At 42.9% G+C, this 138,456-nt stretch overlaps 4 protein-coding genes and 1 long non-coding RNA gene across 6 annotated transcripts; 1 reads left to right on the forward strand and 4 right to left on the reverse strand.

The window, feature by feature from the left end:
• The first annotated feature begins 4,630 nt into the window (after positions 1-4,630).
• On the forward strand, positions 4,631-24,063 carry ZSCAN2 (zinc finger and SCAN domain containing 2). Its single transcript, XM_057725056.1, has 3 exons — positions 4,631-4,763; positions 6,496-7,007; positions 22,452-24,063. Exons 2-3 carry the CDS (start codon positions 6,602-6,604, stop codon positions 23,891-23,893), a joined length of 1,848 nt encoding a protein of 615 aa, XP_057581039.1. The 5' UTR covers positions 4,631-4,763; positions 6,496-6,601; the 3' UTR covers positions 23,894-24,063.
• On the reverse strand, positions 21,276-46,287 carry LOC130846674 (uncharacterized). The gene is made up of 4 exons (XR_009051603.1): positions 45,646-46,287; positions 24,033-24,216; positions 23,033-23,130; positions 21,276-21,641 (listed from the first exon to the last, which is right to left on the reverse strand). It is a non-coding gene; the product is annotated as an uncharacterized LOC130846674 (long non-coding RNA).
• Positions 46,288-50,846: 4,559 nt separating this feature from the next.
• WDR73 (WD repeat domain 73) lies at positions 50,847-64,183 on the reverse strand. Its single transcript, XM_057723702.1, has 8 exons — positions 64,104-64,183; positions 63,502-63,569; positions 63,104-63,192; positions 61,399-61,487; positions 60,706-60,770; positions 54,030-54,194; positions 53,318-53,677; positions 50,847-52,230 (listed from the first exon to the last, which is right to left on the reverse strand). The coding sequence occupies exons 1-8, from the start codon at positions 64,142-64,144 to the stop codon at positions 51,995-51,997; spliced, it is 1,113 nt and encodes a 370-aa protein (XP_057579685.1). The 5' UTR covers positions 64,145-64,183; the 3' UTR covers positions 50,847-51,994.
• An 863-nt stretch (positions 64,184-65,046) lies between these two features.
• NMB (neuromedin B) lies at positions 65,047-68,049 on the reverse strand. 2 transcript variants are annotated; one of them, XM_057724199.1, is made up of 3 exons: positions 67,850-68,049; positions 67,046-67,218; positions 65,047-65,317 (listed from the first exon to the last, which is right to left on the reverse strand). In XM_057724199.1, the coding sequence occupies exons 1-3, from the start codon at positions 68,004-68,006 to the stop codon at positions 65,282-65,284; spliced, it is 366 nt and encodes a 121-aa protein (XP_057580182.1). In that variant the 5' UTR covers positions 68,007-68,049; the 3' UTR covers positions 65,047-65,281. The 2 variants fall into 2 exon arrangements, with proteins under 2 accessions (XP_057580182.1, XP_057580181.1); XM_057724198.1 differs by having other exon boundaries at positions 65,047-65,312; positions 67,850-68,029.
• An 8,825-nt stretch (positions 68,050-76,874) lies between these two features.
• SEC11A (SEC11 homolog A, signal peptidase complex subunit) lies at positions 76,875-116,073 on the reverse strand. Its single transcript, XM_057721999.1, has 6 exons — positions 115,678-116,073; positions 94,457-94,566; positions 89,760-89,909; positions 83,538-83,657; positions 77,592-77,649; positions 76,875-77,398 (listed from the first exon to the last, which is right to left on the reverse strand). The coding sequence occupies exons 1-6, from the start codon at positions 115,726-115,728 to the stop codon at positions 77,348-77,350; spliced, it is 540 nt and encodes a 179-aa protein (XP_057577982.1). The 5' UTR covers positions 115,729-116,073; the 3' UTR covers positions 76,875-77,347.
• Positions 116,074-138,456: the final 22,383 nt, after the last annotated feature.

A 138,456-nucleotide genomic window follows, 5' to 3' on the forward strand; every position in this document is an offset into this window, starting at 1 on the left:
TCTGTGACCTGCTTATTCTTATCCTTATCCTTTATCCATTTTCCTATTGCGTTCTTGGTCTTTTTCATACGCATTTGTATAAACTCATAGTAAGAAATTAACTCTTGGTTTGTCACGTGTGCTACAAATAATTCCCCTACTTGGTCATTTCTTTCTGACTTCATTTATGGCCTATTATTCTTTGCAGATGTTTTCAATTTTATGTTTTCAAATTTATTTTTCTTCCTGATTTCTGAGTGCATTAGTTTTATAATTTACAAATATTCAAGTTGCCTCTGTGTGTGTGTGAGTGTGTGTGTAAAGCATATCAAACACACAATAGTAAAAGCCCATTGGGGGAAATTTTAAGATACCAAACTGTTCCCTGGGCATGTCTCTACCTCCCAGGCCATGTGGCTCAGTAAATGTCATAGTCGGTGGCTTCAATAATTTTGTAAAGGAGTATCTTAGGAGCAGCAATCTGATTTGACAAGCCAGTTAGGCTCTGAAGCCTCTTTTGCATGCCAAGTGCATTGGAAGCTTTTACTAAAGGTCTCCAAAAAAATTTTTTTTTTGCTCTTTCCAATGGCCAACTAACTCATAGTGATCATTTTCTTCCTATGCACTAAGCAGCCTAGGGATACACTAGTGTGTGTGTGTGTGGGGGGGCTGTGTGTGTGTGCATGAACACGCATTATTTAATTTTTTTCCTTTTCTTCTTCCTATTTTTATAATTAATCTTTACTTGTAATAGCCTGAAGATTATGTAGCTAGATCTCTTCTAAAACACCCATTAAGCCACCCCTGGCACCACCCGGGCCTCTGTGTCTTAGCAAGAACCACCCACACTGAGGCCACCTCCCGAGTCATTCTGTCCAGCCCAGAGCACCCTTGTGTCTTCCCAGAAATATCCCTGAATAGAGCAGTTCAGCATAGGGCATGGGAACTGATCGGAGGTTATAAATCCATTTTCCTTCTTGGCACGAAGGGGCTAGAGGAGCCCAGGCCAGCACAGGACAGCTGAGAAAGAGAAAAGCCGGCATCCCCCGAGGGGCAACACAAGGTCCAAAGGGCCTCCCTCTGCCACACTAAATACAAACCATTCATAAAAAACTGAAAAAGCTACTGGTCTGGGGTGGGGGGTAAAAGAATTCCATTCTGAAAAAGAAAAAATCCTGCTCTAGCTCTTGTTTTTACATGGGTTACGTCATATGATACTTAATTTCACAACTGTTCAGTGACACTTCCTTGGACTGAATTTCACCTTTCCCTCTGTAAAATAAAAGTTTCCCTGATCCCATTCTCTAGTTTCTCTTCCTGTCTGGGCATTCCTACAATGAGCCCCTCTTTAGTCCTTTCTTTTTCTTTAGGCCGGTCTTACAGCATCCTACAACACTGTCCCTTTAAATTATCTTTTCCTAATCACACTTAGTGTCCAGGCTCTGCGGCATAACTAGCAAAAATAAGACACTTCTTTCGCACAAACAGAGCAGTCTCCCTTCTCACTCTGTCACAGAGGAAATAAGCTGGATTAAGCAATGACAGGGGTCTTGGGTAGGGGAAGTTACTTTCTGTGTCCTCAAGGCCCAAAGGCCCCTCTGCCTCAATGCCTGGGCCTCACCTGCTCAGGTGTCATTGGCCCTGATTGTAACTGGGTGTTACTGAAAGCAGGATCTGCCCGTCCCCATCTTTATCACCTCCATCAACTTGAGATGAGTCAGGAGCTCCCCAAAGGCCTTAGGCCGAATATTCCTTGGGGTGAGTTTCCTTCTTGCTCAACATCTAAAGACAAGTAGAGACACACGTAGTTTCTGCCCGTCCAGTTTTTTCTAGAGGCCTTCAGTCTCCAGATTGGAGAACTCACCTTTGTGTGGGGTATTAGTAAGGAAATCTAGGAGCCAGATCCAATCTCCTCTCCCCTGGTGGATCCAGGGAGTGGCCATGTGATTTAGACTCAGCCAACCAAACACTCTTTCCCTGGTCTTGGAACCTTGAGAGGAAGGCAGGCAAACAAAGATGGCTATAGCATCACCAGGGCTTATGGGGTAGCAGACTGAGTTGTTTCTGCTAAGACAGTGTTGCTGTGGTTTGGGGAGCTTTACTCTCCTTTTCTTGGTCCCTAGCTATTTTCAAGCCTGATACTTCACCTCCCATTTACTATGTAAGTTCCCTGATATTCTCTCAATAAGTCCCTTTTAAGTTAGCCAGAGTTGTGCTTTGAAGCTTTTAAACCAAGAGTGCTCACTAGAACAGAGCCTCTGTCATCCCTGTGGTTTGGTGGGTGGAGAAAGGAATCGCTTGGAGGAGCAACCCTACTCACTGAATTGAGCTGTGTTTCTGGGTTTGCTGTCCCAGGCTGGTCTTAGATCCTAAGACTTAGCGCACTGGCTTGGGTACCAGAACCATTATGCCAGGAATTTGGTCTTAAATATGACTTGCTCTTTATCTAAATGTGGATAAGTTCATACTGGCCAGGACCAACTTCTCAGAGAATCAGGCACAGGATAGAGATGGCTGGGTCCAGGATTCTCCTGTGACAAGACAGTGCCAGTTTCTTGTGGTCATGGGTTGGCTTGGGATAGAAGCAGAGAAAAATGAACCCTTAGGCTGCTGGGAAGTTTCAGCTGTATCCCACCTACTAACCCACTACCCCAACCAAACAAATATTTTCCCTTTTGTGTAAATTTCCATTCCTCGCGAGAATGAAAAAGTAGAGAAGCACTTTGTTAATACAAGATCATGTCCAAGAATTATCATCCTCAATCATTTTGGAGATCTTGCTTTCTACAAATGCTGACCACTGGATAGGTGGTGGCTGGGAATTCTGCATCCAAGCAGTTAGTGCAGATTTCTCAGGCCAGCCTGGAGGTGGTGCTGTTTCCATGTGGTCACTTTGGGCTAATAAATTAAGAAGCTACCCTACCAGGGATGTAGCATTCAACAGCTGAACCTCACTCTGCATCTTTATACTTAAAGAGCTTAATTAGTGAAAAATGGGTGAAATTCAAATAATCTTTGGAGTGGTGCAGAGAACTTTCTAAGAGTGACACAAAACTCAGAAGCTATAAAAAGACAGGACTGACAAATCTGACACCATGAACATGTCAAATTTCTCTATTAACAAAACAAAACAAAACAGCAGGGACTTCCATGGTGGTCCAGTGGTAAAAAATCCACCTTCCAATGCAGGGGATGTGGGTTCGATCCCTGGTCAGGGAACAAAGATCCCACATGCTGCAGGGCACCTAAGCCCCACGAGCCACAACTACTGAACTCAGGTGCCTCAACTAGAGAGACTGCATGCCGCAAACTACAGAGCCCCATGCCCAGCAGCCTGCGCACCACAACTAGAGAAGAGAAAACCTGCATGCCACAACTAGAGAGAAGCCGGTGTGCCACAATGAAGAGCCAGCGCACCGCAAGGAAAGATCCCACCTGTGGCAACTAAGACCTGACACAGCCAAAAATATAATAAATAAAATAAATGTTTTCAAACAAACAGCAGAAAGCAAACAGCAAAATGAGAAAACTAGCAGCAATTTCTGACAACAGAGGAATCATTTTCTCAATATACCGAGAGCTTTCATGTGTAAACTCAATTTAAAAAATGGGAAGAAGATAGAAACAGTCCGTTCATAGAAAATGAGATTGAAATCACCAATAATCATGAAACATTTCTCAAACACTCATGAAATAAAAATTAAATTTTCATGAAAAGGAAAACAAATGTAGTCATTTGATTGTTCATGTCCCCAACAATTGCTTTGTACAAAAAATACACCATTGTGCTATCACAGGCCATTAAGTGTTCTTTCTCTCTATTCTTATATTTCCCCCTTGGGTTTCCAGGTGGTTACTCACCTGCTGTCATACGGTGATGGGGCAGCCATTTCTTTAAGAGCGCCAAAGGTGTGAACCCCACAATAACGGCCAATCTCCCACTCTCACCTCGGAGTGCCGAGCCTGACAGTAAATAACACTGGGATAACTACTAAAATGGGAAAGTCGAGCATGTGTGCTAGGGGCGGTGTCTCTGCCCAGGTAGGTGGTGATGGGGCAGGTTCCATACCAGAGGATTTAGACGAAAGAATGGGAGTTCCGCTGCAGGAACGGCGGGACAGGACTTTCCTCCAGACCCAGGAACACCACGTGCGAAAACAAAGGGGTGTGCAACAGCCAGGTGCGAGCGTGGCTCTGCAAGCTGTGGCAGGGGCGCAGGGCTCGGCGGGAAAAGACTTCTCCCGTGCCCATTCCTTTCCTGCTCAGGGACTGCTTTCGGCTGTCGAGGGGCCTAATCAAACTACTTGCCACATAGTTCACGGCTGAAAGGGAGCTTCCATCCAACTTGCCCTTTTTATAGCCAACTATGTAGAGGACTTAAAGAAGTGAAGTGACGTGTCCCAGGTCACAGCTCTGGGCCAAACTAGGGTCCTGACTTCCAGTCGGCGGATTTTCCTCCCTCTGGCCCTCCCGTACTATCCACCCCAAACTCTGCTCCCTGATCTGCGGTCGGGGTCGGCTCGGGGGACTACAACTCCCACAATGCCTTCGACCCAGCCTCCCTCCCGCCGCCCGGCTGTGTCCGTATCCGCCAATAAGAAAGCAGAGTTTCCAGGCGCTGTTCTCGGCAGCCAATGAGAGCGGAGGGGGGGCGGGCCTCTCCCGTCCATTGTTCTCGGTGCCCCTCGGGCTTGAGCCGCGGGGACTCCGGAGGGTCCGTGCCTTGACCGGGGGCGCTTTTGCGCGCGGAGCGACCGCGGGAGCGGCATCTGATCTCTGGAGAGGTGAGCCCGAAGAGACAGAGCTGCAGACGCGCGGGCTGGGGGAGTAGCCCGTGGCGAGGGGATAACGGGCCTGGAGCCAGGGCGGGCAGCCCTGCTGGGGGAGGGGCGTCGGGGTCTCGCCCCGTGTCCCACGGGCCCCCGCTGTCCCGATTTAGGCGCCCGGTCGGCTCAGGGGCCGGACCTGGACTCTTCTCCCCAGCGGTGAGCTCCTTGTACATCCAGCCAGGGGCGCAGGGTTTAGACTGAAAGGCACAGTGGCCGACATCCCGCGCAGCTCATTTTACAGATGGGGAAACTGAGCTTCACAGGGGGCGTGCCTTGCCCCATGTGAGACAGCAAATTAACTGACTAGGAACGGTTTTCCCGGGCTCCCAGTTAAGAGCTGTGTTATACCTGTGTTTCTTCTAGCCATTTGGTGAGTACGCATTGAGAGCTTCGGTGTTTCCACTAGCTTTTCTTTTTTGTCCTTTTTAAAAAGTTTTTCCTTCCCTATTTTTGGGGGGGAAGGGGGAGTGTTGATATGAGTCCTTATGATGTAGTGATGATTTTTAAAAATAACTTGTCATTGCCGTTTAGTCTTTATTTTAAATAATTTGTAATTTCACTGCTCTCAACATTTTGTAGAATTTCTGTCCAGGTTTGTTTGTTTGTTTTTCCCTTGTGTTCATTTGTAAAAGGAATTGGTGTCATACTGTGTCTGTGGTTTTTCTGCCTTGCTGATTTTGTTTTTATCCATTAATTTTCATATTATGAGGATTATCTTAAATTATTAATGATGGATAATTATTGTCAGCATAATGTCTAAGATATTTGAAAACCCATACAGCAGAGTGCACAAATCTTAAATTGCATATGTATGCTTTTATGCAACCATTGTCATACCAGGATATAGAACATTTCCAGCTCCATTGAGCCCATTCGCAGTAACAGCTCCCTCAGAGGTAGCCATTATTGTGTTAGCATAGTTTTTAACACATCTTACTGTATGGATGTGCCATAATTAACCATTCTCCTGCTGCTGGATTTTTAAGGTTTTTTTGGTTTGTTTTTAATTTTTTGGTTTTTGGGGAGGTTTTTTTGGTTTTTTTTCAATTAGAAACAATGCTATGGTTGTGTGTCCTTGCAAATAAATTTCTCTTTGCAAAAATGGTTATTTAAAAAAAAAAAAAAATTCCTGTGGGGCCAAGACTGGATCTAAGAGTATGAGCATTTTAAAACTTCATATTTTCAAATATGGTGATAATGTAGTTGAGATATTTCCTTCCTTCCAATGAGCCTCAAAGTGTCTTGACATCTGATCCTTTGCAAATCCTTAAGAGGTCCCCTTCAGATAAGAAGGATAGGTGTTATTATCTCTACTCATTAGGTGGTCAGTGAGGTTGTGTGACTGAGTTGTATGTTAGGTCAAGGTCACTCACTCTGCAGTAAGTTTGAACTGACTTCAGGCAGAATAACTCAGTCCTGGGTTCTTGTTAGAGCTCTGAATTTCTGATATTCATGCTTTGGTCTTTTGGAAAGAAAAATATTGTATTTTTTGTGCTTGTGATTCTTCTTAACTTTTCTTGCTATAGATATGTTTTCAGGAATAAGCCATTTTTCCTTTAAGAGGGACAGGAAACTTCTGTTGATTTGTGGATATAAGAATCACTTGGAGGCCTGACCTGGGCTGCTGTGAGTTAAATTGTTTTAGGACAGTTTACTTAATGATTCTAGTTCTCTTTTTCGTTCTTAGGCAGACTCCTTGTTGAAATTTGAGGAGGGTGCTGTATTCTCAGAGCCTGGCTGGAGAAGACTGAAGGTCAAGGTTAGAAGCCTGAGTGATTCCCTCAAGAACGTGGATGATGGCCTCAGAGCTGCCGAGAGTAACCACTCCCCTGAGCCCCTTAGTCCAGGTCTCTCAAGAGGAAGATGACCAGGAGGAGGAGGTTGCCACCATGATCCTGGAGGACGACTCCTGGGTGCAGGAAGCTGTGCTGCAGGAGGATGGCCCTGAGTCGGAGCCCTTTCCCCGGGATGCTGGCAAGGGCAGCCCCCACGAGGAGGTTGCCAGAGGGCCACAGGGTGCACTTGGCCGTCTTCGAGAGCTCTGTCGGCGCTGGCTGAGGCCAGAGGTGCACACCAAGGAGCAAATGCTGACCGTGCTGCCAAGGGAGATTCAGGCCTGGCTGCAACAGCATCGGCCCGAAAGCAGTGAGGAGGCGGTGGCCCTGGTGGAAGACTTGACCCAGACCCTTCGGGACAGTGGTGAGATGCAGAACCTCACAGGGAGAGGGTGGGAGCACCCCTCTGAGGTGGAGGAGTGTGGTGTTTGTGGAGGAGAAGGTGGTATGCAGAACTGAGTTAGGGTCAGCCCATCCCTCTACTCTGTCTACAGGCCATCAGCACATTGTCACCCCCCCTTTTTTTAATATTCATTTATTTATTTGGTTGTGCCAGATCTTAGTTGTGGTAGGCGTGCTCGTTAGTTGTGGCTCATGGGCTCCTAAGTTGTGGCATGTGAACTTTTGGTTGCCGCTTGCATGTGGGATCTAATTCCCTGACCAGGGCTTGAACGTGGGCCCCCTGCAGTGTTACAGCAGGGGGCCTTAACCACTGTGCCACCAAGGAAGTCCCACATTATCATCCTTTTTAATGCCCTGGTTGTATGCAGTGACAGTTCCAGAATTTCAGTATAAGAGGGGCTTAGAGGACTATTCTTGGACCTACATTTACATAGTTAGCACAGATTTTACATGTGTTTATTTAGAGTGGTTGGGAAGCTGATGAAGGTTATTGTGAGAAGGGCTGAAGACCCCATAAAGCACCCCTTGGCACTTTTACCCAGTTGTGCAATAAACATCCAAATGTTTAAGTTCCAGCAATTAGAAAAACCAAATCCTATTTTTCAAAAGTGATTATTTTTGTGAACTCAAGATGAATGACGAGGAAGCCAGCTGATAACTAGGGACTTATCTGTGGTATAAAGTCATCCTGAGCTCTTAAAAGAGTAATTCCAAACTTGAGCTTTTTGCAGCAGTTAATGTATTTGTCTCTCGTGTTATGAATATGTTGTGGCACCCACACATGCCATTCAACCACTCTGCCTCCATTCTAGTCTTCAGTTGTAAATTGAACTGCCTTGATTACCAGCTATTTACTTCAGATCTACCTGTGCCCCTAGGACTGTTTCAGGACCCTTGGGAAATGATGGCTGCCTTTGTGCGGATGAGAACTGCAGAAGTTCAGGGAAAGGAGTGGAGAGAGGAGGGGAGAGGTCAGAGAAGGTTTCACAGAGGATGTGATACTTGAGCAGGGGTTGAGCTGGAGGGGGGTTTGGAGAGGTGCGGGGCAGGGGGAGGGTGTGGCATTCCTGTGGAGCTGTGCTAAGCAGGGGCTCGGAAGGGTGGAGCAGCGTGGGATCATTCAGATGACCATAAGGAAGGCTGGCTGATTGGAGTGGAAAGTGTGTTTTTAGGAAGTGGTAGGAAATAGGGTCTGGGGGAAGGGTGGGTGAGGCTTAGACTGAATGTCTTTGACCTCAGCAGGTTCTAAACTAGGGCCCCAGGGGCAGGGGAGGAAGCTGAGTTTAGCAACAAGACGCAGGTTTAATTAGAGGAGGGAGAGGCTGGAGGGAGGAGAGCAGCCAGGAAGCCGCCTTGGATGCTGGGTGGGCAGTGATAGGGGTGGGGCTGAGGTTGGGACAGCAGGGGAAGGAGAGGAGGTTGGATGCACATGAGAAAGAGCTAATAGTACACTAGCCAGTGTTGATGGATCCTTTCTGTGGGCCAGGCAGCACGCCTAGCATCTAACACACAAAACTCATGTAAACGTCACCGCCTTGGGAGATAAGCGGGTTTATTATCACCAGGGAAGGTAAGTGACTCCCTTAAGATCATGCAGCTAGTACGAGGCTGAACCAGGATGCCAGCTCAGGGGTCTGAGGATGTGGCTCTTGCTCTTAAGCTTTTTGTCACATTTGTGATGCAGAGTCATAGTTCCCGGTGGGGTGTGGGAAAGAGGGGCTGCAGATGAGGACTAAGACAAAGGTGACTAACTCAGAGGCATCTAGTCTAGAGGATTCAGAAGACTGGAAAGGGAAGGTGGTTTGGGGGCAGCACTGTTACAATGCCCAGGGACTTGCGAGATGTGAGTATAAAGCTGTCCTTTGGAGAAAAGGGTGGTCACGGAGGGTCTACTGTGAGCTCAGGCCTGCACTGAGCACCTCACATGTCCAGCTCACTGATAATCCCATGAGGTAGGCAGAACCGTCACTTTACAGATGAGGAAATGGAAGTTCAGCAAGATCACCGTCTTCCTTGAGGTCACACAGCTGGTTAGTGGTGGAGCCAGGATTCAAACTCCAGGCTGTTTGCGTCCACATGTGTTTGGAAGATCCCAGGTTTTATTTGAAGCAAAGCACCTTATTTTCTTTGGCCCTGAAAAATAACTTTTAATTTTGTTATTCCTACTTAAAAAAGCAAAAACCTCTCATCCTACTTAAAAACCTTGTCTACTATTCTCCTGATGGATTTAACAAGTTTGTAATGAACCTCAGGCTCTTCAGTCAGATGCTTAAGAGAGGTCAGAGGGGTGGCGGGCCAAGGAGAAGCCTGTGGGGTTACTGTTCATTGGGGGATGTCACAAAGCAGGAGGTCAGGTCTCAGGCTCCCACTGTGGTAGCCCTCCCCAGCTCACTTGCTGACGGGGCTCTGTGCCTTTCATCTTTCACGGAACGTCCCAGATGGCGAGTGTCCCAGACTGAATGGGCTTGTCAGTGCTCTGGTTTCTGCCTTTGAGATCGTCTTTGTTGGTTTTCGTTTGCTTAACACATGCTTCTGAGCTGCCTTATGATTGCTTAGAGGAACCTCTGCAATGATCTCCATCCCTTCTCAAACATTTACTCAGCATAAGACCACCTGACCTCTAGTCTGCTGTCCAGCTTGGGACCTTTGGTCACATTTACACAGCACATTTTCAGGGCCTGCTTAGACAGTGGTTGTTTAATATCTGATTAGCAGGCACCTCTAGGTGTTCACAGTTAAAATATCTGGTAATTCCAGTTGAGATTGGACCTTTATTAATAGTTTAAGTGGTAAAGCTCATCTCTCTCTTTGTGTTTCCCAAGGACATTTTGATCCCCATTCCCAGCCCTAATTCAGGCTCCTGGTATCTCAGCTGCACTCTTGCAGCAGCCTCCAAAAGGAACCTGCCTTCAGCCTCTTTCCCCTGCATTGCTGCACTCTTACCAGAGTGACCAGGCACTCTTCCGCTTAAAAATCTTCTTGAGTTCCCCAGTGTCTCCAAATCAAGCATGACCTCTTTGTTCTGCTTGCAGACCATGGCCCTGTGTGACCTGGCCCAGGGGGCCCCTGGCTGGTCCTCCCCGATCCCCTTGCCATAGCTCTTGCTCCATTCAGACCAGATCTTGCTGTTTCTTGAACATAGCCTGTACTTTCTAGCGTTTACCTGTGCTCCTGAATTTTGAATGGCCTTGTCCATCCCTGTGTGATGAAATCCTGGTCATCCTTTGAGTGCATTCCTTTGGAGACTTGCTCCATAAAGCCGTCCTTCCTTCCTGCCCCTCTTCCCTGTCCCCGGTTCCACCCACCTGAGAGTATCTCTGATCACTTCTGCTGGAAGTCATCTCCCCCAGAACATTTGGATTCTCCTCCTCTCTTGGCTTTGTGTCATATTCCATCTGGTTTTCTATTTGTATGAATACTCATCTTATTTCTTCTAGGCACCTATAAGATCCCCAAAGTCAAGGAACTTGTCTTTTTTTTCTTTCCATTTTTTTAAAATTCTCACAGTACCCAGCACAGTGCCCTACACGTAGTGGGGACCCAGTAAATATTGGCGGGATGAGGAAATGGATCATTCCTGCCTCCCTGCAGGTGTGGAGGGGCTCATCTGCTGGGTCCATGAGGAAGGAGAACAAATAGCTGCTTCCTTCCAGGCTTATCTGTCTCTCCTCGAGAAAGCCAAGCTAAGCTTTTGTTTTAAAATGAAATGGTGTCAAGCCCAGGGTTGGCAGAACATAGCCAGGGATACTTTCAAATCTAGAAAGGGAGGCTAGGTAAGACTGCAGCTTAGACCTGGGAAAATTCTCAGGCCAGTAGGCAAGTCAGGCAGCTTAGTCCAGTAAGAGAGCACCTACTCTTAGGTTTTCGTTCTTGAAAACTCCATATTAATCCTTTGTTTATATTCAGGAAACTCAGTGAACATCATCTTTCTGCTGTTAACAGAAATATTTTTAAACATAGAGAACATGTTTCTGAGTATGGAGGTGGGGCTATTCCTATTTCTCAAATTCCAAAGGCTCAAGGATATTTCCCTGTCTGGCCTGAAAATAAACCAGTAGGTGGCCTTTTTCACCTGCTGTTATCCAGCCAGACTGGTAGGAGTAGTCCATGGGACTGGCAGCATTTACTTGAAGGGACAGACTTTAGATTTGGAAACCTAAGGGCTGGTGAATCCACACCCCGGGGAGGGTATTTACCTGGAGATCTCTTGCTCTGGGGAACTGGTCTTGGATGTGGCCACCAGTGCACAAAAGCCAGAGAAAATGAAACTGTTGCAGGCTGGATGTGGAAGCCACAGTAGGGCATCACTGGTCCTGTGGAGACCATCCGTCCAGTGATGAGCTTTTTCTTTTTAGATGAGATTGGCCCACATGGTTCATGGTGGCAGCTGTGTTTTCAGCCTGTGTTTCACAGGCCTGTTGAAAGCCCATTTATGAAAAGCACTAGTTATCTCTGTTGCTTGTTACAAATTACTGTTGTAAAACCCAATACACTTCCTTTTTTTTTTTTTTTTCTGGTTATTTGGGGAAGGACAACATCAACTTTTCAGGACCATCTTGAATATAAAATCTTTGTCCTTGTAAAGCATCAAAATGTCTCAAATTCCAATAGCTGGCAGCCAAACCATACCTCTCAACATGTCTCACATCTGTCTGTAAGAGGCCTGGGCCCTGGGGCCAGAAGTCATTTCTCAAATTGTGTGGCACAATTTTTGGTTCAGAAACTGTAATCGCTACAGTTGAGATTGCTTGTCCCCAAACTGTTCTCTAATTGCTCTACCCACCCTCATCTCACTTTCTGTATGAAGCAGTAGAAAAATACGTTTAGAGCCCGGACCAGTGGACTCATGCTACCGTGGCCTCCCCCAGTGTGGTTGTAGCATCAGGATGAAAGGGGAAATACTCCTCTCCTAACAGATTCTTATTTTTGGGGGGGGGAGGGGTGGCGGGGGGAGGCTGCGTAGCACAGTTTGCAGGATCTCAGTTCCCTGACCATGGATCAAACCCACGCCCCCTGCAGTGGCAGTGCAGAGTCTTAACCACTGGACCGCCAGGGAAGTCCCCCAACAGATACATTTTCTCTCATAGAAGCCCCACCACCCGAAAAGAAGCTTGCCATCAGAGGGGAGCAAAGGAAAAATTATGGGACTCAAATTGATAAATTCCTGACATATAAATCCTCTGACTATTAGTGCAGTGTGGGGTCCCTATGCCAGCATCACCAGCATCATCTGGAAATGTGTTAAAAATGAACCCGAAACTCAGGGTGGGGTCCAGCACGTGGGTTTAACAAGCCCTCCAGGTGATCCTGATTCAGCCTCCAGTTTGAGAACCACTGCACTAGACCTCTGGTTCTCAGACTTGTCACTGAGGTCCTGGAGCCCACTCCAGGGATTCTGATTTTCTGATTTAGTTGGCGTGGGGTGTGGCCCAGGCAAGAGAGTTTTGAAAGCTTCCCAGGTGGTTCTAAGATGCAGTAAAGTTCAAAAACTACTGCTCTAGAGCCTTGTTACTTAGCGTGTGGTCCATGCACCAAAAACAGTGGTGTCACCTGGGAGCTTGCTAGAAAGGCATACCTCAGTCTCACCCCAGCCCCACTGAAGCAGAATCTGCATTTAGCAAGATCTCCAGGTGATTTGTATGCACTTTGAAGTTTTAGAAGCACTCCTTTAGACTAGACAGGAATGGAGGTTATCAGCTTCAAACATACTCTTGTCCAGCAGGTGAGCTGAGAGTCACAGTTGACCTCTCCAGCCATCCTCAGCATCACACCCGGCTTTTGGTGGGCACAGGCAGCTGCTTACCTATTTTGAGCTTGCTGCCCCAGCAAAATGCTCCCTCAGTGCCTGCAGACAAACACATTCATTTTAGTTAACAAGGAGAGTGGAAAGTGGTGCAAGGATGTAAAGGTGTATGTCTTTTTTTTTTTTTTTTTTTAAGGTGTATGTCTTTTAAAGCCACGATTCTCAGGTTCAAAACAACATCACTTTTAATTCACTTACATATTTGAAGTGTAAACCATACAGAACTCTAAGATGTAACGTTAGAACCGTAACTGTTTGGCAATCATTCATTTAAACCAATAACAGCTCCTTGCTGTTTTTACCAGCACTTCGTCTTTCAAGCCGTCAGACTGGGGGGACAACGGCCCCAGTCACTCAGGCGCTGTCAGGTTCCTGCCAGGCTTGCCAGGGCAGCGCCCCAATGGGGAGAACCCCATTTGGGCATCAGCTTTATCAGAATTATAGACCCACTTCTGCATTTTAGATCATTGGCTGTGAAAATGGTGTTGAGACACAGCGGTATGTCACAATCAGGTGGGAGGGACCTTACAAGAATTCTGAGCCTAACATACATGAAAGCACCCAAGTTTGTGACCAGTTATCTCATTGTTATAGGTAAATTTCAGCAAATTCAGCCTTATCCCCATACTGACAGCAAATTTCCTCACTTATTCTGATATGCTTTCTAGCATGGGAGAGAAAGCGGAGGACTCTGGCCAGGCAGGGGACATGCGTGGCCCTGTGAATTCCATGGGAGCGTGTAGTGCACATGAGTCTAGAGCCTGTGTTGAGGGCAGGAAAATACAAGAACCATTGGTTTAGACCAAGTTGCAATGGTCTGCTAACCAATACGGGTCCTGTGGCCATGCAGGAACCACTCAGTGGATGACATTTGGACTGGTCTGACCCTTTTGAAAATACTAAAACTGGATCTCTGCTTCATAGCTTACACAGATATAGATCCCTGCTTCACAAGTTACACAGAAATAAATTCCAGATGAGTTATAGATCCATATTGTGAAAGAGCTGGAATTACCTATGGGAGAGTATTTTTGTAATCTTGCAGTGGGGTAGGACTTCTTAAGCTTAAACAAGACAGAAATCGTCAAAGCTAGATTGGACTCATGGAAACAGAAAAAAAGTCTTTTATATTAAAAAGATACTGTGAACAAAGTTCAAAGACAATGCATAGACTGGGAGGAAATATTTGCAACAAAGTCTGCAGTGTGGCAGATAAGAGTCAAAATCCTGTTCTATAAGAGCATCTACAATTCATAAGAAAAGTCAACCCAGTGGAATAAAGGGTAAAAGACATGACCCAGCAATTTAGAAATGAATAAGAACAAATTACAACCATATGAAAAGATGTTCAACCTTACAAGGTACCAAGGAAATACCCGTTAAAGTAAGATACTATTCTTTTGCCTGTTAGGCCGTCAGAAATTGAGTAGTGTTTCTAAGAATTCTCTGCCTTTTTGAGCATTAACTTCATCTTTTAAAATTAATTCCAGGATTTTTCTAGTAAGTAATGTATCAACTATTTTAAATTTGATAGAGTACATAAAATGATATATACGAGCCATAACTTATTTTTTCTTATTATGGCAGTAAAATATATGTAACATAAAATTGCCACTTTAACCATTTCTAGGTGTACAGTTCAGTGGCATTAAGTACATTCACATTGTTGTGTAACCATCACCACCATCCAACTGCAGAACTTTTTCCTCTTCCCAAATTGAAACTCTATACCCATAAAACACTAACTCCTCATTCTCCTCTCCCCAACCCCCAGGCAACCACCATTATGCTTTCTGGTTCTATGAATTTGCTCTTGATACCTTATGTCAGAGGAATCATACAATATTTGTCCTTTTGTGTCTAGCTTATTTCACTTAGCATAATGCCCACAAGGTTCATTCATGTTGAATCATAAGTCAGAATTTCATTGCTTTTTAAGGCTAAACAATATTCCATTGTATGTATATACCACATCTAGTTTATCCATTCATCTGTTAGTAGTCACTTGGGTTGTTTTCAGCTTTTGGTTATTATGAGCAATGCATGAACATGGATATACAAATATCTGTATATTTGCTATCCTTGCTTTTAATTCTTTTGGATATATGTCCAGAAGTGGAATTGTTGGATCATATGGTAATTCTATGTTTAATTATTTTTTGGGGGGGGGCACGCAGCATGCGGGGTCTTAGTTCCCTGACTAGGGATCTAACCTGTGCCCCCTGTCGTGGAAATGCAGAGTCCTGACCACTGGACTGCTAGGGAATTCCCTATATAAAAATTTTTGAGGAGCTGCTTGCCACAGTGGCTGCACCATTTTCCATGCCCACCAGCAATGCACAAGGGGAGAACATATATTCTGTTAAGTCTGCCTCAGGGACAGGTTTTTTGGGTGTGTTATTTTTCGGCTGCACTGCACGGCGTGCGGGATCTTAGTTTCCTGACCAGGGATTGAACCTGCACCCCATGCCTTGGAAGCGTGGAGTCTTAACCATTGGACCTCCAGGGAAGTCCCTGGGACAGATTTCTGACGATCTGTTTATACTTTCCAAAACCTGAAGTTGGTCACAGACAAGTAAATATGGCACTCTCTGTGAGTGACTGGATAATTATTACATCCAAGAGGAAAGGGATTGTTGATTGTTTCTGGAGTGAAGCACAGGAATAAAGAAAATGGATCAATGTTGTATAGACAACTGTTAAGATCAGTCAGAACACCATTCGCATCTTTGCCAAATGTCACCTTCTCAGAGGGGCTCTCCTTGTCCACAGAATCTGAAGACACCCTCCAGTTGCTTGCTTTCACATCTCCCTGTTTCCTTCACAATACTTACACTATCTGAAAATAGACAGAGTAATCAGAATAAAGAGTATATATTATGTGAGATTCATCAAGTTTTGTTATTTATTTTTTTTGGCCACACCACTCTGCAGAAGGGATCTTACTTCCTTGATCAGGAATGGAACCCATGCCCCCTGCGGTGAAAGTGTGGAGTCTTAAGCACTGGACCACCAGGGAAGTCCCAAGGTTCATCAGCTTTTAAACTACACAGCACAGTCCAGAACCTTTGGTTTAAAGTCTCTGCATAGATAAGGGAACTTCTTCTCTACCTTAGTCGTTTTGGGGGAGATCAAAACATTTAGAAAATGAGACCCCCTTCCTTCCTATTTCTTAATGTCTGACTCATCTCTGAGTTTTCTCTGCTGGAGATCTAGCCGTCCAGCCACTTGCTCACAAGCCTGCTTCCTCAGAAGCCTGCCTCCCTGCATCCAGTCACATCCACAAAATATGCTCATTCTAAAATAGCAAACATTCTTTCTACTGGTGAAGTTCCTTTTTTAAAGAAAATTCCCAGCTCCTCCCATCTGATCTCATCTCTACTCATAACATGTTGATGAAGATATTCCCCTTGTATCTGACCAAACCAAACTTCCGAGTTTTCATGTTCTTAGATGGCCACCAACAAAAAAAGGAGAAAGTTGCCTACCGTTGAATGTACTCTGTACTCTTGATTTCACCAGTGCCAGCCTTTCTTGAGGAGGAGCTTGGAAAGCACCAGCATCCCTCATCCTTCCCAGCTCAGTGATTTTTTTCCCCCACTTGGAGGCCCTTTTTAAGGCAGATCACCTGAAAGGCACTCTATTCTGTCCTTTAGAAAGGCTCCCGTACCTCTGTGTTATCAGAGATCAACCTTCCTTTAGCCTTCTCTGTCTTGCATCTTTGTCTACTTAAAGGAGGTTAGGACTGGTCCTTAAGCAGCAGGCAGTGAGGGGGTTACTGGGTTTGGATTCTGCTCAGCTGGGCCTCTGCAGTGAGGTGACAGGAGAAGATAGTCATACAAATTAAGTATCACGTTTAAAGGCTCCTAGATTATAAAGGAATTCTCTCATAATTTTGTCTAATAGCTCAATACTAATTTTTTTCCCTTTAAATCTTTGATCTGTTTGAGATTTGTCCTAGTGTGGGTCCAACTGAAATTTTTCCATTTGACTTAAGTAGTTGTTCCCAGCATCATTTACTGAATATGGTGTCTATCCTCCATGGATTTGAGAGGCTACCCTTATATATGTTAAATTTCTGTGGTCAAGAGACTTTTTTTCTGTTCCACTGGTCTATCTATTCATGAGCCACCTGTATTAAATTCTGAATTCACGTCTGTTGAGTCTGTTTCTGGAGGTTTGGTTTTGTTTCATTGGTCTGATTGTCTATTAATGTTTTAATTACAGTAAGTCCCCTACATATGAACGAGTTCTGTTCCAAGAGCGCGTTCATAAGTCCAATTTGTTTGTAAGTCCAACAGAGTTAGCCTAGGTACCCAACTAACACAATTGGCTACATAGTACTATACTGTAATAGATTTATAATACTTTTCACACAAATAATACATAAAAAACAGACACAAAAAATAAAGCAAACATTCTTAATCTAGCAGTACAGTACCTTGAAAAGTATAGTAATACAGTACAACAGCTGGCATACAGGGGCACGTTTGTATCTTTGAAAGTTCATAACTTGAAAGGTCATGTGTAGGGGACTTACTGTATTGAGATTTTTATGTTTTAACATTTGACAGAGATAGCTGCTCTCCTACCTTCTCCCCTGATTTCAGTCAGTAATCTTATCTACAATAATGTTTATTTTTGTACTGTTAAAGACTCTTATACTTCAGTTACATGACTTGCCAATTTTAAATGATAACCTTTGGGACTTCCCTGGCAGTCCAGTGGTTAAGACTCTGCACTCCCTATGCAGGGGGGCTGGGATCCCATGTGCTGTGTGGTGCAGCCAAAAAATAAATGAAACAGTGGATATGTAAATCAACTATACTTCAATTTTTAAAAAATTAAATGAATGATAACCTTTGAACTTCCAGGTATACAAATAAGGCAGTTAATGAATATATCCTGTATCCCACTTTCTCCCCCACAACCCCAATTTTGGTTAGCATGTCATATCTACATTGCCGTATAACATTTACATCCTCTTTTATCACCCTAATCGCCACAGTAGTTTTAGACGTTGTTCTAAAGTTAAGTATATCAGGTGTTCAACCCCAGTCCTTTTGCTCTAGAATTTCCCTTTATCTCGTGGTTAACCAAAATTCATCTCCTAATAGTTTCCTCAAGAAGGGTCATAGGAACAACATTCTGAGAATTTGTGTACATTCAAAGCTGTTGGCCTGTAAATTTTATACTCGAAGGACAGTTTTGTTGAATGTAAAATCCTTGACATCCATTTTCTCTTCTTGCATGTCTTGTAGCTCTTGCCGTACTATCTGCAGGGATTGAATGTTACTGGAGAGAAATCTGAGACTGGTTGATTTTCTTCCCCCATATAAGTGATTCAGTCTTTTTGCCTTGCTGTCCCCTGTCTCATTATTATCCAGCCTGGGTTAGTTTTCCTTGGCACACAATGTACCTTTCAAGGGTTCTTCTGTCATTTTTTTTTTTTTTTTTTTTTTTTTAGTTTTTTCACCGCACCACGCTATGCAGCATGTGCGATCTTAGTCCCCTACCAGGGATTGAACCTGTGCCCCCTGCGTTGGAAGCGCGGAGTCTTCTGCTGGACCACCAGGGAAATCCCATCAAGGGTTCTTCTATCTTTATAGATTATACTTGAAGGGTTTGTTCTATTCCTTTGGTTTAGTTTCCTTTTTTGAGAACTTGAGTTATATATTTATTGATCCTCCTTTTATCTCACTTCGATTTCTGTCATTCTCTTTAATCTTTTTCACTTCTTTCTTTGTTTCCATGTCATGTCATTGCTTTTCTCACTTCATTTCTCCTTTTCCCTTCCTGTGCTGTCCAAGGTGCCTGTTTTCCTTTGCGGTCCTCCCCGTTTTGTCTTCATTTCTCTGAATTTTTTCCCTTTTTCCCAACTCACATTTCCTCTCTTCCAGTTGTCTCTTCCTCAACTTCTACTTTGTGGTCTTCCTTTATAGAGGTGGTTGCTTCACTTAACATTTTTAAGGGATGAAAAATGGTCACTTTTCTTAATAACAATAATTCTTGTGATTCACGTGGGAGAGTCAAGGCTCTCTCCTCTGCTTTACAGAAACAGAAAGCTTCCTGCGTGCACAGCTCATCTGTGTGATTCTGTGTAATTGTAGCCTCACCTTCCTTGCTTCTCCAAACCAAAGAAGCCAGCCCTGCTCACCCCAGTTCCCAAACGCACCTATGCACTTGAGGTTGAGTCCCTGACCCTTAGGAAGTGATTTTCTGCCTGAACTTTTTGAGACACACGCCCCCTAGCAGTGCCCCCCTCCTACTTTCCACACTTGTTCTCTTCACTTTTTCTCTTTTTGGCTTCTGCCCGGTCTCTGTTGTTCTTGGAAGCCCTTACATGTATTTTGTTGTCTGCAAATTAACCTCCCTCCTAATCTCACCAGAAACGAAGTTTGAGTTTTTGTTTGTTTTCCCTGTTGCTTCTGAACTTAGCCCGGAAAATACCAGTTCTTGTGATTTTAGGGCAATGAAAAACCTTATTAACTACTGTCCCTATTCAGAAGAGAACAGCTACTAAAGTCATCACAGAAATGTTTTAGGTCATGTTAGCTTGGAGAAAATGACTCGGGGCCTCAGCATGGAGGTTTTTGTGGAAGAGATATAATAGCAGAGCTCTCTGTGCTAGAAACTTGCAAAAGAGAAGCCTTGCAGGATGTTGAGGAAGCACAGAATTCCCAGCTCTAGCCAGGTGGAAGTTTGCATGGTGTCCACATTCCTTTATCCATCGCCTGGAGTTCAGGAGAGGGGGTCCAGAGGGCGAGTCCACAGATTACCAGCAGCATATATGTTTGTGTGAGTGTGAAATGTAATTATATGTTTATTTGCAAGTTTAAGTAGGTCTTATTTTGAGCAAAGGCGTGAGTGGAACCTAGGTTCTACCCGAGAGATGCATGCCACATTTTATCATGTGCATATATGGAAATTTACATTAACTTACAGAGACTAATAATCACTGAATTGAGCATCTAACCTCAAATGGTTTATCAGCCTTAATAATGGAAATGTCACTGGGACTTTGTGTAATTATTTTGCTAATTGTCTTCCTTGCTATGAATGTAACTACTTTCTCAGGAGGTCTAATGTCTCATGTTAGTAATAATAGTCTTAGTAATAATCAGGCTGTCATCTTTATCAATAAAAGCATTGACTGGCTTCTGTATACGCTACAGAATTTTTGAAAGTGTTGAAGATACCTTACAGAAATAGAGCACAAAGAAATTATAGTAAAGAAGAAAATATTGGGGAGGAAAAAAATGAAGTAAAAGAACACAAATTACATGCTGTAAAAACATCCAGTATTCCTGCTCTGAGCTTTTGGCTCCAAGCTTCCAAGCAGGCAAGGGAGAGAGGGAGCCACAGTCAGGGGCATGTGGCAGACACAGACCACTCAGGGGCGCAGCTCCTTCTGGTATTTCCGTCAGAGGGAAATGGCCTCCTCTGGACATTTCCTCCTCAAGAGGACATTGTGTGGTATAAACAATGTCATCAACAACTTCCTGGCAGCATTAATGTTCCTGACAGCTGCTTATTTTAAAAAATGCATAACGTGAGAGTCTAGAGTTAAGTTTTATTGGGGACAAAATGAGGACTATAGCCCGAGAGACAGCATCTCACATAGCTCTGGGAAACTGCTCCAGAGAGGTAGGAGGAAGGTCAGTATGTATGTGATTTTGGTGCAGGGGGGAGTACATGCGATCAAGCACATATTTTTCGCAGAGGTTTCTGTTAGTCTCATAAAGGTTACTGCTAGTCACGAGAAGCAGAGGTCACCATGAAGGATTTTAGTGCCTTTCTAGCTACGAGGAGATGCAAGAATTGGGCTCATGAGATTGTCTCTTGAAAATATGTAACTATCTGAAGACCTGTTCTGCCAGTTTTTCCCAGATCACAGAGCACCTCATTCCTGCTCTCCACCCTGAACTCCTTTCAAGGGGAGCTGAAAGTCAGCACCTACAGCAGCTCGTGATTTAATCCTCGTAGAGGTAGACAGCAAGTGCCAACGGGAAGTGCCAATTTGTGGTTGACACAGCCATTAATTTCTTTTTTTTTTTTAACTTTTTATTTTATATTGGAGTACAGTTGATTAACAATGTTGTTTTAGTTGATAGAAGTTCATTTCTTTTTAATTTTTGCCTGTGCCTCGCGACATGTGGAATCTTAGCTCCCCGACCAGGGATTGAGCCCACATCCCCTGCAGTGGAAGCACGGAGTCTTTTTATCTTTTTTTTTTTTTTTTTTTAAGTATTTGTAGCAGCTTTATTTATTTATTTTTTTTTTGGGGGGGTACACCAGGTTCAATCAACTGTTTTTATACACATATCCCCATATTCTCTCCCTTCCTTGACGCCCCCACCTCGAGTCCCCCCCACCCTCCCTGCCCCAGTCCTCTAAGGCATCTTCCATCCTCGAGTTGGACTCCCTTTGTTATACAACAACTTCCCACTGACTATTTTACAGTTGGTAGTATATATATGTCTGGAAGCACGGAGTCTTAACCACTGGACCACAGGGGAAGTCTGCCATTAATTTCTAATGACACTTCTTAGAGTGTTCATCAGTGTCAGCCAGAGCCATTAAACCAATACGCAGTTCAGTGAACACAGTTCTGCCTGTGTCAGAACAGCGTGATCCAGGCCCACAGCTCCACTGTTCTGGCTTAATCCTGGGATAGACTTTAGAGTCTCTCATTTAAGGAAGGGAACGCGTATTCTTCCAGCAGTCCTTCCTCATGATTCGTTTCACCCAAACGTTTGCTAAGTAGTGGGCAGTAGAGAGTTTGTCGAGTTTCTGGAAGGTAGATATTTTGTATTACCAATGGGAGGTCCTTCTGTAGCTCCCACTGCAGGTAAATTTGAAGGCTTTTTTTTTTTTTTTAACCATGTTGTGTGGCTTGTGGGATCTTAGTTTCCTGACCAGGGACTGAACCCTCGCCCTCTTCAGTGGAAATGCGGAGTCTTAACCATTGGACCACCAGAGAAGTCCCCAAGTTTGAGGGCTGTTTTAACTGCCCACTTACTTGTTTCCAGTCATCTGTATAGACACCTAGACTTCTTGTTGCAGGTGCCCTGTCATCTTGTCTGTGTCTTACTTAAATGCCAACTAATAAGATTATAAGCATCAGAGATTTTAATGCACAGAATTATTATATAAGCTCTGTTTGAAAGGAGACTGAGCTTTAGGGGAATATCTGTGGTACCAATAAGAAACTCATTCATTCATTCACCAAATTTAGTTGAGCACCTACTAAGCATCAAGCAGCATGGTGAGTATTGGGGACTGTGTACCCTGTTGCTTTCCTTTGATCAGGAATTTGAAAATTCCCACCTGACCTCATTTCCCAGTGGAGAAACAGGTAGAGACATAGAACCCACATCTTTAAGACTTAGACATTCTGGGTGATCACTACAGAGATAGGAAGCCTGGCAACTGGATAACCAGTTAGGAGGAAATAAACCTGTATTTTTTAAGTTTTGAGGGTTCTCTAGCCTCTTTTTTTTCACTAGAAGTTTAATTTTTTCAAAATTTCCCCTTTGGTTTTCTTTTCTCATCATTACAGGAAATTGAGCACAAATTGTACACTTTTCTTCATTGTTTCAGATTTTGAGATCCAGAGTGAAAATGGGGAGAACTCTAACCAAGACATATTTGAGGATGTTGAATCACATGAGATGTTCTCAGAAATGCCCGAAGGGGAAAGCATTCCACAATCTGACTGGGAGAGTGACTTGGAGAGAGACTGTGGCTCTCAAGGGCCCCAGGGAAATGCCCCTGGGGAGGACCATGGGGAGGTGCCACGCCAGGGCAGAGAAGTTGGACAGCTCATAGGCCTTCAGGGCACCTACCTGGGTGAGAAGCCCTACGAATGTCCCCAGTGTGGGAAAACCTTCAGCCGGAAATCCCACCTCATCACTCACGAGCGGACCCACACGGGAGAGAAATACTACAAATGTGACAAGTGCGGAAAAAGCTTTAGCGATGGTTCCAACTTCAGTAGACACCAAACTACTCACACTGGGGAGAAACCTTATAAGTGCAGAGACTGTGGGAAAAGCTTCAGCCGGAGTGCAAACCTCATAACCCACCAGAGGATCCACACGGGAGAGAAACCCTTTCAGTGCGCCGAGTGCGGCAAGAGTTTTAGCAGGAGCCCCAACCTCATTGCCCATCAGCGGACTCACACGGGAGAGAAACCATACTCGTGCTCCGAGTGTGGGAAGAGCTTCGGCAACCGGTCCAGCCTGAACACGCATCAGGGAATCCACACGGGAGAGAAGCCCTATGAATGTAAAGAATGTGGTGAAAGCTTTAGTTACAACTCCAACCTCATCAGGCACCAGAGGATCCACACGGGAGAGAAGCCGTACAAGTGCCCTGACTGCGGACAGAGGTTCAGCCAGAGCTCAGCCCTCATCACCCACCGGAGAACCCACACGGGAGAAAAACCCTATCAGTGCGGCGAGTGCGGGAAGAGCTTCAGCCGCAGCTCCAACCTGGCCACGCACCGGAGGACCCACCTGGTGGAGAAGCCCTACAAGTGCGGGGAGTGTGGGAAGAGCTTCAGCCAGAGCTCCAGCCTGATCGCGCACCAGGGGATGCACACGGGTGAGAAGCCCTACGAGTGCCTGACGTGTGGGGAGAGCTTCAGCTGGAGCTCCAACCTCATCAAGCACCAGAGGATCCACACGGGTGAGAAGCCCTACAAATGCAGCGAGTGTGGGAAAGGCTTCAGCCAGCGCTCCCAGCTAGTGGTGCACCAGAGGACCCACACGGGCGAGAAGCCCTACAAATGCCTCATGTGCGGCAAGAGCTTCAGCCGGGGCTCCATCCTGGTCATGCATCAGAGAGCCCACCTAGGAGACAAGCCGTACAGGTGTCCCGAGTGTGGGAAAGGCTTTAGCTGGAATTCAGTCCTCATCATACACCAGCGAATCCACACCGGGGAGAAGCCCTACAAATGCCCCGAGTGCGGCAAAGGCTTCAGCAACAGTTCCAATTTTATCACACATCAGAGAACTCACATGAAGGAGAAACTTTACTGAAGGGGCAGAGAGGGAACGTGAGGGACTGGGCCAGGAGGGGGACTTGCCACACTGCCCCCAAACAGGGATGTGTCTATAGAAGAGCCATTCTTCCTAAAGGCTTGTTGGGAATCTTTGCCAGAATCTTACCCCTACTCACCCTCATTTTCTAGGAGCCAATCATCTTAGTGGTCAGAGTCAAACCCCAAGAACAGAGCATAGGAATGGAAGGTCTGAAAGCTGAGGCTTTTTCTGTCACATTTCTCGACTTGATTGGTTCCTTCTCTGCTGATCCTCTGTGCCTCAGTTTCCTCTTTGGTAGAAGAGGGGGAATATTTCTCCTGCTGGAACAGAAGACAGCATGGCCCACATTTCAGAAAAAATACCAGAAACCTGTTGGTGTGGTCTGGTTGTTCTGCTGCCAGTTTTTGGGCTAAGGTGCCTTCACCCAAGCTGCTAGCATCCCAGGCCCCCTGCCATGGCCGCTCTTTCTGCCTTTGTGTCCTGGGCTTTGATTTCAGGTCAGGGTGGAGGAGCTTCTCCAATTCTGAGTCAGCCACATGAAAGCAAAACCCTTTTCTCATTCTAGAAAGCATCAGGAACACTGAAACACAAGGGAGGCTGGCCCGGAACCAGTGTCCCAGAAACTTTCCATTGATAGGGGTTGCCCGGGGCCTGCCAGGGAAGGTATAAACTGAGGAGATGTATGTGTTTGCTCTGGTCTCTGCCTACTAACTTGGGGTAAGTTGGCTGTAGGGGGGACACATTTATTCTTGCAGGGTTTCAGTTTTTGAGTATGAGGTGAAGTCAGAGCTCCCAGCTGCCTCCCTCTAGTGGATGCTATTTCTGTCTCATTCAGGGTGAAACAGCCCTGCACGCTGCAGGGTGGCCTTGTGTCTTTATCCCCCCAATACCTGGCCCATAGTCATCACCCTGTGCGCGTGTCATTTTTATCTTATATATGCAGATCTGGAATTCTGTCTGGTAGCTTTTGTATACAAAGAACATTATTTTTAAGCGAAGTTTTGATTTTTAAGGATACATCATCTGTACTTTGGAGAGGTTTGGGCTTGAATCAAGAGTTGCCCTGCAGATGTTGCCTTGATCTTGGGATGCTACCAGGGCTTTGTTCTTGGGTCCTTGAGCCATAAAACAGTAAAGAGGGGCTGAATATAGCAGATGAAGGGGTTTGTTAGGCGGGAAGAGGAGGGTAAACAGGCTTTTCTCTCCTGTGCATGGGGCCTGCACTCAGAATGCACCTTGGTTCTTAAAGGGTGGATGCTCCAAATTGCCCAATAAAGTAGAGTCCCATTCTTTTCCTGAGTGTCTTTTCACATGTGTTAAAAACCCAAACTTGACTGTTAGCAAACCCATATCTCACCTCCCCACCCCACCCACCCACCCACTTCCTGCCCTGGGCTGGAAGTGGTCCAGGACCTTTAAGGGGAAAAAAAATCACTTGCTTCAGAGAGCACACCTTTGGGTGAACCTAGTCCTGTGTGCTTGACCAGTGCACACACCTCTCCACTGCCGTTTGCTAACTCAGCACCCAGTCTGTCAACTAACACTTGGAGCAGAAGCTTTGGCTAAGATGCCAAATAGCCTCCCAAAGAAGACCGTTGGGAATCATCTCCATCCAGAGTCAACTAAGTTAGACACAAGGAAGCTCTAGGCTGTGGCAGTTGTTACACCAAACCACGTAGGCTGTGAAATCCCCATCACTGATTCCATTCCTTCACTTGCGGGGCAAACATTTACTGGGGGCGTATGTACCATCGCCGTGCTAGGTGCTGGAGGAAGGTTGTGAACAAGAAATTCCGTTACCCGTCATCATTCCGCTTTACTAAGAGAAAGGTTCCCATCTGTCTGGGAAGATGCAAGAGCTGCCCTTCCTGTAAGGGAGAGCAGACGGGAGGGTTCCTTAGGTGATGTTCAGTTCTGGAATTTGGGTGGTGGAAGATAGTGGCTGTCTCTTTCCTTTAAGTCTCAACTTGAGATAAAAATTGATGTTAAACTTTTTAAACCTTTTTAACTAAGTTTCTTTTTTTATTCCTCCCTACCTGGTAGAAACACAAAATGTCCTGGGAAAAAAAGGAAACAAGATTATCTGGAATTGCAGAATCAGGCTGGAACCAGGTTGGGGAAATGAAAAATGGTGGTTCTAGAAAGGTCAAGAGGCCATCACTTCCTGTCCTGCTTGTACCTAGAGGGGGTCTGCAGAGGCAAGGAGGGGTCTTCATGCCGAATGTGTGGGATGGAAGGACACAGCCTTCCCCTAAAAATAAAAAATCAAGCCCCAGCCCTATTGGCGTATCTACCTCTGCCATATCTTCGCTCACAACTCAGTTATACCTGTGTCTCTGTAACAAAGACCGTTTCCCCTTCAAGGTACATATATTTAGGGACCAAGTTTTTGTTACCAGTTTGTTTCTAAGATCATGGGAACAGCCTCAGAACCATTAAAATCCTACAATAAATGGTTTTTTAAAAAGGCTACCCTCTGCCCTCAGCATGGCCCCCAGGCCCACCTCAGCAAGTCTTTTATGTGACTTTGGTCACTTCCCTCTCCCAGGCCCCACAGTGGCTGCCCTGTACCCTTTGGCCCTCAGACCCATGCCAGCCCCCGGGCTCTGCTCACCTCTGACAACCTTGAACCTGCCAGGTGTGGCCTCCCTCAGCGTCCCACCCCAAACCAACAAACTTCTCCGTATCGAGCCCCATGACTTCCTTGCCTCATGGCTCAGCCTAGAGATGTGCTTTTGGTTGAGTAGTCATCTGTTTCCACCTGTCGCTTGCCTCCACCTCCCTGCAGGACTCAGGACCTTGCTCATCTGCTGTTCCCTCTTGATTTCGAGTCTATCCTTCTCTACTGGCTTCTTCCTGCAACTCACCTCCTGCCGTTGTTCCTAGAGCCTCAGATTTGCATGTTCAGAACTCAGGTCCCCCACCCGCCTCCCCTGATCAGGGTGCTGGTTACACAGGTGTATGTCCCTGTTGTGAGTAGCACTGCCATCCACTCAGTCTCAGCCAACCCAAAAACCTAGCAATCATCAAAGATTCTTCTTCCCTCGGATCCCTTAGAGCCATTCGGGAACCAAGCCCTACTCAACATCTCCCAGCCCCAACCCCCCTAACCTAGTTCAGACCTCTGCCTGACCACTGCAAAAGCTCCCTTCCTGGTGCCCCAGGCTCCCACTGGCCCTGCCTCCTACTCCATCCTCCGTGTTGTAGCCAGAGAGAGCATCCTTCCACAACACAGAACTGAGCCTGTCACTACCTAGCTTAACCCCTCTGGGCCTCCCCCATGAACCTCAGGAGGCCACAGTCCTTGGAGATGCCTTCCTGATGGGGGCCCCTGTGGAACCTCATGTTAATACCTGGCCTTTCCCTGGTCACCACACCTCTATGCTCTTGACCACCCTCGCCCCCTGGCAGCTCCTCTCAATGTGCCCTGCTGGACCTTGTCTCTCTGCTTACTCTGCTCCTTCCTCTGGAATGCTGGGCCGCCCTGTCTGCCTAGGGCACACCACATCTTTAAGGACTCACCCTGGGTACCACCCCCTCCACAAGGGCTTCCCTGCACTTGCCTGGCAGATGTGACCCTGCCCATCGCACCCCTGAGCTCTCCAACTTCAGTGCCTGTGCCTCTCATTGCATTGACCCATTACATGATTCTGCAGTGTCCCTCTTCAAGTTTTTATGCTCACACCCATACTGAGGTTCCAAACTCTTATCTCCAGCACCCAGATCAGGGCCTGGTGTGTGATAGGAACTCAATAAATATTTGTCAGTTGGATTCTCTCCATGCAGGTGTATATAAATGCAAGAGGCGGATGGAGCCCAAAATTCTGAACTGGAAAACTGGTTAGGTTTCCTATACTTCCTTTTGGCAGGGTGATTAAGTTAGTTTTAACATTAGTGAACTTTCACCTCAGTTACAATTTACTGGAATTGGTGAGTGGAGACACAACCAAAGACATTTATAAAAACCAACCCACTAACCAGAATCCTGATGAAAAAGCTTTTATTTTCAAAAGTCAGGGAAAACCCATGCATCTCCTTTCTTGTAGCTCAATCTGTAGTACACCGTCTATTTCTCTTACCTCTAGGCAAGCAGTGAAGCTTGGAGACTTTATCTCACCCTCCGCTTTTAATCCTAGGGTATTCAAGTGACTATCCTGAGACAGTTCCTCTTGTTTTAACCTTCTTGTTGAAATAAAACACACAGATAAGTGCATATAAGTGTACAGCTCATATAATTTTTACAAACTGTACACAACTGTGTAACCAGCACCCTGGTCAAGAAACCACAGCAGCAGGTCCCCACGTCAGGTTCTCTAGCAGTCAGCACTTGTTCTCCCCCCAACCCTGTTCTGAGGTTTGTGGTGGGGCAGGTGGAGTGTTGGGAGCTGGACCGACCTGGCTCTAGACCCACTTGTGCCGCTAACTACACACCCTCACTTTTAATAGAGATTTTGCAATTTGAGGCAGGTCATCCTGAGACTTCCTCTTGTTTTTCATGGAATTTTCTCTTTGGGTTGCATTTCTGGTTTACAATAAGCCACAGTAGCTTAGAGTCACACACTTTCTGGAAGGGTCACTCTGCACAGACACTGTACTAAGCTCTTTCCATGCACGTCTCAATCTTGACAACAACCCTATGAGGTAAGTAAGTATCCCTACTTTACAGATGAGAAAGTGGAGACTCTCAGGAGAGGTTCAGTTTGTACCGTGCCCAGCACCTATAGCTTAACCACTCTACTCCTGAAGTCAGTTAATCCCACTGCATTATTAAAGCCACAAGAAACACCTAAGGGGGAATCCCCTGGTGGTCCAGTGGGTAAGACTCCATGCTCCCAGTGAAGAGGGGGCCCGGGTTTGCTCCCTGGTTGGGGAACTAGATCCCGTATGCCACAACTAAGAGTCCACATGTCACAAGGAAGATCCTGCATGCTGCACCTAAGACCCAGCACAGCCTAAATAAATAAATAAATGACACACCTAAGGAACAAATGGAGAGAACAACAAAATGTTAAAATCAAAACGGCACGTTGGTTACTTCCCTAGTATCAAGATGATCCACAACTGTAATTGGTCCTTGCTTGCACATAACTGACGGTCAGCCTCCCCAACATTTTATCCCTGATAGGAGTCCTGTCTCATACCCAGGGAGTCGGGCAGGAGCCCAGTGTGCTGGGCTTGCCCCTCCCACAGTCTCTCACAGACAGACCTGGAGTTTTTCAAATGCAGGGCCATTTTAACCTCTCTGCTGCCTGGTCCTGTTAAGCTATTTCAAATCTCTGGACAGAATATTGGAGTCTTTCCTTTCTCTCACTCTCTTGACTTGATGAAATAGCCATGGCCATAGAGGAAGCGGGAGTAGAATTGCATGGATGATGCTCGGACTTTGAGACAGATTTCAGAGCCTGTTGGAGAGCAGGGGGCTGGTGGTTAACTTCCTTTGGCTCTCCCCCCCCAGTCACTGGTGCAAGTGAGCTTATTATGCCTCTGGCATCAGCAGAGGCTGTGGTTCCCTCTTTCCTGCTTGCTCTTCCCAGTATCCCAACTCTGTGAATTTTCCATCCATTCACAGGCCCGAGGCAGCTGTAAAAGAATGGCTGCTGCGAGGAGGAGGCTCTGGCTCAAAGGAGACGCTTTGCTCAGGCCCCCATGGCTCACAGGCCTTGGCAGGCACAGTGTCTCTGCCATTGGTTTACACTGTGGGTGTCAGGGCAGGAGGCCTGCCAGGATGCCTCAGGGATGGCACATCTTGGCAGATGCATCACACACGCGCTCCAGTCCCCAGGTTTTCTGGTGCAGACACCCAGAGATGACCAGACACTGGGTGGGAGGCTCCTGGAAACTAAATTTCCAAGAGATCAAAATTCCAGAAGCCCAATTATTATTCATCTACAGTGGGGCTCTCCAATCCCAAGCCACTTTTCAGAGCACCCCTTGTTCCTGGTCTCCAGTGACTGAAATGGTGGCTTTGTGGTCACATGGTGGCTGGTGAGCACGGAGTGAAAGAAAGACGTCATGTGACACACCCCCTCAGGTGATGAATGCTGCACTTCAAAATCCCCTTCCCTTCTCTGCCCCCCAGTGCCATCAGCCCAGCGCCCAAGATTGCCTTGTTACCGTTCCTCCAGGTTTCCCTGCTGAACACGCCCCCTTCAGCAGATAGGTTAGTGTCACTGGTTAAGTTAGAGTTAAGTGGATGATCCAGTGGGCTTAGGGAACACTGGTCTCCACTCAGTATATGTGGCTGTAATTAGCTGAATTCTTAGAGGATATGCTTATTTCCTTCATCTCAAAATCCTTGTCTCCTTACACACTATTTTTAAACCCCTTTGTGCCATGTTTTTCTAAACATATTGATGATCTAGAAACCAAACTCTTGCTGAAGAGTTTCAGCACGTCACTTGCCTCTCACAGTTGTCCCATGTGGTACTGTCTTTCCGAGTCACTAGTTCCTGCTTGTCTCCCTCCGGTTCCTGTCCTGAAATTTGTGGCACAGTGGATGGGGTACTGGGAGCCAAAGAGACCTGACAGGCCTGGTTCTAGACACACCTGTGTCCTGAACTAGCAGCATGACTAGGGCAAGTCACTTCTGGAAGCCTCGTTTTCCTCGCCTACTAAACCGATGCCAGTGCTTGCCCTCTGCATTCCAGAAGGCTGCTCCAAATCACTCGGGTGTGGCAGTGAATGTTGAAATCCTATTCTCTGTAGTTATGTTGATAACTCAGATCAGATGGAACCTGCTTTCACCAAAGAATGGACCTTTCTAGGTTTCTGAGACCAACTGTCCTCTGAGGGACCAGGAAGCTGCAACTGGGAAAACATCTCATCTGTGCAGACCCTCCGGGGCCTCGAGTCCCAGTCCTTGGGGAGTGTGGCATGCAGCTCGGGGGTGTGTATTCAATTCTCCTCCTTTGGAGGACTGGATGACGGGAGTTGTGTTTGGGGCGGCCCTTTCCAGGCTTGATTTTGCTTCCATTGACGTTTCCATTGGCTCAGGAGATCCCTGAGTTAAGGGAATGGCGCCTGGAATACTTGGATTAGTAATTTTCAATTTTATTTTTGTAACAGTGGAACCACCTTTTCAAGTGAAATCTTAACAATAGAAAACATGTAAAAGCTTTGGTGACTGGTTGGTGAGAACACAAAGCCCCCCTCCTGGGCTGGGTCTTTGCTCCACCTCGCTGGTCCCTGAGGAAGCTCTGTGGAACTTCTAGGCTGGGCTAGTTTGAAAGCTACATGTGTATGCACCCTGAAAGCACTGGCCTGAGTTTCCACATTAGCCCTCTTGGAACTCTTGTTCCTAAGATCAAGAGGCTAGAAGAAATCTCCATGGCCCAGACTTGCAACTGGGTGTGGGACTTCTACAGAGAGCCCTTCTTGTCCTGTCCTTCCCTCGCCCCACCACAGGCTGCCCCTCCTGGGGGGAGTCATAGCTTTACCCACCCTGCATTGAATTTTAGACCTTTTATCTGTTAAATAGGGAGTGAGCCCTACTACGCAAAATTTGTTGTCAGAACCAAACCAGATAAAATATGCAAAGGTGAAATATAGTTTCCTGACCCCTTTCTCTGGGGGTGCATGTTCTTTCCTCCTGGGCTCTTCCTGCTGCTCTCCCAGCTGCTCTCCAGTACTTCCTTCCAGTCACTTACTTTGAAAGAACCTCCATTTAGCACTTATCACACTGCTTTGGAGTTAGTTGGGTTGTTCACCATTTCATTTTAGAAAATGCATCTCTGCCAGATTGCACTCCTTAAGAGGAGGAAGCGTTTGGCTTGGCCCAAAGTATATGCTCTCCAATTGATTGTTAAACGAATAAGCGTCAATGACATTCATCTTGAATCACCCAGGACTGTGCACACAGGAGATGAGTAAGTAGGGGCGGGGCAGGGCGGGGTGGGGGTGTTAGGCAAAGGTGCGGATAGTGGTGAAGCATTACCACAGTTGGCAACTATGCCAGAAAAGTACTTTAAGTGGCAGAACATCTGAATTGGAGTCTCAGCACCATTCTAAGAGAGACCAGGGGTCCAAGCTGCCTGGGTTTATTCACCTGTATTAAGTATGGATTAATTAAATATGGATTAATAGGGATAAACACCCGCTTTCAGCTGCAAGGGAAAATGCTTCGGAAAGGGCCCTCTCTTTCAGTGGTCTCCGGGAGGAGTAAGGCGAGAAGTCGCCACCTCCCCACATTCGCATGGGGGTGGGAGAAGCGAGTCAGGACTACACGCTCTCCACTTGCGACGATGATGGTTGTGGCTCCGCATCCCCAAATCCCAGGTGTAGAAAAGTCCCACCCATCTTCAATGATTTGTCCGAAACAAACAGGCGCCTAAGCCATTCCCATAGATTATTGGTTAATGCTGCTGTCAGTCTGCGGGCGCTGGCGGAGCCCTATGGGAAATGTAGTCCGGCCAAGCCCGACTCCTGGGGCTCGCATTTCCGCTTCTGGTGTTTAGAGGCTGTCCGAATGCCGGGACCAGGGGCCTGGGCTCGCGGTGGGAGTGTCGAGGGAAGGCTGCGGGCCACAGAGAAGGTGGCGCGGAGTCGCTCCTCCAGTGGTCGGAGGGCCTCGGCGGCCGGGAGCGGCTCTCACCTCGGGCCTGGGCCGCCCTCGCCGGCTGGGCGTGACCGGGTGGAGACCGCTGGTCCGACCGTTGGCGGCCGGCCCCCGCGTTCCCTCAAGCGGACCCCGGGGCAGGGTGCGCTCCGCCTGCTGGCGGCGCCTCGTTCTCCCTGCCCACCCTGTCCGGCGGGGACGACCCTGGCCCCGTAGCCGACGAGGCGACTCCGTCCCCAGGCCCGCGTTTACCCCATAAAGCTTCCAGAGAAGGTCCCCGCGGAGCAGAGTAGCCTTCCAGTGTAAGTCACCCTCCGCGGGCCAGTCACCCAGTCCACCGCAGGCTGAGCCACTCACTGCCCATTTCCTGCCAGCTTTGTGAGCTTGGGCGAGGCCCCGGGGGTCTCTGAGCCGTGCCTGCCTCAGCTTTGAGGGAGTTGAAGCCTGAGTATCTCTTCACTTTCCTTCCAGCTGTAACATCCTGCGAGTCTGTGATCTTATTATCCTTGCTCTTACATCTTGGAACCTTAACCAGGGTAAATTTCCCCGTTTGGGAGAGAGTTATGCTGCCAGGACTGAGGAATCCCGAGAGGGCCCGCCTAAATCTGAGAACCCAGGCAGAGGCGAGGACAGTTGAGGGTTGGAGCCGCTGAATCTCTGAAGCTTAGAGCGGGCTCCACCCAGGCTCTGCTCTCCAAGGTGCTGCTACCTTGTGTGCCGTCTGGCTCTTGTACTGCATGTACTTGGCAACACTCTGAAGACCAGTGGCTTTGGATAGTGGGTAGTTTATTGTCCCCATGGATCACTGGCATTTCTCGGCGTTAAGTAAATTGCTATGCAAACACAGCTTCACATTTCTCTGCTTTCCAACCAGACCACCAGCCCTTGACCCCTGCTGTTAAACTTCTGGAGCTGCCTCCCCAGTGACAGAGGGCCAGACTCCACCGGCATCAGGACATGGGGAGGGAGGAACAGAAAGGCTTTTCTTCACCTCAGTCCCACTGGGCTAACTCTTGTGATTTTCATTAGAGTTCACTCTGTAATGTATATCTCTGGCTCTAGAATTTCAAGTTGTACTTAGACTCCTATCTGAAGGTGGCTTCCCAATGAAGTAAAGAAAGAGGTTTGAACTTCAGAGCACAGCAGCAGGGTTATTCTCTAATCTGAACAATGGCTGTAGCTGTGGACGAACAAATCCAGACTCAAATACAAGAAGAGCTCCGAATAGTGAAGCTGGAAGAAGATTCCCACTGGGAGCAGGAAATTTTCCTTCAAGAGAGCTTCCCAGAGACTTCCTGCCAGTGCTTTTGGCATTTCTGCTATCAAGAAGCATCAGGACCCTGGGAGGCCCTCATCCAACTCCAGAAGCTCTGTCATCAGTGGCTGAGAACAGAGAAGCGTACGAAAGAGCAGATCCTAGAGTTGCTAGTCCTGGAACAGTTCCTGGCTGTCCTTCCCCAGGAGGTACAGATCTGGGTTAGACAAAAGCACCCAGAGAGTGCAGAGGAGTCAGTGGCCCTGGTGGAAGATTTACAAAAAGACCCTGGAAGACCAGGGCTACAGGTGAGATATGGCAACTTAGTTCTGAGTAGTTAAAATAGAAGAATGTGAGAGACAGAGCCACCTTGGGTTGCCAGCAGTATGGGTGATGTGTACACTTTGCTGTTGGTGTCAATGTGGGATTTGCTTATTCCCTGGGCCTGGTAGCTGCAATTTTCCTTCCATTTTCAGACTGACTCTTCAGAGAATGCACAACATTTGTTGCTCTGAGTGTTGGTCCCCGCCATTAAATAAGAGAATTGCTTAAAATAGTTTGAGCACCACTCTGATCCAGGAGGAGCACATACAAGCTATTTTCTCTGTAGAGAACAGCTCTCATTCAGCAGCAGCCAGCCTGAAGTAAGGGCTTCACTGGTCTTTATTGACATTATTGAGCCTTTGGGTCCTGTTGCAAAATAGCTACTTTGTTGCCTGCTCTGTCTGTCTTGTTAGTTTTGCCTAGAGGTTGACAGGAGCAGCCCCTGGAGAGCTGGGTGGGCAGGTTGCAGTGCGCCTGGGTTCCAGATCTTATCTCTATGGCATTTTCCACACATCCATACTCCTTACTGCCCCTGCAGTGATTTGCATCAGACTGAGTCTCCCCTTTGCTTCTTAGTGTCTTGGGATAAGTTTTAGTGCCTACAGAATTTTGACCACTTCCAGTCCTTGAACAGGGACCAGAGGTTCTGTCAGAGAAGGAACCCTCAAGATCAGTACTGGGTTCCCTGAACATGCATCTGAAGCGAGCACAGACAGAAACCATATATCTGTTCCAGGCAGTGGTGAAGATCTCATGGCCAGAACCAGAAGACCAAATGAACCACAGTCCCGAAGTAGAACTTGGATCCTTCCACAGGAGTAGTGTGGGGAGGGAGAAGGGACTCTTCTGTGGGGAGGGTGTGAAACCCCTCTGAGTGCAGAAGTGGGGTAGAAGCTACAGCTCCTTTCCCTGGGAGGATGTGGCTTATAAACTGAGGCTGACCACAGGAATCTGTGGGATCCTTAACAGGCACCTTCAAAGGGAAGAAAGACCTTGGTTGGAGTATTTTGTAAAACTTCACAGCAGAGACTGTGGTACCTCTCCTTATGTGAGTGAGACATTACTGGTCCCAATAGGTAGGTTGTGGGTACTGATTTTAGGCATGGTTGGTAGGAAAGGCAGAAGGTAGGGCTAAACTAGAGTGCAGTAATTCTCAAAACAGGTATGTGTCCCCAGACCAATTCAGATGATTCACATTTGTTATCAAAACTGAAGAATAGGGACTTCCCTGGTGGTGCAGTGGTTAAGAATCCACCTGCCAATGCAGGGGACACAGGTTCGAGCCCTGGTCCGGGAAGATCCCACATGCCACAAAGCAACGAAGCCCATGTGCCACAACTACTGAGCCCACACTCTAGAGCCCGAAAGCCACAATTATTGAGCCCATGTGCTGCAACTGCTGAAGTCTGCGTGCCTAGAGCCCATGCCCTGTAACAAGAGAAGCCACTGCAATGAGAAGCACGTGCACCACAATGAAGAGTAGCCCCCACTCCCTGCAACTAGAGAAAGCCCGTGCACAGCAAGGAAGGCCCAACGCAGCCAAAAAATTAATTTTTTAAAAAAAGAAAGAAACCCATATCCCTTCTTGCTTTTCCTTGGGCAGGGCCTCCAGTTCCCCTGGCAAATGGGGTCTCAAGTCTGGAGAGATGTGAAGAACTTTGGAAGGACAGTCTCCAGGATTTCAAGGAAATTCAGAAAACCTCCTGTGCAGTGAAAGCAAGTGAAAGCTAGTATCCCACCAACAAAGGAGTCAGACCTGGAATTCTGAACATGGACGAGCCAGCCCTGGGCAGGGAGGGAGAGGAACCCAGGCACTTCACCTTCCTGGGTTATTGTTCTGTGGTGCTGAAACCACAATAGTTGTGAGAAGAACAGAAAGGAAAGCCTGGTCTCTTTAGTTACCATGGAATATGTACATATAAACAAAGTATTAGTGTTTATGATTTCACTCTTAAATTTCTATATGAAATGTAATTTTCTTTTTTTTTTTGTTTGCTTTGGGGTTGTTTTTTTATTTAATTTTATTTATTTAATAAATTTATTTATTTATTGGCTTCATTGGGTCTTCATTGCTACACACGGGCTTTCTCTAGTTGTGGTGAGCAGGGGCTACTCTTCATTGTGGTGCTTAGGCTCTTCATTTTGGTGGCTTCTCTTGTTGTGGAGCATGGGCTTCAGTAGTTGCGGCACACGGGCTCAATAGTTGTGGCTCATGGGCTCTAGAGCGCAGGCTCAATAGCTGTGGCGCATGGGCTTAGTTGCTCCTCGGCACGTGGGATCTTCCCGGAGCAGGGATTGAACCTGTGTCCCCTGCGTTGGCAGGCAGATTCTTAACCACTGCACTACCATTTTACTTCATTTACACTGAGTTCAGCCATGCTTCTGACCTGGGCCAGCTGGTTCATCCCTGTGGCTGGGCTGGAGCGCTCATTCACAGGCAGCTGATTGCCTGACTTGGGGTGCAGGGCCCCCAGCAACAGCTGGGCCAGGCTCCATGTGGGCTCACATCCCCCAGCAGCTTAGCCCAGGCTTTAGCACATGGGGACCTCAGGGTTCCCAGCAGCAAAAACAGGCTGAAATTTAATTTTAATGAACTATCACTTAACCAGGTAGTAGAAAAAGAGACCATGAATAACCCCAAATTCAAACTATAGTCAACCTTAGCTTATTGGAGGGGTGAATTTCTCGTAATTAAGGTGAGCTCCCCTCCATGGTGGGGCTCAGTCATTTTGTTGGAATTTCAGGCAATCTGATACATGGTACTATTCTTTTCCTGCTCAGATCCCAGGTCACTGAGAGAGACATGAGTAAGACACTGAGATCAAAATGGCAGCTTTCTAACTGGTGGAGCTGTTGGAGGGTGTGGCTTAGCTGTGTGGTCACAGTGGGCTTCCTAATACTGAACCCCAGGATTGAGCCACAGGCAGCACTGGACAACCACAGCCTCACCCTGCAGGGATAGAGCCTTCACTGCTGATCTGAGCCATGTACGCCAGCTCCTTATTAACCAAAGAAGTTTTCCTCCCACTTGTAAGGAAAGGGATGGAAAAAGGCCATTTCAAGGAAAATTATTCTTAAGGCACATCCCTCTACCTGGAGGTAGTATCAGGAAGAGAAAGGTGGCTTTTTAGTACCGATTGCCAGTCTGTAGGTGATGGGGGTTGGCAAGCTTGGGGACAGAGCCTCTGACTGAAGAAGGAGAAGTGGGCCTGGACCTGCCAATAGCCTTTCTCATGTGACCTTCCTGCTTAGAAGCTGAGGGAGTGAGTGAGGCCTGGAAGTCACTGGTCTTGACCGAGGTTCAGCCATATACCAGCTTATTTGTTCCTGGTTAATGGAAAATTGACTATGATTTGTCACCACCAATAACTGGTTTTTAACAACTTATTGACCAGAGACGTATTAATACACCTTTTGTTACCTGAACGTTATTGACCAGAGTGTTTCAATATTCACTTACATAACAAAGCGCCGGCCACAGGTGTTAGTTTCTGCAAAAATCTCCCAGTCAATAATGTGTTAAAAGCAAATAACCCAATCCACAAATGGGCGGAAGACCTAACTAAATAGACATTTCTCCAAAGAAGACATACAGATGGCCAACAAACACATGAAAAGATGCTCAACATCACTAATCATCAGAGAAATGCAAGTCAAAGCCACAATGAGGTATCACCTCACACCAATCAGAATGGCCATCATCACAAAATCTGGAAACAACAAATGTTGGAGAGGGTGTGGAGAAAAGGGAACTCTCCTGCACTGTTGGTGGGCATGTAAGTTGGTACAGCCACTATGGAAAACAATTTGGAGGTTCCTTAAAAAACTACAAATAGAACTACCATATGATCCAGTAATCCCACTACTGGGCATATACCCAAAGAAAACCATAATCCCAAAAGAAACATGTACCATAATATTTATTGCAGCACTATTTACAATAGCCAGGACATGGAAGCAACCTAAATGCCCATCAACAAATGAATGGATAAAGAAGATGTGGCATATATATACAATGGAATATTACTCAGCTATAAAAAGGGATGAGATGGAGCTATATGTTATGAGGTGGATAGACCTAGAGTCTGTCATACAGAGTGAAGTAGGCCAGAAAAAGACAAATATTGTATGCTAACTCACATATACGGAATCTAAAAATGGTACTGATGAACTCAGTGACAAGACAAGAACAAGGACGCAGATGCAGAGAATGGACTGGAGAACTTGAGGTTTGTGAGGGGGCGGGGGGTGAAGGGGAAGCTGAGAGGAAGCGAGAGAGTAGCACAGACATATATATACTACCAACTGTAAAATAGATAGCCAGTGGGAAGTTGTTGTATAACAAAGGGAGTTCAACTCGAGGATGGAAGATGCCTTAGAGGACTGGGAGGGGGAGGATGGGGGGGGACTCGAGGGAAGGTGGGGGGGGAGTCAAGGGAGGGAGGAAATACGGGGATATGTGTATAAAAACAGATGATTGAACTTGGTGTACCCCCCAAAAAATAATAAATAAATAAATAAAATTAATAAAAAAATTTTTCACACAAAAAAATAATAATAATGTGTTAAGTGTCCAGTAAGGACATCTTTCACTTTGTTTCCATTCTTCTGAAATCAGAAAATAGGTAACATTTTCAGTTTGATTTCACTCTTTCAGATCTTGAAACAAGGACAGAGAATGAGGAGAATTCAAGCCAGCACATTTCAGAGGCAGTAAAACTACCTAAGATGTTATTAGGAAGATCCAAAATGGATGTTTCCCAATACCTCAATTGGAGGAAAGACCAGGAAAGCGAACGTGGGGCAGAGAAGCAGTGGGAAATATTCTTAGAGATGGACAAGGGTCACTCTCTCCCCCAGAAAGAGACTTAGGTAAATTCATAGTCCTCAGGGAACCTATGTTAGAGAAAAACTTAGTATATTGCTGTGAATGTGGAAAACATTTTAGCCTGAGCTCACATTTAGCTGTCCGTGGATTAGCCCACATTGGAGAAAAGAAACCCTATATATGTGGCCAATGTGGGAAAAGCTTTGACCGAAGCTCACATCTCTGGTTTGCCACCAGAGAATCCACACTAGGGGGGCAGCCCTACAGATGCCGCGAATGTGGGAAAGGCTTCAGTGATCATTCTACCCTCATCACACACCAGAGAATCCACACAGGAGAAAAGCCCTATAAACGTGGGTAGCCCTGCCGAAAGCTTCAACCAGTGCACAAGCCTTATTATGCATCAGAGAATCCATACAGGAGAGAAACCCCGTAAGTGAGTATGGAAAAGTTTCACCAATAGCTTGCAGTTCAGGGCACACTGGCAAATGCACACTGGTGGAAAACCCTACCAGTGCCCAGAGTGTGGGGAAAAGTTCAATGGGAGTTCCACTGTTACCTGCCATCAGAGGATCCACACTGGAGAGAAACCCTATGAGTGTCAGGGATGTGGGAAAAGCTTTAGTGACCTCTCAAACCTCATTACCCACCAGTGAATTCACACTGGAGAGAGACCCTATAAATGCATGGAATGTGGGAAAAGCTTCAGTCAGAGCTCAAGTCTTATTATTCACCAGCGAATCCACACAGGAGAAAAACCCTATGAATGTGCTGAATGCAAGAGGCGATTCAACAGTAGTTCACATTTTAGTGCACATCGGAGAACCCACGTCGGGGAGAGACTCTAGATATGGGGGACAGGTCATTAAAGCATCAAGTCTGAAAACACTACAGAATCTACCCCCAAAAAGGGTTTGTATGGCCCTTGATTCTACCATGACCCCTACAAGAGAAGGAGAGAGAACTCAGATCACAGTCCAACAGCCTGTGTTTTGTTTCTCTCACTAAATACACATTGGGTTTATGAAATACTACTCAGGGCTTTCCTGTCCCTGCTGTTACAATGGAAGCTGATTTCCAGAGGAGTCAGAGACTAGTTCTGAATTTGACTGTATAACTATCTCAATGTGTCTTCACTGTGATTCTATGCCTTAATTTTCACAGCATGTTAATGTGAGGGTGAGATCTTTGTCCTCCTTCCAGGCGGCTCTTGCCCCTCTACCTCCACCCCAGTGCTGATGGCATTAATGATGTAGAACCAGCAGGGCTGAGCGGTTTCCTCCCAGCACTGGGCAGCTAGACAAGGATTTATTTATGAACTAAAAATACATTTCTAAAGGTCTTTCCCCTGTCCTCCCTCTGGGAGGACTGGAGTCCAGGAACTGTCTGCATTTCCCCACATCCCCTTTCTTAGATTTACTTGGAGTTACTCGAGAGGAAAGCATTCTACTGTATTATTTGGAAGAGGGAAAAGGAGGAAAGATCTATGCTAGAGGTTGACTTTCTAAACCATAACCTACTCTTCCTCTCAGCATGTTAAGTTGAACCATGTAAGATTGCCATTTTTGGTTTACAAAACTAGTGATTTCGTGATTCAACCAAAGTTGAATTTTTACATGGTTGAACTACTCCAAATTGCCAGCAGGGCTGCTGCAGAGCCTTAAAGCTCATATTTATCCTAAAAATGTGAGACCGAGTCTAGAAGATCTTGAACCAGGCTAATGAAGTGGGTAAAGTCTTTTCTGTTTGTAAATATGCCCAGAGGAATAACAAGGAACCATGGCACTGATTAAGAAGACTCCTGTGCTGTATAACAAAGGGAGATCAACTCGATGATGGGTGATGCTTTAGAGGGCCAGGACAGGGAGGGTGGGAGGGAGTTGTGGGAAGGAGGGGATATGGGGATATGTGTATAAATACAGATGATTAACTTTGGTGTACCTCAAAAACTGGTACAAGAGTGTAAAACAATTATATTCCAATAAAGAGCTAAAAAAACAATAAAACAAAAAAACTCCTGGTTGAAGGATTTACTGCTATATCACCTGCCTCTGACAAGCTCACTATTTCCCGTCTGTGCCCAGGTGTCCAAGGTCCTAAGGGGGAGGTCGAGTGCAGCTCAACATGTTCTGGAGATTTGGGCATCTCTGCAGGAGCAGAGTCCCTGGAGGGGCTCTGACATACACAGCAAATGGTGCTTGGAAATAAATGGAACACAGTTTCTCCCTCTTAAAATAATTTACTTTGCGTGTTTTTCAGATATTTTCCCACAACTTTCCAGAAACCCATCAATTATAAAACAAAGCACCGTCTACATGTTACAATTTTACCTAGGTAGATTTATAAATTATGATTATGAAGCAATGAGTCTTCTTTAAAAAACATAAAAGAACTTATCTAAATAAGTATCTGTCAAAAGTAGTCATTTTGATGCACTGTGGACTTTATATGTGGTTGCCATTGTTAAAGACATTCTTTGAGTTTTCCTTTAAGAATTGTCTCCAAGCCGCCTTAGGAAGCCTCCTGTCATGTATCTCCGGCACAGAGTAGTTAGTGTCTTGTACATAGGGAAGGCTTGATAAACACTAACAGAAAAGACAGCTGGCTAATTTTCTAGCCTGATTACCTCCCTTATCCATGAGAGGCATCTCTGCCCAGTATCTGCTTTCCAAAAATAAAATCCCTCCAAAGGATTTCAATCTGCTGCCATTAAGGAGACTGTTTTCTTTCTTTCCTTTTTAACTTTTTGGCCGCACGTGGGGCACGCAGGATCTTAGCTCCCCAACCTGAGATCAAACTCACGGCTCCTACAGTGGAAGCTGGGAGTCTTAACCGCTGGACCACCAGGGAAGTTCCAGAGGAGACTTTTCAAAGAGGTATCCCAGGGACTTCCCTAGTGGTCCGGTGTTTAAGACTCTGCTTCCACTGCAGGGGACATGGGTTCGATCCTGGTCGGGGAACTAAGATCCCAAAAGCCGTGTGGCGCAGCCAAACAAACAACAACAAAAAAGGTATCCCAGAAATTTAAGCTTAGAGTTTTTTTGTATAGCCAGGAAATAAACCTGATATGGACTATTTTCAATAATTTCACTCTTTTCAATGAGAAAGTCTGCACTTAGGTGAAATTTCATCACACTAAAACCTACTTTAGCTCTGCATTATAAAAATACTTTGGGAATAACCAGATTTCCTTTTAGAAAGTTTGCCATCATTCTTCCTTGGAATGAACGAGAAGATTCAAATATGATATCCATACAATTGCATCTCACATGTATTTTTCCCTTTAGCAAAGTAAGGCAAAGTTGAGATGGAGATTGTGGATATTTCATATGTATTTTCCCATCCTTAGAGCAATGTGACATGTTAGTTGCTTTAAGTAACATTTGCTATTAGTACTCCTACATGGAGTACTTCCAACAGTGAGTTAAATGTGGGTTAGTTGTCACATGGAGACGTTTCCCAGTGAATCAAATGTAATATGATGATTTTTACAATGTCCTAATTTTTTATTTGAAACTAGTCATCCATTCTCTTGCTCAAAAGTGTCTTGATTTACCTTTTTGTCCACCACTGTGGTCAGCCTGAGCTAAGCTCTGGAGGCTCTTATTTTTAACTCAATTCAAACTCACAATTATGGCTCCAAAGTGTCTGAACCAGATAAGCAGGGTGGCTTTTGGAAGCTATTTACCTGAAAATCCCACAAGAAAAATATAACAAAAATTAAAACTGGGAATGCATGAAATTCACTTATTATTATAAAAGTCGCAATAGATGGCACAAATTATGCATTGCAAATTTTTTATCCAAGAAACTCATGGCAAAAATACCTGTCCTTATTCTCATTTACAGATAGCAAGAAACACCAGAGCTGTGTTTCAGGGCACTGATTCTGCTTAGCCAAAGCTGATGCGATATATTAACCCATTAAATGAATGAATTCTAAGTGAATCCTGTGAATGGAATGGTCAAAGGGAGAGATATTTTTATCAAATTTATCATTAGACTCTAAGCCCCAGGGTGGAGATGTGACTTGCAAACACCACGGGCTGGTGAGCGTGACCCAGGCCCCCCAGCTGACTCAGCCCAGGGCAGGGGGCTCCCACTCACCTGGTTGGATAATTTGCTCCACCCTCAGAAAACTCGACTTTCTCATTTTACTTCTCTTCAACACAGCTGTAATGAGTCCTCCAGTCAAGAATACAGAGTGAAAAATATTGGGTTGGCCAAAAAGTTCGTTCAAGTTTTTTCATAACATCTCATGGAAGAACTTTTTGGCCAACCCAATATTCTAGTAAAAGCCACATTTCCTGACAATTCGTGTGTGTCAGGCCCCATGCTAAACACTAACCACTTTATCGCATGGGCTCATTCACCCATCTCAGCCACTTCATGAGGTGCTACTATGATTAGGCCCTTTTTACAGAGGGGGAAACTGAACACAAAGCTGGGACTTGGGCCCTGATCTGTCTCCCAACTGTGCCAACTGTTGGGAGTTACAGCATATGTGAAGTCAGGCTGTGAAGTCAGTACATAAGGGAGTGATTCTGCATGGTCAAAACTAGTCTGTGGACTCCCTTCCATAGCCCATTAGGGAAGGGCTTCCTCTCTCTCAGGCCTATGAGGTGCTTGACTGCTGCAAGCTCACAGGACAACAAGGGTTGGAGGAGGGCCGAGCCCTCCAAAGCATGGAACCCTGGCGTCCACTTTTTAAAAATTATGGTAAAGGGACTTCCCTGGTGGTCCAGCCATAAAGAATCCAACTTGCAAAGCAAGAGACGTGGATTCAGTCCCTGATTGGGGAATTAAGATCCCACATGCCGCACAGCAACTGAGTGCACGTGCCTCAACTAGAGAAGAGAAAACCCACATGCCACAACTAGTGAGAAGCCTATGTGCCGCAACGAAAGATCTGCAAGCCGCAACTAAGACCCAGCGCAGACCCTCCCTGCAAAAATAAATAAATGGATAGATAATGCTTAAAAATAATTAAAAAAACAAATACTGTGGTAAAATACATATAAGGTAAAATTTACCATTTTAACCATTTTTAAGTATACAAGTCAGGGGCATTAAGTACATTTGCACCTCTATGCAACTATCGCTACTATCCAACTCCAGAACTTTTTTTTTAAGTCTTTATTGCATTTGTTACAATATTGCTTCTGTTTTATGGTTGTTGTTGGATTTTTTTTTTGGCCATGAGGCATGTAGGTTCTTAGTTCCTGGACCAGGGATAGAACCCTCACTCCTTGCATTGGAAGGTGGAGTCTTAACCACTGGACCACCAGGGAAGTCCCTCCAGAACATTTTTTATCATCTCAAACTGAAACTCTGTAGCCATTAAACAAGAACTCCCCATTCCTGCCTCCCCCAGCCCCTGGCAACCACCATTCTGTTTTCTGCCTCTATTTTATGTTCCCCATGTAAGTGGAATCATCTATTGGCCCTTTTGTGTCTGGCTTAGTTCATGGCATGCATTTTGCCCAAGTCTAAGGGTGGCACTGGGCAGAGAAAATCTAAACCACTCATTGACTAGGTACACTGAAAAGAATCCAGAACAGCAAATGAGCCGTAAAGACAAGCTGCCACGGGTGTGAGCATCAGATCACATGGCTTTGCTCTTCCTGCCTGGAGGAGGCCTACGCCTCTCATCCCAACCATCGCAATGGCCACCTGCCCTCTCACTCTGAATCCTTGGGGGACTCCCAGCTCAAATCCTTGGCACACAGAGCCATTGCTGATTGGCTACAGCCCATTTCCCCAGTTGTATTTCCAACTTCCTTTGCTCCCCAGGCTGGGGCTGTGTCTTTTCCCCACACCTGTCTTTTCCTATGCTCTTCCCTCTGCCGGGAACACCCCACCCTCTCCTTGGCCTGAGGGAAGGACACAACCCAAATATCACCTTCTCTGATCACACCTGGTCTCTAGCCAAGCAGAGGCGGATACTCAGCCCTCTGTGTTCCCAGAATACATGACGCCTTCCCTCTATGGGCATTCCCCCCAAGTCCCCCCTAGTGGGCCATATTTATATATCTCTGTATCCCGTATCCCAGCATGGTGCTTAGCACACAGCAATACTTAATAAATGCTAGTTGAGAGGATCAGAACCTGTAGCATCACCTCCTTCTCCCACAGCTATAGGAACACATGCTTCCCTCCCGAACCTCCAGTGACTGGATTCCTTCATATAACCAGTCACAGAGATCACATGTGGGAGGGACTGTTCACATTTCCTTCCTTCATTCAACCTGTGCTGTGCTCATTCTGTCTCCCGGTCTCAGGCTGCCTGTTTCTTTCTCACCTCTGCTTCTCTCTGCATGTGTCCCAGTCTCCGTGGCATGGCCCCTTCCACAGACCCTTGTTCCTGCTCCCCAGAAACCCAGCCTCACCCACATGGAGCTGACCTTGGCACTGACTCCACTCTCCCTGGTGGACTGCAGTTCTGTGTTAAGTAGTTCAAATTCGCTGAGAGAAGTTCAGATTGGCTCATACCAGTGAAAGGCTTTGGGTCCCTGGGTCACATGTCTGTCCCTGAGCCAAGCCACTGTGGCCAGGTGGGGGTGGCTGACTCACCCTTTCAGGGGACCTGGAAGAGTGGGAGGCAGTTCCAGAGAAGGGGCTTGGGCTGAGGCCCTAAAGACACAGCCTGTCCCTTGCTCCCCTGGACATGCCTCAACATGCCTCCTCCTCCGGTCTGGTGACACCCTTCTCACCGTGACACATTCTGTTCCAGAACACATCCTTCTGAGCACACGCACGCAAGAGCTGCCCCAAATCGGATTACTCACCTTTTCTACGTTCGCTAATTGCTGCATTTCTTGCTTCCTCCTCTTTCATCCTCTCCAAATAGCTGCTTGGTCTTTCTCTTATCCGTGAATTTTTGGTGAGGCCAAAACAGTTCCTGAACTTTCTCTGCCTTCCATGCTGTGGAGTCTCCTCTCCCGCTGCCCACAGCTGAGCCAGAGTGGATCCTGTGCTGATATCAGTGTGAACTGCTGATTTTCTTTTGGTGCCTTTAAGGGATTCTCTGGAGCATCTTCCTAGAATTGCTGAGAGAACCCCAGGAGTTCCTCCCTGGGGAACGTGTCAGTTCTCAAAGAAGCATTTTGGAAACTGGAGGTGGGGATTTGCGGTTGTCATAAAAATTGGGGACACACCTGGTATGTGGTGGCGGGGATCAGGTAGATGCAATTGCTGAGGCGGTCCTGCACGAGGGCCCTACCAGGCACGTGTTAGGGTGTGAGCCTCAGCCCGGTCCACAGAGTTGCAGTGTGAGCATCGCCTGGGAGCTTACCTGAACTGCAAATTCTCGAGCCCCACCCTCAAACTTGAGGTGGCTTTTTAATGTGGTGACTTGGGTGGGTGGAAGCTCATGCCCCAGAGTTCACCCCTCTGTGTGTTTCCAGGTAGAGTGGGCCAGGAGAGATGTTTCTGAGTGAGATATGTCGGGTGCAAGGGAAGCTGCAGCCCTTCTGGTTTTATGCTCTGGTGACGGGGCAGGTGCAGCTGTGACTCACATGTGTGGTCGATTATCTGCCTGCAGTTGTCCCTCCTTCCTGTGATCATCCTTAAACGTCTCACACCCCGGGGCTGGGGGCGTGTTTAGCTCCGTGATGAAGCCTGCCAGCTTCTCCTGCAAGCAACCTGCATCAAGACTGGAGATAGCGAGAACTGACAAGTTCCAGCTGCCCTCCTCTTCCTGCCTGCCCCGTGGGCCCCAGGCTCCAGCTGTGGATGGATGGGAAGACAGCAGCCTTACAGAGACTGCGGGCCCAGCTCCCACAAGTACTGGTGTGTGTGTGTGTGTGTGTGTGTGTGTGTGTGTGTGTGTGTGTGTGTGTGTGTGTGTGTGTGTGTGTGTGTGTGTGTGAGAGAGAGAGAGAGAGAGAGAGAGAGAGAGAGAGAGAGAGAGAGAGAGAGATGAATGACTCCTACTGGCCTCCTGCTCTCACTACACCCTGGTTAACGCTCCTACTGACCAGAAACTCTGGGAGCGGAGTCCAGCAGTTTGTGTTTTAACCATGTGATCCTGATGCATGTTAAAATTCGAGAACCACCGATGTAGGGGAAACCTGTTTACAATTAGATGAGCCTAGAACCTAGCTTTTTACAATACACAAGGAAAGTGTTGCACAGTTTTAACATACCTGAATTTCCTAGAAACTCAACTACTGCATAAAGCTGGAGAAAAGAATACATTCTTTCATTTAGAACTTTCCAAAGAGCTGTTCACCAGTTCAGAAAACTCACATCCTTGACTCTTGGGTGTGAGGGTCACAAATGCAGCACACCTGTCTGGGTGTATAATCGTGCTGTCCTGTTCTTGATGATTTCACTACATACGTGCAAGCATCTGATTACCTCACTATGTGAAAGAATGAGCCTATATATTGAAATACAGAATCTTTTGTATTTATTCCCTTGTATTTTGTAGGGATTTTGATGTTAGGTTTGTAAACAGTCAATATACCCTGTAAAGTTTTATTTCAGGATAGTAAAGGGGTGTTTAAAATGCCCGTTATACACCTCAGTTAAAATGACACCCAGTCCCATGTCCTCCTATATCCTTACTATCCCTTCTTTTTCTTCATTGCCCCTATTATAGCTTTCTGATGTGTGCATTTATTAACTGTTTATCTTCTATATTCCTCACTAGAATGTAAGCTGCATGAGGGCAGTGATGTTGTCTGTGCTTTTTCCTCATATTACCAATATCTAGTGGATAAACATAGGGTTAGTAAGTATTTTTGAGCATATGAAAAATTAAAAAAAATAAAAAATAAAATAAAATACCAATTATAAAAGGCCTGGTGTGGAGTATAATGTTGAGGCCACTGTCTAGTGTGAATACCTGAGCTTGAAAGGCTGTGTACGTGTTTGAGCACACGCAGTTTCTTGGCCAAGTTTTGTTATTAGGATTATAGTACATTCATAAAACAAGTTTTTAGATTTTTTTATATGAGTCTCTATAGCATGGAAATTTTCTATCCTTCAAAAGTTTGAAAAAGTATTTACGAAGTTGTCCCTCCCCCAACATCCTTTTTGGTATCACTCCTTGAACAGTTTTTTCTTTCTTATTGGATTATTCACATTTCCTGTTAAAAAAGTTTATAAAAATCAATGTACATATATTTTCAAGAAAATTAACTGTATCATGAGGTTTTCAAACTAACGTCATCGTGCACACTATACTCTCTTATAATTCTTGTTCTCTAGATCTGTTGTGACATCCTTGTTCTATTTTCTTTATTCCTTTTTTTCCCTTTTTCTTGCTTAAGTTGAGGAGGTTTGGCTGTGGTGCCAGTCATTTGTTTATTTGTCCTCAGATCCATCCCGGGTCTGTCCCCTGCTCGCTGCATTTCCCAGGCTCCCTTGCTGACGAGCTCCTGCCAGGTTTGGTCCATGGCACAGGCAGGATGCTGGCGGGTGGAAGGAGAGAAGCCCGGGGACTTCTTTCTCTGTACTTCCTGCAGTCTTCAGCCATTTCCTCTGCAGTCTTAGGTCCTGCATGGCAGCCCTGCGCCACAGCCCCAGCCAGACAAGATTACTGGGAGTTCCCACTGGGAGGGCCCACTCCTGGGCTCTGGTCACCACACCCACCACCTCTTTTAGGGCCTCACCTTCCCTTACATTCTCTTTCAGATACCACATAATGAAATTTGTTCTACTGGATTACCTGGTGTGGGTTCAGTCTTCCTGGCTGGACCATGACTGACTGATATAGGTTTTATCAGTATTTTTCAGAAAATCAGCTTTTGAATTCATGTATCAATTCTACTATTTTCTAAATTATGCATTTCTTTTACTTGGTGAAATAATATAGCTTAGCCAGCAGTATGCTGGTAATCCAGCTCTCTTGAAAAAAAAAAAAATCCCTGATTTGTAGTATAGATTTCCTCCTCTATGTGAAAGGAGACCATTCCTGTGAAAGTTTTAGTAAGCCAGAATGGCACACAGCAAAGAAGCAATTACCTTTTTCTGTAAATGAATTTCTTTTGGTTAGCAAAAACAAGTACTAATGTAGGTCTTTCATAAAAGTAAAGTGGCATGAAGGAAACTTTTGAAAAGTGGAGGATACCTATATTTGCCAATTTCTGTGGTGTAAACACTTCCCTCATGGCCAATTTCAAACTATCAATGACTTCATGGAACAGAGTTGGGAAGAGAGCTATAGGATCTGCTCTCATGGGGGGATGGAGGGGAAGAAAAGGATTAGAAAGGAGACTCCAGAAAATGGTAAGAATGATCACATCTTGAAACTGAAATTTTTAAATTAACTTCTCCAGAATGCAATGTTCATTCAATACATTTGTTAAATTCATTGTTAAATTAAGTAATAAAAAATTCATTTCATTGGAAAATTTGTTAGGTTTTTCTTAATTCAAAATAATTCCTGGACTTCCTAGGTGGCGCAGTGGTAAAAAATCTGCCTGCCAATGCAGGGGACACTGGTTCGAGCCCTGCCCTGGGAAGATTCCACATGCCACGGAGTAACTAAGCCCATGCACCACAACTATTGAGCCTGTGCTCTAGAGCCCGTGAGCCACAACTACTGAGCCCATGTGCCGCAACTATTGAAGCCCACGCACCTAGGGCCCGTGCTCCACAAGAGAAGCCACTACAGTGAGAAGCCTGCGCACCACAGTGAAGAGTAGCCCCCGCTCGCAGCAGCTGGAGAACGCCCGTGTGCAGCAATGAAGACCCAATGCAGCCAATAAATAAATAAAATAAATAAATTTATTAAAAAAAAATTCCTAAATGCTATGGGCTAAATTATACCCCCTCCTACTCCCATAACCCCCAAGGTGACTGTATTTGGAGATAGAGTTTTTAAGAGGTAATTAAGGTTAAGTGAAATCCTAAGGGTGAGGCTCTAATCTGAAAGGACTGGTGTCCTTACAAGAAGAGGAACACAGACCAGAGCTTCCTCTGCAGGAGCACAGAGAAGAGGTCATGTGAACACACAGCAAGACGGTGGCCACCTACAAGCCAAGAGGAGAGGCCTCAGAACGAAACCCACCTAGCCAGCACCTTGATATTGGACTTCCCATCCTCCAGAACTGTGAGAAATAAATCTCTGTTGTTTAATACCCCAGTCTGTGGCATTTTGTTACGGGAGCTAAGCTGACAAACACACCAAGTAGGCCCAAACAAAAGCCAAAAAACCAGAGCCCATAATGGTCACAATTTGTCTGGGATGATGAAAAGTTTTAGAAATAAATAGTGGTGCTGGTCATGCAACATCGTGAGTGTAATTAATGCCACTGAGTTGTACACTTAAAGATGTACACTTATATTTTACCACAATCTTTAAAAACTAATACAGTAATATACCAAAACCCATTACATTGTACATTTTAAATGGGTGAATTGTATGGTATGTGTATTATATCTCAATAAAGCTATTAAAAAACTCAGAGCCCAAATAATCAGAGCCCAAGTAATCAAATAATTTCAACGACAACGTTGTTGAAAATCCTTTAACAAATGTTGACAGTGAGGAATTCTATGCAGCCCGGATGCAGTGACACTTTCATATCTGCTACAGGCCATCAAAAAGAAAGTAAACCCCCCTCGGGCTTACTCCCCCGGGGGGCAGGAGTGGGAAAGCATCTCCCTGGCGAAGGCCGAGTTCCAGTGAGACCTGCCCGAGAGGAGGGTGGCCAGCCTCTGCCTAAACGCCCAGCTGCAGGTGATACTGAGGAGAATGCCTAGCTCCCCACCCTGGCTGTTACCACGGTTTAAAAACAGCTGCCCCCAAACTTTTAAGTATATAAAGTCTCAACTTCACACACAAGAGAAATGGGGATTAAAAGAATAAATAATCATTTTTCAGTATCATGCTGGCAAAGGTCAAAAAACCACTACGGAGACTGCTGGTGAGGTAAGAGAAACAGACTGACCATTACTGTTGCCATCACAAAGCGGCACAACCTCTCCGGAGGGCACTGTGACAGTATTTATAAAACCTAAAAATGCGCACATCCTCTTCCTTCGCAGTTTTATTTTTAGAATCGTATTCTACATATTGTTCATGGATACAAAAGTTGTACACACTACTTGTAATTACGGAAGATTAGAAAATTTTAATTGCCACTTTTTTTTTTTTTTTTTTAATATGTAAACTTTTTTTTTTTTTTTTTTAAAGAGGTTGTATTTGCATATTTTATTTTATTTTTTTTTTATTTTTTTGGCACACGGGCTTAGTTGCTCCGCGGCATGTGGGATCTTCCTGGAGCTGGGATCGAACCTGTGACCTCTGCATTGGCAGGCAGATTCTTAACCACTGCGCCACCTAGGAAGCCCTTAATTGCCACTTAACAGGAGTCTGGATATATAAATTATGATTCAACTGAATAACGGTACCTCGTACACCTGGGGTAAAGAACCAAGCTGTGCTCCTTTGCACCTTCTGAATTGTGTACTATGTAACTCCTACCAGTTGCTCAAAGCAAAAAGGTTTTAAAATTTAGCAATTTAGTAGGCAAAAATGGCATAATCTTGTTTTAATTGCTATTTCCTTCATTGCTACTGGGGCTGACCTTTTTCGTGTTTATTCATTACCATACATTTTCAGTTCTGTAAGAAAGTTCACAAAACCTGTTTACACTCGTTGGCTCTTCAGATTCCATGATATTGTGAATACAGACAGGGGTAAAATTCTGCCATTCTACACTCGGGGGAAACGGGGCTCCCAGATCTAACAGTAGGTACCAAATATTGATTGCACCATGCATCCTACCACTTATTTATTTATTTTTTATTATTTATGTGGTTGCGCTGGGTCTTAGCTGCAGCAGGTGGGCTCCTTAGTTGCAGCATGCATGTGGGATCTAGTTCTCTGGCCAGGGATCAAACCCAGGCCCCCTGCATTGGGAGCATGAAGTCCTAACCACTGCATCACCAGGGAAGTCCCTTTACCAGTTATTTTTAAATATGTTACTTCTAACTTTCCCAACAGCCCTGCCAGGTAGTTATTACCAGTCGCATTTTACAAATAAAGAAACTGGGACTGAGAGGCTGGTTAACTTGCCCATAGCCACTCAGCTGGTAACAGGGCCCTGTGGTCACTTGAATCCTGAATCAGTGTCCTTGCTATACAGCAGCTTCCAGGGCCTGGGTAGAAAGATGCTGGTGTCATCGGGAAGCACGGAGGTCCACCCAGTCCCATACGTGCAGAGAGGCATCACTTGCTGCGGATAACAAAGTCCTCGGTTTGTAGGGGTGCCAGGTGTGGGTGGTGACCAGTGGAGCAGTGTCCACCCCACTGCCGTCTAGGAAGATGTGACCTCTGTGCGTGAAGACAGGTTCTACTTGGCACCCCATGCCATCCCAAGACGTGACATCGTAGACCTGGACCGTCCCATTGAAACCTGAGGAAGAACAAGAAAAGAGAGAGCACTGACACTGAATCTCTGAATGCTCTATGGAACCCGAACAGGCTAGAGGATGAGGCATCAAAGAGCAACAAGATGCTTAAAGACCAACTGAGGGGCTTCCCTGGCGGTCCAGCAGTCAGGACTCTGTGCTTTCACTGCTGAGGTGTGGGTTCAATCTGTGGTCAGGGAACTAAGATCCCACAAACCGCGCAGTGCAGCCAAAATAAATAAATAAAAAAAATTAAAGGCCAACTGGAGGACATGTAACATCTACCATCAATGTCCGCGGCTGATGACTCCACGGGGCATATAGCGCCGCACGTCTGCTGTCCATCTAGCACGTGCCGGGCCCAGGCGAATCCTGCATTCTCTCTTCTAACCCTCATCACTGTATGAAGTAGGTGCTATTATTTCCCCCAAGAAATGGAGGCTTTAGAGACTTTTCAAACCTCTTCCACTTGCCTCCAGTTCTACTCCCTCCACATGTGAGTCCCTCTTAGCAGATGGCCCTGTCTCCTACTTGATGGGGAAAGAGAAGCCTTTAGAGAGAACTACCCAAGCCTGTCTGCTCTTTCTGAATCCTGCCATTACCTCCTGTTCTCTCAACTATTCTTTCAACCTCTCCCCCGCTCAGAGGATCCTTCCATCAGCTTTCAGATACGTCATTACACACCCTCATTCATTTATATACTGCCAGGCCAGACCCGGGAGCTGCTGACCTAGCTGGATTGCTGTCATTCTAAAAGCGAGTAAGCTGAGCAGCACCCCTGAGATCCTGTCCCCTTTCTCCAGCACAGCCCATGGCTGTCCTAGTGTTTTAACAACTGCAGGCCTCTTGACCTACCTGAGAACTGAACTCCTGCTGGGACAGGAAAGGCCTGCTACCAATGTGTGGAAGTTTGGTAGCTAGGATGGGCAAGGGCCACCACTGAAGAACCTGGATCGCTAATCTGGAGCTTTTCTGTGAGCAGCTTTAACTTCTGGGCCCAGATTTATTATGGGGCTATGGGCTCCTTCCTGAGCACCCCAGAGTCTCCGGGAGAGAGATCAAGTGACAGACACAAAATCCTCTCAGCAGTACCTGAAATGGCCAAGCAGTTGTCCAGGCCTGGAGCCCAAGTCACTCGCAGCAGCTCTGGGTCAGGACTAGGCATGGACACTGGGCACTGGACTGAGCTCACAGGCTGGCAGAGATCCCGGGGGTCAAGAAGACAGAGCTGCCCGTCTGAGCCAAGGCTGGCAATGCTGGGCCCAGGGCCCCGGCCCCCAGCTTCTGCACACCACCTCCCTCCAGCAGACCCAGGGCAGGGGCTGAGGTTCTCTGACGGGGCCCACTTCTGGCGGGTGTCGACAAGCCCTAGGCGGCCTGAGGTACAGCAGAAGGCAAAGGTGTCTGCGTCCAGGACTTGCAGGCTACTCAGCAACTCGCCATCACTGATACCTGGAAGACGGGGCGAGAGGAGAAAAGTGGCTGCAGTCAGATGGGTCCAGCAGTTTGGTGGTGCTGGCCAGTCACAAGTCCCTTCCTCTGGAAAGCTCCCCACCAGCCCCTGGCAGAGTGAACCACGTCCCCCCGCCCACTCATCTCACACGGTCTGCTCGGCTGGCTGGGTGCTGGTCTCGGGACTGCCTCTCCCAACCCCATAACAGGAGCCCCTTGAGGCCAGGCCTTGCCTCTCATTCATCTTGTTTCCCCAGCAGCTGGCACACAAGGTTGAATTCAGTTTCCAACGTGGCTGAGTGGGGCTGGGACGCAGATGTTGGCTGGAGAAGCCAGCAATGGGCTGTGGTACCTGAGCTGTACGTGGTCTTCTGTGATTCCAGATCCACCACCTTCAGGCTGCTGAGCCTCACCCCGTGGAGGACTCTGGGCGCCGCCGCCGAGAAGATGGCCACTCTGGGCCAGAGATGCCCCTCATTCTCGTGCACATCAATGGTGCTGACAGCTTTAATGACATCTGGGGGGAAAGTGGAAGAGGCTAAAGTCCAGAATGTTAATGCAGGTTTGAAACATTCATGGTGAGGGCCAGCCAGAAGGTCGGGGAGAAAGGGAGCTCACGGTTGGCGAGAGAGGAGGTGGAGACATAATCACTCTGCATTGTGTTTACTTTTTGGAAACTGTCAGAAGCACTATAACTTCTTTATAATTTGTCTTATGAACTGTTTCACAAATGGGAGATAATGAATCTCAGCAGCCTCTCAAAACCTCCAAAGCAGTTCTGGCTTTTTATAGTTTTGCAGAGAACAAATAAAGGAAGAGAAAAGGAAAGAACACTCTGATGGTGCCGTTTACACCTTAAGTGAAAATAACAGGAACAGAGTTCATGAAATAATGTTATTTCTTCAAAAACATGTCCCATGACCTCAAGCAATTGGCTGAATCCTAACAGGTCAAGGTTACAACACAGATGTCTTTGTCTTCAAACATAAACAGGGCAAGAAAGTCCATGTCTTTTGTACACTGAATGTTAAAAAGACACTCTCAACCTCAGGGTAAATCAAATTTTAGCTTTGTTCACCTCAGTCTGCGCGGACAGCAGACAGGTTTCCATCTCTGCATTCTCTGTTTATAACACAGTTCAGAACAAGTAGTTTGCTGTACAAACTACTTAAAGGGAGACACATATTTTCCATTTTATATTTTCTTGCTCCAAGAGGGGGCTCATTGTTTGGTTTCCTCAGTCTCTAAAGACAATGGAGATCTGTGTATTTTTAAATTCTAGCGGATAGGTAAGAGTCAGGCTGAGGAAGGGCGGGATGAGAGAAGGAACACTAACACGGCTTATCAAGCGAGCACATGGCACTCAGCTGCCTGGAGATGGTTCACATGCAAGGAATCGCAGAGGGCACGGCCGGGCTGGGCTAGGATGCAAAGGCCCTTTGAGTCCTGCTTCCCAGGCCAGGGACTCTCAGCGCACTTCATCCATACTTGCTGGACATAATTGCTTTACCCCAGGAGCTGCAGAGGGACACTGGAGCAGACACAACAGCTGAGCCTCAGGCCTGGTGTGTCTCTGGCGAGTGCCAATGACACTGTGATTCAAACCAGAGCAGCACAGCTTGCCTGACTCTCCCGGACCCCACTTTAGCGGCTCCCTCTTCCCTTTCCACAGACTCTGAGGAGCCTGGAACAGATTCCCCAGGACCTGCTGCTCTGCGCCAGGGGTGGTTCTCAGATGTGATTTGTCCCCTGACGGTGGGGAAGGAGGAGGCCATGGGAAAGTCTTCGAAGACCTATTTCAAAGATGCAGTGGAAACAAAGGCTTCAGCGCTCCCGACTGAAGAGTTGTGCTCTGTAGGAAAGAAATGCAGGTCCCTCCTCGTCCCCTCTCTCGTCAGTGGTAAAATGCCCCCTCGAGGAGATCCACACCACCTTTACCAAATCAGTCAAACAAAAAGAAAAACTACTCCAAAATCAAAGATACAGCGAGGCGTCTCCAAGAACAGGGCAACAAAAGAAAGAAGGCTGTGTCTGAAGATTAAACCAGCAGCAGCAGGCACACTCCTTGAGGAGTCAGAACGGCTCCAGACCTGCAACACCGAGCGAGTGCATTACCACGTCGAGGGGAGAGTGGTGGCCACGAGAGGGGGCTGTTCGGCCACAAAGGCAAAGAAAACGCGGGGGCCTGTCCAGGGCAGAGAGAGCCACCTCAGACTGAAGGTTTAACTTCAAAGTGAAGGCCGCGGGAGGCATTCAGCTGAGACTGTTAGGTACGTCTTCATCTACAGACACTCGCAGTGGATTCCTCAGCCCCAGAGCTGAGAGGAGAGGCCGCAGGCCCGCCCTCAGGGGCTTGGACAGCACCTAGGCCTGTGGAGCCGCGCCTTCGCTTAGGAAAACACCGTCCGGAAGCCCTGGAGCTGATTCCTCTAGTTAAGATTATGTTTATCATGCAGCTTTGATTAGGTTAGGTCTTTTACAGGAAAAGAGTAAAGATCTGGAATATTCCACTTTTAGCGATATTTATTTTTTTCATTATAAACTAATAAAGCTGGTTTACACAGGGTGAGTCTGGTGAATGTACCTGCCCCTATAAACAGATTAGATTTGTTCTGGGTGTGCTGACAAGATCAGGCTTCTGAGACCGAAGCGGGTCAAAACCTGAATCTTGGAAAATTTACCAAGATAATGCTATGCTTTTAAGGCATCTAGGAAAACAGCTGGCCAGCCTTCCCCAGATTCTGGAATATTCTGCACTAATATTCAGGGGAAGATAATATAAGATTTCTTACTCTCATATGAGTGTCAGAGCAAGCCTCCTTGGGCCTAGCCCCCCCTGGGCCTGGGGCTACAGGTTCTAACTGGCAGCTGGTACCCTAGGCACTGTCAGGACAAAAGGTAGCTCCAAGGTGCCCCCTCATCTTTAAACCATTGCTGCCCCACACAGCCTATTTTTAGGGAAAGATGAAAAATAACTATACGTTACTGGCATAAGGACAGATATAGAGATCACTGGAACAGAACAGAGAGTCCAGAAATAAACCCTTACATTCACAGTCGACTGATTTTCACCAAGGGCAGCAAGGCAAGTCAGTGGAAAAAGGTCAGGCTTTTTGACTAATGGTGCTGGGACAACCAGACACTCACATGCAAAAAGATGAACTTAGACCCCTCATACCATACATAAAAGTTAATTCTAAAGAGATCATAGACTTAAATGTTGAAGCTAAAACAAACTTTTGGAAAGGAAAAAAAAAACACTTTGGAAAATCTATGGATTAAGATTTCTTAATATGATACCAAAAGCACAGTTCCTAAGGGAAATTTTAAAATTTTATGCTTCAAAGGACACTATTAAGAAAACGAAAAGAAAGACTGGCCCCTAGAATAATGGAAATAAAAACAAAAATAAATAAGTGGGACCTAATGAAACTTCAAAGGAAACTATAAGCAAGACAAATAGACAACCCTCAGAATGAGAAAAAATATTTGCAAATGAATCCACAGACAAAGGATTAATCTCCAAAATATATAAACAGTTTATCCGGCTCAATATCAAAAAAACAAACAGCCCAATCAAGAAATGGGCAGAAGACCTAAATAGGCATTTCTCCAAAGAAGACATACGGATGGCCAAGAGGCACATGAAAAGCTGCTCCACATCACTAATTATTAGAGAAATGCAAATCAAAACTACAGTGAGGTATCACCTCACACCGGTTAGAATGGGCATCATCAGAAAATCTACAAACAGTAAATGCTGGAGAGGGTGTGGAGAAAAGGGAACGCTCTTGCACTGTTGGTGGGAATGTAAATTGATACGGCCACTATGGAGAACAGTATGGAGGTTCCTTGCAAAACTAAAAATAGAACTACCATATGACCCAGCAATCCCACTGCTGGGCATATACCCAGAGAACACCGTAATTCAAAAAGACACATGCACTCCAATGTTCATGGCAGCACTATTTGCAATAGCCAGGACACGGAAGCAACCTAAATGTCCATCAACAGATGAATGGATAAAGAAGATGTGGTACATACATACAATGGAATATTACTCAGCTGTAAAAAGCAATGAAACGGGGACATTTTTAGAGACATGGATGGACCTAGAGACTGTCATACAGAGTGAAGTGAGTCAGAAAGAGAAAAACAAATATTGTACATTAACACATATATGTGGACTATAGAAAAATGGTGCAGATCAACCAGTTTGCAAGGCAGAAATAGAGACCCAGATGTAGAGAACAAACATATGGACACCAAGTGGGGAAAGCAGGGAGGGTTGGGGGGGAATGAATTGGGAGATTGGGATACCAAATTGTATACTCTAAATATATGCAGTTTATTGTAAAAAATAAAAAAATAAAAAGTTTAAAAAAAAAAGTAAAAGACTGGGAGAAAATATTAGCAAAACATATATCTGATAAATAACATGTATCTAGAATGTACAAAGAACCCTCACAACTCAATAAGGACAAAATAGCCAATCAAAAAGTGGGCAAAATATTTAACAAAATGTAAGCACCAAGAAAGCAAGGAACATCTACGTGTGTGTTTGCTGTTATATCCCCAGAACTTTGCCCAATGCTTGACACATTGGAAGCACACAATGAATATTGATTGAATGATGATATGTTAGCTACGGCTACCTTACATTATTATTATTATTATTACATTACAATATGATGATGATGATGATGATGACGTGCCCTTTCATAAGCAGATCTTACCTCCAGGAACTAGATCTAAGCAAAAAGGTGGCACAGACCACAATGCCAGTCAGCAAATGTCCTAACCTTTTTTTCAGAGCCCTTACATACTATACTGAGATCAATTATCATTATCTAACTATCGTTACCATCAGGCATGGTTATAAGCAGACTCTGCAGTCAGACTAGCTGTATTAAGTCTTGGTTCTGCTACCACCTTTGTGACTTTGAACAAGTTAATCTCTCTGGGACAGAGTTAGTTCTCTGAGAATTTAATGAGATCACACATGGAAAGTGACTAACAGTGACTGGAATATAATATGCACCCATTACCATTACTGCTACACAATACAGATTGCTGATTAATCTGAATAAGTATCTATTAAAATGTACAGTGAAACTGGAATATCAAGGGGCCTGTGAGAGCATGTTACCTCAGCCTACTAGGAGAAAAAAAAGTAACAAAACACCCTCATGAAGATTTGAATAGGCATTTTACCAAAGAAAACATATGAATGGCTAATAAGCACATAAAAAGATGCCCAACATTATTAGTCACTAAGAAATTGCAAATGAAAGCCACGACATACAATTTCATATCCATTAGGATAGCTTTAATAAAAAAGACAGAGAGTAACACATGTTGGTGAGGACATGGAGAAATAGGAACCCTCATACACTGCTGGTGGGAATGTAAATAATGAAGCCATTTTGGAAAAGTTTGGGAGTTTCTTAAAAAATCAAACATAAGTTTATCACATGATCCAGCAATTTCATTCCTATTGTCTGTCCAAGAGAAATGAAGACATAAGTCCACAGAGAGACTTGTGCGCGAACGTTCTTAGCAGCATTATTCCTAATAACCAAAAATAACACCCTTCAACTGGTGGATGGACAGACAAACGTCGTACCTCCACATGTTGGAATACTGTTCAGCCACAAAAAGGAACAAACTGTTGATACACATTATGACACTGTACAACATGGTGGACCTCAAAAGTATTAGGCTCAGTGAAAGAAGCCAGATACAAAACCCCACCTATTGTATGGTTCCGTTGATATGAGATATCCAGAAAAGGCAAATCTATTATAGAGACAGAAAGCAGATTAGTGGTCGCCTGGGGCAGTGTGTGGGCATGGAGATTAATAGTAATTGGCATGATAGACCTTATTGGGGTCATGAAAATGTTCTAAAATCGATTCACAGCGTTGGTTGCACAACTTGTTAAATTTACTAAAAAAATCACTGACCTGTATACTTAAAATGGGTGAATTTCAATTATGAAAAAATAAACAATCATAATTACAAATAAGTATACAAAGATACCTGGAAGCTACAGTCTAAGACAAACGACAAGGAAGAAACAACAAAGGAAAGCCCACAGGGTCAGTGACCTCGAAAACCAAATGAGGACCAGAACTGCCTTCTTGCAGCAGTGAAGCCTGGGGAGAAGACAACAGCTGCCGCCGGTTTCTGGGAAGCGATCAAGTGAGGCAGTGTGGGAACTGCAGGCAGAGGACCACACAAGCCCAGGGGCAGTTCCAAGAGCGGCTGCCTGTGCCTCTGATGCCTGCTTCCGCGCGGGCCAGCACTGCTCTAACCCAAGGAAGGATGGAAGGGGCTGCATCGGGGCCGCAGGCTCCGGTGCCTGCCTGACAGGGGAACTGCAAACCCGCCTCTGGAGGCAATGCTATGAGGGAACTCCCCCGACTCCCAGAGGCACACGACTAAGACTTCCTGAGCCTTTCCTGCCTTTCCTGTTCCGCTGTTGGGGAGCAGAGTGATGTCTCTGAGTGGGAGACTGGTCAGCCTGGTCTCGTGCTCACTCACGGTTTTCCCTCCCTTAGGGCAGCATGCCTGTCACAAGAGGGGACCTCCCTGCTGCCCTCGCTCTGCCCCTGGCCGGGAGGCGTGGAGAGGCCCGCGGCTTACCAGGTGCCCTGCCTCCGACTGGGCTGGGAAACTCAATTCCTGAAGCAAGCCATAGGCAGCTCGATTTGGGGCTTGTGTGCACTGCTGTGGCTGCTAACTCATCTTTGCTGCATTAAAGTAGATACTGCATTTTTCAAACAAATTTTTTGGCCAAGGCATGCGGGATCTTAGCTCCCTGACCAGGGATTGAACCCGTGCGCCCTGTAGTGGAAGCACGGAGTCTTAATCACTGGACCACAGGGGAAGTCCCAATAGATAGTGCATTTTAATTCCCACCTGGCTCTGAGTCTACTTCTTAACTGGCTCAGATTAGGGATTGGGGGTGTGGGAGTAACAGGCCTTCCTATAACCCCCATCCCCACCAAGTCAAAGCCACTCACCACTGTCGTCTGAGACTTGCCACACCTGCAGGTAACCACCGGGAAGGCCACTGGTCACCAGCAACCTATTCAGGATGGATAGGAAATCTCAGCCCAGATGGTGGAGATAGGACATACCCCTCAGCCTCTCCCTCTCCAGCCCAGTCATCTTGGGATTCCTCCACTCCCCGTATCAGGAGAGCCAACTGCAGGGAGGGGTCATCCAGACTAGTCGCCCTCATTTAACAGATGAGGAGCAGGCTCACTCCCCTTTACGGACAGCCCCACAGCTCACGGAGAGTTGTGGGACTGAGCCCTGGCTTCCACGTGGCATGACATGTGCTGGAGGACCCAGCAGGGAGCCTGAACACAGAACCCTCACCCAGAGGCTCTAGCCTCTGCCAACTGAGCCATTAGCCCCAGCTACCCACCATCAGCTTTCTGAAAACCTAAGAGCATCCCTTCTACTCTGTATCTATTCCCTGGAGCAACGCCAGCGATCTGTGGGTTGCAGTAGTCAAAAGGTCTGTGAGGGACCATGAAGCCATCCAGCCCTGGTTCCTCTGTATTCCAGTCTGTGTGTGCCCACGAGCACCCATGTGCCCCTGTGCCGAGGGGGCAGAGGGAGGGGTGCGGATAAAGAGGCAGGATACCCCTGACATTTCCAGCCACTCCATTCTGAATGGAAGGTCCCGGTCACAGAGCTGATCATACCTGGTGTCTGGCACGTGCTTCAAATCAAAGACAGACCTGTCTGAAAATCCTCCATGGCGTACCTTGAAATCTCTTTCAGGGAACAAGCCCTAAAATACAAAGGGGTGGCCAATGAGCTAGGGGCTGCTCTCCACAGGAACATATCAGACAAGCTCCAGGTAAGGGGCCATATCCCGGCCTGGCAGGAAGCCACAGAAGCCCTCAGGTGGTGACGATGCTTCTCCGGGCAGGGCCTCAGGGTGCTGTTACTTGTAAATGTTGGTCTCAGCTGCCTACATAGACAGCTTCCTTTCTTTCCCGCACATCCAAAACCTTTCCTCTAATCTTCCACCACAGCACAAGTGTTATATTCCAAGCCTTCTTAGAGGAGTCACAGAGGCTTCACAGCTTGTCAGAGAGAGCTGGACTGTATCAGCCAACTAACACAGCCCCATTCCTCCCTACACCTCCCAATGGAAGGTAGGTGGGTTCTTCCAGCAATAAAAATACAACTGCCAATTATCCAGGGTTCACTGTGTCAGCCACCCTGTTCAGTGCTTACTTTATCATGCTGACTTCTTACAACCACCCTGTGACGTGGTAGAATTATCCCTATTCTAAAATGACAAAGCTAAGGCACAGGGAACTTAAGCAACTTTTCTAAGGTCACACAGGGGTTATGTTATACATCTGAACCCAAGTCTGTCTAACCGAAGTCCATGCTCTTGGCCACTAGACCACTATCTTCACGTAAGGAACCAGAGGCAGGGGAAGAGGAGGTGGCCACAAGAGAAAAGAGGGAAAGCCAGGGGTGAGGTGGGAGGTAAATCAGGTCTCTCATAGAAGCTCACTTTTGGTAAGCTCCTGGCGCAAGCTTGAGGGGTAGGTATGAGGCGGATCAGGAACACTAGGAAGGTAATTTACTCGAGGGCAATAAAGGCTGGACTGATCTAGCCGATGAGTCTGAGTGATTTTTTATTTTATTTTATTTTATTTATTTATTTATTATTTTTTGGGGGGTACACCAAGTTCAATCAACTGTTTTCATACAGTCTGAGTGATTTTACAGTAACATTAGGCAGCTATCAACTCTTTTCTTCATGACACATTCTTTTCTCTTGGCCTCTGGATCACTGGCCTTTTCTGAGAGTCCTCCTGCTTCAAAGACTATTCTTTCTCAATATTCTTTGTGGGTTCATGTTTCTCTACCCATTCCTTAAATGTACTCCCTGAGGTCTGTCTTTAGCCATCTTCTCTTCTTATTCTCTATACACTACACATTCATCCTAGGTGACCTTAATTATTCTAAGCTTTCAACCACCCTCCATACTCTAATGGCTCCCTAAATCTTTTTTTTTTTTTTTGGCCAGGCTGCACGGTTTAAGGGATCTTGGTTCCCCAACCAGGGATCAAACCTGGGCCCCATGCAGTGAAAGCTTGGAGTCCTAACAACAGGACCACCAGCGGAGTCCCCCTAAATCTATTTTTGATAAAGTATAATTGACTTCTTGCTCTAGGAGCCCTCTGTAAATCACAGGACTTTCTGTAGCACTTACCTCTGTACACATTTGCCTCCCTTTATTAGACTACAAGGGCAGGCCCGGTGCTTATAGTTTCTCTCTTTCTGGTATGCAGAATAATGTTTAATAGACAACAGGAGCTCCATAAAGGTTTAACAAATGAGTAGAAGTAGACACATATACTCAGCATATATATTTCAAGTTACCTGGTTTTCTTTTACAGAAAGTCTGAGAGGCAGTATCAGATGAAGAATCTCATTTTTTTTCAGGCTTTCATAGCCAGCGACCAAGATTCCTGGAAAAAGAAGCAGAACAGGCTGTGACAAACTGCTAGAAAGATTCTGGATCATGGCTGGGTCTAGACACTCTGCCAAATCTTCGAAAGCAAAGATGAACTCCTTTGCCATTGGTATGCAGCCTTGTATTGGGGGATGGAAGAGACCTAGATCTTAATAAGAGAAATATAATGCTGATGGGGGCATGAAATTGCTACAAGTGACCAAGAGGCCCTCAAGGTCCCAGAATAGTGCTTGGGTCCCACTGGGCTGAGCTCCTGAGTCCCGGCTTGAGGAGTGGTCCTTCAGGGCCAGACAGGTCATATCACCTTTGTCACCAATCCATTCAAGGACTCGAGTGGCTCCGGAGAGGTCGAAAGCATGGAAATCCTGGTACCTGCATGATAAGGAGACAATGTCACACGATGCATGGCACTTTATGGCTGTTGAAGAACCTGAGATGTTAGCATGGTTCGGTAGTTGGGGGCCCAGGCTTTGGAATCAGGCAGAACTGGGATCGAGTCTTGTTACAGATTTTAGCCCCTGTGTGACTGGGACCAGCCCAGTCACAGTTCCCTGAGCCTCGTCCTCATCTGTAAAATGGAACTCCCACAGTACTCAGTCTTCCCAAGGTTGATGTGAGGAATCAATGAGATAATCTTTAAGGTTTAACTCAGAGGCTAACGCAAAAGAAATGGTCACATATTATTATAATATTATCCCCCCCACAAGCAATGCTCCTCCTAGTACTTCACACAACTTGCACACACAGGAAGGTGTCATTTCCCAGATGCAGGAGCGAGTCCCAGACGGAGTCCTCCCTATAGGTCCCGCCCCACACCAGCACTGCCTGCGTGCTCCACCCCGCGCCCGTCCAGCCCCCCGGCCAGCTCCGGGCCCGGATTCCACGTCGCGGGCCCACACGATTTACAAGCGCAAGGATTCCACCAGCCAGTCCTCGGAGGGGTCCATGGCAACTGTCGCTTCCGGTACCCCACTTCCGCCTCTGAACCTTCGTGGGCAGGCGCGGCCCTCTCGCGAGGAGTGGGCGCGGCCTGCTCTGGCCCGGGGGCGGGGCCTAAAGGTGCCCTGGCGCCTCCTCACACCCGCGGTAGCCTTGCCGGGCTAGGTCCGGGATTCTTAGGATAAGCTTTCCCGGAAAAATGACGTAAAGTCAGGGACTCCCGGGATGTCAGTTCCAGGCGGGGCCTGAGGGACCAAATACACGCTCGTTTTATGAGCGGGTATTTGCAGATCAGAGGAAAAGGCCAGATAAAATCCAGGGCGCCCGGTTAAATTCGAATTTTAGGTATACGAATAATTTTTTTTGTTTAAGTATGTCCATGCAAATTTCAGGATATCTTATACGAAAATATTATTCATTGTTTATCTGAAATTCGGAATATGACTGGGTGTCCTGTATTTTTATTTGCTAACTGGAAATCCCACAAGGCCAGAGAAGAGAGTAAGGGGACCTCGGGGTGTGGATCCCAGCTCATCTCTCTCCTTTGTATGCGCTGGGCATTCTCCTCAAAGCTCGGCGTGAGGATGAAATCAGGTAAGCAAAGTCCTACCGTGACGTGTAGGCAGTTCCCCTTTTACAGGTAGGAAACGGGAGAGACTTGCCTCTGCCGGTAGGTGGCAGAGGCGAGGGTTGAAAAGCGCCTGACAGAACCTGGCGCACAGCAGGCGTTGAGTACCTGCTTCCTGAATGAGTGCATGAGTAGGAGTCCAGAGTCAGTGCTGGGCTGGTGCCATGGAGTGTTCTGGGCTCTTTGGGGCCAGCCCCATCTCACTGAACACCGGGTCTTCCAGTCATCTTTCCCTCCCATTCCCTCCAACATGGGTAGAAGGAGAGGACCAGACAGTCTATGTAAAGAGCAGGGTTTTATTCACAACTTCAACAGGGAAGCGAGAAATACAGCAGGGACATCATTTGCATCTGCACTGGTGATATTCCTGGCAACTCAACCAGAAATCACAGTAACGGAGTAACAGAGATGTGAGCCCATGATTTACATCCAGATGGGGCCACCAGGGTCCCATTCAGCACCTTCCCTGGGTGGGCACAGTCTAAGCCATGCCGTCGTGTCTTCCTGATTAATGGCATCACTTCTGCAGCATTTGCACCAGCAGCCTCCTGTACTGAAGGGGAACACAGAGGAATTGGCCTGGGCAGAGGGGCAAATGATAGGGGCATCCTGCCATTCCTAAGTGCTAGCATCTGCAGAGGTAGGCAAGGGCAGGACCCCCAGTACTTTTCTCCCTGAAGGGCCTGGGAGGGGTCAGGGTAGTGGTTTTCTCAGAATAACACCCTCAGCCTCACAGAGTGGTCATGACAGTCAAAGGAGACCATAGAAGTAAAGTCCAAGTACCATGCCTGGTACTCTCCAACCTCCAGCTCTGCCCAAGACCTCACTTCTGAAGTCCTACCCCCTAGAGTTAGGTACTGCTTCCTCTGAGATTCTCTAGTTGGTCTTCATGTTTTAGGCCTTCAAGACCAATGGCCCCAGAGGGGACATCGTCTTCCTTCAGACACAGCCAGCCTGAGCACCTGGCCCTTACATCTGAGGTCTCCAGGGGCTGGTGGTTCTTTTCTTTTTTTTTTTTTTTGGTTGCACCACGCAGCATGTGGGATCTTAGTTCCCCATGGGGCTGGGGATGAACCTTCTCTAGGGAATGCCCCTCCGTTCTTTCCAAATGCACACACTATATGCTAGGCACAGGGGGGGACACACAGTTAGGTCAGCCACCAGTGCTGCCAGGGAGCTCACACACTGGCAACTGCTCCTGTTTACTAAGCACTTCCTGTGCATTGGGCACCACGCTCAGCATGTGACATAAGCGGCCTCATTTAAGGGGAGAGGGGCACTATTATTCCCATTTTATGGATGAGGAAGATGAGGCTTAGAGAGGTTAAATGACATTTCTAAGGTCACACAGCTACTAAGTAGCTAAAGTATGAGCCCAGCATGCTGTCACCACAGCCCACATTCTACCATAGCACACTGTCTTCTTCACATAGCAACAAAGTACCAGGGAAGGTGGTGTGCGATGGGGACAGCACCAGGAGCAGAGAATGGAGGAGCTGCCCCTCTATCAGGCTGGAGACGAAGGCTGGCTTGGCCACAACTTCTGGGGCCTTGAACCCCACTGCTCAGTGGTTTACAACCAAGGATGATTTCAGCTCCCTCCCCTGTCCCAGCACCAGACGACCTCTGGCAATGTCTGGAGGCATTTTTGGTTGTCATAATTGTGAGGGGAGAGGGAGGATACTCTAGTGGATAGAGACCAGGGATGCTGCTAAACTTCCTACAATGCCCAGGACAGCCCCCACAACATAGAACTGTCCAGCCCAGAATATCAAGAGTGCTGGGGTTGAGAAACCCTGCCATTGGTCACTGAGACAGATGAGAGACTGGGAAGAGCACTGGTCAAGGTGAACAAGGTCTAGACTCTGTCTTGGCTGCTAACTCTTTTCATCCCTTCTCTGGGCCTCAGGGTCTCAGCAAGCACATTCAGGTCACAACAAAGGTGGACAGCTGGGGTGAGGCAAGTCTGTGTAAACTGGGGGGTGGAGGAGGGGAAGGTCAAGCTGGAAGAAGCTGGACCACCCCAGGCTGTGACTTTAGACTGGACAATGGGTGAGGGGACCGTCTTCCCCTACTTTTTGTTCCACGGGGTTTGCTGAGAAGGTCAGCTTTCTTTCTTTGGCATCTTCTCCCTCTGAGTTCTGGATCACAGGGAGAGCCTGGAATCCCTGGCTTCCTTGGGCCACACCCTGGCTGGGCACTCACACCCTAAGCCCAAGGCTGGACCCAGGGTCAGCCCTGGCTGAGCCTGTCCTGGGCCTGCAGTGGGGGCCTGGCTCACCTGGGTGTGGGGTGCTGGGCCGCTAAGGCTCATGCCCAGAGCTTTCTTTTGCAGGAGGATCCAGAGCAAATCATGACTCAGCTGCCGTCTCTGGTCCCTCAGGGAGATGTGGGGAGCTGTCACCAGTAGGGGTGAGCTGGGGGGCTCCAGGCTCTTCTTGCCCATGAAGTGACCTAGAAAGGAGGTGCCAAGGCACAAGGAAGTCAGGGAGCAAGGATCCTATCCCAGTGGGAAAGTTCCCCATCTCTCTCACTTTTCAGTTCTCATGGCAGGAAGATACACAGCTTTCCTCCTCCTGGTCACCAGGAGCTGCAAAGACCCCGGGTGGTGGCAAAGCCTGTACCTCAGCTTTTCCTGAACAGGTGGAGGGGGTGGAGGGGATGCCACAGCTGGAAGGAAGGCAGGATGCCCAGGGCCAGGAAGAAACTCTGCCAGTTGTACTGTCTGCTTAGAAGAGGGATGGGAAATGGCAGAGAAGGAAGTGGAGAATAAGAGGTGTCTGCAAGGTGGAGGTGCAGAGAGAAGACACACCAGAGGTTAGAAGATTCAGTAGAGTCTTGTCTAGAGAAGGGGCACGGGCTGGCAGGTAGATCTAGGATCCAGCCCCAGCTCTGCTTTAAACTGGTTGAGTGAATGATTTAACCAAGTCACTGGGTCTGCGTCTCGCGTTCCCCATCTGTTAAATTAGATGAGTTCCAGGGTCCACATTAGCTAGGATACTAGTGCCCTTGGCTGAGGAGAGGCCAGAGAAAGAAAATGGGGTCAGCAGGGTGGGAGGCGCTTCCCTGAACCCCGAAGACTTACCGGTGGCCCAGAGGTTGCCCCGCGGGTGCACTCGGATCTTGCTGGCCCGGCTGCGGGGCTCCGGGATATCCCAGCTGAGGGGGGCGGCGCCGGCGGCGAGCAGAGCGAAGAGCAGGAGGCCTCCGAGCAGCGGAGCGGCCCGCGCCCGCAGGGTCATGGCTGGGTCCCGGCCGCGCCTCTGTTCAGGGGCGCTTGGCCGCGGCTCCAGTGGCTGACGCGTGCCTTCCCTCCTTTTAAACCCGCGCCCCTGGGGGCGGCGCCTGCCCCGGGGAGCCCGCCCCCCGCGCGCTCGCTGCCGCCCCTGCCCCGCCCTCTCCCGACCCTCAAGTCCGCGCCAGCCCTTGGGCGGGGTCGCGGTCAGGCGCCCCTCCGCAGCCCGGACGGCTGCACTTCTGCTCCCACGTGGGCACCGCTGCCTCAGGTCATTCGGGTCCAAGCCCATCACCTTCAAGCTGAGGACCTGGGCAAAGCCGGCTCCCCCGGCCCTCCCTCGCCGCTCCCAACGAGGAGCAGTTCCTCACCTCTGAGCCTCTAAGGCTAGGAAAGGGGGCGAGGACGCCGCCTCCTGTGTAACACAGACGTTACAGTCCCCAGCAAAGTGCCAGGCACCAGAGGAGCTCCATAAAATGCCAGTCGGCCCCTCCCTCCTGGGGAATCTGACAGGGTTCACCCAGCTCTCTGCCCTCTCACAGCCAGCACTCACCAGGTAATGTGGAAATCACAGCAAGTGCTAGGGATGGGAGTGCAGAATGATGGATGGCGGAGTCCTCCTCACCCCTGCCCCCCAAAACGGGCGCCTAGCTGGGGAAAGCCTGACTTATTAGTTGGCCAGGAGGCAGATCTTTGGATCAGGGGAGTGAAAAGAGCATTGGACCAGGAGTCCATATACAAGCTGTGTGACCTCTTCGATTTCACCTTCTTGAACTGTAAAATGTGAATAACCACACTGCCCTATTTTTAATAATTTTAATTTTTTTAGCCCAATTCTTTTGTGGCAGGAAGCAACAGTCCTATAGGACTCCCTCTCAAAGTCAGCACTCTCCTCCTCTCAAGGAGCTGCACAGATTTGTCTTGGAAAGAACTTTTAGGTCAGTGGCAACACAATGAACAGAAGACACTGTGCTCCAGAATAATACATTTATTTTTGCTTAAATATTTACTAAATACCAATGTTCAGAGCACTGTGCTAGGACTTTACCATCTCACTGGAGAGACAGAGTATAAAAGGAGTGAATGACGGAGGAGCAGGTTACCGACTAATCCCTGGGCTCTGGACTCTTCTCAGAAACATTGCAGCGTGGCTGCAACAGAACCTACTCCCCGGTCTGGCTCAAAAATGGAACTTACTATTAATACTCTTGCCACATCTAGCTCAGCAAGGTCTGCTAGCTCTATGGATCACCATCTTAAAAGCGGAAGCATGTATGAGAAGCTGGTTGTCATGCTGAGCTCCCAGAAAGTATGACACACAGGACAAGGACACTCCATTTCCGGCCCAGGCTTTTTCCCCAGTCTCCTTGCTTCTCGGTCTCCCACCCTGGCATTTACACCTCTCTGTATTCTCCTCACTGCTTAGCCATGGTGTACAGATATAGCTCTTATCACCTTCCCATGATAATCATTCCCTTTTCGACCCCCTCCCTTTCCTCTGCATCAATCACACACCCATCCTATCTTCTCTGGTCCTTGGTCATAGAAATTAGGAAGTGGTATTGAGTGCTACCTCACTTAAATGCATGAAGGAATCTTATTTGGTAGATTTAACTCTCCTCATTTTACAGCTGGAAACAGGCTCAGAGGTTGAGTCACTTGCCCAGACGTCCCACTGGAATCAGACTTCAGGCCTGTTCAGACCACTCTATCAGGCCTCCAGAGTCATCAGGGACAGATGCTGCTTTCCCTAAACCACACCCACTCCAATTTTACCATCCCATTTAAGCATCAAGTTGGTTTAGATTTCTTAAGGGGGAGAGGGAGCAGGCACTGATTGACAGTGTCACCTGTCTTCCGCAGGTGATCCTGGGACCTTGGTTCTGTTCTGACAGATTCATTTATACTTAAGCAAGCCTCCTCTGACATAGCCTGCATTTGCAGCTCCAACCACAGCTGTGAGAATGACCCCAAATGCCCCGGGATCATTTTATCTGTCAGCCTAGCACAGGAAAAAAAAGGGGCCTCCGAGAAAGAAGCAGGGCGGCAGCTCCACAGCCAACTGTAAAACGCTGTCCCAGGAATGTGAAGCATTAGGCACAGCAGAGAGGGGGGCTCGGCCAAGACAGCACTTCCAAGTCGGATCCCTTAGGGAGTGCTGGGCTGAGTTTAGAATGAGGACCTCAACTGCAGACTGCCTGTCCCCCAAGTCCTCTCTCCCACCAGGAAGACTGACAGTGAATCATATGGACGTGCATGGGGAAGCTCTTCAGAGCTCACTCTTGACGTTCTGAGGTTTCTACAACATTCAAGGACATTCACAGACAATGTAGAGAAGATTCAAAGGACAACCCAAAAGATGATTAAGGGCTGAAAGATACACAGCAAATCCTCTTAGAACCAATACCAACAAAACATTTAAACTGCATCACGTTTTTAATAAAAAATTGCTTGAAATAAAGGACATATATTATTGTTTGCTATATTTCATTAAATTGGAATCAATTACAAATCACATCTTTTCACAGCTGAAACTTTTTTGTTATTGTTTTCCAAAACAACAACTTACATGCATGCTCCTTTGATCTCCAATACTATTTTGATGTAGTAGAGACTAGTATTATGCCCATTTAATAGATGCGTTAACTCAAGTAAAAGCAAGTTAGTTGCAGAGAAACTAAACAAATGGAGAAAACCAAAATGTGGACTTCAAACACATGAAAGGTACAGAGGACAAAAGAGAAAACAAAAAGCAGAAATTTAAGTTAGACATAAATAAGCCTAGAGAAAAAGGAAGGACGACAAACACAGAGCTGCTCAGAATAGGATGATGTAAAATCACTCTCCTGGCAAACCTCTGAGCACAGATCCCATCTGTATGGGTTGCGGAGAGAAAGAGAAATATCCTGGGATATCTGAGGTCCTGCTCTTTAGTTTCAGAAAGGGGAAGGGGCTGCAGAATCAGGAGAAGAGTAAAATCTTTACGAGAGGAAGAAAAGAATCAGGGATATTTGATACAATTTTGTAAAGTCAGCGGGAACACCTAGGAACTAGCCAGAATATCAGAACATTAACCATAAATAAGGAACTATTTCAGAAACTGAAAATGCCAAAATACAAAAAAAAATTTTAAGGCAATATTGAAAAAAAAAAAGAGATGCTACATCTAATGAGAAAGTGATGATGATGCCAACAGCGGCTAAGAAAGCTAAGTGGCTGCTGCTCAGCTAAATGGCACAGATGCTCATGGAAGTTATGAAAATGTAACCAAGTGAGAAGCCCCAGGCCCAGCATTCATAAGATTATTTGGGTATAATAGTCAGGTACTTCAGGGGGCATTTCAGTAACTGAAATAAATACTCTTTAAACTCTAAAGAGATTTAAATGCTTGGAAATCTGCCTGAGAATCTCCCTATTTCTAGATTTACTAATCTGAACAAATCCATGGAAGCACAACCTAGGGCTTCTAAAGAAGAATACTCAAGGGCCTTGCAATTGTGGGATTTATTCCAAATAAAAGAGTCTTATTAGATTTTTATAAAGGTAGAAGAACCAGGTTATGACACCCAGCATTGTGACATGATAAAAGCAACAGACTTCTGGCTCTGCCATCCATGGACCAGAAGATCCTGGGCAAATCTCTTAACTTCTAGTTTCTCTCTTTGGAGAGAGAAATGGAGTTTATTTTGAGGACTAAAGGAGAAAAAAATAAAATAAAATCTGTTCAAAAGCATTTAGCAGAGCACTGGAAAATTCTAAGTACTCAGTATCATTAGCTGGATCCTAGGAAAAGCAAAGCCTGCTTTAAATCTGCTTTTTCCCATTACAGGGAAAAAGGTTCCCTGGATAGCAGCTAAGACTATGGTGTCTACACAACAGTCAACAAAATGCCTTGGCAAAATGCCTATTACATCTTGAATTGTTTGATAAACTAAAATGCTAGCACATCCTCCTCAACTTCTGACCAATTTCAAGAAATGTGTTCTATATAGCATTCTCTCTTTTCTTGCTTAAATATGTTGTCAGGCTGACAACTTTGATCAAAGCTTCATGCTAGCTGATTTACTTACTTGCCTGACCTAAGTCCTGAGTACAAATTATTTTAACTAGACTCCGTGAATTGAAGCTGGGATCCAGCTTAGCAATCTAAATAAACAAGCCAATTAAAGTAAGGGTTCTACAGAAATGATTCCCGATGGAGAGTAGGTGGCATTCCAGAAACTCCTGAGATTAGTAGAATAAGGATCTATAATTTGAAAGTCATATAGAATATAACTGTATATGAGACATGAGTAACTATTGTTTTTATAATACAAACTTAAGACAAAGCAAGATAAAATATTCTTGGCTGGTAAGGATAAAAGGCTGGATATAATAGACCTGAGGGGAGGTTTATCAGAATGCAGAAGAGGTATGAAATTTGTTTTTTAAAAAAGACCGGAAGTTTTTAAAGATTAAGGAACACTGTTCTATGGAAAAACTAATTGAAGGTTCCTGGCTGATTAGGTGGGTAGCTGATCTTTTGTGAGGTGGCTTTCTGCAGGAGTAGTCAAACCACACCTGTACTTAAGGAACAGCTCTATGAAAATCATTAGGCTAATTAATATAGAGATTATTGCATAAATTCACACAGTGTCCTTGCAGTGAGGTCCCAGAAGAGAAATTTCTTGATCTTTGGGTATCATAACAAGTTTTTAAAAATTTCCATTTTATACCATTCCATGAAGCATAGAAATGATTATTTCCCTGTTCACACTAGCCCCTAAGGAGTTGAGAACCAATGCTATGGATCTCCTCCAGGAGAAAACAGAATCTTTTGATGTGTGTTGTAGGTACTAACGTCACCTCTGATTTTATCCTTTCCTCCTCCCATGCTTATTTCAACCCCAAATTCTTCAGTTGTTTTATATCTTATCACACAGTACTGGATATATCTTTATGAGCCACTTTTTGGGACAACGCACGGTATAATTAAATCTAAAATGTACAAAGCACTGTGATAGGGACTAGGGGATACACAAGGATGAATAAGAGGCTGGCCCTGTCTTAATGCTTTCAAGGAACTAGTCAGGGAGCAGAACACACATAAGACAAACCACTCTGAGGGCAATGAACAAAGTACCGAAAAGGCAGCACTGAGAAGGAAACACTATATACTTGAAAGCTTAGTCGAGAATAAAAAAACACCCCTCTTTTGAACTGCCTGTGCATCTCTAACGTTGCACTTATGGTCCTTTGTGGAAAGATTTGTTTACACATTGCCCCTATTAAGGCACTGAGCTCCTGGCAGAGGAGGGACCTGGCCCAAAATCTGGCACAGAGTAGATGCTCAATAAATGTCTCCCAAATGAGAAAGCTTTTAGCAAGCAGAGAAGTGAGCAGGCACGCCAGGCAGGGCGACCCAGCATAAGTAAAGACTGGATGTCTGTATAGTGAGACCAACGTCAAGGAGATGAGAACCTGGGGTCAGCTGAGAGCTGACACTGGGAAAACCCTGAGGGCCTGGAATGCTACATGATTTGGAAGACAATGTCCTATTTTTTTTGATAACCCCTGCATATTCTAGTTCCTAACACTTCTTGGTTACAGAGAATTCTTTCTACATCCAGACTCACCAAAATTACGTGCGAAGGGTCATATTTGTTGTTTTATTTCTGAAACTTCTCTGGTATTACTTACAGCTATAGTAAGGGAGGATAGTTACAAAGATATACCTGGCCAGAAAACAGCCTGGATAGGCCATCCCAGCTAAGGAGCATCTTGAGGAAAGTGGATAATCCATTCAGCCAGCTACAATTCCTGATGCTCAGCAGAGTCATAAATGTCATAAGAGAGATGCCCTCAGAACCTGGGGTGGCTCTCGCACCTCAGGGCTCATTAGGACTTGGTAACACCCTTATGCAAGACTGAGAAACGCACTCACGGATAACAGAGCCTTTATTCCAAGCCTAGGCTCTCTGAGAAGTCTATGACTCCCTGGGAAAAGTGATAAATGCCAATACTTCTCCCACTGAGAAAGAGAGCAGGGAAGAGACCAAGGACACACACGAAAAAGAAGAAAACAGGATTAACATCAAAAATTCTAGAAAGGCAACATGCTGTTTTAAATGGAACCACAGGGAGATAGTTTTTAGATTTAAATTTGGCAAGACTAAGATAACATACTTATTAAATAACAAGCAAAGAGAAATCACTTTAATGATTCATATGCTCTGCCCCAGAACAACAGCACAGCAATAACGTTACCCTTAGTTACTGCCTCTGGTTCCAATGCAGAATTTTACTCAACATTTAGTGTATGCTGTTAGATGCTATCGAGAAAACAGAGTACAGTGTCTATAAGACGGGACTCCTGCACTGCAGGAACTTACAATCTGATGGGGGAACTTGAGTCCAGATCCACAAACTTAACACAAATAGCATAAGGCTGCAAACACTGAGTGACAGAGAAAGAACAATTACTTTGTGAAGAAAGTGAGACTCAGACAAGGAAACAAGAGTATAAGTGAAAACAGAGTGGTATAACACAAGGCTGCTTCATGTTAGCGGAATTCAAAGTTTGAACTTCACACATAAGTAATATGTAAGGTGAATACAAAATTTATAGCCCAAAAAGAGACACTTCTTAAAGCCAAAACGGGTACTAAAAGGAACTAATAGGCACAGACTGGCATGTTACAGGAAAACTGGGACAGAAAGTCACGCAAGCAGCAGGGAGCCCGAGTATGTTTCTGGATTCAGGGGATGGCAATGAGAATGGAATAACAGGGGTACATGTTGGCTTTTAAGTGACTAAATATGGTGAGAAAATGAAAAAGCTAGGTGAATACACCTTCCAAGGAAAGTTGAAATTTGGAGGGGAAACTTGAAATTTGGAGGGGAAACTTGCAGGAATTGCTGTGAGCTTCAGTTTAAAGACAGGACAATAACCTGGAAGTGTCCAGTGGGAACAGAGAGACATGGGACTAGAACTGAAGACAGGAGATAACTTGTAGAGACTACTGAGAATGGATGAGTAACAGCCAACAAAAAAATCCCATTATCATGTTCTCGTGTGAAGTTTTATCCATTCTCATCCTCTTTGATTCCCTTCACTCACAATGGTTAAACCCTCCTAACTTCCCACTTGCCCTGCGAAATCTCAGAGCTTATAATTCCATTAAAACACCAAATTAAACATCTCTGGTTTTTCTTACATTTCCAAAGAACTTTTAAAATATGTTATATTTACTGGGACTTCCCTGGTAGTCCAGTGGTTAAGACTCTGGGCTTCCACTGCAGGGGGCACAGGTTCTGGTAGGGAACTAAGATTTCACATGCCGCACGGCATGGCCCAACAAACAAACAAACCCACCACATTATACTTACTAATCAAATTTCCCAGTTTTAAGTCTTACATTTTAGCACTAAACTAGACAGTATAAAAACTGGGAACACAGTACCTCTCTCCACAAATAATCTTTTTACTTTTGGCTATTAGAGTGACATATATTTTTAAATGATCTGATTACTTTTCAGAGAAATTTAGCTGTTGCTTCAAACTAGAGCATCCAGCAAAGGAGGAAACACAGTAATTTTACAAAACTGAGTGTGAAAATATACAAGTGAGGAAAATATTAACATTTCCCTCCTAATAAGTGTAAAAGGATGAGAAGTCTGGATACCCGAGGATACAAGTAAAAGGATGTTTACACTCTGGCAAGCTAGGATCACAAAGAACTTTGGGATCCCAACCTTTGCTGACAGAACACACTACTTCTCCGTCAGAGAAGTCTCAGAACGGCTGGTACAGAAACAGCCAGGGCACCAATGAGGCTGAACAGTTAACCCCATCCTCTACGGGTTACCCGGAGAGAAAAATGGAGGTAGCAGCAATTTTCTGCCACACATGGGGGGGGGCAGGGGGGAGGGGGCATTTCAGCACTCTCCTTGGCTCATGAGAAAATATAAGTACTATATAAGCCTCAAAGACAGGTTCAAGAAGCACTTGTTAGCAATAATTTGCCAAGTTTCATATGCTATTGATATCATTAAGAGCCCATATCCAAAGTTTGAAGGCTAAAGCCTGGATAGTGGATTCAGGATGGCCTATCTCTACAGCAGAGGGTTTCAGATGATTAACTGCCCCATTCTCATTCCCTTAGCATTAAGTATGGGCTGATTTCCACCTCAGCTGAACAAATAATAGAAACCATTCATTTAATCCTACATTTTGCTTATTTTGAGATTTCATGCTAATACAAAAAGAGAACAGAAAGCATTAAGAGTATTTTGTGCTTAAAACACATTAAGTTATCCCATACTTCCTATTTCCCTGTCTCAATATTAAAAGAAGAAAAACAAAACTGGGCTTTGCTTTTACGACCTTAAACCTTGCCTTAAGTCTGCATTAGAGAAAAGCAAAGCCAGGCACTTACAAAGAATCGGTTCAGGCAAATCAGAGTCTAAAGAAAACCAGCAGCACACTTGCTCTCCAGCACCTTCCTCAGGCCTCCCCCAGACGCTGAAACTCACTGACATCTTGTAGAAAGGGCTGAGAATGTCTCAAGTGCAGAAAAGGTTATGAGTCTACAGCAAAGTGAGATTTTCAGAACCTGTCAGCAACCAGCTGGGTTTATACACATCTGAGACACCCTAGTGAAGAATCAATTTTATCACTAAGATTCCTATGAACATCAATGGCTACTTTTGCTTCACAAAAAAACAAAAACAAAACAAACAGGCAAACAAAAATCAGTTGTTAGTATTAGGATAATCTTCTTGGCCGAAGAACTGTTCACATCAAAGCCTTTATCTCCCCAAGGGGTGCTAAGAACCAGCACAGGGAAGCAAATTTCAAAAGCTTTCCCGATAAACACAAGTCAGGGATAAGGGGTTTCGATATGCAAAGTCTTTTATTTAAAATTTTGAAAAGTTAAGACTATGACCACCTCAGTATATGCCATTCCCATTATAAGGAGGAATGACAGTTTCAGACTCGTGCAGAGCTGCATTTTCATTTACAGAACTCTGTAGGCACTTTAGAGGTGAAGCTTGGCTTCAAAATACAAACACTGGGGGCTTTGGCTCAACCTTTTAATATAAAAAATTCACTGATGTACAAAAATGTGAAAGTGTGACAATGACAACATATGAAATTCTGTGACTGAAAGTCCCCTCACGTGCACGCTGTGGTGCACATGCACCCGCCCACACATACTCTGGCGTGGAAACATAAACTAATGCAAACCAGTGCCACCAAGAAGCGCCAATATGTGTTCTCTGTTCCGCCAACCACAGATCGAGATCTACTCCAAATATTCAGTAACAAAAAGTACAGCATCTTCCAGAAACAGCAAGGCAGACTTCTTACTCACGATGGACCAGCACAAATAAACCCAGCAAAAAGAGCACTGCATACTAGAAAACAAACACAGAAACACAAGTCAGAGAAGCTTTTTAAAAGTTCACAAATCCTCAGAGTTAATTAACAAACTGGCCTTTGTGACCATGCATGATAAACCACGAAACTATCCAACTAGTCTTCCATCTTTTAGCTGTAATCCATTTAACAGTTTCCAAAATTAATGAAACACATAGTACAGGATCTTACCTTAAATTTAGGATAGTCATTCATGAGGATCGTCACAATCCCAATGTAAGGAACAAACCTAAACAAACAAAAAATTGATCATCACAGAACTGTCTATGTAGCTGTTATCTTTTACTGAACATTTTCAATATCTTCCATACAATACTAATTTTCAGCTCACAAAGTCCATTTGTATATACTGTCCTATTAGACCCATTCAACAGCCCATGTGATAGGGAAGTTAGGGATAACACCATTTTATAGATGAGGAAACAGTTGCTTGTGCCCAAGGTACATGGCAGAACCAGTACCAGATCTGAGGTCTTTAACCTCTAGTTGGTGACTAATGCCACATGCTGATTCAGTGTTAGGAGCTGAGTTTTTTGTTATAACCTTTGGAGAGCTGTCAATCTAGTTGGGGAGACAGGGCAAACACAGCCAGAACATTACAAGGTACTTCATGTTAAGTGTCCAAAAAGTGAGTGTAACAGCTCTATTATAGTACTTAAGATTTCACCACCCTCTCATTTTTTAACCACCTGTAATCTGGCTTTGGCTCTCTTAATCCTGTAACTTCTTCAAGGACAGTTTAAATCGCTGTAGGGAGAAGACCAGTCTCAGCTCCTATCTTCCTTTTCATCTCTGTGGCATTTGACTTTGATGACCAGAAACTTGCCCTTGAAATCTTTCTCCTTGGTTTCTATAACACAGTAGTCTCTGTCTCCACCTACCTCTTGGCTGGTGCACCTTTTTTTTTTTTTTTTCACTAGCTCTTGCTTTCCTCTTGTCCCTAAAGTTTGTCTTCTCAAACTAGGTAAAATCACCTGTTAAATAATCTCATAGCACCTCATAAATTTCCTTTGAAGTCTTCATCATGAGTTTAATTACAGAATTAGATGCCTAACTAGCTGGATTTTGTCTGTCTCCCTTACTAGACTCTAAGTTCTATAAGGGCAGAAACAGTGCCAGTCTCTTCCCCACTGTATCTTCAAGGCCAAACATGACACTTGGCACACAGCAGGCATCCAGGAAGTACTGCCTGATTGAATGTTGGAATGTACAGGCCTCTTCTTTTCTCTTTCCCTTGGGGATCTCATTTCCTCCCAGGACCTCAATTCTCCCCTCAAAACAAAAGACTCCTCAACATCATAAGAATTCAGGGGAGAGAGAGATGTGGGAGGAAATAGCAGAAACGTACAACTTCTTTTTCTTCCTCTTCTACTGTTGGATTCCAGAGTGGACTGGGTGATAGCATCCTACAGCCTGTCCTAAAGAAGGCAGGTTGACCTTTGCATACTTTAAAATATCCCAGATACTTTTATTCAGGGCACCCACAACCTCTGCATACACCAAAGGTGCACAAACAGAAACTACCTCCTATATAACACCTCTACCATCAAAGGCTTAGGCACTCTTGAAAAACAGAAGTTTTGTCTTTGGTGCATTTTACTTCCTTTTAAGAACTCCTCTTACTTCCTGTCTCCTATCCTTACCCCATCCTGCCCCTCTCCCTTCTGGCAGCACTACCCAGGCCCATCGCTCTCTCTCTCCCCATCCCCCAACTCCCGTTCCCGTAAGTTGATGTTTCTTAAAATCTACCCCTCCATTGTGAGAATCACTTGGACAGTTTGTTAAAAATGCAGATTGCTCTATCCTCCCAGATTTACTGAGTCAGAGCACCTTTGGAAATTCGGGCCCAAATGACACTTCTGCACGTTAAAGTACAAGAAGCACAGTTCTAGCAAGTGAGATGTATGGAAAAGGCATGTGGTGACAATTCATATTCCCTTTTAGGGCCCATGCTTTAGTTTCAACCCCTGGGACCTCTAAGGGCTGAAAAGTAACAGTCACTACAGAATGGCCGAGCTAAGCTCTAAGAAGGTAGATAAAGGTTTTCTATATTTTTAATACACATATTTTTTCTTTTTAATGCAACAACTCTATTTCTTTTGCCTCATTTATAACATCTTCATAAAAGCAACGGTTTCCAGTCTTTCAGAAGGAAAATCATCTAACTGAAGAACATAAAGGCAAATGCCTTAAAGTAAAATGCAGATTAAAAGTTATAAAACATCTGTGACTTCTATTAAAACAACATCGGGCTGCTAATTTTGGCCTGATGATCAATCAGCAGCCATGCTCGTGGGTAGAGTCTTTCACTGTTACCTGCATGCGATGATATCTATGCTCAAAGAACCACAATGACCACACAGTCTGTTTATGAGTTATCCATGGAAACATTTTCCCCTCTAAGGTGGTTTTTCCTTGCCCACCACAATGCAATAGATGCAACTTGACCTTTAGGAGTAACAAAAGCAAAACATAAGGTTGCCAGAATATGAGAGGCAATCCAGAGTCAAACAAAAGATTTAATTGTCTATACCACTGTTTCCCTCCATGGACAGACAGAGTTGCTAATCAAGTGCATAGTGCTGCTATCATCAGTCATCTTAAATTCAAATCAGTTGCACTTTTTTCCTACTGAGCTCAGATAAACTCTCCTAAAACAGAGCTGATAATAAGCACAGGTTTAAAATAAGCAAAACAAATGCCATCCACAAAGCCAACTTCAACACCAGCCTGTAGCAAGTTAACATCTAGGAGGTAGAGTATAGGTAAATATGTATCCCTGGGAGTTCTTGGGATCAAAGGTGTTGCTAAGAAAGAAGCCTCAGAAAGGAAGAGCTATCTGCTGATGTTTTGGGTGAAAATAATCTGTCAGGTGTCAAAAGGTCTATGTCTGGGAAGATTGGACCCCAGTAGCTGACTTAAAAAAGATCACTGTTTCCATCCCAGAAAGATCTGTTTCAAGTTAAGAAAGAAGTACATTTTAAAGGCCTCCTCCAGGGATTTTCCCAGTGGTCCAGTTGTTAAGACTGTGTGCTCCCAATGCAGGGGGCGCAGGTTCAATCCCTGGTTGGGGAACTAAGATCTCGCGTGCCACATAACATGCCCCACCCCCCAAAGAAAAGAAAAAGCCTCCGCCATAAAACTGATTTCAGTCAACAGAGAGCTCAACTACTCTGCTCCTTCATTTTTATTCCTCTTTTCATTGTCAGTATTTCTCTATTCCCTGATCTTCTGCCAGGCTTTCACCCTTTTTTCCAGTTGCTTTCTATTCTTCTTTGACTAACAGGTTCTCTTGTGTTTTTCAAATACCTTAATTTAGAAAGAATCACCCCTATTCTTAGTTGGTTCAATATTAGTTTCATTTTCTAAAATTGTTTTATTACATGCTACAACATGAACGAACCTTGAAAACATTATGCTAGATGAGAAAAGCAGGACAAAAGACAACATATTGTAAGATTCTGTTTATGTAAAATGTCCAGAACAGGCAATCCATAGAGACAGAAAGTAGATTAGTGGTTGCCAGGGGCTGCAGAGAGAAGGGAATGGGGAGTGACTGTAAAAGAGTACCAAGTTTTCTTTTTGGGGTGTGGAAATGTGCTGGAATTAAATAGTGGTGATGGTTTTACAACTTTGTGAATATAATAAAACCCACTGTACTGTACAATTTAAAATGGTATATTTTATATCCCAATATAAGTGAATTATATCTCAATAAAAATCTTTTTAAACTTGGTTTTTATTTAGGGCCTTAAGCTTCAGTATAAAACTTTTTAGTGTGCAGCTGTTTGAAAAAAAAAAAAAATTCCAAGGCTTGGATACAGTCTGACTCTGAAACACAGCTTAGCATTTTATAAACACAATTTTCACAAATGGAGGTGATGTGCCCCATTATGTGTCAAGGTAAGTGGTGACATAATCAACAGAAAGTGAATTTGTACAGTTAAGATTCTGTGCTCCTGCTGTTCACGTCCCAGATGTTTACACTTCATGGAAAGTTACTTAATTCAGAGAGTACCAGAGTATAACATTTTTTTAATTAAAAGCCAGGAAAAGGCCTATAACTTTCAGTGTTGAGATTTTAGAAATAATATTGTATAAGTTTGGGATTTTAAAAAATTCTTCAGAAAGACAAGTTACTTGAGTAAAAGAAAGCCTGGTTCCTCCACCCTTGCATAGGATGATGCATTTTTTCCCCAAACAGGGGACCAGAGTGAGCAGACAGAGCTGCACTAAACACCCGAGAATCAAGATCCACATAAAGGGCCCTTCTGTCATATTGGGAGGAGTATAAATAAAACTGTACAACACAACTGTCAAAATTTGTCAAAAGCCTTAAATACGCTATGTTTCACCAGGTCATTCAACTTCTAAGAACTCACTGTGAAGAAATGATTGGGTAAAGGCACTGGGATATATGTAACAGGGATGCTCACCGTAACACTGTTCACAGTTAAAAAACGAAAAAAATCAAAGGCATCTGACAATAGGAGATGGCTACATAAAAATATGGCCTTTCCACACAGTGGAGCAGCACACAGCTTTGAAAATGATGATACGGAAATAAATCTTTTGATTTGTAGATACTAATAACATTGGGGGATAAAAAAGAGGTTATAAGCAGTGTGACCATTCTCTCCCCATACACAAAGTGTGTTTATAATACACACTTATATATTAAGATCTGCATCTTTATACATATAGGCTAAAAGAACATATAACAAAAATTAAATATTTATGGACGGAGTGGAAAGGAGGGAAGTGACTTTGCTTTTTGATGACTGTTATTTCCTTATGTTTCTACAAGAATCTGTACATTTGCAATTAAAGGAAAAACTAAAAGACTCTAAGAGGTTGATATTAGCAGCACCTTGGGAACTGAGGGAAATGAGGACTATGACTTCTCAGAAGCACTGATGATCTAATTTGAATTTTAAAGTATGTTTAGCTCCATCATAGGAAATCAAGTTCCCTTGAACTAGTGGTGTGCACAAAAAACCAGGTCTGCAGAAGACAAAACACACTGGTGCTTTTTCTGATCTGACCCCTCTGGCCCCAAACTGAACATCTCTTACACCATAACTGAGGCAGCTTTTACTTAGTAACTTGAACTTATTTCTTTATGGGAACAAAGTTCCTCAGTTCTGCAGTTCACTATTAGAATCACTGAATCCACAGTGTCTGTTCTAGGTTAGAAGGAGCAGATGTTCTGACAGTGGATAAGATTGTCATGTGGCATCTAAATAGTGAGAACAAGGAGCTACCCAACTCAGAAGCGTTATACCAGGAATTCTGCTACGATGGTTAAAAAGGTAGGCTCCGGAGTCAGCCGGCCACTATCATCAGTGTACCCTTAGATAAGCAACCTAACACGTCTGTGTTTCCTCATCTGTAGAATGGAAATACTAGGGTTGTTCTGCGGTTAAAATGAGGTAATACTTGTAAAGAAAGCACTTAGAATGAGCTTCTGGCACATAGTAAGCCCTAATAAATGTGAGTTATTGTTAATACTATTAATAACACGAAGGTAGTAATAATCCCATACTTCCTCATACCAATAACTTACAATTCCTGTCCTCCACTGATCTGTTCTCCTGATAAAATCTGAAATAAACAGGCTTAATATAACTTTTAAATTTCACTTGACCTCAATAACTTCAAAACTAAACATAAAACAGTATGGAATAAATTAACATGATGAAATTAATCTAGATGAACATTTTAAGTTGCTGACTCAGCAAATACTTAAGAAATCTAAGTTTCAAGAAGCAGGATTAATACTGCCCTGGATCCCCAGGGCCTAGCACAGTACAGACAGCAGAGTACATGGAAGGTGCCCAATAACATTTCTTAAATGAATTAAACAGACAAATGAATTTTTAAAATTGTCACTCTAATTCATCCTCATCACTAATATTCTGTTCTTTTATAGCACCCCTTGTCCTCCCCTCTGGAGCAGTAAACCCGAAGTTTAGGATGCATTTTAAGAAGCATAGTTTTTCAGAGGATACAAGGTGATCTGGCCGAACCAGGACCAAACCGTTATACTCAATTGTGTGTGATCAGACAATACGATTGAGAGAGCCAATGTTTCAGTAACCTCCCCTCTATACTTACCCCCTCGCTCTCCCCACGACGTCTTTTTTCTCTAGCCAATGTTGTCCTTGTTTATAGAGGCCTCGGTCATCAACCGCATTATTATCTCCTTTGGTCAAAAACTTGATATGTCCATTTTGCCTTAAAATAGTAAGGGAAACCCAAGTCGTCAAATACCTTCATGCCATTTGAAAGTACCAAATTTGCCCATGTTAACTGAAAATTCCTGTGGAACTGTGCTATTTTATCATCATTCCCAATATCAAAATAATTATTTATTTAGCTAAAAGGATGTTCACAGCTGTACTGTTTATAATAGGGAAAAACTGGAAACAAGCTAAAAGTCTAACAGGATTTGAAATCTATGCAAGCATTAAGGATGATGATACAGAAGATCATACATCTTAATGACATCAGAAGATCATACAAATTTTATTAAGTGAAAAACATTACAAAATAGCATGTACAGTATAATCTCATTTTTATATTAACATAAACACAAACCACCAATTTTCTGGAAATACAAAGCACAAAGGAACACATTAAACTACCCCACAGAATATAATCTGCAAAACAAAGACGATGGGAAACTACAGAATGACCCCGTTTGTTCAACCAATAAATTGCGAGGAACAAATAAAGTTAGAGAAGGAATTTACCGATCAAATAAAAGACATTATAAAGCCATATAAACCAACTGCAGCTAAGGACCTTCTTTGAATCTGGATTCAAACAAATTGTTAAAGAAAGTTAAGACACAATTGGAAATGTGAACAAAGATTGGAAACTTAATGATACAAAGGAATGACTTCATTTTTTTAGGTGTTAGAATGCTAATTATAGTTATGTTCTTTAAAAGCCCACTGGTTATGTTTTATAGCTATTTATTGAAATATTTACATATGACATCCCATGATATCTAGGATTCGATTTAAAATAATACAGGCAGGAGAATGGGCAGAGGTGGTAGTACAGGCAGAACTGGCTATAGATGAAGAATTACTGGAACTAGGCAATTAGTACATGGAAGTTCATTATATTGTTTTGTCTACTTCTGTGCATGTTAGAAATTCTCCACATTAAAAAAAATTAAAAAAGAAAAATATTAAACAAGGTCTAAAATGACAGACCAAGGTGTAAATAGCAGCTATCTATGGCTTTTTTTTTTAGCTTACCTTTAGCTTCTCATTTTTTTCTCCAACAGACATACATTACAAGCCAGGGTCTATAGAAACATCATCTTACTTGCTCAGATAATTATTAATTTAATTCTACTAAAGAACCATGAGGCTTCTGGTAATCTTAAAATTTAACTGAAAGCAAAGTACATTTTATGGTTGGTAAAGACTATCTTAAAATTAACTCAAGTGAGTCTGGGTTAACAGCTACACTAGAAAGAAGAAAAACAGCTTCAACTCCTACTGACTAATATCTACTTAGATTCTAAGTCAGAAACTGGCTCACTAGACACTAAATCATCTGCAGATAAAACTAAATTGGGAGGTGTTGCAAACACCAAAAACAGTCAAGTGCAAACAGTCTCATTAAAAATGAGATTCCAGCTAGAAAAAAATGCAAATATATACAGAGAAAAATAATCTGTAGCTGACAACTCAGTAAGTGAAAGAATGTCTGAAAAATCTTGGAGGGTAAAAGAGGTCAGGTGCCAAGGGGGGCTAGCCAGCTGCAAGAGTGAAAGTCAGGAGCAGCAGGAAGGAAGAGTCCACTCAACCATGAAATAACATTAAGAAGAGAGGCAGAAAAGTAAAATTAAGTACGAGGAAAGAAAAACTGGGAAATGTGGAACTCCCCAGGAAGGGAAAGGGATGCTACGAGAGATCTGAGCTATTCCCAAAGACTTAATTTGCCAACAAAACAAACAAACAAACAAATACAATTTCCCCCCTTTGGGATGTAATCAGGAGAGACCACTATAGCTGTTTGAAAAAGCACAGGTTTCCTTCATCTACTTAATAATGCAAGAAATATTCTCTGGTGGTAACCAGCTCCTATTAATCCTATCATGAAGACCTACTCCAGCACTTCACAACCCTCAGGCCCCAAATTCTGACTGGCAACACATTTATATGGGACTTTTCCCTTGCTAGCACAGGGACCAAATATTTAATATTATCTCTCTCCAAGGACCTCAAAGCACTTAAAATTTAATTCAACCATCACAATACTGTGATGTTACGAGGGAGGAAATAACTTAGATAAGAAGAAGATCCCAAGAGCCAAATGGGTGCAAAATAATCTATCTGTACATAAAAAGCAAAGCTAAGGACTAAGTCACCCCAATGGTGAATTCTCCTTCTAAATACTCAGTCATGTGCCAGTATTCAATATCATCAAATCATAATACTACCTATAGGCTAAACTTACTAAACACATATTAGAGTAGGCTATAAAACAAGAAAAAATAAGAGTTTATATGTGGGGAAAACATAAGTATTACAAATTGTTGACTAACAGGCTAATATGAGGAACTATCCATGAGAATTAAGTTGACTGATAACATTTAATAGCTATCTCACCTTTTAAATTAAAAAACAAACTTCACTATCTCCTCTTTCCTAACTCATCCATTTTGGAAGAAAATGAAAAACAAGAAATAGGTGAGGGGAGAGAAGGATTCAAAGAAGGTATTTTTTACTGTTTGCCACAGTACATACAACCTTACCTGCATGCGTTATCTCATAGCCCTCCTTTTTTTTTACTTAATTAAAGATATAGTATTAACTATAATAGGGGCAGGAGGTGGTTAAGTCTTTTTAAAAAAGACAATGCGGTGGGGGGGGGGTGGATAAATTGGGAATTTGGGATTCACAGATACACACTAATACATACAAAATAGATGGGACTTCCCTGGTGGCACAGTGGTTAAGAATCCGCCTGCCAATGCAGGGGACACAGGCTCGAGCCCTGGTCCAGGAAGATCCCCCATGACGCGGAGCAACTAAGCCCATGTGCCACAACTACTGAGCCTGTGCTCTAGAGCCTGTGCTCCACAACAAAGAGAAACCACCACAATGAGAAGTCTGTGCACCGCAACAAAGAGTAGCCCCTGCTCGCCACAACTAGAGAAAGCCCATGAGCAGCAACAAAGACCTAATGCAGCCAATAAATAAATAAGTAAATAACTGTATTAAAAAAAATAAAGAAATAAAGACTGCCTGTACTTTAAAAAAAAAAAAAGGACTTACTGTATAGCACAGGGAACTGTATTTAATGTCTTGTAACAACCTTTAATTAAAATAAATAAATAAAATAATTTTAAAAAGATGAAATCATTAAGGATAATGCAATCTCCAAACAAAAACAGAAACAAAAACAAAAATAGCAATGCCAACCACTTTCTCACAATCTACTATTGTCCCCAAATATTGGAAGTTACTTAATGCTTCTGTTAAGGGAATTTTTGCTGAGCTCAGTACTGCATTAGAGAGAAGCCCTTGATGACATGCACTTTTCCACTGCCTGGTCAGATCGTTCAGGACACAAAATTAGTCTCATCTGGATAACAAGCAGGACTAGGTGAAAAACTACACTGGGCACAAAGAACAGATTCAAATTCACGGACCCAGTACCATTGTATTAAGCAGTACTTGGCAAGGTCACCTTTTAGTTCAGGGATTCTCTGCACGTGTGGTAACACCAGGTATATTCTACCATACGCTCATGAGATAATCATGTTACAAAACAGGACTAAGCAGATCCCAGTGCTGCATGGGGAAGAAAACGTATGTTTATAAGACAAAAAGAGAATTACCCCCAACTTAACATTTTATCTCTGGGTGCTAGGATTATATGCAATTTCGTATTTTCCAATTTTACACAGCATCATGTGTAAGAATAATAATGTAATAAGGATGTTCACAAGATGGGGATTCAATATATGAAAAAAAAAGTTTTATATTATATTTACAAATTTACAAAGTTGCATAAGAAGCAGACGGAACTTTTTAATCTGAGAGTCCAGAGTTCAAGTCCCTGTCCAGGTACCAAAATAAATAAATAAATAAAATAAAATTTATTAAAAAAACCCCACAAAAACAGATGGAGAAGGAAAGGAGAAATGAGGTAAAAGAGAGGTCAGTTGAACAATTCCTACTTCTATTCTTAAAGCTCAGGATTTGCTTGGGGGGGGGGGGCGTCAAGGAAGGGAGGGAAGATGGGGATATGTGTATAAAAACGGATGACTGAACCTGGTGTACCCCCCCCCAAAAAATAAATAAATAAAAAAAAAAAAAAAAAAAAAAAGCTCAGGATTTTATTTCTTAAAACAAGGTTCAGATGAGAGAAACGTATAATAGTGCAAAAATCAGCTTGAAAACGCTCAGGACACATTTACTACAAAAACTTAATCCATTTTGATTATCATTTGGTCCCATATTTAAGAACAATGTTAATACTATTAAACCAAATGGTTATTATGACCAAGTATTTTAGTCACCCCCATCCAAAAAAGGAAAGTGGAAACTTTGGAAGATTAGTAGAATCTGTTATTCAAACAGGCCTGCAAATTGAAGGCATCTCAAATGTTTAAAGTAAATGACCAAAAACCTCAGATTATAAACACTTTAAAATATTCAGAAGTCTGTTAAATTCAAGGACTCTGTAATTGACATATCTGTCAATGAACCTGCCCTGAAACAAGATAACTGTTATAGAATAAAAAACTCAATTTCAAAGGATCACACACAAAAATGGACAACTTCTGTTCTACCCAAAGCAGGGCCTGATTTTCTCTGATAAATTCAGGGGAAAGTTGGTTCTGATTTGTTCCCACAGGCAGTGCTAAGAACAAACTACAAAAATAAACCTTGAGAATTTGGAAAACACTACCCATGGCACAGTGGTCAAGAATCCGCCTGCTAATGCAGGGGACATGGGTTTGATCCCTGGGCTGAGAAGATCCCACATGCTGCAGAGCAACTAAGCCTGTGCGACACAACTACTGAGCCTGAGCTCTAGAGCACTCAAGCCACAACTACTGAAGCCCATGCACCTAGAGCCCATGCTCCGCAACAAGAAAAGCCACTGCACCACTAAGAAGCCTGCCCGCAACGAAGACCCAATAGAGGCCTCCCCACCCCCCCGGGAAAAAACCCCCCAAAACAAAAAAACCCACTACCTGTACTAAATAAACCTTCACAATAAATAAAAATAAAATTAAAAAAAAAAAAAAACAACTAAGCTATTCCTTCCTAGTCACTAATAGAATGCCATTTAAAAATTACAATCTTTCAATATACTGAAGTATGGGGAAAAAAAGAGCAGTTAAGATCTTTATTTTATCAATGAAGAAAGAACTCTTGGAAGCTAAAATGTTTACAGAGATTTTCAAAAAGCAACAGTTGCCAGTTGCCTCTTCTGTAAGTGGAGAATATAAACTACTTGAGAGGGTGAAAGAATGAGGTAGTATTTATTTAGGGCTTCCTCATACTTAAGAACCTACATCACTCCCACTGTTTTACTTCCCTCTGTATGTTCTCTAGGACACTCCCTCTTCCTTTCTTTCTTTCCTTCCCTTCTGCAAGTTTTTTTTACTAGAAATATTACAGACTTGGAAGGGAGGGGGTGAGGAATACGTAGCTGCACAGGGAAGCAGAGGCTTAGAACCCAGAGATCTTATAGTCCATCTTCCCGAACCTCTTTCTATTAGACAGGAAAACTGAGACGCAAAGAGGTGACATTTTTTGCTCATTGTTATGTCCCCCCTCCACCCCAGGGGATTCTCAAGGTTTTACATACGTACTTTTCAATTCTAAAACTCAAGAGTCTATATTTACAAGAATAACTTAGATTTCAGAAATTTTCCTTGGAATTTGAAAAAGTTGATAAATTTGTTCTTATTTAAAACATCTGTGAGTTTGCCTTAAAAGGTTTGTTTTTGAAAGATTAGGGCTACCTCATCCATTATGTCAGGAGATTCTATTTGGGATCAACCTTTATGTCATACTTTTTCTGGGGATATGTACAGACAGGGTTACTGGTCTGGTTGGGAAGTAGAAGGGAACCAAGAAAAACCTCCAGAAAAGCCTTCAGGGAAACAAATGAATTAATAAATATTTAGTCTCCCGAATGTTCACCACACCTTCAGACATTCATAAAGATGGACTGGAAGAAGGACCTAGGAGTTCCCCACCCTTTCTTAATCTTTAGGCCATCAAAATTAAATACTGCAAACATTAAAACATTAAAATATTTTAAAATAGAGAAGATATAGTTTGCACATACTTTTCGTGAATCTTCAAGACTCGGTGAACTATAGGAATCTCTCTTCCTTCTATCCTAAAAACAACAATTTCTCCCACTCGTATGGGATCTTCAACTCGATTTGTTAGAAAGAGAAGATCTCCTCTATGAAATGCAGGTTCCATGCTGCCACTGGGAGGGAAAGAAGAATAGCAAAAAAAAGTCCGAAATTAAATTTACTTTCAAAGTTAGACACTCAACAAAACAATTAAAAGTATCACCTTTGGAATATACTTAATACCTTAACAAACATATCAACATAAATGTGTACTGTCTTCCAAATATGGTTTCCTCAGACTAATTAGTTATACTAAAGGTTTCCTTTAGTTAATAGCCTTCATTAACTAGTTCCATTTCAACCATTACTATCCAAAGGAGCTAAAATTTTGAAAAGGGCAATGTTACTAATTCCTTAACCTTTTAAAATTTCAAATGACAAACAAAATATAAAAGAATGAACTTTATAAACACTGCCCTTGTTCTCACTTCATCTGAAAACGCTAAAGATATTCAAATATTCAAATGAGAACTGGCTCATGTTCTTCTGCCATTTATAAAGATGACCAAGATGACCTTATGGTTTCAACCCACCAAGAAGGAAAAACAGCTCATCAAGTCAAAGAACAGTCAGCTACAGAGATAATGCTTGTGCTATCAATTTATTTATTTAAAAAAGAGAAACAAGAAAGAAAATCAAGGACAAGAGCAGAGATTTTTGCCTAAGAATTTCAGAAACAAATAAAGAATTCAGTTCCATGGTAATTAGTGATGACAAACTTCTAGAGTGTCTTCTTACCTTTCACCTGTTCTACCTTATACCAAGTTCTTCAAAGGTCCTAAGATATCTGCACTAATTAATGAAACTTTTCTTTCCATAAAGAGGTAGCCCATCAGTATTATTTTCAGAAACTTAAGATCCAGTTTTCAATAACAAAAATATTTAATTAGAAAAAAATGGATAGACAAGGACTAAAATTCAATATAGGAACAATGACAAAGTCCAAACACTTCTGTTTGAAGACTCTGGTCCCTCTACATGCATAAGGGAATATGGCAGTGGTTCCCAAATTTTGGTGCACACAAGAATCACCTGGGAAACTTAAAAATCCCCACGGCCCAAGTCATATCTCAAACCACTTAAATCAGAATGTTTGTGGATGAGAAGCAGGCATCAGCACTTTGTAAAGCTTCCAAATGATTCTAATACGAGCAAAATTTGGGGACCACTAAAAATATGGATTTATACTACATGTTTATTCTTAAAAACTTTTGTTAAGGTTCCTCACGGGGCAATGAGTTCCCTTTCTCAGAAGGTGTTCGGACAAAAGAAAGAACACGTGTTTGGTGAAAATATTATAGAAGGTATTCTAGATATGAAATTTTCAAGTTTTTATTTTGGTTGATTTTTTTAAAATCAGTGACATCCTTTGTTCAAATAAAGCCTTTCTTGAAAATTATATAAATAAAACAGATAAAAGCTGATTGTTCTGGTTGAATGATTCATTTTTATCGAGCACTTATTATATGCAAAGGGCTAATTCTAAGTGTTTTGTTTTTTTTTAAACAATCTTCAGAACAACTCTGTGATGTAGGTACTATTATTATCCCAACTTTATAGATAAAGGTGAGATTTGAACCAAGGGAGTCCACTCTCACTGTGCTAAACTACCTCTGAGATACTCTAGAATTTTAAGCAGGGAGTATCATTATCATATTTGCATTTAAGAAACATCACTTCAGAAGCTACAGAGTATATCTGAAATAAAATACAGAGTATATTTACTGAATTGATGAGTAAACGGGAAAAGATGAGAGGGTAAATTGGGAGACCAGTTGTCCAGGCTATTAGCTATAAGTGAATACTTGGCAATTATTGAAAGTGTTATTAAAAACATGTACACCAGAGAATGATAAGGGGAAAAGACTGAGAAAAGGATACACATACAGAATTACCTCAATTATGTAAGAAATAATATACATGAAAAAAGAGACTAAAATGTTAATAGTGATTATCTCCCAGAACTATGGGTGACTTAGTTTCATTAGATTTTTTTGTTTGTTTTCAACACTTCAAAGAATGAAAATATATTAACTTTTTTCTGATTATAAAAGCATTTTTTAAAGGTCGCTACAACAGCCCAGGCAGGAAATGATGAAGGTCTGAAATAGAACAACAGCAGGGAGGACAGCTATAAAAGGGTAGAACAGAGAGAGGGAAAATAACAAATTTGATGGCCAATTGGATATGACAGAAGAGGGGATCAAGAATGACTCCCAGGTTTTTAACACTGGCAACTGAGCAGATGGCCGTGACAGTCACAGAAATAGGAGGAAGAAGAACAGGTTTTTGGGAAAAGGAAATGAATTTCACTCTTATTAGTGGAGTTTCAAGTGCCTGGTCAACATTCAGATAAAGATGTTAGTGCAGGATGAAAACAAAAGTGTAGATTCAGGGAATAAAGTGGGATGAGAGAAAAGAAGATTTAAGAATTCAAATATACATGACAATTAAAAACAGATAAAAGCATGTGGTAAGAGGATCACTGAAGAAATAACCAGGGGAAACTTCTTAAAAATTAAATAATTTATAAACTTCTTACTATTATCTGATTAAACTATACTTTTAAATTTAATACATCAGTCATGATCAATTTTATAAGAAGTTATATATGAATAATTTATGTATACATTAAACCAGGGACTTCCCTGGCGGTCCAGTGGTTCGGATTCTGTGCTTCCACTACGGGGGTCCAGGTTCGATCCCTGGTCAGGGAACTAAGATCCTACAAGCCGCATGCAGCATGGCAATCAATTCATCAATAAAATAAAAGTAAAAATAAACTAAACTGACTTCAGCTTCACAAAGGGAAAAAAAAATCAGTTTTGAACGTTCCCTGAAATTTCAGTTAATAAAATAATAAGAAAATATTTGCCTTTATCCCCAATGGTTTCACAAAAGTCCTAAAAGTGGGTTCTCAGTTGGCCTGAGTCCTCTGAGGCACATCTGGTTCCAGGTAAAAATTATATTCCTTAAAGTTTCATGAAATCACATAAATATTACCCAATCACATAAATTACCTTTCTCTAATGACTACTCCCTCCAGTCTTGACCAGATTCTCTTCTAATATGACCTGGTCTCTTTCCATTTCTTTTCTTTATTCCACATTGGCAATTGGAAAAGTTTAGTATACAAATAACCTCGCTACCAAATAACTTATCCAAAAACCCCTTTTAAGCCCCAACTGATATTTTCAGGATCACCAAAAGTGTTCAGCAGGTGCTTGCTCTAATGCCCTATTCACTCCATCATGTCCAGTTTAAAGGTCATTAGATTGTCCTTAAACATCTCCACTGAACAGAACTCAGTCTGAAATCATCCCAGAAGAATCTCCAAAAGGAGCTTCCCTGGGCCTTCTCTCTACAGCTTTTCCCCACAGTGCCAATTAGTGTGGCTTCTCCTTCTGTTAGTGTTTGAACACTTCACAAATTGAAGCTCTCCACTGAATTCAAGACTGTCTGGGAACTTAGGGCCACATAATTTCAGAACTGGAAAGGTCTTCTGACATTAGCTAGGTCTAGCATTCATTTTATAGATGGGGAAACTATAGAGGGTTCGGTCTGTAAGTGACTTGCCCGAGGTATGTAGTTAGACAATGAATGAGCTAGAGACCCAAGTCTCTATACCACTAGGACAGTATATTAAGTGCTTTCCCAGATAACAAAATCCAGATCTTCCACTGGATCTCTAAAATCACAGTTGCATTTGATTACTAATAAAGACAGACTGAGGGTATGGGTATGGGTGTGAGTATCAGTAAGGGAGGAGTAAGACACTGGAGACCCAGTGCTTCCAACCACTGGTCACCGGAAGTATATCCTAGTATGACAATGAAAGAGTCAAATTCATCTTGTTAAGAGTAATGTACTATTATCCAGACTCTAGGTAATGTTAATGCTTCAATTTATTTTATATTTATTCTCCATTATCTCCAGAAAAGACTTGAGATAGCTTAGATAATTAAGTCCCAAATAAGACAGACCTATAATGATTCAATTAAATAACCAAGTGGTAATTCTCCAAAAATGAGTTGCTAAATTAGGTTTTTAAGTCACTAACAGTATGCGCACAAGGATAGGGAAGGAAGACAGTAGAGAAAAAATCAGTACTGTCACTTTAAGAGATGGCATTAATATATTCAAAATTCCTGAAGTCTATTTAGAAGTGATATTTAAAGGTCAGCAGGAAACATGGAAATAATTAGTGATTACTGACACTGAAAACATGCTGTAGAAAAATTCTTAATTTGTGAAGATGATATATAATCTTGTAAATTAACAACTAAGTATCAGCCCTGACATACCACAGTAAAGAATGTAAGAAGAAAGACTTCAGGAAAATAAAGTATACTGAAACACTTTCTTAACAGTTATGTCAAAAATAAAGCTCACATAGTAAACCTTTCATAGAAGAGTCATGAGCCTCTGGGATTTGAATGGAAAGTGCCTAACAAGGTTGAGAATTTCTCACAACTGAGAAAAAGTAACAAACTGTCTTCCAGGCGCTCTTCTGGGAAAGAGTAGTGAATAAAGGAATGATATATCAGTTATTTGATATCTCAATTTTTCTCCCAAGTAATGCCATGCAATTCTGTGCCTTGAAAAGAAAAAAAAAAGTTACCTGAGCACCACTACAATTGGACTTTCACTTCCAGTTATGACCATTAACCCCTTCCAGATCATTAGTGCCGAGGAGACAATCATTCCAAAATTTAGGACTTGATAATAGAGCTGTAAGAACAAGAGAAGAAATCAGATCCATAATTATCCCCACCTAGGAAAGCAACTGAGAGTAGCATCAATTCTAAAGTTTTAAGTAGTACCATTAGGGCACCTGAAGTTCTGAGAAATTATTTAAAATACTGTAATAATTACACCATCAGCATCCCAGAACAGCCCTCTCCCCTACCCCCAAAGAACCCTGCTCTGTTTTGTTTGCTTAAAAACGTTACATTTATATGATAACTATTTTTAGAACTTTTCACATATATTATTTCATTTGGACTTCACAACCATGCAGCTTAAATTCAATCACGTACGTGACACATACCAGCCAAGAGCAGTATACCTCCGCTTCTAAATTCCTCTAGTACTTACTTTTCTACAACACTTATCCCTTGATAACTATGGGCTATTCAATGACATTTAACTCAACCCTTCCTTTTACAGTTGAGGACACTTAGTCTCAGAGAGAGGAAATGGCTTGGTCAAAGTCATACATAATTAGGACTTGAAGGCCAGCCTATGTCCTAAAATATTAACACTGCTTAACAAACTGTAAAATTCTATGACTTAAAAGATATAATACCAGAAAGGTATTTCAAGTGAGGGAAATATGTGAGCTAATTGTGTTGGATTAATGCTGGATAATGAACAAAAGTAGATGACCACTGGACACCATGGCAGATAGTTCCAGGGGAAGAAAGGATGGTGCTGGACAGTAGTGGGAGAAATCTGAAAAGCATATTAAGCTCAGATTAGAGAGACCCTTGAATGTACGACCAAAAATGTGAACCTAAAAAGACATTCATAAGATACTTCAAAATGAAAAAAATAAACATTTCAAAAATATGTTCAATATAATTTCATTTTTGTTCTTTTAAAAAATATATGTGCTGGGACGCCTGGCTGCCCAGTGGTTAAGACTCCACACTTCCGCTGCCTATATATGCATATATATATATGTGTGTGCTTTCTACAAGACAACTGTTACAGTCTTCGAAAACTCAATGTCATGAAAATAAAGGTGGGGGACTGTTCTTGATTAAAAAGGACTAAAGAGACACAATAACCAAATGTAATACATAAATTCTGATTGGATCTTGGTTCAAAGGAACAAAATGCACATAAGAAAAAACCCTAACTATAAGAGACATTTTGGGGTCAACTGGGGAAACTCAAATATGACTTGAATGATACTAGGAAATTAGTATTAATTTTCTTACATATCATAATGGTATTGTGGTATGTAGGACACTGTCATTCATGAGATGCGTGCTTAGCAATAATTAGCTAGTGGTTGTAGTTACGGGTGAACTGTCATATCTGCAACTTGTTTCAAAGGATTCAGAAAAAATTATATATATACACATACATATAAGCACATACAAAGCAAATATGGCAAAATGTTAAAAACTGTTAAACCTGTGCAATAGCTTATAGGTGTCTGATGTGCTATTCTTTCAAATTTTCGTTTTTTTTTTTTCAGCTTTATTGAGGTATAACTGACAAATAAAATTGTAAGCTATTTAAAGAGTACAATATGATGATTTGATATACCTTGTGAAAGAACTCCCCCAAGTTAATTAACACATTCATCACCTCACGTACCTACCTTTTTTTGGGGGTGGGGGGGTGGGGGGCGGGGAGTGATACCTTTCAATTTGTCTTGTTTTTTAAAGTATAGAAAAAACTGTAAGAAAATGAACTGGTTACATGGGGCTATAATACCAGGCAATTTTGTTTCATTTGTTTATCCACAATTTTCCTCTTTTTTCCATTTTAAATTAATTTTTATTTCTATCAAAAGATTACATATACATAGAGTCAGAGATACTTAAAACAAAACAAAAAAACAAACCCTGAATATCCTGGCCATGGCAGGCCACCCCCAGCAATCATTTTCATCTCTTTTAGTGATTTTGCCCTCATGCTTCTAAAAATTAATTGCTTCTCTTTTCATAAATTTGGAACATCATCTATTAACTATCTATTATGATGAGGATTTTAGCTCTCTTATACCATTTTCTATTTTTTCCCCTGCAATCAACCTGTTTTTCCTGCATATTTTGAAAAAAGGTTTCAGGCTGCATATTATTATAAATGTATAGTTAATCTCTGGAAGCATACACAAGAAACTGGGGACAATGGCTGCCTCTGGAAAGAGGAACTGGAAGTCAAGGTGAAAGGAAAATTCTTTCCAATATATACACTTCATGTTTTTTAGGTTTTTACTAAATGCAAGTATCACCTATTCAAAAATAAGTTGTTTAGGTTTTTTTCTTAAGTCATGTTAATGGCCAGAACATACTTCCAATGAAGTATGACATAGTCTATCAATGTAATGTCATGCACAAAGGAAGAAAAAAAATATGGCCATTTTCTTACAGACACTTAGAAATATCTGCTGTTCTTTGAGTAATATGAACATACAGGTGTGATTTGAAACCTAGTTTGACACTCCCATTTACGGTGAGAAAACTGAGGCACGGAGAGCTAAGCGAAGCACTCATGACGGCACAGCTCTTGGCAGGCAGAGTAGCAACTACTGGAACTCGGGTCTCTTAATTCCATCTCAAGATGGGAGCTTTTCAAAGGACAAAAAGTGGTCTTTTTATTCCAAAGACAGATTTGAGGAAGCAGAGTGGCAGAGATTAAAAGTAGGAAAACTAGCCTCTAAGAAGCTAACGGGGGTAAGGGTGGGGGAAGGGATAAATTGGGAGACTGGGATTGACATATACACACTACTATATACATAAAATAGATAATAAGGACCTAGTGTATAGTACAGGGAACTCTACTCCGTAATGAGCTATATGAGAAAATAATCTAAAAAAGAGTGGATATATGTATATGTATAACTGATTCACTTTGCTGTACACCTGAAACTAACACAACATTGTAAATCAACTATACTCCAATAGAAATTATTTAAAAGAATCAATCAATCAAAAAAAAAAAAAAAAGAAAGAAAGAAGTGATTATGGTCAAGCTGTGGATCAGCAGTCAGGAATTCAGGTAAAGGCTTTATTTTCCAAACTTTCTATGCTAAAAAAGTCACCTATAGTACTGTTTAATCCAGATCTGGACTATTCCAGAATCACTGAAGGAAGGGCTGTGGAATTCCATAAAAACTACAAAATATAATTTCATGATTCCTTATTTAAACCCTTGGGGGTCAGAAATGCTTCATAATTCAAAATTGGTCAGATTTTGGAAAAGTAATACCTGAACATACCATATAGCACATAACACCCCTGAGCAGGCAATATCCCATAATCAAGTAAATTAATACTTCTGCAGCAAAACATAAAAAATTCATACTGAAATAAATAAAAACTAAAAATAGCTACACGTCAGCCAGTTCAAATCTGTTTTGAGAAAAATCTTTCCATTTTCAGAAGGGCACAGATGTAGCGCTGTCAGAACAGGTATGGGATATCTAATAAAACAACTGTTTTTTTTTTTTCCCTTCTTTTGGCATGCCTTGCAACATGTGGGATCTTAGTTCCTTGACCAGGGATGGGACCTGTGCCCCTCCACACTGGGAGTGCAGAGTCTTAACCACTGGGCTGCCAGGGAAGTCCCTAAAATAACTGTTCTTTAAAAGAAAAATTAAAGACTTAAAAATCCTGATTTTCTCTGTTCCTTCAAGGAGATTACTATAATTGCCCTACTTTTTTTCCTCAGATATGTAATACTACTGATACTTTTCACTATAGAATCATCGTGGTGAAATGTATCTAATCATCAAGATCACCCTCATCATTCTTATTAGAGAAAGAGGTTAAAAGTCCCTCACTACATATAACTGGTTCCTTAAAAGGTGCCTGTTTGCATATTGCTAAGTCAGTCTGTGAGCCTAAACCTAGACAGAAACACACTATTTGCTAAAACAAATATTCTACCTAAGCAAAAGTTTGAAAATGTCATATTTTTCTCTCTTTCTTTTCTCCCCTTTTTTGTAACAAAAACCTTTACTTGAAAGACAAACATACTGCCTCCCTAGCCCCTGCTTTCTTCACCACTGTATCTATGCTAATGGATGTACAGAAGGAAGTGCTTTTTTGGGTATTGGCAGAAATAAGGTGGCAGCTACCTAACCTTCTCATACCATCTGGCCACATCAAGCTAATTATTAATAAGACATTGTGACATATGTAGAATAACAACCACAGAATTGACTAGCCCCATTATTTTTTCAAAGTGACTTGAACATCATGTTTCTCAGTGCTCAAGGTGTAACTAGAAAACAATGTTATTAAAACCAACCAAAGTTCTATGTAATATCTCTTGGTAGCTATGGTACAGGCATTTGTGTATGCTATTTTTCTTTTGCACTTTTAGGAAGTAGTGTGTGGAGACTTCCCCCAAGAGTTCTGTGACCAGAATAACCCACAAGACAATTTAAAACACACAGTAAATAATAAATAATAAGAATTTAAGAAAAATTTAAAACAGAAAATTCAGCAAAATAAAGCTGATAGTAAGTTTAAATATTATAATTTAACAAGCCATAATCTGGAAGTTATACACTGTGCATTTATCCATTAGTTATCAAATACACCATTACATTTCCTGTTCTTGTAAGAGATACTTGAAATTCAACATATAGGATATTTCCATAGAAGTCAGATTTCTAGGAATCTCAAGCAAAGACAGAAGTGACTATGGAAGCAAAAATGTCTTAGAGCTACAGAACAGCAGTTGGCCTAAGTCTTAAATCCCACTTTTCTTGAGATCTCAAACTAAGAGACTTATTAATTCATAAGCACAATTCCCCTGGTTCCTAACTCTTAGAAGAAGCAGTGATGAGAAGCAAGGGTATTAGAGGCCGATACACTGATAGCAGCTACAAGTAAAACTGATGGTGTTGGAAAAATTGAAGCCTGTTCAGAATAGACACTGTTATTATGGTCCAATAAAGTCACTGGTAGTCCCAGTGAAGATCTGAAATGTTAACAATAACAAAACTTACTGAATAGTCTAAACAGGCATAATTCCAATAAAACAATTTTCATTTAAAAAAATCCATTAAATCTTTTTAAAATCCAACAAATGAGAACACAACACATGTACAGCAGTTTCATTTGTAATAGCCTCACCTTGGGGAAAAAAAAATGTCCATCAACAAGTGAGTAAATTACAACATTTCCAAATAATGGAAAACTACTCAGGAACAGAAAAGAATAAACTACTGAAACACACAACATAGATGAATCTCAAAAATATGCTATTCAGGCCAAGTTGCAGGAACAGGGAACAGATTTACCTTCCTACCTGAAATAACTAAAACACTGGACAAAATATATGAAACAAAGGTTTTCAGACACTGGACATGTGACTGTGTCCAGGTAGCATAGGACTGTGAAAACAGAAACAAGGTGAGCCCTACAATTACCCCAACTTACAGAATGGATAGTTTCGAGGCCACAGGGCAAAACGAAAATGCAGCCAAAGCCAAGAAGTCTCCTTGACCTGAGGATAAAGAACTGGGAGTTTGGGGAGGTGAGGGCAGCTTAGACTGTAGGGCAGTACAGATATGAGAACTACACAAAGATCTACAGAGGGTCTCTTCTCATCTTCAGCTGAGTGATGATCAGCAATGATCAGCACGTGCATTTGAGGGAAGCATCAAAGATGGAAAAAGAACCATTCAGAAGGAGCAGATAGAACAATTCTAAAAGCTTATATGGGGCAGCTTATTTGTTTCCACTGGCCAGAGTGGAAATGTTCATAACATATGGGCTTTGGATAGCATGCTCAAAAGTTATTGTTTAGCTGTGGTACAAAATTAACCTTAGACTGAAGGCTGCTCTGGACTTGCCTAACAAAGCCTTTTTAATAAGCCCTGAAACAGTGCAGATCAACCGGTTTACAAGGCAGAAATAGAGACACAGAGGTAGGGAACAAACATATGGACACCAAGCCGGGAAAGGAGGGGAGGGGTTGGGGTGGGATGAATTGGGAGATTGGGATTGCCATATATACATTACTAATAAGATAAAAAAAAAAAATCAAATTGCACACTTTAAATCTATGCAGTTTATTGTATGTCAATTACATCTCAATAAAAATTCTTAAAAAAAAAAATTCCTAAAACAGGAATTCCCTGGCAGTCCAGTGGTTAGGACTCAGCGCTTCCACTGCTGTGGTCTGGGTTCAATCCCTGGTCAGGGAACTAAGATCCTACAAGCTGAGTGGTGTGACAAAAAAAAAAAAAAAAAAAAGGCAGGGGAAAGACTTAGCACATTAAATAAAGACTTAAATGACAGAAAATATATCCAATACCCAACTCAAACCTCTACAGATGAAAAAGAAAATGTCTGAAATGAAAACCACACAGGATGGCTACAGCCATACCACCCTGAATGCACCCAACCTTGCCTGAAAAACCACACAGAATGGAATAAGAGCAGATTAGACACCACAGAAGAAAAGCTTAGTGAAACTGAGTCACAGCAATAAAAAAAATATTTCAGGATGCAACTAGAGATTATCATACTAAGTGAAGTAAGCCAGAAAGAGAAAGATTAACATATGATATCACTTATATGTGGAATCTAAAATATGGCACAAACAAACCTATCTACAAAACAGAAGCAGACTCATAGACATAGAGAACAGACTTGTGGTTGCCCAGGGGGAGGCGGAGAAGGAGAGGGATGGACTGTGAGTTTGGGGTTGGTAGATGCAAACTATTACATTTAGAATGGATAAACAAGTTTAAGTACAGCATAACGTGTAGCACAGGGAACTATATTCAATATCCTGTGATAGGCCGTAATGGAAAAGAATAGGAGAAATAGACAAACCCATAGTTATAGTCAGAAATGTCAATAACCCCCTCTCAATAACTGATACAGCAAGAAGACAAAAAAATCAATAAGTATAGAGAAGATTTGAACAATACTACCAACCAATTTGACCTGATATTTACAGAACATTCTGCCCCCAAACAGCAGATACATATTCCTTTTAAGTACACAAAGAGTGTTCACCAAGATAGACCATATTCAAGACCACAAAACAAGTCTCAATAAATAGAAAGAGATTTTAATTATGCAGAGTATTCTCTAACCACAATAGAATGAAAATATAAATTGGTAACAGAAAGATATCTGAAAAATTCCCCCAAATGTTTAGAAATCAAATAACATACTTCTAAATCACCCATGGTAAAAGAAGAAACAAAAAGAGAATAAAAATACAACATTTCAAAATTTGTGGGATGCACCCAACGTAGTAGGTAAAGGGAATTTTAAAGTAGTAAAATCAAGAAAAACAGAAATGTCTCAAATTGTATGTTGTGTTTTTGTTTATACTTAGTTCAAAATATTTTGCAATTTCCCTTGTGATTCTCCTTTGACCCATGGGTTATTTAGAAATGCACTGTTTAATTTCCAAATATTTGTGGATTTCCCAAATATTAAGCTTCTACCTTAAAACACTAGGAAAATCAAATGAAATCCAAAGTAACTCACAGAAAAGAAATACTAAAAATATGAGTATAAATAAGTGAAACAGAAGGCAGGAAAACAGTGAAGAAAAACCAAAAGTTGGTTCTTTGAGATAAATTAGCCAGACTAATCAGGAAAAAGAGAAAGAAGATATGAATTACCGATATCAGGAAGGAATGAGAGAGGTGACATTACCAGACTAATACATAGTAATTTGTACTAATATACAAATATAAAAAGGATAATAAGCGAGTATTGTGAATATCTTTATATCAACATATTAATTCTTGAAATACACAAAGCTCACTGATGAAGAAATAGATAACCTGAATAAACCTATTAAAGAAACTGAATTTATGATTTAAAAACTCTCCCACAAAGAAAAACTCCAGGCTCAGACAGTATTTACTAGTGAATTCTATTGAGTATTTATGAGCATTTAAAGAAAAAAATCATAATTCTATGCCAATTCTTCAGGAAAAATGCAGAAGAGGGAATACTTTGTAACTCACTTTATGAGGCCAATATTACCTATACTGAAACCAGATGAAGATGTTACAAGAAAACTATAGAATGGTATCACAGATACAGATATAAAAATTATCTGCAACATTTTAGCAAATGTTCAGATCAAATAATATATACCTTACGACCAAGGAGGATTTATCTCAGGATAGAAAGTTAGAGACTTCAATATCCTCTTCTCAACAGTTGATAGAATGAGACAGAAAATCAGCAAGGATATAGAAAACTTGAATACCTCAACCAACTAAACATCTATAGAACACTCCACCCAACACAGCAGAATACACATTCTTTTCAAATACACATGAAACATTCTCCAGAGACCAGGCTCTAGGCAAATTTTAAAAGGGGCCTCAATTTTAAAAGATTGTAATCATACAAACTATTTTCTCCAACTACAATAGAATTAAATTAAAAATCAGCACTGGAAAGAAATTTGAAAACTCCACAAATATATACTTAGAAATTAAACAACATTTTTTCCCAAATAACCCATGGGTCAAAGAGGAATCACAGGGAAATTATGAAAGATTTTTAACTGAGTGTAAACAAACACAACATATCAAAATTTCTGGAATGCAGCTAAAGTACTGCTTGGAGGGAAATCTAAAGCTTTAATACATATATTTGAAAAGAAAGACCTTAAACCAATAACCCAAGGTTCCACTTCAAGAAATTAGACAATATAGCAAACTAAACACAAAATAACCAAGGAAAGAAGTACAGTTTAGAGCAGAAACCAGTGAAGTAGAAGACAAATAATGAAGAAAAAAAAACCCAATAAAAGCCAAATGCATAGAGACAGAAAGTAGAATGGTAGTTTCCAGGGGCTGGGGGAACGGGAGAATGGAGAGTTTTTTAATGAGTACAGAGTTCTAATTTTGCAAGATGAAAAGAGTCCTAGAGATAGGTTGTTCAGCAATGTGAATGTACTTATTTAACACTACTGAATTCTACACTTAAAAAATGGTTAAGATACAACAAGGAGGGACTTCCCTGGTAGCACAGTGGTTAAGAATCCGCCTGCCAATGCAGGGGACACGGGTTCGATCCCTGGGCTGGAAGGATCCCACATGCTGTGGAGCAACTATGCCTGTGTGCCACAACCACTGAGCCTGTGCTCTAGAGCCTGTGAGCCATAACCAGTGAGCCCGCGTGCCACAACTACTGAAGCCCGTACGCCTAGAGCCCATGCTCCACAACAAGCCACCACACTGAGAAGCCTGCACACTGCAACGAAGAGTAGCCCATTTCCTGCAGCTACAGAAAGCCCGCACACAGATGATAAATAATTAATGAATTAATTTAAATAAAAGATACAAGGACCTACTGTATAGCACAGGCAACTATACTCAATATCTTATAATAACCTATAATGGAAAAGAATATGAAAACATATATATGTATAACTGAATCACTTTGCTGTGTATCTGTAAGTAGTACAATATTGTGAACCAACATTTCAATTAAAAATTAAATATAGCAAAAAAATGGTTAGGATAGAAAATTTTGTTATGTGTATTTTACCACAATTAAAAAAAATTATGTGAAATGAAAGCAACCAGCTATAAAAGACTACATTTTATAGGATTCCATTTATATAAAATGTTTACTTTGATTTAATAAAAGCTAACTGTTGATAAAAAATAAAATAAAATAAATAAAATGTCTAGTAAAGGCAAATCATAGAGATACAAAGCAGATTAGTAGCTGTCTGGGGTCAGGAGTGGACACAGGCATTAACTGTAAAAGTGCACGAAGGATCATTCAGGAATGATGGAAATGTTCCAATGGACTGTGGTGATAGGTGCACAACCCTATAAATTAACTAAAAACCATGAATTACACACTTAAAATGGGTGAATTTTATACCTTATAACCCCAATAAAGCTTTTTTTTAAAAAACACATATTCACAAAAGTAACAGAAGAAAACAAAGTAGGAAAGGCCTTGGAGTAAGGGAGATTTTTTAATCTGACCTGAAATCCAGAAGCCGTGAAGAAAAGATGGGTAAATCTGACTACTCAAAACAAAATAAAAGAGCAAATAACCAAAAAAAAAATCTGACAACTATGCATCGCAAATTATACTATAAGCTAAATCAAAAGACAAATGACCAGGGACTTCCCTGGTTGCACAGTGGTTAAGAACCCATGTCCCCAATACAGGGGACACAGGTTCGAGCCCTGGTCCGAGAAGATCCCACATGCTGAGGAGCAATTAAGCCTGTGTGCCACAGCTACTGAGCCTGTGCTCTAGAGCCTGAGAGCCACAACTACTGAGCCCACATGCCACAACTGCTGAAACCCATGCACCTAGAGCCTGTGCTCCACAATAAGAGAAGCCACCACAATGAGAAGCCTGTGCACTGCAATGAAGAGTAGCCCCCATTCACCGTAACTAGAGAAAGCCCACATGCAGCGATGAAGACACAACATAGCCCCTCCCCACCCCAAAAAGACCCACTGGGAAAAATATTTACCATATATAATAACAAAAGACTAATCTTCCTATAAAGAGCTTCTAGAAATCAATAACAACAATCCAAAAGGAATAGAGGAAAAGGATTATGAGCTGCTAGTTCATGGAAAATGAAATAAAAACAACTGCAAAATCATATGAAAATATGCTCAACCAAACTCATAATAAGGGAAATACAAAGTAAGACTGTCCTGGGATACCACTTTTCATTTATTAGAATGGCAAAAATCTAAAAGTCTGAAAACACACCATGCTGGCAAGACTATAGGAAGAAGTCACTTTCACTTTTTTGTGGGGGCAGGGGGAACAATGTAAGTATATTACCTAAACTATTCATGAAAAATCCGGAGGAGGGAGTCCATGAACTTACTTTAACTACCTTACCTTTCTGAGGCATTTGGCACCTGATTAACTCTCTTCTAACTCCCTCATCCCTTGGTTTCTATGCCACTGACCTCAGACCCTGACCTCTTCTCTGACATCCCATTAAATACAAGTGTTCTAGGAGTCCAACCTTTGCTCCATTCTCTTTCCATTCTGTACACTATATTGTCTATTCAATTACAATGTATATGCTGATGACACCCAAATCTCTTCTCCATACCAGACCAATTATTGATATACCCAATTGGTAAGTATATCCAATTACTTACTGAAAATCACCTAGATGTTACAGACACCTTAAATTCATCATGTCCAGAGCTGAACTCAATCCTTTTCCTTAAATCTCTTCCTCCTTCTATCTTAGTGAATAGTACACCATCCACCCAAGTCCTCTAAATTTTACCTCCGCAACATCTCTCACATCCATCCCATTGGCTTTATTTCTATGACTATTGCCTTATTTCATGTCTCATCTCCTCTTACCCAGACTATTGAAACAATCTGACAGTTCTACATCTAGACCTGCATCCTTCTAATTCAACCACCTATATATAATTACTGTTTGTAAAGTGAAAATACAATTGAGCTGTCTGCTCAAAAACTTCTCTCACTACCTACAGGATAAATTCTGAACCCCTGAGTATACAGGGCCTTCTATGATCTGGCTCTTGCTGTGCTCTCCTCTCTTATTTCTTGCTACAAGTGATATTCTAGGCTCAAACTATAATATAGCTTGTAATGCACTATATCACAGTCCTTAACAATGCTACTACATGTAGCAGTAACTGCATAAAACCCATAACCAATCAAAACTAAAAGTTACACTCTTAATAAGTCTAGATGATGAAAATAAAGAGTTAGGTTCCCTGTTCTAGTAAGACAATCATCAGCTATTAACGATGCCAACTTGAGTCTCATTCCACGTTTTTGACAGTTTCCTATCCCTGAGGACTTCTGTAGCAAGAGGAATAAGACCACCAGAAGCAGTATGGTTTTGGCGGCAGGGCCTACTTGAGGGCTCCATCAGATCTAGAGCTTTCAATCATAAAGGTCTATGGGGACCTTGATTGGCCCAACATTCATAGAATAAACAGGTTCACTATATTGATGATATCACAGTGACTCGACTGGGTGGTTGAACCTCATGACCTAGACACCTTGGTAAAACACGTAAGTGGCCAGAATGTGATAAATAAATCCTACAGAAATTCCCACCCCCATGAAAATTCTTGGGGTTCAGTGGTCCCAGTCATGTTAAGATAGCCCTTCCAAGATGAAGAACAAGTTGCTCCATCTGGTTCCTGTTACTACTAAGAAACTCAAAGACTAGTGGACCTCTGGATTTTGGAGACAACATATACCTCATTTGGGTGTGTGACTCCAATCTACTGACCTAGTAAACCAATTATGATTAGGGCTCCACAACAGTTCCAAGCTCCCATGCAAGCTGTTCTATCACTTGGGCCATAAGACCCAGATCTCATGGTAACTGAAATATCTGTGACAGATGGAGAGCCTCTAGCAGTCCTCTACAGGTGAACAACAGCACAGGTCTTTGGACTTGGGGGCAAAGCTATGCTATGCTATGCTATCCTTTGGAGAACTATTCTCCTCAGTAACAGCTTCTGCTAGCTGCTAAATTCTAGTAAAGACTAAACACTTGACCATGGGTCACCAAATTACCATTTAACCTGAACTCCCCAGCATGAACTGAATGCTGCCAGATCCATCAACCCATAAAGTTGGGCATTCACAGCAGTACTCCATCATCAATTGTAAGCGGTACATACAAGATTGGGCTCAAGCAGGTCCTGAACACACAAGTAAGTTGTATGAGCAAGTGACTTAGATACTCACGGCTCCTACTGATGCTACATTGCTTCCTCCCTCTGAGCTTACACTTCTCGCCTCATGGGGAGTTCCCTATGACCAGCTGACTAAAGAAGACTTTAGGCGTGGTGTTTAGATGATGGTTCTACATGAACCATCTGGCACCAAATGAAAGTAGACAGCTGTGGCATTACACGCCCATTCAGGGTTGACCATAAAGGATTATGATGAAGCGAAATCCTCCCAGTGGACAGAACTTCAAATAATAAAATAATTGTTCTTTTTTCCTGCAAGGAGAGATGGCCACAGGTGTCGATTTACACTGATTCAAGAGTGACCAGCAATCTGGCTGGACGGCCGGGGAATGGAAGAGACATCACTGGAAAGTTAGAGACAAGAGGTTTGGGAAAAGGTATACAGATGGAGCTTTCAAGTAGGTACATAGAATGTGAAGATATGTGTGTCCCACTGAAGAATTACCTCAGCAGAACAGTATCTTAATTATCAGGTGGATAAAATTACCTGTTTTGTGGATGTTAGCTTCCTTCCCTAGCCACCTATGACTTACCCAATGGACTAACGATCGAAGTGGTTGTAGCAGCCAAGATGAAGGTTAGCAACACGGACTTTCATTCACCAAGACCAATTTGGTTCTAGACAATGATGAATGCCTAGACTGCCAACTGCAAAGACCAACAATGCCACCATTCCTGATACTGGATCACTTCCATCATGGAAGGGGCAGCAATTTCTTCTTTCTAGAATAGACTCTGGATATGAATCTGTCTCCCTTGTTCTCAGTGTTTGTCAAAACCACCATCCACTTACAGAATGTCTTATTTCTCATCATGGTATTCCATACAACATTGCTTCTGGCCAGGGAACTTATTTTACAGGTAATTAAAGCACAACAGTGGGCACATGGTCATGAATTCCACTGGTCTTATTCTGTCTTCCATCATCTTAAGTAGCTGGTCTGAAAGAACAGTGGAACAGTAGGCATTATCAATTTATTGTCTCTCAGCGCCAAATCCATCCTTTTTTCTGTTACTAGGCTGGGCCCTATAAACAAGGGCACCTTTTCCAACTGGCTCAATGATGTTAGGTTTTATTAATAAAGGCACTGCAGGGCCACTGCCAGGTGACAGAGAGTGGGAGAGGCTTCCCTTCCCATGGAGTGTTTTTATTTCACCCGGTAGCCAGTGGATCTGCATACTGGAGGTCTGCCAGTGCTCACCTCAGAGACCACCACGGACTGGCTCCTGCCCACACACACTCTGGCAAATTTCTCAGCCTCCCAGCAGGCCACTTCTACAGACCAGCTCCAGCTCACTGCTCTGGCAAATGTCACTGCATGTCCCTGTGGCAGCCACACCCTCTCCAAAGAGGTCTATATCTCAGGTTAGGAAGGGGGTTGGAGGGAGGTATTTTGCTAGTTCTTTCTTTGTTCACTCCCTTATCCTAAAGGGTAATAACTGTTTTCTGCATATGCTATTTCTGAACCGCTTAAGAGTCCTCTTTTACCCATTTTAGTGGTTGAGCATCTTTTACAGGTTGACAATTCTTTGTATTTAATTTTTCCTTGTTCAGTTACTAGTGTGGTTTCTAACTTCTGAGTGATACAAATGGCCTTTTGAGGACAGCTATAGTACCAGCTAGACACCAACAACACTTTGTTGGGCTGGGATAATGTCTAATGTCCTCTAGTATATGGTATATGCTCTCAATCAGCAACCAATTTCTTCTGTAAGTAGGATTCATTAGTCCAGAATTAAAGGGTGGGAATGGAAGTAACTCCTCTCACTACTACCCCTAATAATCTGCTAGTGAAATTTCTGCTTCCCAGCCTCCTAATTTTGGGTTCTGCTGGTTTAGAAGTTTTCATCCCTGGGAATTCTCTGGCGGTCCAGTGCTTAGGACTCGGCACTTTCACTGCCATGGCCTGGATTCAATCCCTGGTCGGAGAACTAAGATCGCGCAAGCTGCCCAGTGTGGCAAAAAAAAAAAAAAGATGTTTTCATTCCCAAAGATATCCTTCTACCAGGCAACACAATGGTTCCATTAAACTGGAAGTTGAGTCTGCTGCCTTGCCACTTTGGGATACTCATGCCAGTGAACCAAAATGCAGGGAACGGGGTGGGGGGTTACATATTGGCAAAGGGGGTTGACCCTGACTATCAGAGAAAAATACATGTTTGTTACTACATAATGAGGATAGTGAGTATACAGGAATACCGAGAATCCTCTGAGGCCTTTCTTAGTACTTCCATGCCCTACAATAAAAGTTACAATCCAGTTTAGGCAGGATTCCTCATGACATTACCCTTTAGCAATGAAGGTTTGGGTCACGCCATAAGGCAAGAAACTATGAGAGCAAAAGGAATATGGAATAGTTAAGAAGAAAGACTACAGCTACAACCATGTGGCCACTTACAGAAACAAAGGAGAGCTGCATATTAGACAGAAGTAGAGCTTTGCTTTTATCTTTATTTGAAAAGTTAAATATGATTAAAGTGGGTGTGTATAAAGGCCGAGCTGACAAAGAGTAGACTGTAATAGTTTTGAAAACTACAGTAGTTTTGCCAAATTGGCTTAGTTAGAACTAGGCTTCCCCAACGCCCCCCCGCCACCTCCCTCCATGTATGGTTCTGGATTAGATTTGGTGAAAAAGAGAAATCTGCCCAAGACCTAGAAGGGTGAAAGAGAAGCAGCTGCTATTATGCAGAAGGTCACTGTAGTTAGACATGGTGAGAGACAGACCTTAAAGGTCTGGCAGAATCCAATTTGTCCTTGCATTCCCCCGTTCCACGTCCAGAAATGAACCGCAACAGCCTTCCACAGACTTCATTACTCTCCTGTGGTGTGACCCCACTCCATCAGCCAAACGTGGAATCTAGCCTCAGATTCCACGGCAGGCTTGGATTTGTCTACCCATAATAGTGCTACAGAAGAACTAGTTAGTGACATTCTGATTCTTCATCTCTCAGTTTTAGACTCTTATTCATCCAGTTTCTCCTACAACTGTATAAAATCTTACTCTTAGGGACTTCGCTGGTGGCGCAGTGGTTAAGAATCCACCTGCCAATGAAGGGGACATGAGTCTGATCCCTGGTCCAGGAAGATTCCCACATGCTGCGGAGTAATGAAGCCCGTGTGTCACAATGACTGAGCCTGCGCTCTAGAGCCCACGAACCACAACTACTGAGCCCATGTGCCACAATTACTAAAGCCCACGCACCTAGAGCCCATGCTCCACAACAAGAGAAGCAACCACAATGAGAAGCCTGCGCACCGCAACAAAGAGTAGCCCCCACTCACCGCAACTGGAGCAAGCCCGCAAGCAACAAAGACTCAACACAGCCTAAAACTAAATAAATACATTTATTAAATAAATATATTAAAATTCTATAATATTGATAGTGGTTCTGCTTCCCAGACTAAACCCTGACCAGTAAACCATGTTTTTCAGACAAAGCATTCTATCCCCATAGACATCTTCTGTGTTTGGATACCCTATCTCACCTCTTTCCTTGAAGTCAGAAAAGACAGTTCGTTTTTTGTTTGTTTGTTTGTTTTTGTCCACGTTGCATGGCATGCAAAATCTCAGTTCCCCAACCAGGGATCAAGCCCGTGCCCCCTGCAGTAGAAGCACTGAGTCTTAACCACTGGATTGCCAGCGAAATCCCCAAAGACAACTCTTTGAAGAATAGTTATGGTCATAATTTCTGCTTAAGCGGAGCTTATCTTTATTGTTGGAGGCTTATGCCATCTGGCATGAGAATAAATAATCATGTTTATCTGTATGTCCATGGAGAGAATACTATGGGGGAAAAACAACTAAAAAATAGGAAGTATCTGGGAACCATAACAAGCAAATGCCTAATCCTCACTATGGCACTGTATTCCAGATCTGTTCAAAGTTACACAGGATAAAGAATGATTTCTGGATGCTCAAGAAAAATACACACGAGGATAATTAAGTGCAGTTTATAACATAATTTTACTTGTGATTTCCTTGTATAGGTAATGGAGACTGATATTTCTACATTGAAACTTGGCAATTTATTACCGAATGTTGATACCCTGCCAGTGATAAGATTTTCCTGAACCTAAACAAGACCAGATTAGTTTTCAATAATCAAAAAAAGTAATGGATCTGTCCTCTGTGCTGTATATACCTTCTATGTATGGCACATTTACTCATAATAGGTCCAAGTCTAAGGAAAATCCAGACTTCTATGTGCTTCACTAGAGGGCCAATTCATGAAAAAAAAAAATTACCAAAGATATCCGGAATTCAATCAGATATCACTACAATAGGCATTAAGAGTTAAGTGATCCTAAGAGATAGAAAGACATAGAAAGAAAGATGGTGCCAAGTCCTAAGTTCTTCAGATTTAGGTAGCAAAACATACAGATAATTAAAATCCAAAGAAATGCAAAATTCAATTAAGTAGGTTCTTCTCTGGTGGTGCAGTGGTTGACAGTCCACCTGTCAATGCAGGGGACACAGGTTCAATCCCTGGTCTGGGAAGATCCCACATGCCACGGAGCAACGAAGCCTGTGGGCCACAACTACTAAGCAAGGGCTCTGGAGCCCACGAGCTGCAGCTACTGAAGCCCGAGGGCCTAGAGCCTGTGCTCCTCAACAAGAGAAGCCACCGCAGTGAGAAGCCCAAGCACCACAACGAAGAGTAGACCCCACTCGCCACAGCTGCAGGAGGAGCAAAAAGCAAATTCTGTGGAAGTCAGATTAGTACCATCAGGGCTTAAACATAGATCTAGACACATGCTGGCCAATATCCTCTGGTCATTAAGAATTCTCAGCAAGGGACTTCCCTGGTGGCCCAGTGGTTAAAAATCCACCTTCCAATGCAGGGGACATGGGTTCGATCCCTGGTGGGGGAACTAAGATCCCACATGCCGTGGGGCAACTAAGCCCGTGTGCCGCAACTACAGAGCCCACGTGCTCTGGAGCCTTTGCCACAACTAGAGAGAAGCCCACGTGCCGCAACTAAGACCAGGACCTGATGCAGCCAGAAATAAATAATAAGTAAAATATTTAAAAAAAAAAAAAAAGAATTCTCAGCAAGCAGAGAATTACATGTGAAAGTTATCTTAAGTTTTTGTAAAATTTAAGAGAATTTGGCCTATTAAAGTAATAGGTCAGGTTTATAATTCCAATTTAAAATGTACAATCAATTGTTATAGGTTTACTATTTTAATCAGAAGGCTTACTATTTATACATTATATTCAAATTTTGAAACACTTGAGAGAAACTAAGCTCCAGATTTATAAAAATTATATAAGTATGCAGTGATGTTCATTGAATAATCTGTTCTTAAAAAGGAAATTATTTAAATTTATAAATTAAATTTAATGTTTTTAAGATGTCTGTTAATAAGTTAGGACAAAAAAAAAAATAAGTTAGGACAAATATTCAAAAGCCCTTAAAAGTGACTGTTAAAATTTGCTAGACCTGGGAATTCCCTGGTGGTCCAGTGGTTAGGACTTGGTGTTTTCACTGCTGAGAACCCTGGTTTAATCCCTAATAGGGGAACTAAGATCCCATAAGCCTCGCAGTGGGAAAAAAAAAAAAAGCTAGACTTAATAAGGATATGATTTGTAAACGGATTCTAAAAGGTTTAAGAACCTAGTTTTAAAATTTTAGCTTTTACAAATTGAATATTATATTTTAAAATATCAGAATTCTAAATAGGCTTTTCTGCATACAAAGGCTACCTCAATGGACATCAAGAAACTAACCTACAACCAGATGTGTGTTGGAGCCAGTTGCTAAATTTTCAGGAATCTTGCAAGCTGGTTGTTAAACACAGTGTTATTAAAAATTAGTACAGTTAAATTACTTTAAAAACAAAGTTAATAAATATTCTAAATTCATCAGTTTCTAATTATTTTTACTACATTTTACTATTACCTATGTTCTTGAGATTATTTTTTAAATTTTACCTTTAAGGTGGAAATTAAAGTTGCATGCTACCACATTTCTTCCTAATTCCACATTCAGTGATGTCATGTTAGTGGCTTGAAATCTGCCATGTTAGAAGTATTTACACCACAGAAATAGGCAAACTACAAATCAGGGCTTCGTGGATTAAGAAAAGCCTCAGGAAACCTGTGCTCTCATAATACAGTAAAAGAGCCACAATGCAAAGTGGAGAAGACAAATAAAATAGTACATAACAGCTAAAAGGGCTTTAGAGATCACCTAATAGTCTAGGGTGGTCCACAAAGACTCAAATAATACAAGGGGAGTTCTGAAGACAGTTAAGTACACCAAGTTTGAATAGAACAATACTCATACACACAGTGAAATGAAACAGGCAGGAAAAGTAAACTGGGACAAGACTGAAACAGTGAGAAATGGCAGACTATAAAATAACTGGGACTTACTGCAAATGCCATTCTAAAGGGTTTGGACTTTACAAGGCAATGGAATCTACTGAAGGTTTGAGGGCAGGAGAGAAGACATTAATCTGGCAACAGTGTATTGGATGCCATGAAGGTAGTGAAACACTTTAATTTTGAAACTCCTGAAGCAAACAAACAATTACATACAGTAAACAAGTCTTGAGTAAGGTGTTAAAAATCAATTAAAACTCAAAGCTCAAAAGAATACATACTCTGTGATTCCACCTATAATGCAAACCCATCTATACTGACAAAAAGCAAATCAGTGGTTGCGAAGTGCTAGAGAGATGAACTACAAAGGGGCGCAAGGGATTTTGTGGGTGATAGAAATGTTCTTTATCTTGATTGTAATGGCTGTATATAACTAGAAACTTATCAACTGATACACTTTAAATGGACAGAGTTTATTGCACTAAAGTATTCCTCTATGAACCTGATAAGACAAAAAAATTACAATTCAAATTAATCAGAAATTTGATGAAACTTCTAGTTTCCCTCTTTTCATCTACTTAGCTCTTGGTACCTATTCTCAACATCAATTTTTTCCCCCAGATATTATGTGCAGGTAAAACCGCATCTCTAACTTTCCCTCACCCCATCCACACGCTATCCAATCCTTCCCATCCTCTCCTAACAATCTCTGGGAGGTTGCTCATTTTCTTCACCTGTATAATGAGAATAACATTACCTCATAGGTATGAAAAGCACTTCACATGTAGCAAGAGCTCAAAATAGTTATTTTTTTTGCCTTAGTCATTTTCTACACATTTATGCTCCTTGAAGGCAGAGTCTGTCTGTCTTATCTTTGCATTTTTCTCATTGTACCTAGCACAGGGTACAATAAATAGTAGGCCCCAAATAAGAATTTCTTCAGAGAAATGCCAGTGGCACCTAGAAATTCAGATATGAATGGGGAAAAAAAACAAAAACAAAAAACACTATACAAATGAGAATCTGAAATGTTATAAAGACAAACATTTCGTGCAATTCGAAAAAAAATGATCAATTATGACTGAAGGAATTAGGAAACATGTCTAAGAAGACAAGACACTGAGCTAGCTAAGGTCTGAAAGGGAGTAAGGGGAGGCTGCATATCTTCTTCCCTAAATGATAATTACAAATAGTGCAAAACAGAAGTTCAAGAGAAAATCCTTTAACAGTGACAGCAGGATAATTCTTAACAGCAAAATACTGTGAAAAAGTCTGAGGCAAGCAAAACTAGGCTCTACAGACACACTTGGTGTAGAAGACAAAAAGGAGCAATTTTTCCCAATGGCTAAATAATTACAACAGTATTCCCAGTACCATTTGGAATATGATCTGTAAGTCCAAGACCGAGTAAGGTTTAAGGATAAAACCAGGAGATGTAAGTTTCAGGATCCCTGTACCACTAATAGTGGGAGGTATACCTGAGGAGTCTGAGGTACACCTTAATGTTAAGTGGACTCAAGGGCAAGTAGAGTAACTGTTTCAACTCTTTAAACTCGGAGGTGGTTCAAGAAAGTCAGTACAGCCCGCTGAGGCCCAGCCAGACCAGAAGGATTGCAACAGGCTGAAAAGTAGCAAAACAGCTTTTGTGGGGCCTACAACCGCCTTCCCGAGCATCCCAGAAGCCAGAGTAGCAGCGAACTGCTAAACCTGGTTGCCGGAATCCATCCGAGGTCGCTGCGATCTGAGAAATCATGAGTTTGCCTCCGTACCAAGTCTAAAACAATGAGCAACCCCAACTCCCACTTACAAAGAGCCCTACGGTTTCCACTTGCTTCTCTACCTCTCTGTGGGCAACAGAACGGGAAGACCAGGCGTCCTGCTCTGCCCCTAGAAGGCCCCGAACCAGCTAGGGACTAAACATAGGGGGCGGATAAAGCTACCTCTGGCCACAGACTCCACAAAGAGAGAGAATAATCCGGGCGTCAGACCCGCTCAGGCCCTCACACCGGGGCCCAGAGGTCCGCGGGGTACCGCAGGGGCAGTCGAAGGGACAAGGGAACGGTGGGCGGCCAACCTCACCTGCCGCTTGTTCATCCGCCGCACATCGTCCAAAAAATCTAGAGACAGCATGGCGGGGCCGGCGAGGGAACACGGGCAGAAGAGAGGGCGCGATGTGACCGGCGGGAGGAACTGCGGGCGCACGGGCCAAGCTCACACTGGACAGGACCCCGCCGTGCCTGCACTTCCGCTTCCGGGGCGGACCGGCGCGGCCCCGCCTCTTCGCTGCGGCGGGCAGACAAAGGGACTGGCGACCGTCCTAATCCAGGCTCCAGGCCTGGCCTCGCTGTAGGAGGCCTCTCGTACCCCGGACCTCGTCTGCTGGGACAGACTGAAGCCCGCTTCCCGCGCTCAGCCCGGTGGCCGCACACGGAGGCAGCCGCTCGAAGTTAGGTAGGAGGCCGCCCTGTAGCCTCCAGAAGGCGGGCCCTGGTGCATGCCTGGCCAATAGGGAGCCGGGTCTGTGGAGTCCGAGGGCAGAAACGGCCCCTGAGCGGCCGGCGCGTTGCAGCCCCGGCGGCGGGTCTGGGTGTGGCGCTGGGACGTGTCGCCCGGCCTTGCCTCCTTCTGGTGGGGCCGGTTTGCTGCGCTGCGGGACACTGACGGCGGAGGTGTTTCGATGAGCGCTGTTGGGTAAGGGCAGAGGATGTGACTCTCAAAGTGCTGCCTGCAGCTTTCAGGAGCGTGAGAAACTCTCGGTTGCAGAGAACGCTACCAAACCGTGCAACCCTGTGATGAGACCACCAGTGGTGCGGGTTGTGAGGGAGTCCCTTCCTCCCCGAAATTGATCTTGCTAACAGGATATGATTGCCTCCTTGAGGAAAATCTTTTGGCTTTGTTATCTCGGGCACCATAATGTTACCCTCTTACCGCTGACTGCTGACTCTATACAGATCTTCCTTGACTTACCTCCCAGTAAACCCATCGTAAGTTGAAAATATCATAAGTCAAAAATGCATTCAATAGGCCTAATCTTCTGAACATCGTAGCTTGGCCTAGCCTACCTTAAGCGCGCAGAACACTTACATTAGCCTACACTTGGGCAAAGTCGTCTGACACAAAGCGTATTGTATTATCAAGTGTTGAATGTCTCATGTAACTTATTGACTACTGTACCAAAAGTGAAAAACAATGGTCGTGTGGGTACAGAAAGGCTGTAAGTGTACTGGTTGTTTACCATCCTGCTCACGGGGCTGACTGGGAGCTGTGGCTTGCTGTCACCCACCATCAGAAGAGAGTATCATACTGCATGTCATATCACTAGCCTGGGAAAAGAAGTACAGTTTCTACTGAATGCGTATCTCTTTCACACCATGGTTAAAGTAATACAAAAATTGCGCTCAAACCATTGTAAGTCGGAAGATCTGTATATAAATATTCTTTGCTTTGACTGGCAGAAGCTCCTAATACACAGCTAGAACAAGAAAGACCAGAACCGGTCTCTGGCTATTATTTCTGTCTTTTTCAAAATAGTGATGATCTCACATCAGGGGAAGCTGAGTGAGGAAATAGCACTGGAACTCTTTGTACTATCCTTGCAATTCTTTACATTGAAAATTATTTCACAATAAAAAGTTACATATATTTGAGGATGGTTATGTTAAGACAGTTTTTATTATAATGAGTTTGGGGGAGGATGGAACACTGCTGCTGGGTATGTAAAATGGTGCAGCTACTTTAGAAAATAGAGCAGTTCCTCAAACTGTTAAACATATTAACTGTATTACTGTAGTTACCAGCTTAACCATATTAACCAGCAATCCCACACCAAGGAAACTAAAAACATACATCCACACAAAAACTTGCACATGATTGTTCATGACAGCATAGTTCATAATAACCAAAAAAGCACAAATAACGCAAATATTCATCAGCTGAAGGGATGAACAAAATGTGGTATATCCGTACAATGGAATATTATTTAGCAACAAAAAGAAATACTGCAACACAGATGAACCTTTAAAACATTAGGTTCCTAAAACATTTCCTCTTAATGAAAGAAGCCAGTAACAAAAAAACATGAATTATATGATTCCATTTATGTAAAATGTCCAGAATAGGCAAATCCATAAAGACAGAAAGCAGTGGTTGCCTAGGGCTGGGAGAGTTGGGAGAAATGGGAAGTGATGTTAATAGGTATGGGGTTTCTTTTTGGGGGTAATTGAAAATGTTCTAAAATTGACTGTGGTAATAATTGTACAACTCTATGAATATACTAAAAACCACGGAATTGTACACTTTGAAATGAGCTGTATAGTATGTAAATTATATCAATAAAGCTGTTACGAAAAAGAAAAAGAAAAAAGAACCGTTGATCTCTTGTTTGTTGTTAAATTCCCAGTGGCAAATGCAAAAACAGGACAGGTATTAGGCACTCAACAAATATTTGTTGAATTTAAAATATGTCTGTGTGTTGGGGGGCGGGGAGGATCTCCAACTGCTGTCCATAGGTAACCCACACTTACTGAATTGAAATATGAATTCCTGATTTCTCCAAATTAGGAAGGCCTGTGGAGGAAAATACACATAAACTCCATGAAGACAGGGACATTTTCTTGTCCACCCTTCTATCCCCAGCTTTCTTAACAGTACCTGACTCTTTTCTCCATGTTTTAAATTATACAAATGATACATGAGTACATTCTCATCATAAAAGATGAAAACACGACAGGCAACCTAGCCACCGTACTGCTGGATATATACCTGAAAGAACTGACAGCAGGATCTTGAAGAGGTTTTTGTACACTCATGTTCATAGCATTATTCACAATAAAGTGGAGGCAACACGTGTCCCTCAATGGATGAACGAATAAACAAATGTCATATAAACATCCTATGGAATATTATTCAGCCTTAAAAAGGATTGAAGTCCTGACACATGCTGCCACACGGATGAACCTTGAAGACATTATGCTAATTGAAATAAGCCAGATATAGAAGGACAAATACTGTCTGACTCCACTTATATGAGGTACCTAGAGTAGTCAGATTCATGGAGACAGAAAGTAGAACAGTGGTTAAGGGGTTAGGGGGAGAAGATGGGGAGTTACTATTTAATGGATATAGAGTTTCAGTTTTTCAAGATGGAAAATTTCTGGAGATTGATTGCACAGCGATGTGAATGTACTTAACACTGCTAAACTCTACACTTAACAAGAGGTAAGATGGTACATTTTATGTTATGCGTATTTGTCCATAATTTGAAATAAAAAAGATAGGCGTATATAGAGTAGAATGTGACTGTTCCCTTTGCCCTCCTCGTTTCTCCCCTCTGGAGACTGATCACAACTAAACAATTTTTCCTTCTAGTGCCTTTTTCCTATGTACTTAAAATTTACGCTCACTTTTTAACATAAAGGGGATCACACTGTACATTTCAGTTTTTTCTTTCAGTGTTTTCTTTCAGTTTTTTCTCTCTTCCACTTCAATGAGTCCTTGAGTCATGTGACTGCAATTTTCTCCCAATTTATTAGCATTTTTCCAACATGAGGTCCCTGGAGCAGTGATCTATCAAGTTATCTACAGGCTATTTTAGTCGGATGAGAAGATTTTATTCACATCTACTTCATAAATTTTAAATGTCAGATTAATTATGATTTTCTCAGAAATCATGTTACATCTCAATAGTCATTTTGCTCTTAAAGTTTAGGTGGTATTGGCTCTATAGTTTGTCTCAGCTAATAATGTTCAGTTGATAGGATGCAGTTAATCTAAACTAATGTGTTATTTCATAATATGTTATTGTTTATTGTTAAATTTAAAATTTATTTGTGTTACATTTTATTTTCAATTCACAAAAATGGATCATTAATTCAAATCAGTTAGTTGAAAATTAAATCAGGGTGCCAAATACTTTCAAACTCGGAAAAAAAGTTGTAAGTAAAATATTGCCCAGGAATCCAGTGCAAATATATATACTGGGTGAAGCTGACTGTGCTGGGGCTGGGTAATCCACAAGTGTAATGAATTATGATGAGCAGCTGAAAAAGAAAAGTGCTAATCAGACATATGATGAGTCTCTAAGAAGTATGTTTTATTAAAATGATAGTAGAAAACAATCATGTGGTTACCAGGGGGAAAAGGGAGGGGGAAGGATAAACTGGGAGATTGGGATTGACATAAACACACTACTATATATAAAATAGATAACTAATAAAGACCTACCATATAGCACAGGGAACTCTACTCAATACTTTGTCATGACCTATACGGGATAAGAATCTAAAAAAAAGAATAGATATATGTATATGTATATGAACTGATTCACTTTGCTGTACAGATGAAACTAACACAACATTGTAAAGCAACTATACTCCAATAAGAAATTTTTAAAAGTAAATGAACTGGTAGTCCATTGCCCCTGGTTCCTAGTATACTACATATATTTCATTACATAGGTTATGAAATTTGGTCAAATAGTGTCATAAAGTCAATGAAGTTTTAGTGCCATTTTTCCAAAAAAGCTCAGTGGCCAATCCAATAATTAAAAAAAAATTTTGTCTAGAGGAAGAAAAACCCACAAAATAATACTTCCTAATATAACTGATAAAATTTCTCCCTAAAGATAAGAGAAGTGACCAAAACTATAAAGCTATCCTTTAAAATTACACTTTTTATAGCCAAAACTGTGACAGGTCACATTCTTGCCAAAAAGCTTTTAAAGTCAGTCATAGTGTTAATCATTAATAGCTCAGTAAGAAAGCTAAATAAACTTTGGCAAAATTCCTTTATCAAAAGATACTGTTGAAAAAAAAAGATACCGTTGGACATTGCATAATATCAGTTGCATGCAAAATAGACAGACACATTGTCTGGAGTTGTCTAGGGCTGGGGGAAAAAGTCATCCAACCATACTAGGTTCTGGAAACCTATCACACCACTTTCGCCTCATTTTCATTCATCTGATGAATTAGTTATCTATTTCTGTACAACAATTACCCCAAAACATAGCAACTTAAAACAAGAAACATTATCTCACAGTTTCTGTGAGTCAGAAATTTGGGTCTCCCCAGTGGTTTAGGATCAAGCTCTCTCATAAGGTTATAGTCAAGCTGTCCAGAGGGGCTGCAGTCTCATCTGAAGGCTTAACTGAGGGAGGATCTGCTTCCAAGCTCACGCATGTAGTTGTTGGCAGGTGTTGGTTATTCCTGGGCTGTTTGATTGAAGCCTCAGTTCCTACTTGGCTGTTGCCCATAGGTCTCCCTCAGTTTCTTGCCATGTGGACCTCTCTTTAGGGCACTTACAACATGGCAGCTAACTTCTATCAGAGTGAATGATCCAAGAGAGAAAAGAACAGGATCAAGACTAGGATAACCAACTCATCCTGATTTTCCCATAACTTTTCTGGTTTTTGCACTGAAATTTCTGCATCCTAGGAAATCCCTCAGCTCCAGGTAAATCAGGATGTTTGGTTACCCTATCAAGACAAAAGTTGCAGTCTTTTTTATAGCCTAATCTCTGAAATGACCTATCATCATTTCTTTCACAGTCTATTCATTAGAAATGAGTCTGGTACAGACTCATAAGGAGGAGATTAAGTTCCACCTTTTGAAGGGAGGAGTATCAAAGAATTTGTAGGCATATTTCTAAACCCACCTCATTTGGAGTCGTTTCATGGGAAAAGAAAGTATTAAAAAGAGACTCAACTTACTACCTTACTTCCCATCCAACTTATCTGCTTCTATAAACATCCCTTCCTCCTCATTTCTTCCTCTATCAGTGAAAAGGGAATCCCTCTTTCTAAAGCTAATCCCCTGTCTAAAGCTAATCTTTCCACCTGCCCAAAGTTTCTCTCTTCCACCTCCTCAGGACTTTTCCCCTTAATCATCCTTTCTCTTCTTTAATTGTTTTCCCTCAATACGCTCTTTTTTTTTTTTTTTTTTGGCAGTGTCAGGTCTTAGTTGCAGCACGAGGGATCTTCATCGAAGCATGTGGGATCTTCTGTTGTGGCGCTCGGGCTTCTCTCTAGTTGTGGCATATGGGCTTTCTTTCTTTAGTTGTGGCATGCGCGCGCATGAGCTCTGTAGTTTGCAGCACTCGGGCTGTCTCATTGAGGTGTGCCAAGTCAGTAGTTGCGGTGCACAGGCTTAGTTGCTCCAGGGCATATGGGAATCTTAGTTTCCCCACCAGGGATGGAACCCGCTTCCCCTGCATTGGAAGGCAGATTCTTTACCACTAGACTATCAGGGAAGTCCCTCAATATGCTCTTTTCCCAGCATGTTTGATCATGTCCAAATTTTCTTTCAATAATGTTTGTGCCGAGTGCTTTATTTAGGTATAATTTACATACAGTAGATGCATAAATAATATGCATATGGCTTGATGAATTTCAACAAATGTATGAGGGTTAGTCAAAAATTATCTGCACTCTGGCTGTTGAATTTACTTAATTAACTTTCAGAAAAGACAAATACATCATTTTTGACATAACCTCCTTGCTTTTCAATACACTTTGTCCATCTGACAATAAGCTTTCGTATTCCCTCATTAAAAAATGTTTTAGGCTGAGCTGCGGGCCACAAATGCACCAGTGTCTTCCCTTCATCAGAAGTGAATCTTCGTCCTCATAAGGCTGCTTTCAGGGGACCAAATAGGTGAAAGTCCAATGGAGCAAGATCAGGACTATAGGGAGGATGCTTTAATACTGCAAAACAAAGCAATCCATGACAGACTTAGGTTTTGAAAAGTTTGTGCAAGATGGGTACTGAAACAACTCATGGAAGAGCATAAACAGACGCGTTTGGATATCTGCAAACAAAATTTGGACTGATAGGCTAAGGAAGGTGAAAGTTCCTTAAAGAAAATCATTACTGGTGACAAGACATGGATTCATCACTATGAACCTGAGGGTAAACGACGGAGTATGAAATGGAAACTCCCAATCGCTGACGACGAAAAAGTTCAAAAGTCAATCATCAGCTGGAAAATTGATGCTTACAGTTTTCTGGGATTCTCAAGGGCCAGTATTGTAACATTATCAGGAAAAAGTCTCAACAATCAGCAGTGCTCATTACAGTGAGATGCTTATTGAAGAGCTGAAGCCTAAACTTTGGATTAAACGCAGAGGACTGCTATCCAAGAGTGTTGTGATCTTGCATGACAATGCACATCTGCACACTTCAGCCTACACTGTCGACATTCTGCAAAAACTTCGTTTTGAGGTGTTAAAGCATCCTCACTATAGTCCTGATCTTCCTCCATCAGCCTTTCACCTGTTTGGTCGCCTGAAAGCAGGCCTACAAGGACAAAGATTCACTTCTGATGAAGAAGTGAAGACAGTGTGCATTCGTGGCCCGCAGCTCAGCCTAAAACATTTTTTAATGAGGGAATACGAAAGCTTATTGACAGATGGACAAAGTGTATTGAAAAGCAAGGAGATTATGTCAAAAAATGATGTATTTGTCTTTTCGAAAAGTTAAGTAAATTCAACAGCCAGAGTGCAGATAATTTTTGACTCAACCTCATAGATATCCATTTAACCGTCATCTACATCTCTCTTCAATTCATTGAAAGCTTGTCATTGGCCCCAACCTGTGGCTGAAAGTCATAAAATAAATGATTGAAACCTCAAGGTCCATTAGGTCCCCTTTTCCAACTTGCCTCCTACCTCTCTGGCTTGTGATTCTCAGTCTCCACCATGGACTCTTTAGCTCACTCTTTAAATGGTGGAATCCTGCACCATCTTCTCACCCTACACTGCCTCTGGATATCTTATCTGTTTTCATGACTTCAACTATCTTCTCTGTGCATTCGCATCTCCAATATCTATAGCTCTGATCTCCTCCTGGAGGTCAGGCCTTTATATCAACTGCCTCTAGACAGCTATACTTGGATGCCCAGCAGACACCTCAAACTCACTATGTCCAAATGTCCCCATCCTCACTGCTCCCCATAAAAGACCTGTTCTTCCTTTTATGTTCCAAATCTCCACAGAGGCACCACCAAATCACAGAAATAAGAAATCGGATTGGGGGCTTCCCTGGTGGTCCAGTGGCTACGAATCCACTCTCCCAATACAGGGTGCTCGTGTTGAATCCCTGGTCAGGGAACTAGATCCCACATGCCACAGCTAAGAGTTCGCATGCCACAACTAAAGATCCTGCATACCACAACTGAGAGTTCACATGCCACAACTAAAAGATCCTGCACACCAGTGAAGATCCCGGACCCGGCAATGAAGATCCTGCGAGCTGCAACTAAGACCTGGTGCAGCCAAATAAATAAATAAATATTAAAACAAAAAAATAAAAAAAGATCAGAGTTATTGTTAAAAGAAAAAAAGAAGAAGAAAAGAAATCAGGGACTTCCCTGGTGGTGCAGTGGTTAAGAATCTGCCTGCCAGTGCAGGGGACACGGGTTCGATCCCTGCTCCAGGAAGATCCCACATGCCGCAGAGCAACTAAGCCTGTGCACCACAACTACTGAGCCTGAGCTCTAGAGCCGCCGAGACACAACTATTGAGCCCATGTGCCACAACTGCTGAAGGCAGCGTGCCTAGAGCCCGTGCTCTGCAACAAGAGAAGCCCACGCACCACAATGAAGAGTAGCCCCCACTTGCCGCAGATAGAGAAAGCTCCCGCACAGCAACGAAGACCCAAAGTAGCTGATAAATAAATAAATAAAGTTTAAAAAAAGAAATCAGATTGTGATTCTTGATTCTTCCCTCTTCCTCACCTCCCAAATCCAATTAGTCACCAACTCTTGTTATTCTACTTTCTTAGTATCGCTCTTTTTTGACCACTTTCTCCATTCCCACTGTTACTGCCTCAGTTCATGCTACTGTCACTTATCCTGATTATTGCAGTGAACTCCTAATCAGTCTTCCAGCCTGCAGTCTTGCTCCATGTCTTGCCTCACTCCAATCTACTCTCCACACTGCAGAGTGATTTATCCAAACCATTAATTTGATGATGTTACTTCCTTACATAAAATCTTTCAGTAGATCCTGCTGACTTGCAGGATAAGGTCAAATTCCTTAGCATGTACAAATGGCACTTTGTGATCTGGCCCCTGCCTACCTCTTTGACTGGTCTCACTCCTCTCACATCTGAGAGCATGCTCTCACTTTTGTACAAGTTGCTTCCTCTGCCTGAAAAGACCTCCATCTCACCCCAGCACTTTTTTATTCCTCCTTGCATCAGCTTCTCTGGGAAGCCTTCACTGCACTTCTCCTGTCCACATACTTACCATCATCTGTGTATTGTATAGTGTATTATGAAATGTTGCTCTCACCAGACTGAGTTTCCTGGAGGCAAGAGCTTTATTACCTGTCTTTTTACTCCCAACATCTTACACGAAACAAACACATTTAAAAAAAAGTTGTCAAATGAATGAATGGAGGTTTAAAGCCAAGGAGGCCAAGCCCTTCCAGAGACAGATCAAGAATGATTCTTTTTTCTTTTTTAACTTTTAATTTCATATTGAAGTGTAGTTGATTAACAGTGTTGTGATAGTTTCAGGTGTACAGCAAAGTGAGTCAGTTATACATATACGTGTATCTATTCTTTTTCAAATTCATTTCCCATTGAGGTTGTTACATAATATTGAGCAGAGTTGCCTATGCTATACAGTAGGTGCCTGTTGGTTATCCATTTTTAAATATAGCAGTGTGTACATGTCTCTAACATGTGTACAAACTCCCTAACTATTCTTTCCATTCCGTCAAGAATGTTTCTAAGGATAGGATTATCCTCACTCAGATCCCGGAGATGGTGGCCCACAGTGTGTGCCCAAGGCTGAAAGTGGATTTATCAAAGTAAAAAGCAGAAGATATAGCTCTAGTCCTTGAAGAGCTTTCAGTATCATTTGCAGCTGGAGGAAAAAAAAAAAAGTATCTTTATGAAAGGAAACAAGTTAAGGTATAACTGCTAGCCTATACATGCTATTGAAACTCAGAGAAGAAAAGAATCTTTCAGGCATGCCTTAGTCAAAGGAGATTCCTGAGGGAAGCTGGCCCACAACTGGCCTGGCTTTGCATTGTGATAGAGGAAGCATGACGTCAAGTACAGATTAGAAATGGGGTTAAGTATGGGGAGATGGCTAGCACCCAGGCTTTGTTCCTTGGAACTTATAGTTTTGAAGAAAAGATAGGCTGAGTGAGAAATAATTGGGATGAAAATAATTCATTAGGAAGGAATAGGACCTGAAGAGATTAATATAAACTGGGTGGATCTGGAAAGCCTTAATGAGGTCTCCCTGCAGTGCTGGGGTGGAAACATTACCTCTTATGAAAATAATTGAGATATTTAGGACAGGTGATCCCACACGAGATAAAGATGTAAAGCCTAAGGAATTAACTTTTCCGAATATGGGCCTCTGACATGCTATTTTCTCCACTCAGTGCTGTACCAATCTTTCCAAACACATAAGTCTTTTGGACCCCATCAATCACAATGGCATGCCTGGTATTTTCTTTTATATCTGTATACAGCCTGCTGACCTGCCTGAAGGAAGCATCTTATAAAGCATAAGTCAGACCCAGTTAATTTTGAATTGCAGATCAATCACTCACTAGCTATATAATCTTGACCCAATCAGTTAACTCTTTTTATCCTCAGTTTTCTGGTGTGTAAAATGATAAAAATCATTTTTTGGGGTTCCTAGGTGGCACAGTGGTTGAGAATCCGCTTGTCAATGCAGGGGAAACGGGTTCGATCCCTGCTCCAGGAAGATCCCACGTGCCGAGGAGCAACTGAGCCCGTGAACCACAACTATTGAGCCCATGTGCTGCAACTACTGAAGCCCGTGCTCCGCAACAAGAGAAGCCATGGCAATGAGGAGCCCGCGCACTACAATGAAGAGTAGCCCCCACTCACTGCAACTAAAGAAAGCCCGTGCACAGCAAAAAAGACCCAACACGGCCAATAAAATAAATAAATAAATAAATTTATTTAAAAAAATCGTTTTCATCGTTCGAAGGTTAGGATAGTACATGTTACTAAAGCTGTTAGCACAGCGGATGACAAATGGTAAGTGAACAATGAATGCTAATAATTATTAAAAACGGGAAGTGGGTTCAAACTGATGTCCAAATGCTCAGGCCTAAGAATGCCTGTCAGTATGTAATTGAGGCCCAGTTAGTCACTTCTATACAAATCAAAGGTGTCTGCCAGCAGAAGCAAAGTTGACTGCATTTTTGAAAACCCTATTCAAAAAGCTATGGTCTCCCTCAGACCAACCCAGGAGATAGACGCTATCAGCTCCATTTTCAAATAATGTAAATAAAGAATTTGCACAAGGTCACATGGATGTTAAATGACAAGTTTGGAGTAATTGAGTCCAAATCTCTGTTATATTTCTGCACTTTTTTGTGGGATGTTATTATAATAATGTGTAAGTAATAAAGCAAGCTTTTTTGAGAAAAAAAACCAAAACAAAACACTATGATCTCACCAGTTTCTCCTTGACCTTCCCAATGAAGGAAGTGTTGGGTGGAAGGAGATCTCCCTATGACCCTGACAGGGAAGCAAGTGGCCTGGGCATATCAGGGCAGGCCAGTGCACAGGCCACACTGGAAGCCTAGCTCTTCCCTAGTGCCACCTCCCAAAAGAATATATCTGGGTTTGCTGAGAGGATCCATCATCTGGCCTCCCCAAGGTCAGATCAGGGGTTAAAGAGATGGGACTTTCTGCCCACCAACCCAGTGGCTATGGACATCAGAGACCATGGTTTTAAAAGATGCAGTAGCTCTGTAAAACATGAGGAATCAGGAAGAAATCTCATTCCCCCAAATCAAAGGTGCAGTCTGTACAGAGACATTACTAGAGTCACTCCAGTCTCCCTGGAAGATTTTTGGAGCGGTCTCTTTAAAAAGTCGTGGACAGCTGCAAGGGCAGCTGGGAGAAGCAAGCGCCGGCTTTCTGGGTTGGTATGTGTGTACAAGTGGTGGTGCGAGGGGGAGCACCAATTTTCTGTTTGGCCATTCTGCTTTGGCCAAAAGGAGAAAGAGGTCTTGCTGTTTGTTCCTTAGTTCTTAGAGAGGAGAGAGCCATGTTGTGGATGTGGAGGTCCCGTGGGTGAAGGGCCAAGAGCGGGGGCAACCGTAGCCTTTCCCCCTAACTGGGGCTTACACCTCCTCCGTCACTGATGAGTTGCCTTTTGAGCTTTTCATCCTATAGCTAACAACAGAGGTTGGCTCCTCTTGATCACTTAGGGATCCTGTGGGAATGTGTTGAGGCAATGAATCACCACTCAAAATGTGGTTTGTGTAAATCTGGATTTGAATATAATGTTCTCTTAATGTAACCACATTCAAAGATACGATCATTAGCAACCATTTATACATGCACTCAAGGAATAAAACACGTTAACCTAAAGGCTACTATAAGCCTATATTCAAGGTGCTAGTGCTGAAACTCTGTGTGGTTTGGCCACTGCCCTCCTCATCAGTTTGATCTCTGATTCCTTGCCAACCTTTTGCCTTAAAATCCAGGCATATGCAAACACTTACAGCCCCAGGATGTGACAGAACTGTTACTGAAGTGAGTTCTGGACCAAACTGCTTTACTCTCTACAAACTGTGTGACTCTAGACAAGTTATTTACTTCTCTGTACCTCAATTTCTTTTTCTTTTCCTCCTTTTTAAAAAATATTTTATTTTACTTTCTTTTCTTGGTTTTTTTTTTTTTTGGCTGTGTTGGATCTTCTTTGTGGCATGTAGGCTTCTCTCTAGTTGTGGCATGTGGGTTTTCTCTCTATAGTTGCAACAAGTGGGCTCTCTCGTTGAGGAGACCAAGCTCAGTAATTGTGGCCCACTGGCTTTGTTGCCCTGTGGCATGTGGGATCTTAGTTCCCTGACCCAGGATGGAGCCCACATCCCCTGCACTGGAAGGAGGATTCTTTACCACTGGACCACCAGGCAAGTCCCTGTACCTCCATTTCTTTATCTGTAAATAGGGATTATGGTATCTAAGCTTTTTTATGAAGATAAAGTAAGCTAAGAATGTAAACCACTAGAACAGTACCTGACACTTAGTGAATAATGGCTATTATTATCAAAATGTCCTTCCATGTGGAGGCCTGAAAAATTCCTACTTCTTCTTCCAGACCCCGTCTGTGTCACCTGCTGTGTGAAGGCTGCTCAGCTCTCCCCTGGGCAGAATTAACACACCTTCATCAGTTCCACTCCTATGTTTTATATGTACTTTTATTTGTCCTTTGGTACATGGAACTTCAATCAGGTTCAATTTTCTGAATCAAAGATACAGTTTCAAGGCCTGACATAATCTGAAAAGAGAATACTCACTGTAGGAGAAATTCTTGCTTTTATAAAGAAGAGCGTGTTAACCCACTTGAGTCTGTAACTAGTAAAGTTGAATTGAACTGGTGAAGGAATACTTTTGGGGTGGAGCACTTCCTGTGCTGGGCCTGCCTATTCCAGATTTGTCAACATCCTGCCTTCCAACTCCCACTGTGAACTAGGCTGCCCAGAGAAAAATGCATGATACCAGCCTTACCTCTCACCCTGGGGGCCCCAACCACACCAAACTTCTTTCAGTTCCACAAACGGCTTCTGGGCCTTCCCTACCTCTGCTCTTTCTGCCTCGAGCATTTTCCAGCCCTCCCTTCTCCCTTTTCTTAGCCATTTTTAAAACAATCTTCATTCCCTCTTCCACCCCAAAGGCCTTCTCTTATCTCTCCAAGATGGGTTAAATTACTCTCCTAAGTAGCCACTCACCCCCTCATATTTCCCCTATCACAACACTTACTACGTTTTGTTTTAATTATTTGCCTGGCTTTTCTGCTAAATTGTAGGTTTCACAAGCCAGGGAATATGCCTATAAAATTAGCCCTAGGCATAATTGACCTATGGTTGATGTTTAGCAACTGTTGTTAAGAGAAAAAAATAAATGAACAAGCAAACAGAAGAAGGAATGAACATTTGGTAGCAGGCACCTGCATCACATTCCCTGCCTTTTTAGCTTCCCAAGGGATTCTGTGCATGGGGCTGAACAAACAAACAACAAACAAAGCCAGCTCTCAGGGATAGAAAGAAAATTGACTGGGGGAGCTGCACCTGAAACTTAAAATTTCAGACTGGAGATTCTTAGAATATGAGAGTTTTCATCCACTTCCTTCATAATTCAGCCCTACCCAATTCAGCATGTTTGAAAGAAAGAAAGAAAGAAAGAGAGAGAGAGAGAGAGAGAGAGAGAGAAAGAAAAGAAAAAAGAAAAGAAAAGAAAAGAAAAGAAAAGAAAAGAAAAATATATAGGCAAAATACTTCAATGTCACAATGTTAAGTATGGTTTTCTCTAAGCCTGGGCTGCTTGATACATGGTCCACTGAGCACTTGAAATGGGGCCGGTCTGAACTGAGAGGTTCTGCAAGCATAAAAGACCTCCTAGATCTGGAAGACCTAGGATGAAAATAGAAATGTAAACTATTGACAACATTGCTTACAAATTGAATATTTTTAATATATTGAGTTAAATAAAATACATTAAATTTAATTTCACTTATTTCTTTTCACACTTTTTAATATGGCTACTAGGTAATTTAAAATTGCATTTGTGGGCATGTAGAGGTTAATTTGCAAGCTGGGTCAGGTGATTACCTCTTTTCTGTTCAGATCTGCTTTTTCAGTCCTTTTCCAGTCTACTAAATGCCCATGAACCCTGGCATTTTCTCCACTGCCTTTGGTGTGACCTCTGGGGCTGGGACTTTGGTGTGGCAACAGGGTCTGCCCCCTGTGTCCTGACCTTGGGTCCTATTTGCCCAGTTAGCTCACCAGAACTCTCAGTTTCTATCCCTGGCCAGAGCCTGTGACCTGACAATACCAGTAGACAGCTGCCTTTGGCCTATGGTTTGGTTTTGGTTTACTCTGTGTTCATTGCATGTGGGAGTTTAGCAAAAAGAAATGAGATCTGTTCTTTAGGCAGATATTTTGAAGTCACCTATCAGAAAACAGTGACAGATGAGAATACACCACAAAATGCCTCAAGTTGATAATTGTAATAAACAATTCGTCAATATATGCAAACTGTTATCCCCTCTCTTCCCTTGAATTGGAAGAAGATTGATTCTCCCATAGAGCAATCATTGGGTAGAGAGTTGGGTGAATCAATTGGCCACGAATTTGTGCTGAGTCTTCAGCTGCAACTTTTTTGACCACACCAACAAGTCCTCTTACTACAGGAAGGTCAACTCAGTTCTCTGGACTGAATTTTCTTCTACATAAAGTGAGGCCTTCTCAATCACACCAGATTTAAAAGTCCATACATTTATATATGTGCGTGGGAAGGAGAGTAATTCTAAGTAAACACAAATCATTAGAACACACATCTCTCCCAACTCTTTCTTCCTTCCCTCAGTCCCTCCTCCTCAGTAGTGCCAGCTTTTCTGCTTGTCTGTGGTGTAGGAATAGACACAGGCACTGGTGCTTTAGACCCATATGACCTGGGTTCACATCTTGACTCTGCCCATTGTAGCAGTGTGACTTGGGGCAAGTGACTTCACTTCTCTTAAGGCTCAGTTTCCTCCTCTATAAATGGAGGATAACATAGTCTCATGGAAAACACCTGGCTCAGAGGAACTGCTTTTTACCATATTATGCTTCCATCATACCCCTGACTTTGGGGGGCCCCATTTCTTCCAGCATGTACAATTGCTGCCTTTGCCTTATTAAAAAAAAAATAATAATAATAATTAGGGAATTCTGTGGCCGTCTAGTGGTTAGGACTCTGCTTCCACTGCAGGGGGCCAGGGTTCAATCCCTGGTCAGGCAACTAAGAGGCCTGCAAGCTGGGTGGTGTGGCAAGCAAGTAAGTAAATAAATAAATAAAAAATATATACATAGCTTTCCCGACCTTTAGAAAGAGAAATTTACCTCACTGACTTTGTTACTTTCTTAACGTCTCACTTTGTCCTATCACTTCAGTCAGTGTTCTTGGAGTACATGTGCTTTACTGCCTTGCTGTTCTTTTCTCTCCTGTCTTCTCTGCCATGTGTCAGTTGCTCTGACACTATAGTGACCCTCAAGACACTACCCCAATAATGAGACCAGTCAGTTGGCAAATCTAGCCTTCCCCTATCCATCTCCATTCTCCCCAACTTCACCACCATGACATTTGGCACTCACCACCCCTTCTTTGGATCTTTCCCTCCTCCTGGAGTTCTCAGGACCACCAGAAGTTACCCAACCAGACAGAGCAGTACCCTTATACATTTACCAGCTTCTGGCAGTCTTGCCTCCTTCCTTTAGCTTCTGACCATCCCATTTCTAAATGGTATGTTTACAACCTCTTCTCTCTCCTCAGACCTCCCACCAGCCACCCCTCCTCGCCCTTCCCCCATTGGTGACATTCCTTCTCGCTTGCCTGTGGTTACTTCAGAGCCAGCACCTGCAGCCACACCACACTCAGCACCACTCCTCCAGCTCACAAGCGGAAGTGGCTTCCTAGCTGAAGCCAGGCCCTCCACCTTTGCTGGAGAGGCCTCCCCTCCTGCCATCTGGGTACCCTTAGGGGAAAAGAACAGATCATCAGTGATATGCCTTTAGCCTCTCCCAATTACATCTTCCCTGTCAGCATTTAAGATCTCTTTCATCTTTAAAACAAAACAAAACAAAACAAAACTTCCTTGCCCTCACTTCCCCTTCTAGTCTTCTCTCTCCTCTATTTTAACCAAAGTTCTTGAAATTAAGCCCATGTTCTCTGCTTCCTCCTCTTGCTCTCCACTCTGGTTTCTGCCTTACAGCTCTGCTGAGGGCTCCCTGCATGTCATGAATTCTAAGTGCTTTATGAAGATTCTAAGTGCTTTATAGAGTGCTTAATCACACGGGTGGTGATAGTACCGTCTCTGTAAAACACCTGTGGGGGTGTAGATGACTTCAGTAAATTAGCCAAGGTTCCGAACACCTGGCAGCGGCTTGCAATCAGACCGTTGGGCTCACAGTCTGTGCTCTTGGCCACCATGCCATACTATACCCCACGCCTCAAACTGGAAGGTGTCTATTCTCAGCACTCAGCCCGGTGCCTTGCATGTGGCAGGAGACAGATAAACACTTTGGAATGAATGAACACATCCTGCCTCCGTGGTTCAGGTTCTTATTCTCTCACTCTGAGAATAACCAACCCATGAACAAAGGTTTCTCAAAAAGCACATGGGCTTGGGTTTATGCTATTTTTCTGAAAGAAACATAGGTCTCTTATTTTTCCTGGGTGTCTACGTCCCCCCAGAAGTTAATAACTTCTTGATTCATTCATTTTTCTGTCTTCAGTTTCATTTTCTCCAACCTCCTCCCTCTTACATCCTGTACATTGCCATTGGATGACCGGATTGTCAATGTTTTGTTCTAATTCTGTTACTAGTAACAACATAAGAGCAAATAACCTCCTTCCACCTGAAAAGTCTTGAATGCCTCCCTGGCTGGTAAGATAAAAAGCAAACACTTTGGCCCAACGGCCAAGACTTTTGGTAATCAAGCCCCAGCACATTTTATGAGTGGTATCTCCCACTCTTACTTGAATCCTCTGTTCCAAACTGAAGTCATCTTGTAACTTCAGAATTTCTGTTCTAACCCAACTTTCAGCAATTCATTCAACAGTAATGTATTGTGTTCCCCATCTAAACCAGGCACTCTGCCTGGGCCTGACGATACAAAGATGAATACAACACAGTCCTTGCCCTTGGAAATTATCAATCTAATCTGAGAGAGAGATATGACAGCAAAATACTCAGAATATGGGATGGCAAACTATTCACGGGAATTATTCCTGCTTGGAGATGGGGTGGAGCTGATAGTAAGGAAGACTTTCTAAGTTAAAAGTATCCATACTCTTTACATGTTTATTTTACAAAAAGCATGCATTAATTTTGTAACCAGGAGAAAGATAATATTCAGTGAAGATTATGGTTAATTTTATTTTTTAAAAAATATTTATTTATTTACTTGGTTGCGCTGGGTCTTAGCTGTAGCACGTGGGCTGCTTAGTTGCGGCATATGAACTCTTAGCTGCAGCATGCATGTGGGATCTAGTTCCCTGAGAGGGATCAAACCCAGGGCCTCTGCATTGGGAGTACAGAGTCTTAACCACTGCACCAGCAGGGAAGTCCTGGTTAATATGATTTTGAACATCTGAATTTCAAAGGAGAATAACCGTAACTGTAAAAGAATTAGTAAAACTAATGAGGAAAGGACAGTCAACCAATGGAAAAATGGGCAAAAGCTTTGAAGAGACATTTACTGGAAGCTGAAACATTTATGGTCAATAAATATATGAATACATGTTCAGCCTCATTAATCATCAAGAAGTACAAATTGAGACCACAGTGAGATTCTATCTGATATCTATTTGAGAGGTGAAAATTAAGAAATCTGACAAGACCAAGTGTTGAAGAGGATTTGGATCAATAAAAATCTCATACACAATGTTGTTGAAACTGCAAATTGGTAAAAACCACTTGGGTTAGCAGTTTGGAATTATCTTGTGAAGTTGAAATTTCACTTAGCCTTTGCCCCAACAAGTCTACTCCTATATAAATATGCAAGAGAAATTCTTGCACTTGTGTACCAGTGGGTTTTATGCAAATATTCTTAGTAGTACTTTTGCAATAGCAGAAACCTGCAACAATCTGAATGCTCATTATCAGGAAACTGGTTGTATTAGTTTGAGGTCCCCCAAAGCAGAGACTAGGATGAAGACTTGGGTGCATGTTGTTTATTTGGGAAGTGATCTCAGGCAATAGGAGTGAAGGAGAGGGAGAGAGGTAAAGAAGGAGGAAAAGTCAATATAAGGAGTATGTTGTCATGGGGACCTCTGAGAAATCTACATGCCTCCCAGAATTGTCCATCTGAAGAAAGGGAGCCTGGGGCATTTATCCCTTGGCTCACATCCCCCATTGTTTGAGGGTTAATGCTCTTTACTTTCAGTCTGTGCTTGCAAGAGGGCTGAGCAGGCTCTTGTGGCTTTTGAGAAGACCCTAAAGCAGAAATTGGAGAGGCCCAAGGCCTAGCACTTGTGGCAGGCATTGTCAGTAAATGCAAGTTCCTGTGAAACTGGCTACTGTGTATTTGGCTAAAACCAGATGTGGGCTAAAGGGAAGAACACAGGGTACCAAGAACCTTTGATGCCAGTAACAAACTAATGCTAGCATATTACACATTGAAATAGTCCACAGCAGCCACAATAAATAAACTCAGCTACATGCAGACAACCTGAGATGCATCTTAGCAACAAAACATGAAAGGTGAAAAAAAAGTCCCAGGACACATCACTACATTTAAAATATCAATAAATAAACAACAAGGATTTACTGTATAGCACAGGGAACTGTATTTAATACCTTGTAATAACCTATAATGGAAAATAATCTGAAGCTGTACACCCGAAACTAACATAGTACTGTAACTCAATTATTGTTAAATTAAAAAAAAAAAGTTGTCCCAGAATATTATGTAGGAATGATACTATTGTAATAAACAAAACAACTAAAATTAACAATATATGTTTTGGGATTTACACACAAATATATACTTATGCATGTTTGTAAATACATAGACATATAAAAATTTTTGAAAATTAAAAAAAATTTTTCTTTTCTTAATTCAAGAAAAGAAAAACTGCAAAGGATTACTAAAAGAACATATAAAGAAATCCTGACAATTAATGAGAAGGGACAAATAACCAACAGAAAAATAGGCAAAAAGATACAAAAAGATATTTCACAAAAGAGGAAATATAGCTAATGAACATATGAACACGTTCAACTTTCTTAAAAAGCAAGATTTTTTTAAAAATTAATTTTTATTGGAGTATAGTTGATTTACGATGTTGCGTTAGTTTCTGCTGTACAGCAAAGTGATCAGTTATACATATACATAGATTCACTCTTTAGATTGTATTCCCATATAGGTCATTACAGATATTGAGTTCCCTGTGCTATACAGCAGGTCCTTATTAGTTATCTATTTTACATATAGTGGTGTGTATATGTCAGTTCTAATCTCCCAATTTATCCGTCCCCCCCACCTTACCCCTTGGTAACCATAAGTTTGTTTTCTACATCTGTGACTCTCTGTTTTGTAAATAGGTTTATTTGTACCATTTTTTTTTTAGATTCCACATATAAGTGATACGATATTTGTCTTTCTCTGTCTGAATTACTTCACTCAGTACGACAATCTATAGGTCCATCCATGTCACTGCAAATGGCATTATTTCATTCTTTTTTATGGCTGAGTAATATTCTATTGTTTATATGTACCACATCATCTTTACTCATTCCTCTATTGGTGGACATTTAGGTTGCTTCCATGTCCTGGCTACTGCAAATAGTGCTGCAATGAACACTGGGGTACATGTATCTTTTTTTTTTTTTGATCAAGCCATTTTATTGAGGGGCTTGGGGGGAAGAGGAGGGTCTGAGATCCGCCATCCTTCTCCTAGCCCAGACCTCCCCAGCTTTACCATCACTGAAAGAGGGGTACATGTATCTTTTGAATTATGATTTTCTCTGGATATATGCACAGGAGTGGGATTGCTGGATCATATGGTAGCTCTATTTTTAGTCTTTTAAGGAACCTCCATACTGTTCTCCACAGTGGCTGTACCAATTTACATTCCCACCAACAGTGTAGAAGGGTTCCCTAAAGAAGCAAGACTTTTTAACATTAAATTTTTATAAGCCTAGGGCAATTTTTAAAAATAATTTTTTTTTGGAATTCCTTGGTAGGCCAGTGGTTAGGACTTCACAGCTTTCACTGCTGAGGGTGTGGGTTTGATCCCTGGTCAGAGAACTAAGATCTTGCAAGCCACATGGTGTGGCAAAAAATATACATATATATTTTAAATAAAATATTAAATATTTTTATTAAATATTTAGATATTTAATAAAATTAAATATCTAAATATTTTTAAATAAAATATTTAGATAAAAGTATTTTTAAGAGCAAGAAAATTATAAACACAAGATTAAACAATGGGGAGATGATCATTCTGTAATGTACAGAAATATCAAATCATTATGTTGAACACCAGGAATTAACATAGTGTTGTAGGTCAATTATACTTCAAAAAACCCCCAAAGAAACAAGCAAACTCTAAGAAAAAGAGATCAGACTTGTTGTTGCCAGGAGCAAGGGTATGGGGAGGGGAAGAGGGAGGAGAGGGGGAATTGGACGAAGGTGGTCAAAAGGTACAAACTTCCAGTTATAAGTTATAAGTACAAGAGATATAATGTACAACATGAGTAATATAATCAACACTGCCTTATGTTATGTATGAGAGTTGTTAAGGGAGTAATCCTAAGAGTTCTCCTCACAAGGAAAACAATTTTTTTCTTTTTGTTTTATTACTTTTCTATGAGAGATCGTGGATGTTCACTAATCTTGTGCTAATCATTTCATAATGTATGGAATTCAAATCGTTATGCTGTATGCCTAAATTTACACAGTGCTATAGGTCACTTATATCTCAATAAAACTGATAGAAAAAAAGATTAAGCACTGAATGGGGGGATGTATGTAAGTTGTCAATTCTAGTTTTTAGGTTGGTTAAGTAACAAAAGGTAGTCACACATGAACAAAAGAATATAGGCTCTCTGAGGGACTTCCCTGGTGGTGCAGTGGTTAAGAATCCACCTGCCAATGCAGGGAACACGGGTTTGATCCCTGGTCCGGGAAGATCCCACATGCTGCGGAGAAACTAAGCCCGTGTGCCACAGCTACTGAGCCTGCTCTCTAGAGCCCATGAGCCACAACTACTGAGCACTCGTGCTGCAACCACTGAAGGCTGCATGCCTAGAGCCCGTGCTCCACAACAGGACAAGCCACCACAATGAGAAGCCTGCACATCGCAACGAAGAGTAGCCCCTGCTCGCCACAACTAGAGAAAGCCCACACAGAGCAACAAAGACCCAACACAGCCAAAAATCAATAAATCAATACATATTAAAAAAAAAAGAATATAGGGTCCCTGACCCCTGGATCATATTTAATCCCATCATGTACACCTAAGCTCCAAGAAATAGGATTTTACGGTATGATAAATATATTTAGAGGTACCTAAATGATAAATGTAGTTAAAAGGTACAATAAGATGTACTGCTAATACAAAAGTGGGAATTGGAAGATACTTCCTCGTACCAGGGAAAGTCAGGGAAGCGTGACCAAAAAGGGGGGCAGTTAGCGGACATAAAAGAATAAGGAGAAGATTGCCAACTTTGGGAGGAGGTAGGGAGGTTTGGGAGAACGTTCCAAATGGAAACAGCAGCATGGACAATGGTACAGAAATGAGAGACAGTACAGCATGGTCAATAGACTACGGACAATTAGGGTTGGTAGAAAAGGAGAATGAAAGAGGTACATGCAAGTGATGGATCCAGAAGATAACATCCATGATAAGATGGTTAGGCCTTATTCCATGTGATAAGCAAATTAGAGCATTGGAAGGTACTCTTTATCTTTTATTTATTTATTTTTTTAAACAATTTTTAAAACATTAACATTCTTTTTGTAAAATTTTATTTATTTATTTATTTTTATCTTGGCTCCGTCGGGTTTTAGTTGCAGCACGCAGGCTCCAGAGTGCGTGGGCTCTATAGTTGAGACATGTGGGCTCAGTAGCTGTGGCGGGCTTAGCTGCCCCATGGGCTTAGTTGCCCCACAGCATGTGGGATCTTAGTTCCTCCGGGCATGGAACCGGCATCCCCTGCATTGGCAGGTGGATTCTGAACCACTGGACCACCAGGGAAGTCCCTGGAGAGTACTTTTTAAAGCAGAGAACTGACAAGATTCCTTTCAGCAATATCCTCACAGCCGAGTGGAGAACTGGTTGGAGTGTGCTGGAGGCAGGAAGATCA

The sequence above is a fragment of the Hippopotamus amphibius genome, chromosome 2 (assembly GCF_030028045.1).
Source record: "Hippopotamus amphibius kiboko isolate mHipAmp2 chromosome 2, mHipAmp2.hap2, whole genome shotgun sequence".
Classification (NCBI taxonomy): domain Eukaryota; kingdom Metazoa; phylum Chordata; class Mammalia; order Artiodactyla; family Hippopotamidae; genus Hippopotamus; species Hippopotamus amphibius.

Bases quoted from the DNA above. Each gene is read 5' to 3' on its own strand.
- ZSCAN2 (XM_057725056.1), top strand. From the start codon at position 6,602: ATGATGGCCTCAGAGCTGCCGAGAGTAACCACTCCCCTGAGCCCCTTA. The intron at 7,008-22,451 runs GTGAGATGCAGA...TCATTGTTTCAG, and splicing joins CCAGACCCTTCGGGACAGTG to ATTTTGAGATCCAGAGTGAA.
- WDR73 (XM_057723702.1), bottom strand. From the start codon at position 64,144: ATGGACCCCTCCGAGGACTGGCTGGTGGAATCCTTGCGCTT. The intron at 61,488-63,103 runs GTAACTTGAAAT...TTTGTATTTTAG, and splicing joins TTTCTGTAAAAGAAAACCAG to GGCTTGTTCCCTGAAAGAGA. The intron at 52,231-53,317 runs GTACTGCTGAGA...GTTCTTCCTCAG, and splicing joins CAACTGCTTGGCCATTTCAG to GTTTCAATGGGACGGTCCAG.
- NMB (XM_057724198.1), bottom strand. From the start codon at position 68,006: ATGACCCTGCGGGCGCGGGCCGCTCCGCTGCTCGGAGGCCTCCTGCTC. The intron at 67,219-67,849 runs GTAAGTCTTCGG...CCTCCTTTCTAG, and splicing joins GGGCAACCTCTGGGCCACCG to GTCACTTCATGGGCAAGAAG. The intron at 65,313-67,045 runs GTGAGCCAGGCC...CCTTCAGTACAG, and splicing joins GCCCAGCACCCCACACCCAG to GAGGCTGCTGGTGCAAATGC.
- SEC11A (XM_057721999.1), bottom strand. From the start codon at position 115,728: ATGCTGTCTCTAGATTTTTTGGACGATGTGCGGCGGATGAACAAGCGG. The intron at 89,910-94,456 runs GTAACTTTTTTT...TTTCCCTCCCAG, and splicing joins CCAATTGTAGTGGTGCTCAG to TGGCAGCATGGAACCTGCAT. The intron at 77,650-83,537 runs GTAAGTATAGAG...TTGTTTGTTTAG, and splicing joins GTCGTGGGGAGAGCGAGGGG to GTTTGTTCCTTACATTGGGA.